Genomic DNA, 144,179 nt, shown 5'->3' on the forward strand with positions numbered 1-144,179 from the left:
CTTTTACGCCTTTCGCTTTCGGCATTACTAGATCTGTGATACAAAATATAACATGAGCGAATGATGCAATGGGCTAAGTTGCATAACGGAATGAATGCCGAGTATATAGTTAACTGTAAACATTCTTTCCAACATCAGTAACCATACTGGCTCATAACATATTTTGTTAGTAACACACGCTGTATCAAAGGTTCTTTCCCTTTTTATTAAAAAATACCATGCTGTATTTTTAAATATCTATTTTTTTGACGAAGCCTATAATGCCACTTTATTGCAACAGTTGGTAGCAGCAGTCTTCCTTCGCCCACGTTTTCTTGGGGCAATTCCAAGTGAATAGCTAATGTTTGAATTTCAAATTAAATCCGTTTGATATATAAACGGAAAGGCTGCTACGCTTCTCCTGTTGACTCACGTTGTCTTGCAGTGCCCCAATTCAGCATTTCATTAGCAATTTCGTAACATAAATTGTTATGTAAGTCTGTAATTAGTAAAAAAATTCTTGTGAAATGCAGTCATAATCATTTACTTTCTAAATCTTTATTTTTATTTTCTTACAACATGCAATTGAAATTACAGCCACGGTATGAAGTCTGAGGTATGAACGTGATGTTGAACACCAATCCACCAACAGTGTAGAATTTTTGCAAATTCTGATGGGAAACCTTCTTCTGCTATTCCTCTTTTCGATCAGCCAGTAGCACATTGCACAATAACCTAGAGAAATTGTGAAATAAATAAATAATCTGCATCGTTTGTCCACCTACATAAACAAGACTTGAGTTACTCTATTACTATAAACTCAACATATATTTAGAAAATGATTCAAATAGAAGAAACTACTCTCCTTGTATCACTGTTATTCATTGTTCTCATTAAGATCAAGATGTCTATACAAAATTTAGATATTAGACATTGTGGAAAGTATTGCATCAACAGTAGTTTGATTACCTTTTACATTGTTTTAATGTTCCAAAAGGTCTTTCAGAAATTCTTCTACACCTGAGCTGTCAAGTACCAGGTTCTCGTAAGTTATCTGAAAAAAATTTATAAAAATAGCTTTCAACAACGAAACACCAAAACCTATATTAAACGTTCGGGAAATAATGAAAATGGGAATATTTCGGTACTTATTTGTCTTCTAACAGACTTATTAACATACATACCAAGCAGATAAAAAATGATAATTTCTTAAAATAGTTCGTGCATTAGTAATCCCTTCCAGTTACCTGTGGCTAGTAACGTTTCCCAACAGATACGGAAATGCAGATAATATAAGTCAATCCATTTAAGGCTATAGGAAAATTCTCAGCCTCATATTAATAGCAAACATTTCTCAAAAGGAGGACACATGGCTAACGAACTTCCACAGAGTTCGATCAAAGGTGATTTTTTTATTTTTGGTGTGTGTGTGTGTGGGGGGGGGGGGGGGGGGGGGTGCTGGGCGGTTCACAGTCTTCTGGCTGGTTTGATGTGGACCGCCACGAATTCCTCTCCTGCGTCAATCTTCTCACCTCAGAGTAGCACTTGCGACCTACGTTCTCAATTATTGGCTGGATGTATTCCAATCTCTGTCTTCGTCTACAATTTTTGCCCTCTACAGCTCCCTCTAGTACCATGGAATTCGCTCCCTGATGTCTTAACAGATGTATTATCCTCCTGTTCCTTCACCCGTTCAGAGTTTTTCACATATTCCGTTCCTCTACGATTCTACGCAGAACCTCCTCATTGTTTACCTTACCAGTCCATCTAATTTTCGACATTCGCCTGTAGCACCACATCTCAAATGCCTCTATTCTCTTTTTTTCGGTTTCCCCAGAGTCCATGTTTCACTACCATACAATGCTGTGCTCCAAACGAATATTCTCAGAAATTTATTACCCAAATTGAGGCCTATGTTTGATACTAGTAGACTTCTCTTGGCCAGAAATGTCATTTTTGCCAGTTATAGCTTGCTTTTGATGTGACGATTGCTCCGTCCGTCATTAGTTACTTTGCTGCCTAGGTAGCAGAAGTCCTTAACTTCATCTACTTCGTGACCACCTATCCTAAGTTTTCCGCTATTCTAACTTGTGCTACTTCTCATTACTTTCATCTTTTTTCGATTTACTCTCAATCCAAAATTTGGTACTCACTATATCGTCATTCCATTCGGCATATCATGTAATTATTCTTCACTTTCAATCAGGATAGCAATATCATCAGTGAAACGTATCATTGACATCCCTTCACCTTGAATTTTATTCCCACTCCTAATCCTTTCTTTCATTTACATCATTGCTTCTTCGTTGTACAGGTTGAACTATAGAGGGTAAAACTACGTACCTGTCTTACACCTTTTTTAGTCAGAACACTTCGTTATTGGTTGTCCACTCTTAACATTCCCTCTTGGCTATTTACATATTGTATATTACCCGTCGCTCTCAGAATGTCGAACACTTTGAACCACTTTACACTGTCTAATACTTTTTCCAGGTTGACAAATCCTCTGAACGTGTCTTGATTTTTCTTTAGTCTTGCTTCCATTATCAACCGTAACGTCAGAATTGCCTCTCTAGTTCCTTTATCTTTTCTAATGCCAAATTGGTCGTAATCTAGTACATTCAAATTTTTTTTCCATTTTTCTGTATATTATTTTTTCAGCAACTTCATGCGCTGTATGCACGAGCTGTTAAGCTGATAATTCTAGCACATGTCAGCTCTTGCAGTCTTCAGAATTGTGTGGATGATATTTTTCCGAAACTCAGATGGTATGTCGCCAGACTCATACATTCTACACACCGACGTGAATAGCTACATAATAACACAGGAGTACAGACAATTAAGGATAGAATGAGACAGACGACTCACCTTTTCTACGAAAAGTCACAGTAGTCCGAAAATAGGCTTGTCTCGAATCTCGGGAACAAACCACACAGAAGGGGCGAAAAACTGCCACACCGATGTATATTAGCCACCATAAGATACTCAACACACAATAGGACCAACACAAACAATAGGACCACCTAAAATACACATTAGGAAGCTCAGGAATAGTGCCAAGCACTTAACTTGCATAACCTAGATATAGTCAGGCACTATCCAATTACGTAAAGAGCGAGAACGTTACAATACAGTACCGGATTTCAGAATCTCTGTCTGACCATGATGTACTCTAACTGAAATCTTTCCGAATCATCCGGTCTTTCCCAATTGTACTTCCTCCTCTTGTCATTTCTTAATAGAGTATTCGCTGCAGGTTGTTGTTGTGTTGTGGTCTTCAGTCCTGAGACTGGTTTGATGCAGCTCTCCATGCTACTCTATCCTGTGCACGCTTCTTCATCTCCCAGTACCTACTGCAACCTACATCCTTCTGAATCTGCTTAGTGTATTCACCTCTTGGCCCCCCTCTACGATTTTTACCCTCTACACTGCCCTCCAATACTAAATTGGTGATCCCTTGATGCCTCAGAACATGTCCTACCAACCGGTCCCTTCTTCTTGTCAAGTTGTGCCACAAACTCCTCTTCTCCCCAATTCTATTCAATACCTCCTCATTAGTTATGTGATCTACCCATCTAATCTTCAGCATTCTTCTGTAGCACCACATTTCGAAAGCTTCTATTCTCTAATTGTCTAATTGTCTAAACTATTTATCGTCCGTGTTTCACTTCCATACATGGCTACACTCCATACAAATACTTTCAGAAACGACTTCCTGACATTTAAATCTATACTCGATGTTAACAAATTTCTCTTCTTCAGAAACACTTTCCTTGCCATTGCCAGTCTACATTTTATATCCTCTCTACTTCGACCATCATCAGTTATTTTGCTCCCCAAATAGCAAAACTCTTAACTACTTTAAGTGTCTCATTTCCTAATCTAATTCCCTCAGCATCACCCGACTTAATTCGACTACATTCCGTTATCCTGTTTTGCTTTTGTTGATGTTCATCTTATATCCTCCTTTCAAGACACTGTCCATTCCGTTCAACTGCTCTTCCAAGTCCTTTGCTGTCACTGACAGAATTACAATGTCATCGGCGAACCTCAAAGTTTTTATTTCTTCTCCATGGATTTTAACACCTACTCCGAACTTTTCTTTTGTTTCCTTTATTGCTTGCTCAATATACAGATTGAATAACATCGCGTATAGGCCACAACCCTGTCTCACTCCCTTCCCAACCACTGCTTCCCTTTCATACCCCTAGACTCTTACAACTGCCATCTGCTTTATGTACAAATTGTAAATGGCTTTTTGCTCCCTGTATTTTACCCCTGCCACCTTCAGAATTTGAATTAGAGTATTCCACTCAACATTGTCAAAAGCTTTCTCTAAGTCTACAAATGCTAGAAACGTAGGTTTGCCTTTCCTTAATCTTTCTTTCTTCTAAGATAAGTCGTAGGGTCAGTATTGCCTCACGAGTTCCAACATTTCTACGGAATCCAAACTGATCTTCCCCGAGGTCGGCTTCTATCAGTTTTTCCATTCGTCTGTAAAGAATTCGCGTTAGTATTTTGCAGCTGTGACTTATTAAACTTATAGTTAGGTAATTTTCACATCTGTCAACACCTGCTTTCTTTGGGATTGGAACTATTATATTCTTCTTGAAGTCTGAGGGTATTTCGCCTGTATCATACATCTTGCTCATCAGATGGTAGAGTTTTGTCAAGACTGGCTCTCCCAAGGCTGTCAGTAGTTCTAATGGAATGTTGTCTACTCCCGGGGCCTTGTTTCGACTCAGGTCTTTCAGTGCTCTGTCAAACTCTTCACGTAGTATCATATCGCCCATTTCATCTTTATCTACATGCTCTTCCATTTCCATAATATTGTCCTCATGTAAATCGCCCTTGTATAGACCCTCTATATACTCCTTCAACCTTTCTGCTTTCCCTTCTTGGCTTAGAACTGGGTTTCCATCTGAGCTCTTGATATTCATACAAGTGGTTCTCTTTTCTCCAAAGGTCTCTTTAATTTTCCTGTAGGCAGTATCTATTTTACCCCTAGTGAGATAAGCCTCTACATCCTTACATTTGTCCTCTAGCCATCCCTGCTTAGCCATTTTGCACTTCCTGTCGATCTCATTTTTGAGACGTTTGTATTCCTTTTTGCCTGCTTCATTTACTGCATTTTTATATTTTCTCCTTTCATCAATTAAATTCAATATTTCTCCTGTTACCCAAGGGTTTCTACAAGCCCTCGTCTTTTTACCTATTTGATCCTCTGCTGCCTGCAGCATTTCATCCCTCAAAGATACCCATTCTTCTTCTACTGTATTTCTTTCCCCCATTCCTGTCAATTGTTCCCTTATGCTCTCCCTGAAACTCTGTACAACCTCTGGTCCTTTCAGTTTATCCAGGTCCCATCTCCTTAAACACCCACCTGTTTGCAGTTCCTTCAATTTTAATCTACACTTCATAACCAATAGATTGTGGTCAGAGTCCACATCTGCCCCTGGAAATGTCTTACAATTTAAAACCTGGTTCCTAAATCTCTGTCTTACCATTATATAATCTATCTGATAACTTTTAGTATCTCCAGGTTTCTTCCATGTATACAACCCTCTTTCGCTGCAGGTAATTGATATTTATTACAGAACTCAATTAGTCTTTCTCCTCTCTCATTCCTTGTCTTAAGCCCACCTTTCTCCTGTAATTTTTTCTTCTTCACCTTGCCCTACAACTGCATTCCAGTCCCCCATGATTATTACATTTTCATATCTCTCTGTTTACTTCATTACCGTTTCAGTATCCTCACACTTGCTTTTTCTTCGTCTTCAGCGTGTGACGTCGGCGTGCATACTTGAAGTATCGTTGTCGGTGTTTGTTTGCTGTAGATTCTGAGAAGAACAACCCTCTCACTGAACTGTTCGCTGTAACACACTCTTTGCCTTGACTTTGTATTTGTAACGAATCCTATTCCCGTTATACCATTTTCTGCTGCTATTGACATGACCCTATACTCATCAAACCATAAATCCCTGTCTTCTTTCCATTTCACTTCACTGGCCCCTACTATACCTAGATTGAGCCTTTGCATTTCCCTTTACAGATTTTGTAGCTTCCCAACCACGCCCCGACTCGTAGAACGTTATCCTTTCGTTGATTATTCAATCATTTCTCATGGTCACCTCCCCCTCGGCAGTCCCCTCTCGGAGATCTGAATGGGGGACTATTCCGGTATCTTTTGCGAATGTAGAGATCATCACGACACTTTTTTCAATTCGAGGCCACATTTTCTGTGGATACACGTTATGTGTCTTTAATACAGTGGTTTCTATTGCCTTCTTCAATCCTCATGCCGTTGATCTTTGCTGATTCTTCCGGCTTTAGGGGCAGTTTCCCACACCTAGGACAAGAGAATGCCCCAAACCTCCGTCTACTCCCCCGGCTCTTTGACAAGGCCGGGAGTCTTCGGCCACCGCTGCTGATTATTAATCAAAATTTAATCAGTGCCGGATTTCGAACCCGGGACCGAGGACGTTTTGACTACAAATCAAAGACGCTAGCCCTAGGCAAATACATCATCCCTAGTTTTCAACAGAGCAGAAAGAATAATGTGCCATCAATTCAGGAAGGTAATTCCTTAATATGGAAACAGTAAATGTAAGATAAGCTTAGGGAAAACTTCATAAAATCCAATGATTTTCACAAGGCAGAAGTTACTTTTCAAACTGACTGTTTTAGTGTCTTAACGCCCGACAGCATACTTCAGCAGTCATGTTGACAATTGTAAACGTTAGCAGAAAGAATGTGAATTACAATACTTTACATACCTAAATAATTTAAAGGAAAGGAATTACATAAAATAATATTTTGTATTGTCTTGGCGAAAATTTATGAAGCGAACCAGATATGCTAAACAAGTGTAGTAATGCGTGTTTTCTTTTAACCACAAAAAATGAAAGATCATACCGGCTGGATACCTGGAAACAAGTCACCAGAGATTTGAGACAAAAATCTTGATGAAGGTGTTATGGAGGTTGGACTGCACGAATGGCAAGACGAGATGGTGTAAGAACTGTTATTCATTGAAATATAAGTGATTATGAAAGGAAGGGCATGTATGTCGTAACAGGCGCAATAATGGTCGAATGCTATTGGGGGAAATGACAGATTTCCGTTTCTATAATTTCGTGGCTACAGAAATTTGGATGTCCAGAAATTTGAGGAGGAGAGTAAACATAAATAAGTGGTGGGACGTGATACAGGAATGCAAGCAGAGAGGTGTTAGACATGATGTACAATGATCTGTAGTGGGCGACAGAAATTAGCGGAAGCTGGCATACATTATGATGTATAAATGGCTGTACTTTGATTGTTCACCATCTTCAAAGTATTACTCTATTGTGATATTTCTGCCAGACGAATTTGACCGTTACTGTGACTAGTGCCCGAAGTTTGGAGGTGTTCGTCTCTGGGATAGCATGATGAGGCATCGAATGCCAAGTCACATATTATTTTGTTAAGCGTATGTAGAGGCAGATGTACATTCGGATCACAATTTGGCTCGAGGTTAAGAGAGAACAGTCACAAATAATCAGGGTATAATGTTGTCGGATACTGAATAATTAGGATGTTTACTTCAAGTTCTCTTATACTACGGATACTGCGATAATAATTACTAAATTCAGCAGTACAGTTGAAAAGGAATGGACATCACTTAAAGTGGGAATCATACACAAGTTCAAGGATGGTAACAGCAAAGAAACCTTGTGTAAAACAAAACCAGTTGATCCACTTATGTGACTTCCAATAGGGCATAATCGTTGACTTTTGGGACAATGGTGGAAGCGTTATCAAGCGGAAGTCTGTAAAATGTTCGCGTGCACCGTAGTTTAAGTATACATACATGGGAAAAGGGAAAATAGCGGTATCCAAGACTGGTGCCGAGGCAACTACGGTGTACAAGGGCGTTAGTTGACAGGGCTGAACGACGGCTGCGGAGATGCGTGCGGGCGAATAGATGTGCAACTGTTGAGGGACTGACCACCACGATGAACCAAGGGGCTACTGTGTCCCCTCAAAGACTGTTCAGCGAACTTTGCTGCATATGAGCCTGCGCAACAGCAGCTTCGTACATGCACCCACGCTGACTTCTGTTCATCATCGACAAAGGCTGGAATTTGCAGCCAGTACAGAAACTGGATGTACACTGAGTGGTGACAGGTGGCCCTCTATGGGGGACAAGAACTGTGTGCTGTCGTGACAAAAGAAGAAATAGAAGTCGATTTCAGTGACATAGGCATCATACACTATTGGCCATTAAAATTGCTACACCACGAAGATGACGTGCTACAGACGCGAAATTTAACCGACAGGAAGAAGATGCTGTGATATGCAAATGATTAGCAAATGATGCCCAGGCGTATCAAGGCCGTTACTATGGCCAGAGGTGGTTGTTCTGGGTACTGATTTCTCAGGATCTATGCACCCAAACTGTGTGAAAATGTAACCACATGTCAGTTCTAGTACAATACATTTGTCCAATGAATACCCGTTTATCATCTTTATTTCTTCTTGGTGTAGCAATTTTAATGGCCAGTAGTGTATTATCAGAGTTTGACAGAGCTTTCAGAGACTGGCGAAGAAACAAGGCATAATTGAAGGCACAAAGGAGACAGCTGTGATTGATAATGGAGGCAAGACTTTAGAAAAGACACCTTCATTGGATTTGCCATTTTAAAAGCGGTCTGAAACTTAAAATGATGCTAGTCGTTCGAAGTTCTTGGAAAAGTAGGAATAAGTTACATGGGTAGAGGGTAATATGAAATGTGTATAAGAACCAAAAGGGAATAGTGAGAACGGAAGACCAAGAGAGAAGGTGTTGGTTAAAAAAGGGTGTAAGGCCAGGAATTACTCTTTCTTCTCTGTTGTCCAAACAGCACGTAGAAGAAGCAAAGACGAAACTAAAAAACATGAGATTAACATTTAAGATGAAAGTGCATCAAGCAAAGACGAAACTAAAAGACATGAGATTAACATTTAAGATGAAAGTGCATCAGTGGTAACTGTAGTTGTTTTAGTTATCCTCAGTGAGATTGAGAAGGATTTACAGGACGTTTTAAATGAGATGAACAGTCTAATAAGTAGTGACTGTGAACTGAGGGTAAATCAAAGAAAGACGAAATAAAATGGAATGACAGGTAAGAGATTAGGAATAAACTTAACATCACAGCTGAAGACTAAGAAGTAGACGAAGGACTTCTGCTACCATCGAAGTAAAATAACACATTACACAAGAAGTAGGGCGGGTGCAAGCAGTAGACCAGCACAAGTAAATATGACATTAGTCGCTAAAACAATCCTTCTAGTGTTAAACATAGTTCTTAATTTGAGCAACGAATCTAAGAGAATGTACGTTTGGAGCACAGCATTGTAATGAAGTGAACTATGGACTCTGAGAACACCTGGAAAGAAAAGGAGGTGTTAAAAACGTTGTGTTGCTGAAAGATGCCGAAAATTTAGTGACCTGATAAGATAATAAATGACACAGCAATGGCAAGGACGGGAGTGTGTGGCAGACGCTGACTGTGGCAGACGCTGACTATAAGAAGTGACAGGACGATATGAGAAGTGTTGAGACCTCCAGCAGGTAAACACTGTAGTGGAAGACAAAGATTGGAATATAGACAACAAATAACCAAGGATATTTTTGTCTAAGTGCTACTCTGAGATTAAGTGGTTGGCACAAAAGAGAAAATCGCGGCTGGTCACATCAGCAGCAGAGGATACAACCGGAGAGGGAGTTAAGACAGATCTGGAGTTGTCGCTCGAATATCTGTATCCTGGAGCGAAGGGACAAAGTCAGTATTCTCAATATACTGAAATACATGAACACATTAGGTGATATGGATTTACGGAAAGCGAAAAAAGACATGTGAAGTGTTTTGCAGATATATCCTCTGGTCTCCTGTACTACTCGGATACTCAAGTGATAAGATATTTTATAATAAATCATGAAGTGATGCGAATTCCATCATTCAACAGTTTTCAGTCGTAATGATAAAGCTAGCATAAAGATACGTATTTGATCGAAGGATTACTATCTGTTATTGTTCAAAATGATAGTTCCATCCATAAGTAAAATAGACGTCCGTTTTTCTCAGTGCAATGAACTGAGAAACGCTTATTTATAACTAATACTAACCGTAACAGATGGTGCAGACACTGATAACTGCACAGAGTTGACGTTAGCTGTGGTGTCGTCAATCGGTGTGGTATCTGCAGTAGCTGAGGCTTGAAAACCAGGCGCATTTATGCTGAAACAGTAACACCACAAGATTGAATCTATGCCGATAAAACGCAAACCTTGTCATGTAGAGTCCAAAGCAGAGAGACGATTTTTTTAACTTAAAAGAGTCTATAGATTTTCAGGAAATAACCGATAACAACAAACAACTGACTGAGAAACCTATTTTTATGTCTTTTCGAAGTTCATACGTCTACAGTTTTCGATATCACAGACCTTCGTTGACACAGAAGGCGTGAGACGGCTCGCTTTATTAAAATGCATTCGTATGTTTCGTGAAACATTCGTTTCTACATTTCAGTGGACACGGTTCATCAAATCGGCTTACTTACACAGACAAGCTTATACGTTCTTGTGTAAAACTTCTGGTATAGGGTGTGACATAAAATACATGAAAATTATGCAGCAAATTTGCATTCTTATCAAATGTGTTCTCTTAATATTGGCCTCTTTCAAAGTAGCATGATCTGAGTGCACTCAAGTATGCATTTGCTATGACCACTGGTCAAAACATTTATGCATGTTTTTTTTTAAATCTGGCTACGGTGAAACTCCGTAGGCTTTGCCTCTTGGTAAAGTTCAAGGAAATGAACTTGATAACATGCTCGTCCACTGCATGCGTAAACGTATTTCGAACACAAACTTAGTGAGTTTTCGTATGACATAATTAAGTACTAAGTCAGTTTGTTTTCTCTGCGTTTCTAACTATGTGAGGGGATTAACTGTGATGGCTCCTGTGCAGTGAAGTACCATTTCTGTGATGCTGTACTAGTTATGTATTAGAGTGTAGAGGATGTCAAGGGAAACGAAGAGATTACCGTCTAAGTTTTAATGACAAGTCAGACTCAACTGTATTACATTTTTTTATTCCGTTATGCACAGGAGAAAGATATAAAATTTAACTCGAAAAATTGTCACACAGTCTGATGGATGTCATAACATATCTAGTGTTCTCACTGGCAAAATACTAATGTAAGTATCTTCCACAACTACGAATCGATCTGGATGATGAGGTGCGCGCCATTGCCTCACCAGCCTCGTCTGCTTGTTACATTCTTAGATTTACTCGGCAAGTAGACTATGGGCCAGAGAAGAAGTGATAATTGACTCACCTGATTGCTCCTGCCCCGTCCAGACGGCCCTCTCTCACAGTGCCGGCCAGCTCGTAGTTTCCTTCCATAGTGATGTCTCCGCTAACTTCGATGGTTCTACCAGTTCTCTTCACTTTAAGCGATGAGATTCCAGAGATGGTAAGGTCACTCAGGACTCCTTCCACACTAAAACACGGCGTAGGGGTATCATAAGTAAAATACTCGTCACTGGAAAAAGAATATCTCTACAGTGAAAGCCTACATTTGATGAGACAGTCACTGTGAAGTCAGCCTGCCAAATGTACATATCTTTCATTTAGATCAAATCCAAGAGACTGGTGCTAACGGTTTATTTCCACCTAGCGGACTGACAAACTATAACTGTTCATGTTCGGTGAAGACTTGATAAAAGCCTGCTCATGGGGGATGATATAGTGGGGTGGCATACCTACCTGTATGCAGTGTGGTACTAGGAAACCTTGAAAGTAGTTGTGGCAGCCCTGATGAGTTGGTAGAAAGATGGAAGCGGCGTCTCTATGCGGCAAAGTACTTGCCGTTTAATAGTCGTGAACCAGTATCACAACGTGCATTGGCGTGAAAGCATTTCACAAGAATGGCGACAGGCTGACTGCTGCTCTTGGGCAATTCCGACTTCGTTACAATTCAGGAGGGCATGGGCGCGTTCCATCTCGCCACGTCATCAATAAATGGATTGATAATTCCGAGAAGATACGTACAGCTACAAAAAGAACTTCACCAAGAGGTCAAAGTATGGTACGAAACCCAGGAAAAGTTAAAAACATTTCGGGCGTCAATCAGAGAGAGCCCTCGGCAATGTACAAGGAAGAAGGTGGCTATGTTAAATCTAAGCCGAACAATGGCCTATGGTACTCTGCATTGATCCGTAGGTTAACCCCAATAAAATTCAAGTTGTACAGGAACTGAAACCATCTGAATACAACACTTCAGTGAAAAATTATGGTAATGATTAATGACTGCCCCCATTTTGTCGACAATCTTTTCGTGGATGAGACTCCTTTTTGTATAACTAGACACGTAAAGAAACCGATTTTTCGGTATTGGGAACATGAAAATTCTCGTCAGTTACATGAACGACGAATGCACTGGATAAAGGTTGGTGTGATTACTTCTTTGCGGGTGACAGAGGGAATACAACGAAGTAACGTCTAAAGGAAAAATACATATGATAGAGACTTTTGCAGCTGAGCATATTCAAAAGCAAAGGGAAAGTTATACCACTAGCCCAACGATAATCGCTGAGGTGAGAACTAAGACTGGAGAAGCACCAATGGAAGTGATTCGAATTGTCTTTAAAAATTTCAGAATTTCATCCCAAGAGGGCAAAAGTTTGAACAGATATCTTGTAGGACTTTGCAAAGCCTTTTTTTAGCAGCACTTAATAGCCTGTATTTCACAGGTTATTTTCAATGATAAAACTTTTAAATTAATGTTCTTTACCTTTGTGTTTATTACTTCAGAATTTACCGCTTCCTTGTATCACCATGTACGGGTATACTACTCAGAAGACATTAGGATAAATTGTGATGATAAAAGTAGTTGATGGATGTTTTGTAGTGTCATCCGTGAGAGGTAACATGATTTCTCCGAAATAAACGAAAGACGTCATTGGCTTAACTTAAAATTTAATGTAGAAGCTGCTAGACTTATGTCATCCAGATGGCTTTTGTTACCGTCCATCGCTGCTACAGTGAACGGATCACTACAGCGTCATCTTCGCAATGTTTCACTTTCATTGGGTTATGAAAGTACCATGCACGTTGGGCAAATGAGCTACGGTGCGGTTTGCACGAACTGAGATGTCCAACGCTGGGCATGGGAACATAGATTTGAGAAAGGTGATGGAGTCGTTAAGGCCCTAGAGTGGTTTACGTAACAAGTGAGATTAAAATTCCTGTCAGGCAATCCAAATATCCGTAATTGCCTTAAATCGTTTCATGCAAATTGCAGGATGATTGCACTAAAAAATAGTTGCACTGAAAAGACGCGAAGAATTTCCTTCACACCTTCGACGAATCTCAGCCTGAGTCCGTAGCTAACGGACCCGTTATCGATGCGACAAGATGAGTATCTTCCTTCCGTCCTTGGTTCCTGATTCAGATAGGGACAATGCCTCACCTGGGATTATGAAAACCGGCATTAAACCATTTAATACTGGTAGCTCTTTTAAGACAATGAACTGTAATGCGACGCCCACTGACGTGCATATTTCAATATAATAGTTTGGCCAAAGTACAGGAACACTTAAGCAGACTGATGATTATAATGGTGATGATCTGATCTGCCAATACGGAGGGGTCCATCACTGCAAGTTCAGCATTCTCTAGCCCTCTCAGTTTTCCGCCATCATTTTCGAAACTGTGTATCATTCACTTAATTTGATGTCGTTTATTATCTAGTATTTTCTTCCATATCTGATTGTCTTCCCAGTCACCATATTATGGATATTAGGACTGCTGGATAGGGATTTAAGCCTATTTCATCCTGTAAGCCACGCAGTGCCTCTCGTCCATGCAAATGTACCCAATGTATCATTTACTAAGCAGCCTCTTATCATCCAGTCAGCTAGCCAGTTTCTTTTCCTCCTGTTAGTTGTTTCCAACATTTGTCTATTCGTATTCATTGTGTGTAACACAACTTCATTATTTATCTTATCTGTCCATTTCACTCCTTCCTTTCTCCTCCAAATCCATATCTCTGAAGTCTCTAGGCATTTCCTCTCTCTCCACCGCAATGTCCATTTTTCTACACCATACAAGGCCACACCTCATACAAGACACTTTACTAATCTTTTCTTAAATGATTGTTATTTCTCAATTATGTATCATACTACAAGTCATTTTGCATGCTTGGTACCTGAAGCTATCAACTTGTTCCACTAACTCATCACAAATTTTCATTTCTGTCGTCCTTAGTTGCCTTGCATAAACCCTTGCCTTAGTCTTTTGCACATTTATCGTTATCCCACATTCCACGCTTTCAGTTCCTTTCACAAATTATTGTTAACTGACTTTTTCATTTCCACTTTGTAACACGATATCATAAGAAATCTTATGCATTCGAATATCCTTCCTCCCATTATCACACCACTCTGTTGTTGAAAGTGATTTTTAGCTGAATATTTAAACAGACATTAAACTGAGTAGGTGAAAGACAACAGCCTTGTGTAACTCTTCCCCCACATCCTTTTCTTCTATCATCGAGTCTTCTATCCTTAATTTTACCTGTTGTGTGATGAACAGATTCTTTATCACTCCATATTCTTTTCAGTAAACTAATTTGCTTCAGAACACCTAAAAGCTTAACCCACTGTACTCTATCAAAAATTTATACAAAGTCAATAAAAAGTGGACAATCATGCCTATATTTTCCTGGGCATCAGAAGACCTATCAGTTATTCCTTTGAGTCGAACAGCATCTCCAGTTCCTTTACCCGTCCTTAAGCCGAACAGCTCTTAAATCTTTCAGTTGTAGATTAGAATCGTCTGTTCACTATTGTTTGCACACAAGGATACTCAGCAGAGGTTTTGTGAGTTTTCTGAAGCAGCCAAGATATATACTGTTTGCAAAGAGTAAATCACCGGCCTGCAGCCAGCAGCAGCTCTGAAAATATTACCGCCAGCAGGCTAGGTAAGACACCATAATGTCCCACTGTCACATTTTCTCTCTCTCTCTCTCTCTCTCTCTCTCTCTCTCTCTCTCTCTCCTGATTCATTTCATTCGCATGTTTATTTCTAAACTTCTAAAGACGAGATTGTGTTCATCTTAGAACATTTTAAATTGATATTTTAGTAATAATTTATACGAGATAACCAATATCAGTGCAACATTGCTCCCCAATTTCAGTGCAAAATATTTGTTTTCCAAGTAGGTATAGACCTTTGATTTAAATATATTTTGAAATATATTCGCTGACTGCGAATTCCTGGCATAGGCTGTATTAGATATAGATCTACTTTCCAATACTGACGTATGAAAATTTGTGGCAGACCCGGAATCTAAACAGGCTTTTCTACTTACTGTTAGCGGACCGACACAGATCTACATCCTTCATACTGTCAACATACTTCTATAGTAGCCCACCAAATACATCACCTAATTCTTGTAAAATTACTTTGATTACGTTATAAGGATGTAGAGAGTGCGGCGTATGGAGCTCTCTGGGTCTGTCTAGGGAACGTGCGTAGACAGCCGAACTGGTTTAGGATACCACTGGTGTTTAATGGGACATCCAATTTCGAGACCCGGACTGGCACAGATTTCCGTATGCCAATATTATGTAATAGGTCTGTACCTAATACGACTGATATTAGGGATTCAAAGTCAGCGAATAAATTTCGAAGTATTTCGTACAGCTGTGAATCGTCACAGTGTCTGTTCTACCGGACATGCATGTCATTATACACACAGAAAAACCGACGCACCACGAAGGAGTTGTACGGACTGGTTGAAAATCGATATTTGTACAGGTATCGACGAAAAATGGAACACTGTAAACTATGGTGGCCGATGGATGATTGTGTGACGCTGCAGCACAATTTCACTGTGCAGCTGGCAAGAATAGTTAACACAGGATAGTAAACAGAGAATAGTAAACAGAGAATATCTTCAACATTTCGCGGCCATGTTAGCAACTGTATAAATTTTAATTTTAATAATCAACAGCCTCAGTTGCACCGTTTACCTAGGTCTCAGTCGGGATAACCAAACCTTCTTCAGAATAACAGTAACTACCGTTTGACCATAGTGGACATCGACAAGCTGAAACTACAAATCCACAAATTATTGTCAGACTGTGAAAACTTATTTGAAACTGCCTCGGCCCCACTTCGCGACCGCGATGCGGCAGCCACGAGTGCTGTACCATCGCAGAAGATCTTCTGTGACGTTTGGAAAGTAGGGGACGAGGTACTAGCGGAAGTAAAGCTATGAGTGCGGGGCGTGAGTCGTGCTTGGGTAGCTCAGATGGTGGAGCACGTGCCCGCGAAAGGCCAGGGTCCAGAGTTCGAGTCTCGGTTCGGCACACAGTTTTAATCTGCCAGGAAATTTCATATGACCGCACACTCCGCTGCAGCGTGAAAATCTCATTCCAGGGAATTATGTGTTCGTAAAAATCCTCATATTTCCTAAATGGCTCAAAATATCGAACCGATTTTTTCTGCAAATGATAGCATGCAAACAGACAAATATGTAGTGTGATATATACGCGATATTTTTTTATTCACTGGGATATGGAAGAAATTCGTCTGCAGCAGTTAGTGTCTCTGAGGAAATGGACGCATAAACACGTCAGTAGCGCTTAAGGAAAATGAAAGGGTCGCATTTAAACACTTCCTTAGCACCTGGGCACTGGTGGAGGATGGCTAGTTAACACGTCAACAGCAGAAAGATTACATGACAACATTAGCAGTTTATCGAACGCCAAGTAATGTCTAGTGAAATTTTAGGACCCTTTAGGCAAACGCTAAGTTGTACTCACTCTTGGGTTGTAGAATCCAGTGAGAAGGAGAGTTGGCTGACTACCAGGTCGTCACCGGAAATGGGTCTAACAGCACCGACGTGAGTGAGTTTAAGGCCTGGTATCAGCTTTGCAGCAAGTTGTCCAGAGCCGAGGCGCAGCAGCTTTTCGACTAGGTGACTGCGGTCATGCTCGTCGGACGTCGTCACACTGCCCAACAGCAGCGCCAGCACAGCAACGTAAACAGATGTCCTCATTCTCGTGAAGGTTGTAAACTGCAAACATAGCAACTTTCATTACTAACTGATATAATGTAAAATCCGTTTTCGGTCGTAGCTTCTAGTTTCTATCTAGTTCACCTAACCTCTTTGCTCCGAACATCACTGTTCACAGCTTTTCAGCCATCAAAACGTTCAGTTGAAAAGTTGAGTGTTGCTGTTGAATGAAACCGATAAAGAACGTCTCAGAGTGGGAATGTATCTGAGTGGAGCATAAGGTAACTCTCTGATTGTTCACGAGGTCGTTTTTTTTCTTATTTTATTTATTTACACGTCAAGTTCCGTACGATCAAATGGACGAGCAAATTTCCAAGGTCGTGGAGCTTGTTAGTACATGAAATTTCAACATAAGAGTAATAATAGATAAAAATAATATGTTAATGAACCCAGAAGTCAAGCCATAAGCTTACGTAAACGCAATCAACAATACAACGTAAGAATCAGCTTATTTTTCAAGGAACTCCTCAACAGAATAGGAGTGAACGAGGGAACCCAGTTTCGATATGCTAACAATTTTTTTAATTCTTGTGACAGCTTATTGAAAATGGATGTAGCAGTTTACTGCATCCCTTTCTGCACAAGAGTTAAGAAAGTCCGACCCAAATTCAGGTTGGGTTTCTTCTGCGTATTAACTGAGTGAAATCTGCTTACTCTTGGGAATAAGCTGATATTGTTAACAAGAAACGACGGTAAAGAATAGACATATTGAGAGCCCATTTTCAAAATACCCAAACTAGTGAACAGGGGTCGACATGAGGTTCGCCAACTTACACCACGTCCGTTTCTGAGGCAACAGTATCCTTTTAGAATGGCAAAATTTACCCAAAATATAATACCATACGACATAAGTTAATCAAAATAAGCAAATTAGACTAATTTCCGTAACGAACAATCACTTACTTCAGATAACGTTCGAATCGTAAAAATTATGCCTTTTTTATACTTGAAGAAAGAGACAGCATTGGTCGTATATTTTTACTATTGCAAAATCGATTTTCTGTCACTGAGTGACCATCTTCAGTGCTATATTGTATAACTTAAATTGGGATGCACTGTTGTCACTAAGCTTACGGCGAGTCTACGTGATCGCCGTAAGCATAGTGACTACAGTGCATCCCAATTTACGTTATACAATATGGCACTGAAGATGGTCACTCAGTGACAGAAAATCGATTTTGCAATAGTAAAAAATATATATGACCAATGCTGTCTCTTTTTTCAAGTATACCTGTTATCTGGTCGTAGTGCACAAGACAACATGGAGTCGCCAATCAATTATGTCTTTGTACAAGATCCTGAACGTGGGCTTTTGACGACAGTTCACTATCTATCTGAACACGCAGAAATTTGAACTGTTCAGTTTCACTAATCATATGCCCATTCTGTAAAATCAAAACGTCGGGTTTTGTTGAATTGTGTGTTAGAAACTGTAAAGAAATGAATCTCACTGAACTTTAGTGTTAGTTTATTTTCTACAAGCCATGATCTTATGTCATGAACTGCGCTATTTGAAACGGAGCCAATGTTGTAAACAACATCTTTTACTACCAAACTAATGTCATCAGCAAACAGAAATATTTTAGAGCTACCAGTAATACTAGCATATCATTTACATAAATAAGGAACAGGAGTGGCCCCAACACTGACCCCTGGGGCACCCCCATTTGACTGTACCCGACTCAGACCCCACATCACAGCCATTCTCAGCACTGAGAATAATGATCTTTTAATAATGACCTTTTGCTGTCTTTTGTTAAAGTAAGAGGTGAACCAATTCCAACTTCTGGAGCAATATTTGTGACCAACACAATCAAACGGCTTAGTTAAATCGAAAAATATGCCTAGCGTTCGAAATCTTTTGTTTAACGCATCCAGTACCTCACAGAGAAAAGAGGATACAGCATTTCCAGTTGTTAAATGACTTCCAAAGCCGAACTATACGTTTGATATCAAATTACGTGGTATAAAATGATCAGTTATCCTTGCATCCTTTTCAATAACTTTAGCCACACATTTCCATTATTGCCGAACTCGCCGATATGGTGTATGTTATATCTACAATTCTCCTCCTGCTGTCATTTCTGTTCGACGTGCTGCGTTCTGTATCGTCAACCATTTACCAAAGTTTTTCCCACATTCGATGAGTGCGTTTCTTGGCCCAGAATTGTTGTTATATCCGATCAGAGAGCAGCAACATGGTTGTTAACATCATTCAGTGAACGCAGAGTGGACAGACCTCATGGGAAGGCAAAAGAGTCGAGGCGGTCTCGACTGCTCAAAAACTAAGCGGTTCATTTGGCACCATAAAGTCGCAATGGGAATGGTTTCCTGACACCCAACGTTCAGTTCTGCAGCGATCTTATTCACAGCAGTCAGTCGAACGCTCAAATGGCTACGCGACACCCTTTAGTCAAACGCTTATGTTCTTATTTACTGTCTGCTGGAACGTGCCTGTGCAGCCATCTCAATACTGCAGTCTGTTTTGACAATTCAGAGTATACATATACATAGTGTGAATAGCTGTTCAAAAGAGAAACGCTCAAAAATTTTATCCTAGAACGGAAACTTGATAGCAGGAAACAACATTAACATCTATCAGCTTTCAACTTCACTGGTGTGCAAACTTAAGGAAGAAAGTAACCTTCACATGATGTGTCACTAGCAAGTAACATAGCTCGATGAAATTTGATCCATTCATGGTAAGAAATGCTATAATATAGTACAGTACAGTACAGAAAGTTAAATGAAAGAAATGCACAATGAGGCAACAGAAATGAAAGCTCCATTAAAAAAAAAAAAAAAAAAACGCTCTGTAGTCACCGCGATTCAAGATGGTTCCCTGAACATTACAAAAGGCGGGACATGGTTCTTAATAGGTGTGCGATCACCATGGACGGCCATGCGGGCTTGCAACGTGTTTCCATCCCGTCCACAATGTTGGTAAGGAGTTCTTGTGGGAGGCGTTCCATTCCTCCACCAGTGCCATTGACAACTGCTGGATGGTCGCTGGTGCACACCTCCCCTACGCATCCCACACGTACTCAATGGGAGGCCAATCCATTATGCTCAACAATGTACTTGGCTGCATTAGCTGTTCCCACTTGTCACCATATGAGGGTTATGCCCAGCATTGTCGAACTTGCAAGTTTTGGTTAACCAGGTGCTATGGTATGGGGAGCGATGATGTTCATGGGTGTAGGGACCTCCAAATTTTTGAACACGATACACTCACCTATCAACGTTACTGTGACACTGAACACTTTCCCCAAGTGGGCCTTTCCGGAGTGCATTCAGCCCTGAGTAACTCTCATGGATGACAACGAGATACCGCATCGAACAGCGCAGTTGGATGACCTCTTGGAACGAGAGGATATTCTAACGAATGGACTGGCCTGCTCGTACCCCCCCCTCCCTCCCCCCCCCCCCTCACGACTACAATCCCATCGAGCACGTGTGGATAGGGTTGGAGAGACGTGTAGCAGCACGTCCGAATGCACTAACGACCATCCAATCACGCTGGTGGAAAAATGGAACATCCTACGACAAGAACTCCTTTCTAGTCTTGTGGTCAGTGTGGTAACATGATGCAGGCCATGCACTGCCGTCCGTGACGATCACTCGCTCGGTAGAGAACCAAGTCCTGCCTTCTGTAATGTCCTAAGGAGCATCATGAATCGTGGTGTAGTTATTGTGTTTGTACAAATGAGTCATTTATACACGTCTCATTGCTCATTTCTTTCAGTTACCTTTTGTACTATAATGTAGTAGTTCTTACTACGGATGGTCCAAGTTTCATAGATCTATGTTACTTGATACACCGTACGACAGCTACTTTCGTTGTTAGGTTCTGCACTCCAGTGTATATGCGGCATTAGCAGTGAATTAAAGTGAATACAGTACAAGTGCTGCAGCGATGTCAACCTTACCTTTTTCTCAGTCAACTGAAGGATATAGTTTGGACAACAGTGCCGGAGGAATATATATACATCCTTTTGTGCGATAAGTATCAAGTGTTTTCGACCACCGTCTTATCTTGTGTACTTGATGGCTGTCTGAAATCCACTCAGAAGGCAAATAAAAAAAAGCAGATTAATGTTGAGCACCTGTTTAAAAAACGGTGTGACAGTTATGACGTTGCATATATTTCTTGCCCAGAGAGCGTACGCAGCGGTTTGGGATGATCTCTCGTCTTCCATGCAGCGAGTCATCTTCCCACGCCACCTAGAGTAATAAATGATACACAAGGAAGGCAGAGTAAGATACAAAACGAAGAAATTCCCTCAGGTCTAACAAAGCAATCAGTGACACAGAACTTAGCTAACGTGTCAGGAACAGCTTAATGTTAAGCTTGGTGCCTGTTTCTATCTTCGACTGGTCACACATTCTTTCCTATTGTAATAAGTGAAGAAATACTTCGGAGCCAAGATCGCATTTAAATCAGTCTATTCGAAATAAATATTTAAATTCGATCTTGACTCTGATGTATTTTTTTTTTAAATTACAATCTGCAGATCGCCCCCAGATCGGAACGTAATACACAATCTTCGCATTTGCCTTCTGTGAATTTTATCATTAATAAAACTTTTGCGTGCCAAAAACATCCAAATTTGCCACATCATTCCAATTCCACGTCAAACGACGCGACTTGTGTAGTTGGTACTGTGAACTGGCTGTCAAGCCGGACGAAGGTTTCGGAATACGACCTCTAACCGGGACAAGCCAAACTCTATGATGTTCCTACCACCTCCACGTCGACGATTATTTGCCTTTTGCTGTTACACAAACGATCGAACTCTCAGACCAAAAGAATTTCTTCCTGAATCTGATTTTCGTATATTCATGATTTGACGATGCAAGGGACATGTTATCTGTTTCTGTCTATGATTATTGCTGTCACACGGATTGACTGTCTACTGCAAGACTTTTTAATCATTTAAAACGTTCCGTGACCAGGCACAGAAACAAAATTCCTAATCCTTCATGATACTGTATGGGCGTTAAGATACATTAAAAATATCTTTATGAATACGCACTTGCAAGTGGCATTAGGCATCACAGGTAATGGACCAGTCTTACCGACCAGTGCTGTGTAATCCATAATCTTACAAAAATGTACTTATTTATGTACATTCCACACCTTCCTAAACCTCTACACCGATTTCAATCAAACGTGGTACACGTTTGTGGGGGTGAAGAAGAAGTGTAGCCAACGACACGTGAATACCCAGACTTTATTCATCCAGCATTAGAGAATGAAAGCACTTATTGACTTCAAGCTTTACATATACTTCGAAACATTTACAAAAGTTTTTCTCACTGACAGCGCCCACAAAATGATGAAAAGAATGTTGCTGCACTTTTGCTGTTCATGCATTAAAACTGCTGCATCCAGCATGACGTTTCTATTTAATACTTCTTTACTACAAGATGTATTCGCGACTCATTTTGTACGTGCTATTCACATACAGCAGTGAATGTACGAGCAAAATTGTATTAAGTAATTCAGGAGAGACGATGTTATAAACATTGAGCTGCTCAAAAACGAAACTGCAGGGCGAAATTCGCTAGAGAAGAACAACCGACCTAAGTGTACAAACAAGTGGGAAATACGTTAGATATGTGTGAAATATAGCTGACATGTGTAAAACGGGCAACTGCCTGCAAAATCCCAGGATTTCAGCCAAACTTTGTACACATACGTTTACCAGGGTTAGAGATAGAGCAGGGGCAATGGACGGAATGGACGAGGACGAAATGGAAGAGAGAGGTGAGACGAGGAGATGAATGTAGAGGCGGTGAGGAGGAGATAGAAAGGAAGAGGATATTGGCATGACATACCGGGAGGGGGAGAGGGAGCATAGAGGGGAAGGAGCAGATGGACAGAAGGGGGTAACCAGACAGAAAGAGAGAGGGAGTAGGAGTAGATGGATAGAGAGGTGGAGGAGTAAATGCATAGAGACAGAGGGGGAAGAAGGAGGGGAACTAATAGAAGACTGTAATAAATACATACCCAGACAACGCCAAGTACTCCATTAGTTAACTATAAAAGTGAATACCATAAACAATTTTAAGGCCACTGGTTTAAGTTACATAACCCGAGTGTTTGTAAATTGAGTAAAGTAGACATGAAATAATGTTCTGGTTAACCGAGTTCTCGATGTCGCAAAAATGTCAGCAGTTAATTCTCCTTCACACACTATGAAAGAAACTGCAAGATTAAAAAAAAAAACACGCACCACGAAGGACTTATCTGAATGGGACGAAAGTCAAAAGATGTGACATACCTCTACATATGAACAAGTTATTACTGTTTGAAAAATTGGATGATTTATTCAAGAGAAAAGGCTTCACAAAGTGAGCAAGTCAATAACGAGTTGGTCCACCTCTGGCCCCTACACAATCAATTCGGCTTGGCACTGAATGACAGAGTTGTTGGATGTTCGACCGAGGGATATCGTACCAAATTCTGTCCAACTGGCGCATTACGTTTGCAGGGCCCTGCCAACAGTGTTCCAAACGTTCTCAACTGGGGAGAGAAACGACGACCTTTCTGCCAAGGTAGGGTCTGGCAAGCTCGAAGACAAGCAGTATAAACTCTCGCCGTGTGCGGGCGGACGTTTATCTTGCTGAAACGTAAGCCCAGGATGGACTACCATGTACGGAAACATAACGTTGGTACCCCACCCCTGTCCAGTGAGTCTCCCGAAACGTCTTCAGCCTGGAATCTCATTGGCTGGAGTAGAATTGTCTTCAGTGATGATTCCCGCTTCGAACTGAGCCCCAGTGGCCAGAGAAGACGAGTCTGGAGACACCCCAGGCAGCTGTGGGATACGAGCTTGACTGTCGCCTGCCACACAGCCCAACAATCAGGAAGAGTCTCTACTGTCGAAACGCGCCGATCTTCGATGGATCTTCTCTGTCTCTTCCAATGGTCCCATCTGGCAAGGATCCCAAATTGAAGAACAATACTGAAGAATCAGTCGCGCAAGTGCCTTGTAGGCCAACCATAAGTCACTGGTGTAAGACCACCCGTGGTCTAAGGATAGCGTCTTTGATTAGTAATCAAAACCTCATCAGCCCTGGGTTCGAACCCCACACAGCTTAAGTTTTGATTAATAATCAGCAATGCTGGCCGAAAACTTCCAGCATAAGTAATAACCTTCATTCAGCTAACGGCCTTGTCAAAGATGACAGAGGAATGGACAAAGGTTCAAGGCACTCTCTTTTCCTTGGTGTGGGAAACTGCCAATAAAGGCGGAAGAATAAGCAATGATCGACGACACGAGATTGCAGAAGGCAATGGAAACCACAGCATTACAGACACGTAATGTGTATCCACAGCACATATACCCTTTAATTGAAAAAATGTCATGATTTATTGGCAAAAGATTACGGAATAGTCCACTATTCGGATCTCCGGGAGGGGACTGCCAAGGCTGAGGTGACCACGAGCAAAAGATTGGATAACCAACGAAAAGATAACTTTCTATGAGTCGTGGAATGTCAGAAGCTTGTATATTGTGTAAGTAGGCTGTTTACGATTTCTTATTGGCAACGTTACGTAGCGCACTGTATGAAAACCACTGGCTGTGCTGTTTGCAGTCTGTGGGTAGTTTGCATTGTTGTCTGCCATTGTAGTGTTGGGCAGCTGGATGTTAACAGTGCGTAGCGTTGCGCAGTTGGAGGTGAGCCGCCAGCAGTGGTGGATGTGGGGAGAGAAATGGCGGAGTTTTGAAATTTATAAGACTGGATGTCATGAACTGCTATATATATTATACTATTAAGGTATATACATTGTTTGTTCTCTATTAAAATCTTTCATTTGCTAACTATGCCTATCAGTAGTTAGTGCCTTCAGTAGTTTGAATCTTTTATTTAGCTGGCAGTAGTGCCACTCGCTGTATTGCAGTAGCTTGAGTAACGAAGATTTTTGTGAGGTAATTGATTTGTGAAAGGTATAGGTTAATGTTAGTCAGGGCCATTTTTTTGTAGGAATTTTTGAAAGTCAGATTGCGTTGCGCTAAAAATACTGTGTGTCAGTTTAAGCTCAGTCATGTACAATTTTTCTAAGGGGACGTTTCATATGTCGACCCTTAGCCGAGGATACCTCACTGGAATCTTCTGATTTTTTCTTGTAGTTTGTGTAATTAGTGTAGCTTTTGTTTATTGCTAGCGCATAATTATAGAGAGAATTTCCTTTGTAGTTGTAGTTTTTCATTGTTGTACAGTAAAACAGTTGTGGCATGCATGTAGATTTGCAGCAAGTATTTCGCAGCTGCACTTGCAATTAACGAGATATTATTTTCAGTGCTACGTTAATGTGTTTTCTTATTTTGCTCTTCAAATTGTGCTTTTCTGTGTTGTCGTGTGAAATATTGTGACAATAATGGCGTGTGAAAAACGTAATACTAGGCTCCAAAGTAAACTGAGAAATGACAATGAAGACGAAAGCAGAGTGTTAGCGCCACCGAGTAATGAATTAACTAATGTTCAAAGTAGTAATTTGGTAATTGTGCATAGGGAAATGGAGTGTGCTGCAAACAATGGTGTAGACAGTGAAACAATTAGTGAACAGGGAAGCATTATCGATCGATCGGTCGGCAACAGCTTGCCTCAGGAATCCGAAATGACGGGACACAGTCTTGCAAATACTGTAGATTCAGGTTTTGCGACCTCACCGTTTTTTCAAATAAGTCAAGACACATTTTCTGCTTCTCAAACTGCGAATATTGCCGGTTCAAATTCATTGCCGGATAGCACTGAGGAACATGTTTCAGACACCAGTGCATTGTTATTACAATTAATGCAACAAATGGGACAAAAGCTTCAAAAGTTAGACATAATGGAACAAAATCTTCAAAAGTTAGACACAATGGAACAAAATCAGAGACAAACACAGCAAAAGCTTCAAAAGTTAGACACCACACTTGAACAAACACGTGAAGATTTAACTACTGAGTTACATAACATTGAATCGAAATGTCAAAAAGTCTGTAATGACGTAAAAACACAAATATGTGAGCATTTTCAACCTATTTTTTCGCGGCATCAAAATGCATTACAGAATCACGAAGCAGCCATAAAAGAACTGCAAACCATTGTTCATGAAAATCACGACACCTTGCAAGCTAAAATTGACTCAGTTGCATCTACCGATTCGGTTACGCAACTTGCAAAAACTCAGGAAAACTTAAAGGACACAGTAGATACTCTGAAACTTGGTTCAGAAAAACACACTGAGGAAATAAGTATACTACCGGAGAAAGTAGCCGAACTTTCGGATCAGTTCACTAACTTATCTACAAAGGTAGATAATGATCTGAATGACACAAGACCTGTAGCCATCACTGACACAGTAGTGTATGAACAAATTAAGAAATTCAAACAAAATCAGAATCAAATTAATCCGCAACACAAAAGAGAAATCCGGGAAGTACAAAATCAGTTGGCACAAGTAATAAAAAAATTTCATATTTCAGAGGACATTCGCGCTCCAACACGGGAAGAGGGACCTAGAAATACGGAACAACCACAATATAATAACACAAGACACTTCGGAAATTATGAAAGAAATTGGCAAGGTACACCGAATTTTGAGATGGAACCGCCGAAACGACGTAACAATGACCGACATGCGACTCGCCGACATGATGATTTTGATTATAAGCTGTTCATTACTACACGTAAATTCAAAACATTTAAGAATTCTGGCAACGACATTCATCCACAAGCATGGCTCCATCAATTCTCTCATTGTTTTCCTCCCAACTGGTCGTTAGAACACAGATTAGAATTTATGCCGGCCATCCTGATTTAGGTTTTCCGTGGTTTCCCTAAATCGCTCCAGGCAAATTCCGGGATGGTTCCTCTGAAAGGGCACGGCCGACTTCCTTCCCTAATCCGATGAGACCGATGACCTCGCTGTTTGGTCTCTTCCCCCAAAAACCAACCAACCAACCAACCAGAATTTATGTGTGGCTACTTAGAGAATGAACCAGCTGTAACAATGTGATCGGTCATTCACGATTGTCACAGTGAAGGAGAATTTTACCATGCCTTCCTCTCAGCATATTGGTCTCAAGCCACGCACTACCGAGTAAAACATGGCATCATATTGATGAAACATTTCGAACAATCTGAATTTTCCAGTCTTGTGAAATATTTTGAAGACATGTTGCACAAGAATCGGTACCTGTCAAACCCATACAGGCCCTCAGAACTCATCCGCATTTGCTTAATCTAATTACCTGAACATTTACGACATATTATTTTGGCAGGACGTTGCAAAGACGAAATTGAAGCTTTTCAGGGACTCTTACAAGAATTAGAAATTGACACTGACAATCGCGGAACGCGGAAACAGGAACACAACAATTACAGGTCACATCCGTCGCAATTCCACGATGAAAGAAATAATAACTGGACACGTCGAGGCTATTCTCACAACGCAAATCGTGGCCAAAACAGACACCACCCATATGACAACCACTGGCAGAGTAATAATAGTTACAGAGAAAGATCACATTTCCGTAGTTATGAATATGACAGAGATAACCATAGAAACAGACAATATGGGAACCAAAATAATTATTATCAAGGGAGACAGAATAACTTCAGACGCAACGGTCCACCACGCAGTTACGATTTCGGGAGAAATTCTCCACCACATGACCGACAAACAAGAAACTATGTAAACTACCGACAAAACGACAGACCTGAATTCCATCAGAACTGGCGAGCTTCAAACAGGGCAGGGCCTTCTCGTCAAGGTGAATTTGTAGAAGCTAGGTCTCCTAAGCCCAATAACGACGCACGCCAACAAAGAGACAGACAATGATTCGCACCGCAGGTAGCCGCGTGCGCCGGCTGGCTCAGGGAAAAAGTACATAGACGCTAACCTTGAGAAAAATTCCAGTATTCTTTACCGACGTATACCGCATGACAATTGCATTCAAGTTCAAACTCTGAGTACTATGAAGAGTAAAGGTTTACACCACATTTCACATGTAAAACCGTTTATTGAAAGATAATCTGCTTTTTAACTTTGTCTTTGCCATATAACTTTTCACTTTACATTGGTAGTATGCTTTGTCAGACTTAAAATCTGTTAACATGCAACAATGTTTGAAGTTAAATATCCAGTCAAGAACCAAGAGAACTTATTTAAACAGAAATTACGAATGCATTGTTATTGTGAACAGATGACACAGTGTTATTGTGTGTGTACATTCTTGCTTGTTAGTTGCACGATTACGTAACGACTATAAAGCTCACATACTTAGAACATTTACCAGTACTGCTAATGAGATTTTAATGCAACATTTTGGTTTACTTGAAAGTACATTCTGGATTAAAAGTACAGGGTGATTCAAAAAGAATATCACAACTTTAGGAATTTAAAACTCTGCAACGACAAAAGGCAGAGCTAAGCACTATCTGTCGGCGAATTAAGGGAGCTATAAAGTTTCATTTAGTTGTACATTTGTTCGCTTGAGGCGCTGTTGACTAGGCGTCAGCGTCAGTTGATGCTAAGATGGCGACCGCGCAACAGAAAGCTTTTTGTGTTATTGAGTACGGCAGACGTGAATCGACGACAGTTGTTCAGCGTGCATTTCGAACGAAGTATGGTGTTAAACCTCCTGATAGATGATGTATTAAACGTTGGTATAAACAGTTTACAGAGAATGGGTGTTTGTCCAAAGGGAAAAGTTCTGGACGGCCGAGAACGAGTGATGAAAATGTAGCACGCATCCAGCAAGCATTTGTTCGCAGCCCAGGAAAATCGACTCGCAGAGCTAGCAGAGAGCTGCAAATTCCACAATCAGCTGTATGGAGAGTCCTACGAGAAAGGTTAGTTATGAAACCTTATCGTCTGAAATTGGTTCAAGCACTGTCTGCAGCTGATAAGATTAAAAGAATCGATTTCTGTGATTTTATCCTTGCTCAAATGGAAACAGATGAATCTTTCGTTTCAAAGATTGTGTTTAGTGATGAAGCAACTTTCCACACTAACGGTAAAGTCAACCGTCACAATGTCTGTATATGGGGCACTGAGAATCCGCGGGAAACAACTCAGTATGAACGTGACTCGCCTAAGGTGAACGTTTTCTGTGCCATTTCAGCCAATAAAGTTTTTGGTCCCTTTTTCTTCGAAGGTGCTACTGTAACTGGACTACAGTATCTGGAGATGTTAGAGAATTGGCTGTTCCCTCAGCTCGAACAAGAAGCACAACAATTCATATTTCAGCAGGATGGAGCGCCACCACATTGGCACTTATCTGTCCGTGACTACCTGAACGTCAACTACCCGAGGCGATGGATCAGCCGCCAGGCAGCCCGTGACAGAGCACTTCATCACTGGCCTCCAAGAAGCCCTGATCTTACCCCCTGCGATTTTTTCTTATGGGGGTATGTTAAGGATATGGTGTTTCGGCCACCTCTCCCAGCCACTATTGATGATTTGAAACGAGAAATAACAGCAGCTATCCAAACTGTTACGCCTGATATGCTACAGAGAGTGTGGAATGAGTTGGAGTATCGGGTTGATATTGCTCGTGTGTCTGGAGGGGGCCATATTGAACATCTCTGAACTTGTTTTTGAGTGAAAAAATACTTTTTAAATACTCTTTGTAATGATGTATAACAGAAGGTTATATTATGTTTCTTTCATTAAATACACATTTTTAAAGTTGTGGTATTCTTTTTGAATCACCCTGTACTTTCTGTGAGATACCAGATGACACAGTGGTTAGTTTATGTGACAGATACACGATTTTAGCACGACGGTACTAATGAGTGACAATTTAAAATGTTGATTTTGCGCTGTATCTGTTTTATATCTGCACAGTTTTTCTGTATTATTCTGGTAAGTAAAACATGTTTGAGTAGTAACTTTTGTGGTATAGCTACAATGAGACAGCCTTTTTCGTGGCACAACAATACGTTACATTATAGTACTTTCTTGATCACGGTAAGGTACGTTATAACTACAGTATCTATAAGTAAAGCATTTCACTTTTGTTTATCATGAGGTAAGTACATTGACTTCAGCAGAACGTTGCTTACGGAGGACGATAACTACGACAGTTCCACAGAATTATCTTACAGCAAGACGCACATTTAGCGTTACAGGACATGCATTTGAGTGATTAATTTTGTACTTAAGCCATTTATTTTTCAAGATTTTTGAATTAGAAAGAAAGTTTTCCGTGATACATTTCATTCCATTGCTGTAATCTGTAACACCTGAGGGTATAATTACATTAATCCTCAGGGGGGTACACGCTTACTTTGTGTACCATGTGTTTGGCAAGCACAAGGAGCCCTAGCTAATATGGTATTTGCTTATACAACTTTACACATCGGTACCATATTTCTCTAACACACAAATTACACAGCTATCTGATCATTTAACTGAGAGATAAACATTTTTTTTTTACTACATCAGTGACACATGTTTACGCAATTACACAGTTGGGTAACTTCACACTTATGAAATTGTATTTTGTCTGTACGCTGTGAACTGTTCATACTTTTTCGGAACCATTGTGATACTATGAGAGCTTTGAATGATGTATTTGGTAAGGGAGCATGATTGTAAAGTACGTTTGAGGTAAATGACACTATTGAAATGAGCAGAGAATTTTTTTAGGTTTTGACATTATTGCAGAAAGCTACGACGTCTTTGAGATTTGACTGAGCTGTTATGATGTTATTATTACGATGACTATGTGTATTATGCTGTTGAAGTATGTTTATGATCAATAAGCTAATGCTATATGAGGAATTTGATTATGCTATGTAATTATTATGATGAAATATTGAAGTGTCGTCGCAAGATTGACGTGTCGACGAATATATATATATGTGTAATAAGGTAAGGAGTAATGAATAGTGGTTAGGGACTCTGACTTGTGAAAAAGGATGTTGGAAACCAAGAATGGTACTTTAAGAGTTATGAAATGTGTGTAAATGCGTGAATGTATCACAAAGCCGGCGAAAAATTTTTGGACACTGTTATATTCATAAGATTTTGTTTCTACACATTTGCAACGCAAATTCTCGACCTGTGAAATTTTGTATATGAGACTGCCACTGTAGTGCAAACTGGTGTTGTAAATATTTCTGTAAGAAAGTTAAGTGACCTTCATGTAATGCGTCATGGGTACGACGCATTATGTGGGCAGCTGCGCGACAGTCGCCTGGAAAAAAGCCATTAGTGTGTGCCTTTCAGAGGCACAGGTGGAGAAAAAAGGAGGCCATTATCCTCGCTATTGACATTTCTTTGTAGAAAGCATCGCAAATACAACACGCTCAAACTTGAAAACATATGATTACACTGTGGAGCTCGTAATTTATGATGTTTACTAAAATGCCTAATGAAACGATGAGAAACATTTCACATCTATTGCCTTGCTAGTTGAAAGATTGTTTACTGCATTATGAAATGCCATATGGCTAGTGAATGACGTTTCACGCCTTGCTTTGCCTATTTTGCTTAATATCTAGTTTCTAGCTGCACTGCAGCATTGGTTAAAATAAAATTTAATAGATGTACTAATATAGATATTTTATGCCTACAGATCCAGTAAATAACCATTTTATAATCTACTTCAAGAAATACGAGGGAGCACAATAAGACATTTTCCTTCACAGGAATTGCATACATAATTTTTGTCAATGACTGGGTAACTTATTTAGTAGTGTAAGTTAAGGTGATGCATCACCCTAGTGTTAAGATGTGACATAGGTATTAAACATGGCCATTTTTACTGTAATATTTTTTCTGCTTGAGCTTTGTCATGTTTAGATATAAGTTATTGCATTTGCTGCTGCTGTTTGCCAGGCATAGTGCTACTAAATTTCACTTTGTATTTCTCTGTTAAGCTAGTTTTACTACTGATTTATTTTTCTTGTTGCTGCACATTGCCTCATATTAGTGATAATGTTGCATTTGCTCTTCAAATTTAGATTTACTGCTGCTAGCTTTGCCAATTTGTATTTTTTTTGTCATTTCTGTTTGTGTTAATTGTTTTGTGCTGCTGCATTGCCTCATTCCTTAGTTTAGCATCTGAGCTCAGTAGATTTAAATTAGCTTAAGATGGGGTAGGCTATATGAGAGAACGAGTTGTGATGAATTGGAAGAAATGCATTGAGAAACTATAAGAAAATGGTTTGGCAAAAAAAGTATTTTGAAAGAGGATATGAGCAAAAAAGTAGGGTTTAGGGACAACAGGTTTAGGTAGGATTTTCTTGGAAATAAATGATGAGGTAAGATAATGGAAAATAAATAATGAGGTAAGAAATACGTGAACATATAAATACAGAAAGCATGCTTGGATAGGATGTTTTTGGTGGAAACAAATATTGAAATAAGAAGAAAGATATATGGAATAAAGTTTTAGGTTGGACTGCAGTACCAAATGTTACACTGAAAACAAACCCTGCCCTTTCCTCTTGTGTTATTCTGCTATGTGTTTGTGTACTCTTGTATATTTGTGTTTTTCCTGTCTTTATGTGTTTAGCTGATATGAGTTATGTTGTGGAATTTTCCTAATAATATGTTATTTTCTTTGTAAAGATGTTTAGACATTATTTATTCTGTTTTGTTTTAATGCTCATGTGTGAAGTTGATGTTTCAAAAGTTATTCTGATCTTTTATGTATGAACTTATGTCATAATTCCTGTAACACTGATGTGTATGTTATTTCGATTCTTTTGTAAAGCCTGTACTACAAATGTTATCTGTATTGTTATGTTCTTTAATGCAAATTAAGTAACTTGTAAGTTCCATTTCACTGCACACGTTTCTGTTGGTCATAGTATATGGACAATATGTGAGAAGTAGGGATTGTTAGTGTTTGCACGTGTGTTAAAAATTCAGCAAGGGACTGGATAACAGCATTGCTGGTTCTAAGGACAATTCCAAAAACTTTGTGAGTGCACAAGTGATGGTTATGGACTTGCTATATTGTCTGCAAGACTCTTCGACTCTTCGATGGTGATTGTGCACGTGCACAGTCGCAGCAGATGGCTGCTGGCCATCTCTACAAGGACTACAGTGGGTCTACACCTTTGATGATCCATCAATACCGTAATCTCTACAAGGACTACAGTGGGTCTGCTCTGTGATGACCTACCTATCAATATTCTTCAAAACGTCGAATGGCTCTGCTGTGGGTTCCTCTGTTGTGGCCCATTACCTGTCTGCATGTCGAGAGTCAGCACTGTCTTTCCGTTGGAAGGACAACACTACTTCTTCAAGACAGCATGGAAATCCTCTACTTCCGTGTGCATTTTCTTTTACTGCTCAGACTTTGAGAAAAACAGTGCAATTTTACTGTGATGAATGATCAGGACTGTCTTTATGGACTGTAAGAAAATTTTAGCTTTTGACCAACATTGTATCAATAAGTGTGTGCATTTGATTTCTTTGTTATTGTAATTATGAAAAATTTTATCAAATTATTATTGGCCACTGCCCAAAACAATTTGTAAAATTTTTTGTGGGGAGCATGGGGGCTATGTAAGTAGGACCTTTATGTTTTCTTATTGGCAATGTTACATAGCGCTCTGTATGAAAATTACTGGCTGTGCTGTGTGCAGTCTGTGGCTAGTTTGCATTGTCGTCTGCCATTGTAGTGTTGGACAGCTGGATGTTAACAGCGCGTAGCGTTGCGCAGTTGAAGGTGAGCCGCATGCAGTGGTGAATGTGGGGAGAGAAATGGCGGAGTTTTGAAATTTGTAAGACTGGATGTCATGAACTGCTATATATATTATGCCTATTAAGGTGAATACATTGTTTGTTCTCTATCAAAATCTTTCATTTGCTAACTATGCCTATCAGTGCCTTCAGTAGTTTGAATCTTTTATTTAGCAGGCAGTAGTGGCGCTCGCTGTATTGCAGTAGCTTGAGTAACGAAGATTTTTGTGAGGTAAGTGATTTGTGAAAGGTATAGGTTAATGTTAGTCAGGGCCATTTTTTGTAGGGATTTTTGATAGTCAGATTGCGTTGCGCTAAAAATATTGTGTATCAGTTTAAGCACAGTCATGTATAATTGTTCAATGGGAACGTTTCAATTGTAGGGAAGCTAGAAAATCTCAAAAACGAAATGCAAAGGCTCAAGCTAGATATTGTAGGGGTCAGTGAAGTGAAATGGAAAGAAGACAAGGTTTACTGGTCGGATGATTATAGGGTAATAATGGCAGCAGCAGAAAGTAGTATAAAAGGAGAGGATTGGTAGGGCAGAGAGTGCGTTACAGTGAACAGTGATAGGGTTGTTCTTATTAGAATTGACAGCAAACCAACACTGACAACGGTAGTTCAGGTATATAAGCCGACGTCGCAAGCTGAAGGTGAAGAGATAAAGTATATGAGGATATTGAAAGGGTAGTACAATGCGTAAATGGAGATGAAAATCTAATAGTCATGGTGGACTGGAATGCAGTTGTAAGAGAAGTGGTAGAAGAAAAGGTTACAAGAGAATATGGGCTTAGGACAGGCAATGAGAGAGGGGAAGAACTAATTGAGTTCTGTAACAAATTTGAGCTCAAAAATAAACATGAACAGTCACAACAGTAGTAATTTTTTTATGAGGTTACCAGTTTCGGTCTGTTTTACACAATCTCCAGACCTTACACCATGCTGGTAGACCATGACAGTGAACGGAGCAGGCACTGCAACTCCACGAACGCTAACTGCAGTTGCTGTTGTGAGTGTTTATGTTCACTAATAAGTAACAAAGAAACCGATGTTCTCCAAGAAAAATGATCGTAAAAATTATTAATTTCAGCTCGTAACAGTGAATACTCTGCTCAAGAATCACAAGAGGCGGATGCATACTCGGAAAAGCCGTGAGATGCGGGAACATTTCAGTTAGATACATCATAGACAGAGCTTCTAAATCAGATTCTGCATTATAAGGCGTACCCACTGGTAAATGCAGAGGAGAGAGCAGATAGGTGGAATGACTACATTGAAGGCCTCTATGAGGGGGAAGATTTGTCTGATTGTGATAGAAGAATAAACAGGAGACGATTTAGAAGAGGTAGGGGATCCAGTATTAGAATCAGAATTTAAAGGAGCTTTTATAAGATTTAAGATCAAATAAGGGAGAAAGGGTAGGTAACATTCCATCAGAATTTCTAAAAGCATTGGGGGAAGTGGCAAAAAAAAAAGACTATTCACGTCGGTGTGTAGAATGGCGTCATACCTGAAATCTGGTTTCGCAGGACAGAGCAGATCAGGTTGTGGAAAGGGGCCAAGGTCTATTACCGTTAGTTATACAAGAACACACACAACTTTATACCTCAAACCAATGCACAGTTTTCTCTTTAAAACAACAAAGATCAGTTCACGGCTGAGGGCCCAAGTAACTTCTCGATAATAAGTTTAAATGATTGCTTTTAAAATACCAGGATTTAGAGTACGGCTGAAGGCCTTACTTAAGTAAAATTATAATATCTTCTCGGCTAAAGGCCGAAATAATATTTCAGATCAGCTAAGGAAATTCTTTAAAAGCCAAGTATTTACAAATTCCGGCTAAAGGCCATATTAAGGAAAATTTAAGTTAATTCTTCGACTGAAACCCAATAAAGAACATTTTCTTTACATAATAAAAGAAAGGCTTTGAAGATAAGCTTTTACACAGCACAACAGAAAAACATCTTAAGAAAACTTGAAGTATCTTGTCGGCTGAAGGCCCAAACAATTACTCAAGAATAATTGAAAACAACCTTACGATAAACACTTACAGAACACGGCTGAAGGTCGTTTCAAGAATTCAAGATAATTAAAGAGAAACCTTACAGACAATGATTTACGTATTAAACCCACAGATTCTGAAACAAATTCGGCTGAAGACCTAAATACAGAGCAAAAAGAATTTTAAATAAAAACACGGCTGAAGGCCTAATCTTAAAATAGTTGTCATGAAGTTCGGATGAAGGCCACATACAAAACATAAAACAGACAATATTAACACACGGCTGAAGGCCTGGCACAGTACCTGTGACCAAATAAAATGACAATCACAAACAACAAACAGTGATGCTCGGAAGTGTTCCAAGGGTTGGCCTGGGGAGGAAACTCTAACCACAGTTTAGGTGACACAGGCAGCCAAGCGTAACACTAAAAAAACGGGACGGCTGAAGAAGCAACCAACAACCTAATCAATTCCCTCTGTCGCAACCGACCAACTGCCTATACCAGTACGCAGACAGCATTCATCTGCTCAGTGGAAATCACAGAATCCACACACAATTCGACGTAAACACACTTGGACAAGAACTCGAACAATCGTAAAAGCAATCACTGTGGAACAACAAGGACGAATCAGTTCGACACATAGAGAGCTTCCACGTACAAGTACACGTCGTCCGATGGGACGACAGACCAAACGACCAACCCAGGTCGTTCCCACTCAGGTTACTTGTGTTGGCGACGGTCGGGCGAATCTTGGCTGTCGGAAGCTGACTGCAGCTCCAACCTGACTTTACTCCATGTCCGTTCGGAACTGGAGACACTGCGACCCGGGCACCCTGGCTCAGACCTATCCACGCAGAGGTAACCCTTGCCCATTGCCCGCGATATCTCTGCCCAAGGAAGGAACCGACCCACGTCCGGCAAGATGACCAAGTGACAGGTCCCAGAAACGGTAAAAAGACCAAATACACTTCGCCCGACGAGACGATCAACCAAACGACCGATCAACGGCCGTCCCGCACCAATCTCCTTCCGTCGGACCGTTCATGTGTGTCGCCAGTGGTCGGCGAGCTCTGGCTGTCCGCACCTTATTGGCGCTCCGTCCCCGACTTCACTGCTGGTGCGTCCGGACTGAACTCTTGACAGACGACGACCCGGAAATACTAGCGGTCGCTCCAGAGGTGGTACGACAGTGCACTTATAGGTAAGTGCTGCTGCTGCCACTCACGGGCAAGCAAACCAGCAACCTAGTGACGCCAGTAAATCGAATTAAAAAGAAAAAAAACGAGGAAACAGAACCACAAAAACAAAATGACGAGGAATAAACGGCATGACCGCGAACCACTCAAGGCTCAGTACCATCTGACTTTCGGAAAAATATCATCCACACAATTGCGAAGACTGGAAGAGCTGACAAGTGCGAGAATAATCACACAATCAGCTTAACAGCTCATGCATCCCAGTTGCTAATAAGAATAATAAACAGAAGAATGGAAAAGAAAATTGAGGTTGTGTCAGATGTCTGGCTTTAAGAAAAGTAAAGGCACCAGATAAGCAATTCTGACGTTGCGGTTGATAATAGAAGCAACAGTAAAAAAAAATCAAGACACATTCATAGGATTTGTCAACCGGAAAAGTCGTTCGACAGTGTCAAATGGTACAAGACGACGAAATTCTGAGAAAAATAGAGGTAAGCTATAGGGAGAGACGGGTAATATACATTATGTACAAGAGCCTATAGGGGAAAGTAAGAGTGGACGACCAAGAACAAAGTACTCAGATTAAAAAGGGTTTAAGACAGGAATGTAGTGTTTCGCCCCTATTGTTCCATCTCTACATCGAAGAAGACATGATCGAAATGAAAGAAAGAACACGTTGGAGTGATGATAGCATTAGTCATGAAGCACGTACGATCCTGAATATGACAGGCAAATGCCAATACCAAAAAGTTCAATATAAGCTCATTTCAGAAAATCTCAGCCACCCTTTAGAATAATACGCCAGCCACTTTGGAACGCTGTAGACAGTGTACAACTGATATCAGCCAGTCAAGTGACCCTCCACTGAGGACGGTGAAATGGTGTGCATGTGCCTACCGGTTGTATAGAATCATTGTAATCAGCACAGTAGATCACACACAGAGTAGTGTGACCGATAGATGCGTAATTGGCAGGGAAAGCGTGGTGAGAGCAGTAGTAGTGGGGGTTGTGGGCAGGTGGTGAGTGCAGTGTAGGGGGAAATGTTGAGAGTGGGTAGGGAAGTGTTGAACCAAACTCATGCCTACGTTTATATTTTGCAAATCTTACTTGGGGCTCCTCTGCTCCCTTACTTGTGTTGTGACCATCCAAAAAAATATACAGTCACCATGCTTTGCTTAGATTTCTTTTTGGAGAGTCCCAGACATATTTCACTGTAGTTTCAGCATCATCAGTAGGTCTTTATTATCTTTCTATAAAACAGGAAAAAAGCTCTTTACTACCTGTACACAATAAATTTTAGTTTTTAAGACAGTATTTACAAATTTGAAAAACAAAGTTTTGTATACATATCTTGTAACCACATGGCTTTTCTGTATTTTTATGTTTCTTTTGCAGTTGTTTTCTTTCACAGTTGTTACCTGTGGTACATAGCAGCTATTTCCTTAGAAATTTTACGACTGGGAATGTTATGGTGGTGCCTAACATTAACTAATTCGTTGTGGAAGATTGTCTGGTACTTCTTTGAAGGCAGAGCACAAAGTTCCTGTGCAGAAAAATGTGTGTTCATTTACTGACATACTGACTGTTGGCTTCTGTCTCGGATTCTTTGGCCGATGTTTGTTTGATGGGTTTTCTTATGTTTCGTCAGCACGAGTAGCTGGCATCGTCAAAGCTTCACCCTCCACTGCTGGTGCTGGACTGGAGATGAGCTCGCGGCCGTAAATTATATGTACCTGGCGCGCCAATTTACGAGGGCTTTTCGTTGGCTATTTCCAGTCCTGTGATGCTTTGACAATGGCAGCCACTCGTGATGGCGATTCACCAGAAAAATCATCAAACGAATGTCGGCCGTAGAACCCGGGATAGAAGCCAACAGGCAGTTTCTCAACAAGTGGTCACTAAAGCCTTAACAATTTTGTATTCATTTATCATTAATTTCCTTCAACTATGATTTTCTGTATTTATCGTTTTCTTCAATTATTAGTTTTTTGGGGGGACTGTTACTGCATTTGACAATTTTGAAGGCAGTTTTCGTGTCTGTTGGACTGTGTTTCAGGTCCATACGGTGTCCAGTAATTATCGAATGACGGTTGTTACTTTTTAATGCTCTCCTGTGTTCCGTTCATCCGTTGTTAAGGTTTCTGCTTGTCTGTCCTACATAAATTGATTTGCAGTCCTGGCAAGTCATTTGGTAAATACTAGATGTATTTTTAGTATGTTGCCTGTTCCATGGGCTGCACTGTTGTTGTAAGTGAGGGTGTACCATTTGCTTGATATTACGGGTGTTTCATGTTCATGCGTTCTTGTGTGTCTGCTCTGTGTGTTTGTGGTCTGCGTATTCTGTGTGTTTATATTCTGTGTGTCTGTGTGATGGGTTGTTTGTTTTTGTATATTAAATGCCCCGTTTATTTCTGTTTTAATTGTGTGATTCAGTTCGAAGACTTGTCAGGTCAAGTCTTCGAAGTAAACCCATTAAAGACGAATTCACGGAATCCAGATGTTGACGGCTCCAGTTGTGCAAGCATCGACAGATCTGACTGTCTATACATGGAGTGCATATGGTCCTGAATACGGCATTAACGAGATGCCGACATTGGTTGTCTAAATAAAATTACTTCGCAGAACATATGGCTATATGGTGATCGTCTTTGGTAAATATTTGACCAGCCACTCTCCTGTATTCACGATGTATCACCAGATACTAAATCTTTTTCTCTCTCATGTTTACTATTCTTTTAACAACACTAAAGGAAACCTTACGAAAATTCTGCACTGTATTATAAGAAATGAAATAAAACTAACCATTATAACCTTACGACGAAAGTGTTTTAATAAAACCGAGTATCTGTACACAAGCGTGCCTCTATCGACACGAATTAGTAAAATACTACTCACTTAGATTTTGATTGAGTCTGTGTTTAATTGGTATGCTGTGTCATACTCAAGGGGTATGCAAATGTGGCATTTCATAAATATAGTTACGTATTCCTAGAAACCCAAAATTCGCTTGTCAGCATCGGAAGGAGGCGTTACCTGTTGTGCAGCATTGTAAGATATTCACCATTGCACTATGAGCCGAAAGTATTTTCTTGCGATTTGCTTATTGATGTTTGATCCGACTGCTTGCAGCTCTTTCACAGAAGGGATAAAAACGTTACAGTCAGAGAGACTGGAACTGCGAACCATAACAGGTCAGCACGTTACCACAGAGCTGGCGAAGAGGTATGTGTCTGAGCTTCCTCTTACGAGGCCAATGGTGCCTAGAACTCGTAAACCGCTATTTAAAGGTCGAGATTAGTTGCGATTTCCACCTGCAACGCCTTTCCTGGGCTGAAAACCGTAAATTTACAATCTTTTGTTACACCTTGTAACGGAACATATTAAAGGCTTTACTTTCCCGAAGTATGCGATACCCTCCAAATTCAACCAGTTTAATGAGTATTTATAATTATAGAAAAGTTATTGTGTATGTTAACAATGATTGCACAACATGTCTCCATAAACAATCAACCCATTAAATTATACTGAATAACTGACCCACACAAAAGTTTATATCACTTGATCACTGATACAGCAAATGTCATCATGAAAAACACTAAGTTTATCTTAAATAATTAATATGAAGTACGAAAAATAGTGGCCAACTTAGGTATTTTGGATCTCCTTAAATAAAAATCACCCAGTGAAGCCTATTTGTTCACTAGGAGCGTTTTCACTCAGTATTCACGTAATCAATCCTATTTTAGACGAAAACCAATGTAATTCTTAATAATTCATGTTACTTACTTATTTATGCAAATTAGAGAAGTCAATTGACAAACTTCTAAAAAACGGCCTTTTTGTAACAAAGAATTATTCTGTCAAGTCAACAAATCTGTCTGTCATTTTAATAGCATGTTAAATTATGTCACTCGATGCAAATTAATAACTTTTCTGCACAAATTATGATAACAGATGTACATGTGACTTATAAACTATATCTCTTTTTAGTAGTTCTTTGACAATGTTATAAATACAAGCAGCGAGAAGGGTCGAGAGACAGTCGGAGGCAGTGGGGCAGTCGGAATGTCACTTTGGTGAAGTGTGTTTCTGTGTTATTGTTTGGGATGGAAAAACAATACAAAGAACATGTAAAGGAAGTACTACTTTGTGTTGTGTTATGGTCTTTGGTGGACAGTGGAATTAAGATGGCCACCAAAGTAATAAATATTTGATGTTTACATATGTGTTGGCTTCGTTTGTTCTTTATCATCAAAAGCACATGAAAAACACGGGACCTCATGTTTTTAACCCTAGACAACCAGATTTAGAGCCAGCATCAGCATCGAGACACAGCAGCGATCCAGCAAGCAGCAGCGATTACTACAATGCATTGTAATGGCGCCAACCTAACATCAAGTGCTAACAAGCTCCGTAAATTGGAGTGAAATAGTGCGATTACAGCAATTAGCAGATATCAACGAAATAGGCGGACCATTTACAAAAGTGGGGGCTCGTCCGGGATCTTTAAGTGCATCGATGATAATAGTGCAGCGATAAATTTCGTAAGTGCTTAGCACTCCAAAAAAAAAAAAATTATTTGTGCATTGTGGCAACAGTGAAAATATGTCAAAAATAAATAAATAAAGTGTGTTTGTGCGACTACGAAAAACTATCATCACACCGCTCGGAAGATTAACGTCTGGATTATGTCAATGGAATTCATCAATCAAGACTTCAGCTTCAATAAAACCGAATATAAGTGAAGAAAGCCAACAAGAACACCGACCACGACATCATAGCATAGCCATAAAGCAAGGTATTTTGTTGTTGTTGTCATTTAAAATAATTAATTGTTAACATGTCTCTACCTGAGAGGGATGAGATCGTAGGAAATGTAAAAATTGAACCAGGGGATGGTAAACAACTAAACTTAACAGAGTGGCTAGCAGGGTTTGCAACTCAAATAAGCTCGCAACTTAAACAATCAAGTGAGCAAGTAAGTTTGGATTTTAAACAATTAAGTGAACAAGTAAGTTTGAAACTTAAAGAAAACACAGATAGACTGGATAAGTTAAGTTTGGATTCTAAACAATCAAGTGAACAAGTACGTTTGGAACTTAAAGAAAACACAGATAGACTGGATAAGTTAAGCTTGGATTTTGATGTCTTAAGTACTCATCTCAATGAGAAGTGTGAGGAAATTAAAACTACCCTCAGCAAGGACACTAGGGAGCAGCTGATATACTTCAGAAAAGAATTTCAAGATAAAGTTGAAAGCTTAAATGAAAACAAACAAGCTAACACAGACAGCATTGCTGTCATCTACAACAGAGTAGATACTGAAGCTAAAAGATTATATCAGAGAATAGACAAAACATCAGAAAACCTTAAACAAGAATACAACCTGTATACCACTAATGTAGATACAAAAGTAGAAAATATACACACTAAATATACACAATTGGAAGATGCATTGATGTCAAAACAAATGTTTTACAATCAAAATACAATGTATGGGCACATCCAAGTGAAATGCTTTCCTGGTGAAAACTGCACCCTATTTTTATTCACCAATGTAAGGATATGTTTGTTGTAAGAATGTCAGATAACATAAAAATTAAGTTAGTAAAACGGTTTCTAGAAGGGGAGGCCCTATCCTGGGCAAATGAGAATAATGATTCTTGGAATATGTTTGAAGAGTTTGAAGCTAAATTTATTTGTAAATTTTGGTCACAGTCCATACAAGCCAGATTAAAGTCAGAATTTCTAAATGGACCAGTGTATAGAGGGAAAGTAGGGGGAATGCAAAAATTTTGCATAGACCAATTGAAAAAACTTGCTCACTTGAATAACTCTTTTGATATTATGACACAAATTGATGTTTTAAAAAGAAGATTACCAGAGAGACTGCAGTGGGAATTGGTCCATGGACCAGACGATTCAATGGAAGAGTTCCTGAAATTTGTAGATAGATTAGATAGGGCCTTGGAAAGAGAAAGTAACCAAAGTTTTGGCTCTGGCAACAACCAGTATGGGGGGTGGAACAGGAATGTAAATAGAGATTATTATGGGAGGAGAGACTTTGAAAATTCTGGAAATAATGCTCCAAATAGGGGAGATAGGAGATATGAAAATGATTTCAGAAACAATACACAGGAGGGAGGATGGAGGAGAGATAACAGGAATGATAGAAATAGGTATTGGGGAAGAGAACAAGATAGAAGGGGGTTTGTTGAAACTAGTGAACAAAACGACAACTACAAACGGACAGACCGAGGAAACCAGCCGGGAAACGGTGGACAGTCCCACTAGATGTCCGTAGTTTTGGGGCTAGACAATATTATGACAGGACAACACATAACCGAAACTGGAAAAGGAGAGGATACAATGTAAAGAGTAAATACCATGAAAATACTGATGTAGTTAGAATGAATAAATTAGAATTTAATAAAAGGTTTTGGGATACTATGAGTAAAAGTGATACAGTTAATAAAAACTGTGTTCAAGCACAGGTAGTTAGTGAAAGTGCAGAAGTTGAAGGTATTGCAGAGTTCCATAGTTGGGCTGAAAAGGATACTGGTGTGAATAACAAGTCAGACACACCACAAATAGAATCTATTTTGGGGGGTTTATTTGATAAGAAGGGAGATGACGAAGTGTTTAATGGAGCCAAAGACTCAATTGCTGAGATTCAGATACATAGGGGGGAAACTGAAGATGGGGTTGTTGTGGAGAAGTAGGAAGAAGTAATAGAGGGACATTTAAATAATGATCCTAAATCAAGTGATGTTATTGATGAGAGTGTGGAGGAAGAAATAAAAGTATTTGTAGAATTGAAAAGTGATTATGTGGTAAAGGTAATGATGTGACAAACATGGGTAATAATGAGGTTAATTTAAGTGAAATGCAGACTAGGGAATGTGTATCTGAGGACAAGCTATTGCCTATTGGGAACTATGAAATGCTAATCTATGAGAATGGTACTAATAATAATATTAAAGAAAATATTAAGGGATGGAATGTAAATGTGTGTTTTCAAGAAAAAGGGGAAAAGTTTTTAGAAGTTTTGTGGAACAACTATGGAAACTGTATAAAGAAAGATGCCTTTTGGAAAGAATTAGCAAAGGTAAGTGCAACCTTGTATCCTATATGGTGGATAAGAATCCGTAGCGGACTTTATAAAAAATGGGGTGAAAACAATAATTTGTTAAGTGACAACACAGTGTTAGGAGGAACAGATGAAAACAAAGGTTTATGTTTAAATGTCAATGCTTTGCAAACAGAGAGGGATGTGTCTAAGTGTAGGAAAGAGACATTAGACTTAGGGACTAAAGAAACTGAAAATGATCTATTGTTTGAAAATACTGAAATAGACAAAGATGTTGAGCTAAGTTGTCCATATGTTAAAGTAAACATTGACAAGTGGGAAGGAAGAGTGTTAGTAGACACAGGAAGTCCTGTTTCTGCCATCACTTCTAGACTTAGAGATAAGCTCAGAAATTCTCAACATTTTCCCGAGATGCCAGTTGTTGGATTAAAAGTGAAAGGAGCTACAGGCAGAGCCAGCAAGGTAGTTAAGAAACAAGTGTTACTTACTTTTAAAATTGATAACCTAAATTTTGAACATGGATGCTTAGTAGTAGATGACCTGAATGAAAATTTCATTTTAGGTATGGATTGGATATTAAAAGTGAATGCAGAGTTTAATTTTACAGCAAAACAAATGTGTATTATAGAACCTGTTACACAACAAAGCTGTGTAGTGAATTTGTTAATTTTAAACTGTGGTGACAGCTGTAACCACATTCAATCAGTGTATCATGAAAATGAGGATGTTTATTACCTGGATGAGAACTTAGAGGAAGATGCAGAGGGTCAAGAGTTTGAGAAGTTAGTAGAGAAAAAACTGGGGGAAGCTGAAAGCCTAAATATTACACAGAAGGAAAAATTAAAACAGTTATTATGGGACTTCCAAGATGTGTTTGATGATAGACCTGGTAGAGTGAAATATTATCAATGTAAATTATAGTTAAAACCGCATGAGCCTTTCTTTATAAAACCATATGGAATACCATTTGCAAAAAGAGACGCTGTGGAAAAAGAAATACAAAAAATGGAAAATTGGGAAGTTATAGAAAGAAGTTGCAGTGCCTACAACAACCCGTTGGTCATTGTAAAAAAGGGAGACAATAGCGTTAGGATTGTATTAGACTCCAGACATCTGAACAAGTATCTCATCAGAGAGAACGACCACCCAGAAAGTATAGATGAGCTGTTAGGTAAATTTGAGTGTGTCAAACATATGACAAGCCTAGATCTCACCGCTGGTTTTCATCAAGTTGAACTTAGTCCTGATTCGAGAAAATATACAGCCTTTTTATATAATGGTAAATGTTATCAGTATACAGTCGTACCATTTGGTCTCAATGTATCAGTTGCGGAATTCATCAGAGCATTAGATTTTGTACTTGGTCATGAAACTAGTTCAAAAGTAACCATTTATGTAGATGATATTTTAATCACTGGGAAAACTTGGGAAGAACATCTTGAACTATTAAGGGAGGTATTTATGAAACTCAGAAAGGGAGGAATGACATTAAAATTAGAAAAATGTAAATTTGGGCTAGAGGAGTTAAAATTTTTGGGACACATCATTACAGAACAAGGGATTTTGCCAGACAAAGACAAAATAAAAGCCATAGAAAATTTTCCAACACCTAGAAACAAGAAACAACTCAAATCATTTTTCGGCTTCACAGAGTTTTACAGAAAATTCATCAGTAATCAAGCATTAAATGCAGTTTGTTTGTACAACTTACTTAAGAAAAATGTAGTGTGGGATTGGACACCAGAATGTGAAGATGCTTTTAACAAAATCAAATCGCAACTATGTAATAGCCAACTTCTACATAGACCAGACATGTCACGTCCTTTCTGGCTAGCTACTGACAGCAGCGATGCAGGGTTAGGAGTACATTTATTTCAGGAAAAGGAAGTAAATGGAAAAATGGAACACCGAACAATCGCATTTGCCAGCAGAATTCTTCAAAAACATGAAAAACACTACACAGAACAGAAAAGGAATTACTAGCTATACATTGGGGTTTTACAAAATTTAGAAATTACCTCTTGGGACATAAAGTAATAGTACAGACAGACCACAAAGCATTAAGCTATCTCCAAGAGTGCAGGTTATACCATAACAGACTCACCAGATGGGCCACGTTTCTCCAGCAGTTTGATTACGAAGTGAGGTACATTCAGGGAAAACAAAATGTGGTAGCAGACGCTTTATCAAGACTACCTTTGGGAAGTGATTTGGAGGAAAGTAGTGGGGAGGATGAGAGAATTTTCAAAATTATGTATCTAAAGGGCATTAAAGAGGAAAAGGAAATACAAAAAATCTTTAACGACATTAGGAGGTTTCAGAACCACGATGAAAACTGGAAACTAGTCAAAAGTTATATAGGAAAAACTGGGGGAGAAAAGGTAGAAGCATACTATAAAGTACACAAGGGGATACTATTCAGAAGACCTAAACCCGATTTAGACTATTGGAAACTATGTTGGCCTGAGCAACAAATAGATACGCTCATTACTTATGTACATGAAAGCTTTGGCCACTGTGGCACCACTAAGTGTATTCAGAAAATACAGGAGAACATTTATTTTTACAACATTAGCAGAAGAGTAAAGAAAAAGTTATCAACATGTGACAGATGTCAGAGGGTAAAAGTGACTAACCAAACAACCAGGGGAATAATGCAGAACATATTACCCACAAATAAACTCGATCTCGTTGTAACTGACATCTACAGACCGTTACCCAAGACAAGGGGGGGTTACAGTTATATTTATGTCATGGTAGACATCTTCTCCAAATTTATAAAGCTTTATCCCTTAAGGAAAGCTACCAGCAAACAGATAGTTTCAAAAATTACAAGTAATTATTTCAACACTGTGGGAAAACCAAAGGCAATACTTTCAGACAATGGGTCTCAGTTCACCTCTAACTACTGGAAAACTTTTATTGAAGACACGGGAATTAAACACATTTTAATATCTGCTTACCACCCATCAAGCAACCCGGCTGAGAGATACATGAGAGAAATTGGAAGACTGTGCAGAACCTACTGTAGCCAGAACCACACTAATTGGTTAGAGTACATAAATAGTTTTGAAGAAATAATGAACAGCTTACAGCACTCTTCCACTGGATTTTCCCCACACGAAATAATGTACAACCAATACCCCGCTAGTTTCTTCACTGAAAACATAGAGTATCCACCTTGCAAAATTATGTCACCCCAAGAAAGAGAAGACTGTGTACGGGAAACCATGAAAAAACAAGGGGAATTGAGAAAAAGGCGACATGCAGCCAAAGGAAAAGCTACGCAGTTCAAACCAGGGGACCTTGTACTCGTCAAGACACAAGAGAAATCAAAATTATTGTCAGCTGAACTTAAAAAGTTTTTTGCTATTTACATTGGTCCATTTGAAATAAAAGAAAGCCCACATCCTAATGCCTATAGACTTATCTTCCCCAGATCAAGAAGGTTATTTGGATTAAGAAACATCACTGAATTGAAACCATATAAACATGATTAAGCACATTTCCCTGTTTGAATACAGTTACTTACCCATTTTCCATAAAGTGTTTTACCAGCAAAGATTTTTACTGGGTGTGTCAAATAGCAACTACCACTACAGACCCTGGAAAAGTTCCAGATATCTGAGACAATGTTTTTATATTTTTATTGTGACTATTGAATATTAAATATTGTGATATCCGCTTTACTTGCAATGGGCAAGAAGGTGACAAACATTTATTACTTTCTTTTTGTATTGTTGAATATGGGACATACTTGCACCAAATATAAAATACAATGTAAAAATTGTTGTGCAAGACCCATCATTTTGTTACTATTCTTTTCTTAGGCATAAGATTTGTGTACAATTTTCTACATCCAATCAGATGTTTACCAAGTTTGATGTTCGTGTTATGTTGTAACCAAATTAAGTGTGCAATTTTGGTATTAATATGTTCTTGTACTATCTTGACTATGTGTCTCAATGGGAGACAAGTTTTTTTAATATTTTCTTTTTTTAAATGCATATTATATTCATACAAGTGACTTCTCTAGTGTTTGTGTTTATATATATCATGTCCATACTTATAATTATGTTCTTTGTTTTCATTTCCTTTATGTGGCTCAAAACGAGCAGACAGTTGCATTGTATTTCCTATGGACATCTGACCTGTCCATCTATGTAATATATTTATGTTCCTTCTATTATCTTGATTAATCTGTGACTCAATGAGAACTGACTTTGAAATAATTTACATATAGCTTTTATATATCTAAAAATCGCATGTGATATATTTGTGTCTGTTTTTGATCATTTTTCATGTGGCTCACTGGGAGCAAAGATTAACAGTTTTTTTTACTTTCATATATTACTAAATATTTTTATGATGCTGTCATACTGAGAGCCATAACACAAAGTGCATTTGAAACAACACAACTAAAATATTTGCAGGAAAAAGTCATTTTGAAACGGTGTAACGTTCGTTGTATACATACACATTATGCATAGTAATTGACACATTTGTCCTAGTCGGCTAATATCATTAACATTCTGTAAATTATATTACCCGAGGGGGGTATTGTAACGGAACATATTAAAGGCTTTACTTTCCCGAAGTATGTGATACCCTCCAAATTCAACCAGTTTAATGAGTATTTATGATTATAGAAAAGTTATTGTGTATGTTAACAATGATTGCACAACATGTCTCCATAAACAGTCAACCCATTAAATTATACTGAATAACTGACCCACACAAAAGTTTATATCACTTGATCACTGATACAGCAAATGTCATCATGAAAAACACTAAGTTTATCTTAAATAATTAATATGAAGTACGAAAAATAGTGGCCAACTTAGGTATTTTGGATCTCCTTGAATAAAAATCACCCAGTGAAGCCTATTTGTTCACTAGGAGCGTTTTCACTCAGTATTCACGTAATCAATCCTATTTTAGACGAAAACCAATGTAATTCTTAATAATTCATGTTACTTACTTATTTATGCAAATTAGAGAAGTCAATTGACAAACTTCTAAAAAACGGCCTTTTTGTAACAAAGAATTATTCTGTCAAGTCAACAAATCTGTCTGTCATTTTAATAACATGTTAAATTATGTCACTCGATGCAAATTAATAACTTTTCTGCACAAATTATGATAACAGATGTACATGTGACTTATAAACTATATCTCTTTTTAGTAGTTCTTTGACAATGTTATAAATACAAGCAGCGAGAAGGGTCGAGAGACAGTCGGAGGCAGTGGGGCAGTCGGAATGTCACTTTGGTGAAGTGTGTTTCTGTGTTATTGTTTGGGATGGAAAAACAATGCAAAGAACATGTAAAGGAAGTACTACTTTGTGTTGTGTTATGGGCTTTGGTGGACAGTGGAATTAAGATGGCCACCAAAGTAATAAATATTTGATGTTTACATATGTGTTGGCTTCGTTTGTTCTTTATCATCAAAAGCACATGAAAAACACGGGACCTCATGTTTTTAACCCTAGACAACCAGATTTAGAGCCAGCATCAGCATCGAGACACAGCAGCGATCCAGCAAGCAGCAGCGATTACTACAATGCATTGTAATGGCGCCAACCTAACATCAAGTGCTAACAAGCTCCGTAAATTGGAGTGAAATAGTGCGATTACAGCAGTTAGCAGATATCAACGAAATAGGCGGACCATTTACAACCTCAAGCGATAATAACTCAGATTATTCAATGGAAATGACAGGTAAAATCAAGTGAACTTTGAGGCTTAATTCCGTGCACACCAGGAAGTAACTCGTCGATCACAGAGTTGCCAAACATACCCTGACTTGTTGCCAAATCTCAGTTACAGTACCAGCAGGAAGAAGACGAACCGATGTGGTCCTACAGTGGGCTGGGAAGTGACCATAGCTGGTGTCTCCAAGTCGCGGCTGCTACGGCCTGGAATACGTAATGCGTCTGATTCGCATTTCTGTAACTAGGTTTAGGGACAGGAACGTAGTTACTAATAATACTCAGAACTGACTGCAAACTAAGCATCATAAATCAGTAACCCTCATTGTTGTTTTTTTATTTATTTCGTAAGTGTACTCATAACTAAGAAACTCATTCACAGGCGTTTTCGTGCCACGCCTATAGTCGAGCACAACAAACAAATAAAAAAAAAAGAATATGTATGTGTGTGTGTGTTTGAGAGAGAGGGGGGGGGAGGGAGAGAGAGAGAGAGAGAGAGAGAGAGAGAGAGAGAAATAAAAAAGAATGAGAGAGAGTGTAAAAAATTGTTGTAAAGAAATTGAATCATGGTATGTAAAGAAATCTTTCATTAAAATTACACGTTCCACATCATTACAAAATGACGTATTCATGATCTATGGAACAAGAATTAATCTAATGTAATCTAATCACATCATATTGATAACTAGCCATGAAGAGTCATGAATTACCGAAATTTTTGCCAATACCAGTAACCAAATCTAAACTTGAAAATAAAAGACGACAATTTTTGTAATAAACCGTGACTCCTATCAAGACCCTTTCGTCCCTGTTAGCTAACCACGAAAGATGTCTGATATACCTCCATTCTGAAGTAACAAAGTGTGCATGCATTTAAAGATGAAGTGCATGATGTGAAGTTCTGTGTCGGAGATACGAACCCAACACGTAATCGAATTGTTAACTAAGAAAAATCAAATGTTACGTATCGGTTTTTCTTACGAGCCGCTAGGTGTCTGAATCTAAATTAAGGATACAAACTTTTGTGCCTAAGCGACAATCGAACTGCAAACGTACTGTGCATCCACGAATATAGCTTAAGTATCAGCTGCTTACTCACCAACAGTAAGATGTGTGCGTGTTTGATCAGAAATAACGACACCTGTTGCGATTGTTGGCAACACATAAACAGACATTAAAAATGCGCGTTAATTTTCACTAGCAGGTGGGTGTGCACTTGATAGAGCTTGAAATGAAATTATGAATATTTTTGTACTGGATCAGGGTTCAGACCCACATACTTACCTTTGGAGGAGACATAGAGAAGACTGTGGTCTTGGGAAAAGGAACGAAATGATTGAACTATACTGTTCCGAGAGATTCAGATCCTCGAAAGAGGAGATACGTATTCGAATCACAGTCCAGCACCAATTTTTCAACGTCTTTAGTTCAATCAAGTACAAGTAAAATAAGAGCCCTGTCCCTTTAAATGGCTATCGGTTCATCAAATAAAATAAAATTTTCTAATGTAAGTAAGCTTACTGGCGACTGTATTTCTGTTTACCATGAGTTCCGCTTTGCCATTTCCCAACGTAAACCGGCTCTGCCCAGTTGGTAATGAAGTAACGTGATGTTTAATGCGGATTCTGGATTATAACGTCTTTCTCTTGAGGTTACCAGAGGTAAAATTAATCTGTTTGTGCCTCTTAAAAGTAAATGCCTGAACCCACGCATTGCACCTGTGATAGTTCGTTCCACCAGACCATAGTGACCACATTTCCGAGCCCCAGGAGTGTGCTGTAACGGCTGATGTGATTAGCTTACAAAATTAGTCACGGTGGAAAAAATGTGAGTCCATTGAATGGTTAAGTATATGCAAGCTTCTGACGCAGAGATTATGTTATTCTCATGTCAGCAGGATGTAAAGACTCTTCTAGGCATCATAGGCTGGATGTGAAGCCATTTTGATTTTTCACAAATTCAGCAAATTTCTTAGTTCGAGTAAATCCACTGTGAAGTGTGAAGTTGCCGGATAATTCGATTATTACTGTCATTATTACTATCATTTTATTCATACCGCTGCTGGAACACAAGTGCTTGATGATCATTTAATGCCTTTTGGTCACTATAGAAGTAGTTTCCCAAGAACAGGTTCTTTCCCTGTCTACGGAATCCTTTTCATGTTAATATCAACCATAAGCAATTACTCGTAGATTACATTAAAACTAAAGTAATTGACGAAGACGTTACTCGATAACAAAAACGCGCTGCCTTTCTTCATTTACTTGCGCCTAGAAATGGCTATCGAGTACTGACAAACCAAAAAGCAAGACATCTTACTGCCTTCCGATATACGTCGCTGTCAGTTCTTCCACATGATTTGGTCGACATGATCTGTTTCAAGTTGTGTATGACAGACAATGTTTTAGAAAATCTATTGTTTCCCTTTGAAATAATCAGAAAGATTTTCATTCTAAGATATCCAAGTACAAAATTTTCGCAGTATTAGTTTTAATATTCGCTTCTATAATGTAGGAAAGAATTTCACAGTTGCAAAACTCGCATCCGAAACATTGACCTTACACTTAGTCGCTGACCATAAATTCTAGCTCAGAGTGACACCAGTTTAAATAACCTAATGTAGCGAAGACTGTTTGCCAGTGCTCTTTCTCGCCGGAAAATACGCAATTCACTCATTTGGCTCCATAAGTACACTGTAACAGTAATTTCTGTGTGAAATTTGTCAGGAAGTTTTTGCCTTTCAAGCGGCGAAATATGGCAGGGTACGGCCGTACGGCCGCTAAACAATTCACAAACCACGATTTAGTGCCGATAAGACGATTTCTTTAAACATTGTCGAAGCTGAGGGAATTTAGTTTCTTCTTAAATCGTCTTAAGCAGCAACGTTCACAGACATCTCAAATAGGAAAAAGCTCGTTATACGGGTACGAAGGTTGTAAAACAAACTTCCCTGACTTGTGTCAGGTTGATCTTTCCGTCTGATAACACTGCTTAAGTATTTTGTCTAAGAGGTATCACAAGTAGTGTTCCTGTAGCTGTGGTAATCATTGGTTGAAAACGAGTTTAAGACCAATGGGTACAGTACTGCTAAATATTCAAAATTATTATCAACCTAAGTCTGAGTTCATCCACAAACTGTGGCGTATTTATAATATTGAAGCTAGACTGTGTATCCTTGTCTTCCTTTGGTGGTCATTGGAAGGCGTTTACACACACGTATACAGTACTATGAATACTTCGAACGCTATGGTTAACGTTGCTCTCATAAACAACTTTTTTTTTAATTCTTCTGGGACTTCAGCGTGCAATATGTGTTGTAGATAGACCAAAAAATTGGCCGCCGAGTCATTCACGTAAGGTGGACAATACAGTCGTGCTCCTCTCAGAATTCTATGTCTGGCAGTATGCTCGATCTGGCAAAATGTAGACTGCGGCACTTCCCAGAGAAAGTCTTGACTGCAGTCTTAGCACATTACTCTTGACTACGACCGTACTACGGTACGGAGTCAAATGAGTGAATTGCGTATTTTCCGGTGAGAAAGAGCACTGGCAAACAGTCTTCGCTACATTAGGTTATTTAAACTGGTGTCACTCTGAGCTAGAATTTATGGTCAGCGACTAAGTGTAAGGTCAATGTTTCGGATGCGAGTTTTGCAACTGTGAAATTCTTTCCTACATTATAGAAGCGAATATTAAAACTAATACTGCGAAAATTTTGTACTTGGATAGCTTAGAATGAAAATCTTTCTGTTTATTTCAAAGGGAAACACTAGATTTTCTAAAACATTGTCTGTCATACACAACTTCAAACAGATCATGTCGACCAAATCATGTGGAAGAACCGACAGCGACGTATATCGGAAGGCAGTAAGATCTCTTGCCTTTTGGTCTCTCAGTACTCGATAGCCATTTCTAGGTGCAAATAAATGAAGAAATGCAACGCGTTTTTGTTATCAAGTAACGTCTTCGTCAATTAGTTTAGTTTTAATGTAATCTACGAGTAATTGCTTATGGTTGATATTAACATGAAAAGGATTCCGTACACAGGGAAAGAACTTGTTCTTGGGAAACTACTTCTATAGTGACCAAAAGGCATTAAATGATCTTCAAGCACTTGTGTTCCAGCAGCGGTATGAATAAAATGATAGTAATAATGACAGTAATAATCGAATTATCCGGCAACTTCACACTTCACAGTGGATTTTCTCGAAGTTCAAGATGTTATTTCGAGCAGATGGTGGAGAAAAATTCGGTAGCTGACGTCTCTTTGTGTGTAGTCAACAACGATATGTGTGGGGCTCTATTCCCAGTGAGCGCTGAACTCTTCGTCTTATTATTTCCAAACATGCTCAAATGTCGCTACTGGTGCAACAAACCCATATTTAACGTCCGTTTTCTCTGGAATATAACAGCGATAGGTGACATTTTTAATGTCATTTTGTGTTAAATAATAAGTGCGGTATGTTACTTTAAAGAGGAAATCATGAATACGACGAACTTACTACGTGCATTACCTATCTGACGTAATAATGAGAGTGGTAACATTTCAGGTACGTCATTTATTGTAATAAATGTGAGCTTACAAGCCTTAAGGACAGTCTTATCTGTGATAAGGGGTTCCCTGATATTTGTAGTATCGTGGTATTACTTTACATCCTGAGTTATTGCGATACAGAGCAGTGTTTTCTAGTGGTGACTTCTTGTAACCATTTTCAATAGTCAAACGACGGTACCAAGGAGCAATTAGAGGACCTGCTAGACAGCTGCGTTATGCCGGTTGCATGCGAATCAGGAGAAATGCAATTCAGGTCGTTCGGATACTTTTCAGCATGACTGTACATCTAGCTCATATATCCTGGCATTAATTGTACCTTGCACTGACTCACTATTATCCTTTCCTAAGATGCTTACATCTTCCCGACACAGTTCTTCTTTCATATCCATCTCTTCGTCATATCTGAGAAAGTAATTTGGAATAAATTTCATGCCACCACCCCTTTTATTTGTCTTCGAATAGACGCTTATCACGAGCTGTTCGAGCTTACCTGATTGGTCGGGGGGGGGGGGGGGGGGGGGTTAGCCACTTCATTGTAACTACAACTATCTGCACGTTATGGGTTTGACCTCGCCAGTTCGTGTTCTGTATTGCACTGGAATTAAATCCTCCTTGATCCCACTGGATACACAATTATTACTCCGTTGATTCTAATTGCTGGGTGGAAGGCTGCCTGATGATCTTTTGCCATCTGTCATCTGCTGGGGGGGGGGAGTGCGTCATGAACTTGTTGGCCATAGCCACTCTGTTCGGTATGAGCCGGTCTATTGTAATTCTGTTTGTGATTTCCTTTGGAACCTCGTTTTTACTTTTGTTTTCCCCGATAACAATAATTACTTCTTGTATTATTGTTGTTGGAAGGGCCATAAGAGTGCCAACCGTGTCGGTTATTGCCACCGTAGCCATTCTGGTGTTGACTGTTTTGGGGAGGCGCACACTACATACTAACGTTCTGTGGTTGCTAAGGCCCTTCTTCATGTATTAGATCAATCTAGTCGAGTATGGAGAAGTAATACTCTACATCATTTTCTGGTGTGGTATTCAGCTTTTCCCTAATATGGGTAGGCAGACAACTTTTCAATATTTTCAATACGTCCAGGTGGGAAACTGGGTTTGTCCAATACCTGGCTTTGTTTAAGTATTTTTCGGAATACTTCCTCAGTTCCCCATGGTGAAGGATTGAAAACCTCTCGACATGACCGCTCGTGGACTGCTGTTGACCAGTATTTGTCCAGGAAAGCCCATTCGAATTTCCGCCGTATCTGTTGCCGACAATAAAATATCACCCTGTATGTACTCCCCCAACGAACCGAATCTTCTGTGCTTCTGTCCAGTTGCGGGATAACATGTTGCGAAATGCTCTGATAAACACAACAGCGTTCGTTCTCTTACACTCTGTTGAAAAATTCGAAAATTACCTCTGACGGAGCAAACCCTCTTTGGCTAAGAAAGTAGACAAACATGCAGTATTGTCTGCTGCCGCCGTCGCATTGTTCTGATGCACATGATTGTACTCTGGATATGTATGCTCAATTGGTATTGACATTGGCAGTGCCTGTTGCATTTTGTAAATCCTTTCTTCTCCGTCTGGAGGGCTGGTAGCAATTAGTTGATAAGTATGACCGCCGCCCATGCTGTCCGTCCTTTTGGCGTCTCTCTTCTGACATTCGCAACATTAGTTAGACTGTTCTGCAGCTTCTCTTCCCCAGCTTGTAAGCTATCTCAAGTCTAGCAATCGATTCGTTTCTCCTTTCCTTTACTACTCTTCAATTTCTTCGACATAGGTCTTATGCAGTTGTACGACCTTCGGTGCGAGGATCGTATCTTTATCTAATATTCCCGTGTCGGCTCTGTCCTTTAAATTCTATACCTCCTTTTCGATTTTTTCGTGCGCTTTCTTTATGAACTTAGTACCTAAACCTAAATTACTCAATTTTACCGCCTGCTCCAGTACTTCTTCCGGCAAATCTTTACTTGAATATTGCAACTCATTAACAGTACCTGGCATAATTTCTAAATTTTTGCAACATTCCAACTGAACCTCTTGCATCTGAGTCTGCAAGTCAGTCACGGTCTATAGCTTACCTGCTAATTCCCTTTGTGCCTCATCTATAGATGACACTTTTTTATCTAGGTTATCTCCTGAGACAAATCAATGAATAATTCCACTTTTAATTTCTTCCCCATATCTGCAAGTTTGAAAGTTAAATCATTAGAAAGGTCAGTGAGTATATTGTATTTTAACTTAAATTATCGAACCTCTGTGATATGTCATTCTCAAAACTATCAAATGACTGCTTTTTTTATTTAAAAAACACTAAATTTTTCATCAAGTTTTTCAGTGTGTTGTGTAGAAAAATTGTTTAATAAATTCTTCATTCGGTCAGTGAGGACTTTATACATGTCCTGCATTGAACGCACCGATAACGCGTTAGCGTCTTGTGTACTTGCCGTGTCTTGTTCCGTCACGTTTGAAGCAAGATCTCGTGACATGCAGAATTCGAAATTTATTGCTTCCTCACTAGCGAGTCTCCCACTGGCTTCGTGCGAGAAAATGCTTCTCGGTGAGATTTGGAAATTAGTGTCGGCTACCGTGAGCATGGTGACGTCATGGGACAGGATGTTATTGCCATCAGCATAAATGGAATTGTATAATATTGCAGGCTGTCGTCGATATGATCGACATTGTCGGTGCCACTGTCATTTGTTGTCGCATCCATTGCGGTGATAATTTGTACCTCTACACTACTTTCATTAATAAAATGAATTTTAATCCTGAAAATGACTGCGAGAATTATTCGCATCAGTACATGATGTATTTTACGCTATTGTTACAGCTATTGTTGCCGTTTACGGTTTCGTATCCACATTCCAAAAAATCAAAATAATGTTAACCCAAAACTCTATTAATTTTTTAAAAAATGTTTCAAATTTATGACTAGGTAAGGTAATGTACTGATACTTCTTTTGGTCAGAGTATTACCAAGTGTAGTCACGCGAGCTGTAAGTTGAACATCTATTCTATCTCACAGACTATCTTCTTAAATGTTGTTGGTACAATTTCTCCGATTAACTGTTTGTAATTTATGCATACCATATGGTGTTTTTCCTTCGTTTTCTCTCGACAATATCATTCTAGTCTTGACACAAAGTAAATAAAAAACAATTAACGCAAAGAATGTTACACAACATGTTTTACATCATCGGTTCTAGTCGCTTCAGTGCGGCACCGTGCGACTGCTATGGTCGCAGGTTCGAATCCTGCCTCCGGCATGGATGTGTGTGATGTCCTTAGGTTAGTTAGGTTTAAGTATTTCTAAGTTCTAGGGACTGATGACCTCAGATGTTAAGTCCCGTAGTGCTCAGACCCATCTGAGCCAACTGTCTAATCTATTTGGCACCGCTCAGAAAACGGTTGCCAGTTTTACTGCTTAGTTAATAATTTTAAAAATAATAATTAAGACGGAAATTTGTTTGCACAAGAAGAGCAACAATTGTGATCTCGCTGTGGGAACTTGTGTCTCAGCTAATTTAAACACAGTGACGCACACTTCAGATAGATTGGCTTATGATTTTTTGTATACACGAAAAACCGTAACATAGATTATTAGATGATTATTTATCTCCTCTTCTCCGTTACGACGTTCAGCTTTCTCTGCTTAAATTTGTTGCTTCTCCGAAGTATTACAGATACTGGTAAAACGAATAGATAGGTCAGGTGAAACAAGGAACTAGAAAATGAAATTGACTTTGAACTTAAGAGCTAATGTATCTCACATTTTAGCGAAGTAGCTATTAATTCACGTCCATTCTCCATCATGAACAGGAGAAGACAGACAGTACAAGATCGATGAAACATCCGATAGGAGTTTTTAGAAACATAAGAAAATTAAAGTTCTTCATCTTTTCTAGCTAGCTCCACAGGCTTGATTACTGTGCGCATACCGCGTTTTAATCTTTGCCTCAAAGTACTTAGACGAATGAATGGATGAAAATAGACTGAAAAAATAAAACATATACCCGTGTTGGTAACCCAGCCTAACTTTCAATACAGCCAATTCCATGTGTCTCTCCCTGTACAAGTGATAAAACGGAAATCATATCAGTCAGAGAAAGCCTGAAACTATCATTAACAGAACTGCGGCACTTTGACATAGAAGTGAGAGTTTTAAATATTCAGCGTAGTTCCTGGCATTTAACTACAAATATTGTTTATAATCAAGTTCCGAGTTCAATAAACATTAAAGAGAATTTCTATTTTGTACACTGTGTTCCTTTTAATTTGAGTACTCTACTTACATATTCCTTCGTTATGTACATTTCTGTGTATTATTATTTCGTAATTTCAACTTGTTTTTACGAATACATGGAAATTAAATATTTTAGATATTACGTTATAAACACAGATTACTTTTTGTTTTTGTTGTGTCGATTCCCTAAGGTCTCGACACAATGAGTGGCTAGGTGCACGCGAAACTAACGCAGACGGGCGTAAATTCTGAAACAGGAGACTGGATGAAAACTATAAAGAAAAGAAGAGAGATTTTAATATACTTAACTTTAATGTAGTCTTGTTCTTGTTGAAATACATCTCTTGCATAGTAGTAAGCAATTAGCAATGATACACATGGCGCCTTGCTAGGTAGTAGCGATGGACTAGCTGAAGGCTATTTAATCTGTCTCTCGGCAAATGAGAGGAATACTTGATACGTCTTGTCGCAAGCTATGTCGTCCGTACAACTGGGGCGAGGTCATGTCCGTGTCTTGTGACCTGCCATGTGGTGGCGCTAGGATTGCGAGTACACAGTGGCGACACGCGGGTCCGACATGTACTACAGGACCGCGGCCGATTTAAGTTACCACCTAGCAAGTGTGGTGTCTAGCGGTGACACCACAGTTTTCGTCTCTAATAGAAAATTGGCAAAATGAAAGCCCGGATATTGCTGGCTAGTAGGCTATAAAACAAGATCTACTCTGATTTGTTCCTTAAATATCACTGACACGCTAATAACACATCATGAGGTATAAGATATGACATCAGTGGTGGCCCCATCAAATGCTTCAGCTACATCTGACCAGACGAACAGACCTCTGTCTCAAGTGGCCACGGTACCGATAAGTGAGAAGAACTGTTACTCATGCACCAGATGCTACTTCAACGAATTATCTCAAGATCAAAATTACTTCTGGGAAATCGATTTTCTGAGCGTCAAAGATAGGCGCCTACGAACAAGCGCTGTTTCTATCCAACGCGTGCAGATAGTTCCGTTTCAAAAGACACAAATCAGGCCAATACCGGGTAAAGAAGTGCCACGTGGGCACTGTTATCTGTCGGTATGAGCACTTTATTTCCAGTCGGCTCTTATCGCGAAGGAGATTTCTGCCTCGGTAACAGTACTCATCGAGTATGGCACTGCACTGGTCCACACTCTTCCTTTATTTAAACTATTATATGACTATACTTCTCAAAAAAAGCTAATAACTTTAGTTTACACTGCATACTGGCGTAATTATCTGCATACTGGCATTATTGGATACTGGCGTAATTATCTGCGTTGCATACCAAGTATATGTTGCACAGCTGCTCCACTTCATTGCAACACTATTGTTATACCAAACAGAGACATCATTACATTCATTTTAAACACTTCGTGAAGATCGAAATAATTTTTGTCTGAACTGGTGCCATCACGTTTTTATTATTATTCTGAAATGTCCGCACATCGCCTTCCTTATAATTAACTTGAACGACACACACAAGTATTTTCATAACGTTTTGCACGAATATCCATTGTCCAAATATCGTCGGCTTTTGTAGCGAAAGATTTGGGTGGGACTGGGTTCGGGCTAGGGTTTATACAGGTATGGGCTTACTCTGTCCTTCCACCAGCTACTCACTACTGGCAACGCTACTGCCAACCATCTAGAATACTACCTACACAAAATAAGCAATTATAATAATGATGATTTGTAGCCTTTGCCTCAGTATTCAGCGGGACTCAGCAGCTGTTTTCTCCTGAAGATGGCGGACAGATGGATCGCCGAAACATTAAATCGTGTTGACTTCAGGATCTGCAGCAAACCCGACGATATTTTCAAGAATATCTCCTCCGTTTTTTGCAGATCCTAAAGTTAACATAATTCAATTTTTCGACGATCCATCTGTCCGCCATCTTCAGGAGAAAACTGCTGCTGAGTCCCGCTGAAAACTGAGGCAAAAGCTGCTAATCATCATTATTATAATTGCTTATTTTGTGTAGGTAGTATTCTAGATGGTTGGAAGAGGGATTTTTAGAGCATTTTTTCTGAAGCACAAAGCGCAAAAAGCGCATTCCTGTCTAAGAGAAGTCTACTAGTATCAAATGTAGACCTTACTTTGCGGCATAATTTTTTTGAGAATGTACGTTTGGAGCACAGCATTGTATGTTAGTGAAACATAAGAGCATCGAAGCATTTGTCATCTGGTGCTACAGAAGAATTTGGAAAATTAGGTCGAGTGATAAGGTAGGGAATGAGGAGGTTATTCACAGAATGGCAAGGAAAGGAACATATGGAAAACACTGACAATAAGAAGGGACAGACGAAAGGGCATCTGTTAAGAAAATGGCTCTGAGCACTATGGAACTTAACATCTATGGTCATCAGTCCCCTAGACCTTAGAACTACTTAAACCTAACTAACCTAAGGACATCACACACATCCATGCCGGAGGCAGGATTCGAACCTGCGACCGTAGCGGTCACGCGGTTCCAGACTGAAGCGCCTAGAAGCGCACGGCCACACCGGCCGGCTATCACAGATTACAGCAAACACAATGAACCACAACACCGACCACTGTGCACACCGTCTTTCCGTGTGGAGTATGACGGGCAGAATCGTTACTCTCAGTGAACACTGATTGTACCCTTCATTGTACAGCCAACACACTTAATCAAATCAACAGACCGAACTCTACAACCAGTCTCAAAGCACACTCTTAGTATTCCTCTTGTAATACTGAAGACCGTGTCTGCGTATGTTACGGAATGGGGAATGTCCGTCCCCTTGTCCAGGATAGATATCAACCACCATCGTGGCCTAATGTGTCCACATTCTGTGGCCACTCCCCAAGTCGAAAGTTAATAGGTTCAAAGCTACGGCTCCTAGGTTCACTATCTCTGGAACAAACACTGTAGTCATTGGCTCTCCACCAACTGAAAGCCCGTCCCGTCCCACAGATCCCTTTGCGGCCACTGTGACGCCTTCGCCATTCTGCACCGCTTCAGACGAGTCGATCAACGTCCCAGTTCAGGCCCGGCACCACCCCTCAATTCGTCCGCCACTCGCACCACGGCTACTGGAGCAGTCTTTCCTTGACGTCCTCGCATCTCCCGCTTTGATATTCTCAATTCCACCCAGAGCCCGCTACCATGAACCTTGACCACCGCCACTGCAGCGCAGCTGTGTTGACTGTTGGTGAAGCGGCGCAGGCTTCCCGACCACTCTAGCGATGATGGCGCTGACTTCCGAGATACGTTTCCACGTAGCTTGCGAAACACGTGATGGCATTCTAGGTTTCGTGCAGTGATAGCCCACCTTGGCACGGCGCTAGTGGTGGCACAAACTGCGTCACACCTGCTATCCCAGCCAAAGACACGCACCACACCAGCGCCACTGCGGCGCGCTGGACGGGCAGTAAGTACGACGTGCCGTCAGTTTAAAATTCACAGAACAGACGCAACGCAATTGCTCTCAGCAACTATTACTCAACAATTAAAGGAGAAATAAATGTTAAGAATTACTGTCAAAAACAGGAACGTCAGTTTAAAATTCACAGAACAGACGCAACGCAATTGCTCTCAGCAACTATTACTCAACAATTAAAGGAGAAATAAATGTTAAGAATTACTGTCAAAGACAGGAAAACAAATAAAAGGTTTAAGGAATAAACTGGAGTATAAGAAGATGAAAGGGAGGTCGGAAGAACATGTAAGCGGACAAATGGTTGATAAGTGGGCCAATGAAGTTCTTCGTTGAACACCAAGAAATAAGAAAGGACTGGCGTTCTGACATAATAAAACCAACATTTATGTGCATTGCTGTACGTCGTAATGAATGGTGGTGATTATCATAGCTCAATGGTTCGTCAGTGTACAGGGTGAAAAGTATTTAAACCGACAAACTCTGGGAGGTTGTAGGTGACATTAAAACAAATATTTTTCCCTAATTTCATTTTCTCCTACGAGGATTATTTAAACCGTTGGAGGCCGCATTACGCTCTTCAGTTGACAGAGGCCGTATTACGATCTTCAGTAGTTAGAGGGCGTATTACGCTCTTCAGTTGTAGGCAACTGCTGTCCACCAGTGTACTAGCGCATTGTATCTGTTTACTAATAGAGCGATACACCTGGAGTGAGTACACGCTGCAATATGAGGAAGCTGTCTTGCAGCATGTGGAGCAGGATCCTTCAATCAGCACTCGTGCAATTACACGTCATATGGGGACGAATCAGACGAACGTAAGAACAGTCCTTCGAGAGCAGTTGTTACGTCCATTTCACTTACAGCGTGCCCACAACCTGGAACCGGTTGATTATCCACCCAGAGCACAGTTTTCGCAGTGGTACCTGGAACAGTGTGAAATGCATCCTACATTTCCATCCTCTGTGTTGTTTACCGATGAAGCAACGTTCGGGCGTGATGGAGTCTTCAAAAATGGTTCAAATGGCTCTGAGCACTATGGGACTCAACATCTTAGGTCATCAGTCCCCTAGACTTATAACTAGTTAAACCTAAGGACATCACACACATCCATGCCCGAGGCAGGATTCGAACCTGCGACCGTAGCAGCAGCGCGGTTCCGGACTGGAGCGTCTAGAACCGCTCGGCCACCACGGCCGGCGATGGAGTCCTCAACATGCGCAGTTCGCATGTTTGGAGTGAGGATAATCCTTATGCCACAGTTACTAGCGCTCATCAAGTGCGGTTCTTCGTTAATGTGTGCGTCGGTGTTGCTGGAGACTGGTTAATTGGGCCGTATCTGCTACCTAGTTGTTGTCTCTTGGTCATAAAAAAATTGAAAAGTGTTTGTTGGTTTAATTTATTTGCCGCCGGGTGAAGTACTCCTCATAGGAAAAAATGACATTAGGGAAAAATATTTGTTTTGATGTCCCCTACAACCTCCCAGAGTTTGTCGGTTTAAATACTTTTCACTCTGTATAGTCTCATACATCGCTCACTGTTGGCTTTTAATTACTTCGTTAAGGGCACCACACCCGGCCTATCTAACCCATGTTAATTTAGGCAAGTATTTGAACCATTTCTGAGAAAACTATTTGATGCAGGACCTTAATATTTTTACTGTAGTTACATGACGCTAATAGAGTCAACTGTCCTAAAATCTACATTATCCATTTTATAGTTTTTAAGAAATACTTTTTTATATTTATTAACAAAAAAATATTAAGTTTTTTCTCCACAAAATACTTTTTTGTGAACTTCCTAATGGGGGAATATTAATGAATGTATTACCAGAAATGGATTTTTATGTTATGCAGAGTCTGAAAATTTCATTCATTTATCTATGATAGTTTCTCATATAATGGGGCATATGTACTGAAAAATTTTAGTTTGTGGGAAATTGACTTAAAAAAAACACTTTTGAAATTTGTTACTTACAGTTAATTAAAACTATCCTGCTGCATATGATGACCCTTCTTTGGCCTCTAGCCGGTCTTCCCGCTTTTTTTTCACCTTCCTGGATGTTTGCCTCGCTTTCTTGGCCATATTAGATGCAGATCTATCTGCATCGGCTATCCTCATTTTATCGCAATGTTGCAGTTCAGTGATCATATTTTCACCAGGATTAATTCCCAGCTTTCTCAGTACCCAACACTTTCCAATATTGCCGCAATTGAATGTAATAACAGCATCATGAACTCCTAGCTTCATTTTCTGCATATCTACAAATACAGTTTTAGGATGGCGGTTCCAAATTATGCTGTTGAAACATTCATTTTGGTTCTGTGTCTACCCATGCAGACATTTCCTTAGAAGGTCAGTATGAACCAAGTCTCTGAAAATAGGTTTAATTGCTGTAATAACAGCAGCAGGAAGAGAATGCTGGTGAGCATAAGATTCTACAGTTGCCTGAGCCCTATTGTATTTGCACCACGAATTTTTTCCTGATGGACAAAATCCATGACATGGCTTATCATCAGTAGACGACTTATGGAAGAATATGGCCCAAACATCCCTCTTCATTGCCTCCAGATTTTCTTTATTTCTCCTAATTGCCTGCTTATAGTATACCTGCAAGTTTTCTATTTCAGTTTTAGTTAACCGATCTCGTCCGATCAACAGTTTTCCATTTTCTAATTTTTTTCCTTTCATATCAACAGTTATTTTTTTTCTGCCTTGTTCCCAAACGTTTTTGAACATGGCCTACACATTCTATTTCTCTAATAATGGCATTTCCATTGTGGCTTAGAGTTGACAGTGGGTGACAGAAAAGTGGGCGTGGCACATAAACACACGTGGTAGGAAAATGCTCTTTAAATGCTCGAAAAAAATTTTTTTCAGCAACATACTTTTCAGGGTACTTAAATAAAACCTTACTCTATCGGAATATGATGAAAACCGAAAATCGATTTTTTTCGAACTGAACCACGGTGTGGTCCCCTTAAGGGTATACGGAATGAGTTTTTCGATGAAAAAATCGATTTTTGAGTAAATGCATTTTCGATAAATTTAGACTCTCCCGTTTAATACCATGTATAAAATATTTGGATGACGTGAATAGAACTATTTTAAATAATTTTTTAAAATAATTTCGACACACGATGTTCCGCACCTTGTATATGAGACGCGAAATATACCTGATATAGACAGCCTTGCCAGAGATATAATTGACTACAAGAGAGTTAGCTTTTCTGTTGGCTACACTGCTAGACAGTTGACAATAGATTCTAAACCATTTGTATTGTTTCCTTTGTGAATACATCCATGTCATTGTTCAGAAAGTCGTATGTGGAGAAGTCATTGAGTTTTCTTTCCTTCAACATGCCAAGACCTAGTCTGAAGGTATTTAGAAAGCGTGTACATTGGCGCAAGAAAGTAAAGTGTACTAAAAATTCGTCTGATTCATCTTCATCAGTATCTGATGTCCCAGTAGCGACTAACCTCAACACTGGTAGTGATACATTGAGTGATGCTGCTGCCACTACACCGGAAAGTGCTTCCAGAAGAAAACTAGCTGGAATTGAAGAAGAATACAAGAAACTAAATGCTGGGACTACAAAATATGAGATAATTAACGTCTCTTTATTATCAGACGTTTTGGAGAACAATGTGTGCTGCAAACAATGTGGAAAATGTGGTGTTTCATTGAAAACAAACTTACATGTAGGACTTGCTTGTGAATTAGAGTTGATGTGCTGTTATTGTAAACACAGTGTTACTTTCTTCAATTCCTCACATGTTACTGCAGATACAGGTAAACTATACGATATAAACATTAGACTGGTTTATGGATTACGGTGTATAGGAAAGGGCAGGGCTGCAGGTGCCATGTTGTGTGGTGTGATGAACCTCCCTCCTCCACCTTCAAAATTTAACAAACACATAATTGCGGTAGGTTCTGCTGTAGAAGATGTGGCACAGGAAAATATGAAACATGCTGTTGAGGAAGCAGTTGTTGAAAATAATAATAGCAGAGACTTGTCCATAGCTTTTGATTGAAGCTGACAGAAGAGAGGCCACACATCTCTGAATTGTGTAGTAACAGCTACAAGTGTGGACACTGGTAAGGTAGCTGATGTGGCAATACTTTCCAAGCATTGCAGATGCAAGGAGAAAATGAAAAATTAACATGAAGAGGAGTGCATGGCAAATTACTATGGGTCAAGTGGTGGTATGGAAGTTGCTGGTGTAAGAAGTATTTATCAACGGTCAGTAAAATGGTACAACGTTAGATACATAAATTATCTTGGAGATGGTGACTCGCAGGCTTTCAAAGAAATTGAGGAACTGAGACCCTATGGTAACGATGTGAAAATTTCCAAACTGGAGTGTGTTGGCCATGTTCAGAAAAGGATGGGATAAAGACTTCGACGGCTCAAGGCTAGTAAGAAAGGCAAGAAATTGAGCGATGGAAAAACTTTAGATGGGAAAAATAGACTGACAGATGCTACAACAGATCATATTCAGAAGTGCCATGGTCTAGCAATAAGACAGAATACAGCAGATGCAGAATTAATGAGAAGAGCAGTCTGGGCTCTGTTTTTTCATACGGCTTCAAACAATGAGAATCCCCAACATGGGCTATGTCCAAAAGGAGTGGGTGCAAGTACAACAGAGGGAAGGTAACTAAGAAACAATACAATCACCCTCATCACCTGCCACCTGCCATAATGGATGAAATAAAACCAATATTCCGAGACCTCGCAGATATTAGTCTACTAAAGAAATGTCTTCATGGGCGGACTCAAAATCCAAATGAGTGTGTGAACCATGTGATATGGAATAGACTACCTAAAACTGTGTTTGTGGGTACAAACACACTTCACTTTGGCGTTTATGATGCTGTTTCATCATTCAATCAGGGCAATATAACAAAGTGCAAAGTTCTGCAGAAGTTGGGGCTCTGTGTAGGACTACGAACTGCCACGGCTATGATTTGTTTCGACAAGGAACGGCTCAGGTCTTCAGATAATGCCATAAAAGTATATTCAAAGATGGCTAGACAGCATAGCAGAGCCATCAAGAGGAAGCTGTTGGACGATTCTGATGATACAAGCTATGGAGCAGGCTTGTACTGAAGTAAAAACTTTGAAGCTAATTTCCCGTAACTTTAGTTTTTTTGTGTATAAGCTACATTTCCTCAGTGCCCATTTATAGTAGAAAGATGAAATTTTCTGTAGTTGTTCCTTAAGACCTTTTAATATATCTGAATTAAAAGATATGTGGAATTATTTTGTATTAATGGATGTAAATTTTTAAATACTTGTTAAAATGTATAACTTTTTTAACATTTACAAAAAATGAAATATCTGAAAAACTATACATTATTTTTTCAAAATTAATAATTCAGCATAAAAGCAGAACATATCTCTGCGTTCTGTGAAGAAATCGAGAGTATCGTCCAAATAACAAATGAGAAAATGTTCCTAACTTTTAGCTCAATTTAACATTGTAAGCATAGGGCGTTCCGTATACCCTTAAGCATTTTTCCACACAAGGTGAGGCATCTTAAATAGGAAACCCCAAATATATCCTAAATGAACCAATATATAGAGGTACGGTTTTCAAAAAATTATAGTCGACACTATGGCAAATTTCCTGACGTGCGCAAGTAATTTTTATCGTTAACAGTCTTCGAGTTACGACATAAACTTCCTTTTCTTCTAATGGAATTACATACATGTGTTCTTCTGTGGCCTTAGCGAGGCATGTCATCGACAGTTCCTGTCTCTCTGTATCTCCTCCGTGTCAGAACAAAATCGCTTTGGTTCACTCCGAGACGCCTGGACCCTTCCCTTGTCGAGATCTCTTCCTGGCACGAAGTAACAATGCGGACGCGATCGAACCGCGGTATTGACCGTCTAGGCAGGGTTGAACTACAGACAACTTGAGCCATTTCCTTCCTGGTGAAATGACGGGAAGTACGCATTAGGAGTGATTTAAAATGGAATGATCATATAAAGTTGATCGTCGGTAGAGCAGATGCCAGACTGAGATTCATTGGAAGAATCCTAAGGAAATGCAATCCGAAAACAAAGGAAGTAGGTTACAGTACACTTGTTCGCCCACTGCTTGAATACTGCTCAACAGTTTGGGACCCGTACCAGATAGGGTTGATAGAAGAGATAGAGAAGATCCAATGGAGAGCAGCGCGCTTCGTTACAGGATCATTTAGTAATCGCGAAAGCGTTACGGAGATGATAGATAAACTCCAGTGGAAGACTCTGCTCGGTACGGGCTTTTGTTAAAGTTTCGAGAACATACCTTCACCGAAGAGTCAAGCAGTATATTGCTCCCTCCTACGTATATCTCCTGAAGAGACCATGAGGATAAAATCAGAAAGATAAGAGCCCACACAGAAGCATACCGACAATCCTTCTTTCCACGAAAATTACGAGACTGGAACAGAAGGGAGAACCGATAGAGGTACTCAGTATACCCTCCGCCACACACCGTCAGATGGCTTGCGGAGTATGGATGTAGATGTAGAACTGATCGGCTGTCGGACCCCCTCGTCTAATAGGAACTGCTCAAGAATGGTTGTTTACATCTTTCGGCGAATTTGCTGACATCTCTGAACAGTCAAAGGGACTATGTCTGTGATACAGTATCCACAGTCAACGTCTACTTAAGGATTTCTGGGAACGGGGGTGAGGCAAAACTTTTTTTGATGTGTGTAATTCACCTTTACTGTATTGGGACAGAGATGAATGAGCACACTGTAGGAGTAGTGAATAACATCCTTGACTGTGTGTTTCGTTTAATCCGTGGCTGACTTGGTAGTCTGGCAGTTCTGCAGCGCGGAGACATTCTTATTTGAGGCATAGTAGCATGCAATTGAGCTTTTGAGAGAAACAGATTTGTTACTTGCGAATCTGTGAATAATTATCTGGAATACTTTATTATCCAAATGTTCTTTTTGTTCTTTACATTTTGGAGGAATTTTAAAAGTATCTTTGTAATATTTGTAATGAGAGAATATTTTAATCGTTAGTCTTCTTAGGTTGTGCTGTCTTTTCCTCAATAATCCGAGTTTGATTTCTCAAAAGCGATTTTCTTTAACGTTAAACCCGTTTCTACAATTCATAGTAAATTTTGAGTTGTTCTCGTGTGTACTTCGCACCTTACACCATACTAAGCAACAGAAAAATTATTTATCTTTAGCTGCAGTCTCTAATGATTTGTTTTTGCTTTCGACAATCTCAGTACTCCAGACACGAAAACAGCAAGCTGAGTACAAGATAAGTAACTTTTATTTCAGGGCAGGTCTCACCTTGCTCTCTTGAGCAATCAGTGCGTAGTCGGGACTGTCAGTCTCGTACTAGCACGTTCATTAATTTTGAGTGAACAGTGTTGGTAATTTCAAACAGTTATTTTCTTCCGAGTAGAGCAGTAATTTATTTTTGTGGATATTCTTAGTCTACCATTGCGTTTCATTCACACATTGTTAGCAATGCTCTTTGGTACTGAGTTTTACTTATATAGTTTTCATTGAACACACAATTAGTTTCACTTGGTATTTAATTAGATTCATTTTTTTTTTATTTCAAATTTTGCATCTCGTGAAGTTTGAAGTTTTATCTCGCGTTATTGTTCACATGTACTACACAGAGCCAACCGACGGTCAGTTTTCCTCAGTAACTGAGTATGTTAGCTAAAGTACATGTTACATGAGGAGAAAGTTTTCAAAATCAGTATGTTCAGTTTTTTTCTTAGACGGACAATATTTTATAGAAAGCTTATACACGGCGACCCTGCCAGGGTAGTTCTCTAGTTTTTCTGTGAATACTTAGTTGGACTGCAACACAGGTTCTCGACAGTAGTTCAGAGCTATGCTTATGTGTGCTAACATTCGTATTTTCTCTGGTAGCTATTGTACTTTCATTATCATTATTAAGTGTGATTTTGTGTGAAATTTTTTCTTTTTCCTTTTGCAAAAAATATAAATAAATGAATAAATGAATGGAACGCCTGTGTTGTAAAGGCAGGCAATATTACAAACAGTGTGTGAATTGTTGCAGCATGGCCTAGATTTTTCGTTGATACTTCTGTTGCGTAAAAACATTTATTACTTTCGGTTATTTAACTACAAATAGAAATTTTGTTTGGTAATTCAGTATTAACACTTCAGTATTATGACCAGAAACACAGTATTTCATAGTGCTAGTAGATCGAAAATCACGTCACAAAGGTATGACACAAATATTAATAGAACAAAAGGAGCATAACAGTAGTTACACATAAGCAATTTGAGATTTCAGAAAATGCAAATAACTCTCCAACCCATATGAGTTCTATATTAGGAAATGTAACACAACAGATATCCAACAGAGACCAAGAAATTTCAGTAGATGACTCGGTAGGCGAAGAGTCGCCTCAGCTATGCGAAATTTCGCAACAACCACTCACTGAGACAAGTGATTCAGTGTCTTTTAATCAAACAGTACATGAGCCAAAATCAGTTACTGGCAATATGCACTCAGTCATTGCAAATCTAGTAAACATGCATGCAGAAAGTAATAATCTAGCTTTGTAAGATCTGCTACTGAAGGTAGACAGAACTTAGAACAAAACTCAAAATCACAAGAAAAAATGAGTAAAGATCTCGAAAAGCACGAATAATGATCTCACATCTTTCGGAAACTTGAGAAAAAACAGCAAACTTTTATATAGAAATCCGACGAGAGGCTAGAGATGGCTTACAGCCTATTATTACGACGATAGAGTCAAGGTCATGCAACCTTGAAACTGAACAGAATAATTTAAAAACTCTACAACTGGACGATAAAAAAGAGATTTTCAAAAAATTAAGTACCACTGTATCGAACACAGTAGTCTGGCAACTCACAGGAAGTCATGACCACTTTAATAGCACTGTTGAAACCATTAGTGAACACGTAGACGCATTAACACTGCACTGGACTCTGACGAACATAAAGAACAGTTTTGTACATTAACAAAGAATGTCGAAGATTTGACAACAAATATGGCAAATTTGTCTACAAACAGAATATCAGGCAGTTAAGATATTTGAAGGCAGTCAGATAAAGTCAGTCAACAACAGAAAAAGGGCATAAACAACATACGACAACAGTTAAAACGTATCGAAGGCAAACTATATAGAAATGACGTCACTATTGACTTCGCGCGTTCATACTCGTCCGCTCAATACGAAACTTGTGATGAAACTAACAATTTGCGCCATCTTCGTGACTTTCCCAGGGAACAATACTTAATGACAAGACAAGATAGTGAGCTGCCCGTCAGGTGCAATAGAGAACATTCTGATTCTCACCGAGGACACGTTTTAGATTACAAACACTGTCCGTTTATTTAAAACCTTTGTCAATGACATTCACCTCCAAGCCTGGTTAGATCAATTTTTGTTTTGACTACCACCAAATTGACATTTGCGCCATAAACTGGAATTCATGCGAGGGTATCTCGCAAGCAAACCAGCCGAGAGCATTCGGCCAGTAATCAGAGACTGTCATAGTGAAGCTGATTTTTATCGCGCTTTCTTGTCTGCGAATTGGCGCAGATTACTGAGGATCAAGTAAAGTACAGCATAATAATGTTGAAAACTTTTGATGAATCGAGTTTTCAAGCCCAGTCAAATACTTTGAAGAGGCATTACATAGGAATCAACACCTCACGAATCCGTATAGTGTATCTGAGTTGATATGTATTTGCTTAACAAAGTTGTCTTCACATTTGCGTCACGTAATATTGGCAAGAAGATGTAAGAACGACGTTGATACTTTCCAAAGTTTGTTACAATACTATAACTAAACTCCAACGACCGTATAACTCGAAAATAAAACAAAGATCATGATTCATCACATTCATTTCCACGCCACAGCCATAGAAACTACGAACACCCTTGCAAAACTCGTTATTACAGAAACAGCTACAGACGACAAAACGGGCATCATCCTTATGATTCATACTGTGAAAACCAAAACAACTATCGTGACAGAAGCCGTTTTCGTAGTGACGATAATGACCACGGTAATCGGCAGAACAGACGCTATGAAACGAGCACACACACTATCAAAGTAATCATAACAACAACAGGTGTAACTCGTATTCTAATGGATGCAATCCTGATAGGTGAAGCCCACAGAACCCATGACAAAACAGAAATTACAGATACAGTTATCAAAATGGGGAACATTACCAAAAAATAACAGACAACAACATAATCAACACTGGCAAAAGGCAAGTAGATCAAACCAGCCGCGACACATAGAGATAGCTGAAGTGAGACCTCCTAACACGGCCAACAATCAACGGCTTGGAAATAACACTCAGCAATGACTCGCAGCTCTGCCAGTGGACGATATTATAGAAAGGACTGAAAACACACTGATTAAGCAGTAAATATTCTACAGGAAACAAATAATATACACCGTGCTATCGCACATCCAGCGACACATGTTTCTTTAGGTAACGTCGATTTGTCTGCTGTTCTTGTCTCAGGTGGCCCTGTATCTGTGATTAGTGAAATTGCTTTCACCAGATGTACAAAGACTACAGACTGTCCTAGATTACCTTTACGCAAAATCAAAGGTCAATATGATATTTCAGGCAAAAGTATTGATGTATAGCATCAAACTTGTTTGGATTTCACATATCACGGCCATAAATTTCTAATGAGTTTCTTAATTGTACCGCTTCTGTCAACATAAATGATGCTGGAAGTAGACTTTTTATATGAACACAAAGCAATTTTAAATTTTAATAATGATGAGATAATTTTAGAAGCTGAAGGTAAATTTATTACTCCAAAACTCGAAGACTGGATCTCAAGACAAAATTAGGAAGTGAATCACAAACTCTTTTTGTTCATACTATCCAAGACATTTGCCACCTAAATTCTTTTACGTTGAAAGACGTTGTTTGCATACTTATTGTGACGACATTGAACAGAAAACAGATATATACAGTCTAATCCAAGAGAAAATAGACAAAGCAGGCATATACTGACACAGATAGGAGGAATCTTCTTGATAGTTTGCATTCATACACAATTGTTTTTACTCACTGTGCAGAAACTATAAGAGATTCCCAGTAGAGATTTCAAGTCAAAAATCAGAGTAAATTTTTCGTTACGCCATATATTACTCCTGTTTACTACAGACAGCAAGTGAAAGCTGAAATTCAGTCAAGGCTACAGCAAGGTGACATAGAACCAGCAGTTAGTTTGTACTATATCCCACTTCACATGGTGGGGAAAAAGGGTGGATCGATCGGACTTGTACTAAATTCAAGACAAATTACAACCATTACCTTACCTGAAAAAATAGACCCCAAACCTTAGATGAATTACTTCAGAATTTTTATGGTATACAAGGTTTGTCTTCAGTGGACTTGAAATAGAGTTTCTGGCAAATAATGTCGAAAATGTATTGCAATTCTCTGTTTTGGAGTATGCTATTAATTTCGTAAACTACCATTTGGTCTTAACATTCACATTCCACCTGCCACCTTCATTCGCAGTTCGAACTCCATATTACCAGAGTACTTGAAGCAATACATAATCTCATATGTTGATGACATCCTTATAGCTGAAAAATCTTGGTCACAACATAACTGTATCCTTAATAGTTTGTTACAGATTGTTAAGAATCATAAATTACTGTCAGGCTGGACAAATCAGAAATTGACAAGACCAGAGTAAAGTATCTAGCACACATCATCTCTTCTGGAGACATAGAGCCTGATCCCGAAAAACTTGAGACATTCAGAGCCATTCCTGTTCCTATCGCCAAATACAATTTTGTAGCTTTCTTGATTTGATAAATTTTTATTGATGATTCTTCAGTGTAAAAACTCTTGCTGCCCCAAAACTTCGTTCTCTTACTAGTAAAACACAATATGGCATTGGGATGAACAGGTACTATTAGAGTTTCTAAGTCTAAAGGATGCCCTTCTGAATGCTCCATCTCTCAGTTCCCCAGATCTTTCACGTGATCTTTGTAACAGATCGTGAGAACAGATTCATCAAAATTTGAGTTAGGTGCTCACTATTGCAGGAATTTGAGGAAAATGGTACCATTGTGCAAACAAGTACATCTTTTCCCAGAGGTGTCTAACAAAATCAGAAAGAAATTATTCAGTAACTGAACTTGAAGCTCTAGCAGTAAATTTTTCAAATTTGGTTTTTTCTTGTCTGTCAAACACAATAAAGTCTACACAGATCATCGTCCATTAAGATTTTTTATGTCTACAAATTGAATCATGATAGATTAAAACATTGGGCATTGAATCTTCAAACATTCCGTTTCACTGTAATTCATATTCCTGGTGCACAAAATGTTGTTGCTGATACTTTATCCTGTGCTCCCATTGGCTTAGAAAAAAGTAATAAACATACGAATCTTGAGGAAAACTTCATAATACTGTATGTTTAGACGGTTACCTTTGAGAACTTCATAGTTCTTCCTTAAAAGGTATCACAGGAACAGAATAAGGATCCCATCTGGAAGTACCTGAAAAACAAGTGGCGTGACAAAACAAACACAGAGATAAGACAGTATTACCTTTTATGCCAGAACATTCTCTTCGAGCTCTCTACATTCAACGACTCACTTCAGCTGTTATGTATTCCTGATGATTTCTTATGCCAAATCATTTGTTACCCACATCTCAGTTACGCTCATTTTGGACCACATAAGTGTTTCAACAAACTCCACAAAACTTGTTATTTCAGTTACATGGAAAAAGAGAATCATAAAAGTTTTTTCTTTGTGCAAATTGTGTCAAGAGTCAAAGCCATCCATTGTTTCACACTGTTTTCCACTATTTCCCATCATTCCTATAAAGTTAAAAGAATTAGCAGCTGTAGATCTCCTAGGCCTGCTTGTAAGAACTCAGAATGATTTTTGTATGTTTTTGTTGCTGTAGATCTAACTTCTAAATTTGTCTCACTCAGCCCATGACAGAGAGCCACTGCCAGTACTGTTTCTCGTGCATTTCTAAAATATTTCCTGAGTGAAGTAGGACATGTTGACATGGAAATCTTGGACAATAGCCCAATAGCCCCCATTTTCGGTCAAGAATTTGGTCTAGAACTTCAAGAAATCCTAAAATTAAACTGAGGCTGTCTTGAAAGCTACCTTTAGTTGTTACTGGTATGGTATACATATCTGACATATTTCTGTTTTGTATTTTGTGATCATTTTTCTTTTGCCTTTGGTGATAAGAATGTGAGAGCATTATCCAACTGAAGTATTTACCTTTTTTTCTTTTGCAACTAATTACACACCTTCTTGTCTTCTGGTCAGGCTATGACAGACATGATAATATAATTGTATATTAAAACGAATTTGGCTACTATGCATTTATTCCAGATTTATGAGACATAGTTGCACATATGGTGCACCATTGAAAAAAAAGTTTTTATGATGACACTAGGTAGATATGGAAAACACGTGATGTATTTCTTGGTAAAATTTATATTTTTATTAACAATTTGCTAGTAATCCATAGTTTTTTCCTTTTGCATTTTAGCATTATTACTTAATTTTCTTGTCATGGCTTAGATTAGTACTGTGAAATGTTTATAATACAGTTGTATCATATGACAATGACTTTTGCCCCTTGTTAAATGATCCATTCCATAATGACTGGTGAACGAATATACATTTTGACACTGACATCATATTGTAATTTTGTGATGACACTGGTATCTTGCACTTTTGTTATAACGTATTTGGCTTTATTGCATTGTATAATGAAACTTTTGTGTATTATTTGTCTTAGCTTAAGAATCTGTATTTCATTTTGTTTACTGTTTTATCACAACTTTTTTTTTTACTGCATATGGATAGGATAAGATACTTTCCTGTACTGCCTTTTAATGAAAAATTTGTCATGTTTATATGTGTATGATAATGAATTTGGTTGCATTTCTTTTCTGATGAAATATTTTTGTGATTGTATGTATTGTGCAGCAGTTTCAGTTTTATCAAAGCTCATGTAGGATAAGCATTTAGTGTTAGAGATTATAAATCAGGATGTAACAGACACACCTACAAATAAGAAATTAGTGAGTACAGGGCAATCGATGTAGTAAGCTGTGTGAGTAGGCATGTCAAATAAAGTTGCATAATGTGGAAATATAAATGCACATGGCAGATTGAATAACAATTACAGTAGGTGGCTATGACGTGATAATGAACTGCCAGCGAATTGACATGATGGTTTGGCAGGTAAACTGATGCAAAAGATATTACTATGTGAATATGATGTTTTTTGCAAGTAAATTGAGATACAAGATATTATGAGAAAGGTACACAGTTTCAGTGAAAATATAATATGCATACAGTAAAGAAATTAGAAAACTGATCAGTACACTAGATCCGTACATGAAACTAGGATAAAATATCCCATAGCCTGACTGAGACTTTGACTTTAAAGTGCACTTAATTCACTTTCTTTTTCCTTTACATGTACCATGATACATTTGTTTGTTTGTCCTTTAGTTCTGGTCTATATACCATCTTGTGTTTTACACATTACTTGTTAGTTTTGACTAACTAAATATTTTCTGTAACATAAGATTTATCATAGTATGTTACTTGCTCGTCTTATTAACTTTACTTTGTATCTGCCACAAAATACTGTATGATTCTTTCTGTATGAAGATGTGTTCTAAACACACTAATAATTTTAATCTACAAATATTCATGTTTAGTACATAAGCTATATCTTACATTTTCATGCAAAGCTCTTGTATACTGTTTCAAATATTTGCCAGGGGTAAGGTCACTTCTAGAAAGACAGTACTGCATAAACAGTTCACGTATTTGTAATGTACACTCAACAAATTCAATGAAGTTCCCAGGGATTTAAGTAAGTTTTGCACACACATAAAGGAAATAGTAGTACTGCATTTATCTACAAGACTTCAGCTCGACATATTAGTTGTAAGTGGAAAATTACTTCCTTGAGTCTGCTCATATTTGATTCTACATTTAGTGTCAATCTTTTAAAGTGTAGTCAGTGATGGACATTCAACTGCCTTACTGGCTGCTCCTAAGCCTGAAACACTCTTCATATTCGTCAGAGCTGCTCACCTGTGGGTTGAATACTACAGGGTCAGCGACCTCATCGGTGGCTGTGCTTCAAGAAATGTATCAATATTGATCTAACTGCATTCCTTTTCTTAGCCACAAGATTAATGACAAGAGACATTAACAGCATCTTCGTTGGGGCTAATCGATGCAACATTTTACCTTCAGTTGTATTCACATAGTAGCCTCAACATGAATTATATGAGACAATGAAGCAAATCTTCGATGGTTTTGAACGATGCAACATTTACATACAATCTACAGAAGGCAGCAAACAGTGTGTGTGCTTCCTCCCTGTTCAGTGCAAAAACAATCTTCTATGTAAAACACCAACCATAACATTCTTTTGTACATTTATAACCTGAATCGTAACATTTTTATTTATAATGGTAACTTATTTTACTCACTTCTTTGTAATATCTTTGAAAAAACTTCATTGTTCCTGCCTGAGACAATCCATATGAAACGTTTTCAGGGGGGGCGGGGGGAATAAGATCCTTGACTCTATGTTTAGTTTTATCTGTGACTGATCTGCTAGTCAGTCAGTTGTGGAGCGCTGAGTAATTCTTATTTGAGGCACAGTAGCATGCAGTTGAATTTTTCAGAGAAATAGATCTGTTATTAGTGAATCTGGGAGAAAATATCTGTAACGCTTTATTATCAAGACGTAAACACATTAATAGTAATTTCTTGCTCTTTATAGTGATGGAGATCATTTTGGAGAAATTTTAATGGTATGTTTATAATTTTTGTAATGAGCTAATACTGTTTTGTTAATGTCTTCTTACGTCATCCTCACTTTTTCTCGATAATCAGAATTTGATTCTCAAAAATGGTTTCCTTGTGTAAAGTAAAACCCACATCCATGAATCATAGTACAGTTTTGAATTTTTATCGTGTGTGCGTTGTATCTTAAGCCACATGAAGCAACAGAATGTTCCTGACAAAAAAAATTAGAGTACTTTATTTATCTTTAGCTGCTGCATCTAGTTTTGCATTTGATTTCGAGAACATCATTACTCCAGACACAAAAACAACATGATGATCAAGAAGTAAGTTACTTTTATTTCAGGGCAGATCTCACCTTACATTCTTGAGCAAACAGTGTGTAGTCAGGATTGTCAGTGTCGCGCTAGCAAGTTCATTAATTTTCAGTGAACAGTGTTGGTAATTTCAAACAGTTACTTTCTTCCGAGTAAGGCAGAATGGAAAAACTGGTAGAAGTCGACCTCTTGGAAGATCAGTTTGGATTCCGTAGAAATATTTGAACACGTGAGGCAATACTGACCTTACGACTTATCTTAGAAAATAGATTAAGGAAAGGCTAACCTACGTTTCTAGCATTTGTAGACTTAAGGAAAGCTTTTGACAATGTTGACTGGAATACTCCCCTTCAAATTCTAAAGGTGGCAGGGGTACAATACAGGGTGTGAAAGGCTATTTACAATTTGTACAGAAACCAGATGGCAGTTATAAGAGTTGAGGGACATGAAAGGGAAACAGTGGTTGGGAAGGGAGTGAGACAGGGTTGAAGCCTATCTCCAATGTTATTCAATCTGTATACTGAACAAGCAGTAAATGAAACAAAAGAAAAATTCGGAGTAGGTATTAAAATGCATGGAAAAGTAATAAAAAAAATTGAGGTTTGCCGATGACATTGTAATTCTGTCAGAGACAGCAAAGGACTTGGAAGAGCAGTTGAACGGAATAGACAGTGTCTTGAAAGAAGATACAAGATGAACGTCAACAAAAGCAAAACGAGGATCATGGAATGTAGTCGAATTAAGTCAGGTGATTAGGAAATGAGACACTTAAAGTAGTAAAGGAGTTATGCTATTTGAGGAGCAAAATAACTGATGATGGTCGAAATAGAGAGGATATAAAATGTAGACTGCAATGGCAAGGAAAGCGTTTCTGAAGAAGAGAAATTTGTTAACATCGAGTACAGATTTAAGTGTCAGGAAGTCGTTTCTGAAAGTAATTGTATGGAGTATAGCCATGTATGGAAGTGAAACATGGACGATAAATAGTTTGGACAAGAAGAGAATAGAAGCTTTCGAAATGTGGTGCTACAGAAGAATGCTGAAGATTAGATGGGTAGATCACATAACTAATGAGGAGGTATTGAATAGAATTGGGGAGAAGAGGAGTTTGTGGCACAACTTGACAAGAAGAAGGGACCTGTTTCAGGACATGTTCTGAGGCATCAAGGGATCACCAAGACCACCACCACAACAACAACAACAAGGCACTAATTTATTTTTGTGGATATTCTTAGGCTAGCATTGTACTTTATATCAAGCATCGTTCATAATGTACATCGGTACTAAGTTTTAGTTATATGGTTATCATTGAGCACACAATTAGTTTCTTCTGACATTTAATTGGATTCATTTTCTTTATTTAAAATTTTGCACTTCATGAAGTTTTAGGTTTTATCCCAAGACACTGTCCACATGTGCAACACAGGGCCAACGTTTTGAATATTTTATCTAAAGTACATGTTACACGAGGAGAAAGTTTTCAAAATCATTGTATTTAGTTTTGTCTTAGGCAGACAATATTTAATAGATAACTTACAAAGGAAACGAGGACGAATGAAGTGGGTCTTCAAAAACATTGTTTTCATCCACATCTTTGAGTCAACGTGGATTTTCAAATGACGATTAGTGCATATTTCAAAGCTTGACTTACCCATGGTCTGTAAACAATATTTCTTCCGTAAACAAAATTTTGCACAGATATGCCACATCACTTTACACTTTTCGTAGATAATACTCAAAGAACTGCAACCACTTTTGGAATCATTGCCAACACGCTACAGAAGGAGCGAACGTGTAGAGGATAAAATGCTTTTGAAATGTAGTGTTTGCAGAACATTCGTTTGGTTGATCCCTCTAGTATTTTCGACATGCTTCTTAGTAACATTTGTATTGCGCGTTACTGTTGCTAAAATATTGGTTTCATTTCTTTCTTCAGTTGCTCATCTTTTTCCTTTGCGTATTTTATTTTCCACACCTTCAGGTCCAATTATGTTCTTTACAATCTTTGCAAAGACAAATTTTGACTGCTTGGCACGATCTAGGCACTCTTCAGTGTACAATCGCACAGCCACTCTTATAATTTGGTGACATTCGTCATAAACAATAGCCATTTTTTCAATTGGCATACACATTGTTAATTCCTCAATAGCTCTACGAGCTTGTTACCTCGTTGTTACAATAGCAAACACAGACTGATGGGCTTCAAGCGCACATGTAAACACAAGAACCATACCTGAGTTACATGTTTGCTCACATTTGCTGTAATAGGCCAAACGTTTATGGAACGTCTTATGATGGAGGGACAGTGATTTTACGGCAGCATTATCTTGATATTATTTGAAGTTCCATACATGTTATCTCACTGAAGTTATCTCAGAAGCTTCTTTCAAATAGTACAAAAAGTATATGATCTATTGAAAAAATGTAATTCGGAGACTATGAACGATAAAAATTATATTTGAACGCCAGGATATTCGCCATTGTTATCACTATAACTTGGTGAAAATTGCACCTGAATATATTTATTCATTCTGGATACATCTGGGATGGCCTGACTAAGCTACCTCACCCTGTGAAATATATCCGTTGCATTACAGAAGAAGCCGTCTGTTTGTTACCTAAAATATGCAGACAGAAATATAGACTGTTACACCATGAAGTATCAGTCCGATTCTTTTAAAACTTAATGGTATATTGATCATACAATTATACGATTAAACTTTCATGCCATCAACAACATCAATATAAGGTTTGAGCCCAGGACCACGAGTACATTCCTGTACTGGTCGTGGCGTTGATGCAGACTGCCACCGAATGTCACCTTGAAGAATTCTTTGTCATCTCTAAAGCAAATGCTGTCTCATTTCATCAAGATTGCTGACTGGACGCTAACGTTTTATCACTCTGTGCCAGTCATGCTGAATATGTGGGAGATAAGGGAACCAGTTAGGCCAGTCGATGATACGTGCAGTGCACAAGACGTTTGTGACGTTGTAGCGTATCAGTAGGTATTTTTCGGATTCGCTACGCGCCAGAGGTGGCGAATTTCTCAAAGGGTTCTGAAGAGCGCATTGTGCTCAGGGTTATACGTGATGCGTGTCTAAGCTCTGTTCAATGACTGTCGCGAAAAAGGATAAGGTTCTAGCGACATCAGACGTATATTAAAAACTCTCTTGCTAGATTCGATTGAAAATAGTTGCATATGATTGAATTACAAGCATATTGTGGAACAGTATTTCTTTAATCGCCACTGAAGCATACAACGATAGAGAATTCACTGTTGCATTTGTTCGACAGTAAAACCAAGGTGAGAGGTTACTGAAAATGAAACTATCCCAAATTGTTTCATTCTTTCTGATAGTAAACTTACTGTTAGCTCACGATTAGGGATATCATTTGGCTAATTGGAGGCAACACATAACTTGCACTTTAGAGCCCTGCTTGGAGTAAATTCCATTGACTTAAAAATACCGTACAGCCCTTGCTAATCATTAGCCATCAAATTAATCGTGCATTGCACTATGCTCGATATTCTTCCCGGCGGCAGTGACATAAACTCTGTGCATTAAGTTTGTAAGATTTATCAGACATTGGCAATATCGTTCTTGCAATTTGTATTTGGGATCAGCCCAAATAAATTATGTTCATTGTGTCTTTCATGTGACACCCAGTTTCAAAGGAAAACGTCCTTTTGTTTTCTTCACAAACAAAATTATTTTTAAATCGGAATTTTATTTGCCCATCCGACAGAGCGGTCCCAAATCAGTCTAGTGTGATATTTGTTTTATCGATATGTATTAACAGGGACAGGAAAACATCGATATCAACCTAGTATTCTAGCAAAGACTGAGTAGCATTGCTGCATAGCGCTGGCAGTCAGTGCGGTCCATGACTTTAATGTCACTGGTGGAGTACGAGCACGTGAAATTCCGATTTAAAAATCATTTTGTTTGTAACTGGAAACAAACTGACGCTTTTGGTCGATGCTGGGCGTCGCATGAAAGACGGACAAGCATAATTTGTTAGAGCTGACGCCAGCTACACTTTTCAAAGGGCAGTAGGATTCGTTATGAATATGGAGTTAGGCCAGAGAGTAAGTTATTGTGAACATGTCTGCGATATTGTTGTTCTCATCAGAATCGACAGCAAACCAATATCGACAATAATACTTCAGATATACGTGCCGATGTCACAAGCCGAAGCTGAAGTGCCAGAGAAAGTAATGCGGTTATTGAACTGCTAACTCAGTACTTAAAGGGAGATGAATACCTAATAATCATGGGGGATTGGAATGCGGTTGTAGGGAAGGAGCAGTTGCTGGGTGCGTGGCTGGTTTACCTCCGCTGCCTGGAATCAGTAGTAAACTGCTTTTGCAGAGTAACGACCTCATCCCGCGAATACGGTGTTTTCCGTCAGCCTTGGTGGCGATGTGACTCTGGAAATATGCCTGTGCCGAGTGTGTGGAGATTCTGAGCGCCACTTGTAACCTCCCCCTCACTTATCGACCTTAATGACAGTGAAAAATTAAACCGCGTGCACCTAATTGAAATTTGGGAAAAGGAATCGTCACTGAAGTTAATTTGTCGGTAACGAGGGAGGAAAGGGTTACATCTAAATGAAAGGAAAAATGCAAATGAAATTGGTGGAAATTAATTTTGAAAAGGGGTAAAGTTAATAAAGAAAGTAAATGTGCGGTCGTTACATTGACAATTAACTGGCGTTAATTAGATATTTGAGATTTGGGGAAAATTACGGTCGCCAGTCCTATGGACAACTATAATAACTGGAAAAGAAAATTTATTGCGTATACAATTAGCACTGAAAGCGTGGCAACTGAAGGTTGACACGTGTTGTGTGAAAACTGAATGTTTGCCAGAAGTAATAAATTTCGCTACACTCATACTTAATTTAGCGAAAGAATTAATAAAATCGGAAAACTGAAAGTCAATTAACAATAGTAAATTTTAGTACGTACCAAGCTGGGCTGCAGTCACAGGTAAGCTAAAATATGGTAACAAAACTCGCACTCTTAATTTGTGCTTGTGTAATCTAAATATGTTATTACTATTCTGTGAAGCCCGTATCACGTTAGTATGATACTGGTTTCCGTCATTCCTGTTATTATTTGCATTGTACCGATTGTTATTACGGTCCGAACCATTATTGTTATTGTTGCCATGGTTGCGGTATGCATTATTCCCATGGTTATTGTTGTTGTAGTCCCCGCTGTTGTTACCACGGCCTCTACGACTGTCGTGATTATTGCGCCGATTGTCCTCGTCCTCAACTATTTCCAGGAAATCATTGATTGTCTTGTAATTGCTTCCTGTGTAGCGTTTTGTATCATCTGGAAGCTTCTTGTAGAGTTCCCAGACTATTTCGGATTCCGTGCGGCGATCACGCAAATATTCCAACTTGCAGATCCAGCCCTCACAAAACTCCTTCATCGACCCACGCAAATTCGCATCGAAAGGCCTCGATACGACAAATTCGCGCCAGACACTTTGCTGTTTTTGCTCTGACCAGTATTCAGCCAGAAACAAATTTTTAAACTCGTCAAAAGTCAGGTTCGTAATGTTGAGGTTTAAGCCCCAACGCTTGGCATCACCAGCCAACACGTCAATAACCGCATTAATTTTTCTCTCATTAGTCCATGATCTGGGTTAAACTCTTTCACAATTTTTAATGGAATCCGTCGCGTGTATACTGCCTTTCTTCAAGGGGTCGAACCGCTCCTCTTTCGTCAACAATTCCGAACTATGTGCACAGATTGGCACATAGCTCTGTTTTTCGTCAAGTTTCTTTTCTAATTCCGAAACTCTCGTAATTACTTGGCAAGTGGTTGTCGCAAGCGTTTCGACTTCCCTCTTTTTCTCTTCGCAGGTATTAGCCTGCTTCCTCACTTTGGTATCTACTTCGGATACTAAAGTCTTTAAAGTTTCCACCTTCTTTTGATCCTCTTTTTTCATTAATTGAATTTGTTCCGTCACCTTATTCTCGATGATCGGAGCAACTGCTTCTCCTACACTTTTCTCGATTCTGCTAATTTCGGAATAAAAACTAGAATTTATGCTCGCAATTTCCGCCTGAACGCCTATCATTTCCTGTTTAAGATTACCGATTTCGGTATTAATCACAACAATATCTTCTTTGATTTTATCAACTTTACTGTTAACAACTCCAACATTGTTGTTAACAACATTAATAGCTTTGTTCTGATTGTCTGGCTTCCGTTCAATTTTTTCAGACTGAGCTTCTTGCTTGGCAGAATGAGCTTTAACTTCTGCCAATTGAGTTTCTATCTTGCTAGACTGAGCCATGATTTCCTTAATCAAAACATTCAATAAATCAGCTAAATTCCCGGAAACCAGCGGTTTTACTTCCTTAGCGGGTGCCTCTTTAATTGTCCCTCCGTATTCGTCGTCAAGGGGTTCAGATTTGACTATCACTTCCGATACCGAAACATTTTCTAAAGTTTGGAATTCCATTTCTGCCCTTCGTAGCGTTTCGACGGTCGCGTCTTTCATGCTAGCCACCTGCCCCTGAACAATGGGTTCCGCGGTACGCGTTTCCCACTGTTCGACCGATTGTTCCGTACCCAAGTGTACCAAATTTTGGTAACTGTTGCCTTCACTCATTTTAATAATTTTCAATATAAATGCCAAATCTCAAATATAATTAGGATTACTCCCACTACTTATTCTCGCTGACGTAACGGCCTGTTCGTAACCAGTACTTTGTTACGAGATTTGCACAATACAAAATTCGTGTCCAGAACAACCTCAAATCTGAAGATTGTCCTGTCACCAGGTCGCCACGTGTAACCTCCCCCTCAGTTATCGACCTTAATGACAGTGAAAAATTAAACCGCGTGCACCTAATGGAAATTTGGGAAAAGCAATCGTCACCGAAGTTAATTTGTCGGTAACGAGGGAGGAAAGGGTTACATCTAAATGAAAGGAAAAATGCAAATGAAATTGGTGGAAATTAATTTTGAAAAGGGGTAAAGTTAATAAAGAAAGTAAATGTGCGGTCGTTACGTTAACAATTAATGGGCGTTAATTAGATATTTGAGATTTGGGAAAAATTACGGTAGCCAGTCCTATGGACAACTACTATAATAACTGGAAAAGAAAAGTTATTGCACATACAATTAGCACTAAAAGCGTGGCAACTGAAGGTTTGAAAACTGTGAAAACTGAATGTTTGCCAGAAGTAATAAATTCGCTACACTCAGACTTACTTTAGCAAAAGAATTAATAAAACCGGAAAACTGAAAGTCAATTTAGTGACTGAAATTAATAGTGATCTTTGTTTCTGAAGCACTACGAAATTCAGTAAAATAAGGTTAGTCTTGGGCTACCTCAACAATCATTTTAAAAGCTACTTGAAGCTACGCAATTTAGAAATAAGAGATATAACTTTGAATTTGAATTAAATGATTCTGAACAATTAAAAATAGTTAAATTTAGTACGTACCAAGCTGGGCTGCAGTCACAGGTAAGCTATAATATGATAAGAAAACTCGCACTCTTAATTTGTGCTTGTGTAATCTATATATTGTAGCCAGCTATGAATACTTTACCTGAACTTTGAAATTAAAGCAGTGAGATGGAATGATATTACTTTAATGCTGACGTATGAATTTCAACGACACTCGGGTTCATTCCAGAAAAGGAAGGGACCCTACTTGGTAATGCAATTGGGGCAATGAGCAACAAAGGTTCATGCTAAGTTGCTGTATTTTTGTGATGCAATAGTTTTAAAAGCTGAGGTCTGCCATACAGTTCTAAAACTTTACGTGCTTCCAGTCTTCCTTGTTGATTGATTGAAGGTTTGAAGCCGTAGATCGAGGAGGTGGCGACAGTCACTCATTGTCGGCCGTCGCTGTTGCAGAAGCTGGATGTTGGCGTGCCTCCTTCTCGACACGGTCATCAGGCGAAACGGGCTCTTGATGTGCGCCAGCTAACGCTTCCCGTCCGCGACACCGTGTCAGAAACTATTATAGCAAGTCGAGCGCAATTACATGCTGCCAAACCCCGAAAGCGCGGCAGCTCGCGGGAGCGTCACACAACACACCTGCTTCAGCGCCCTACTCCCGCCAGACCCCCTCTGCCCGCGCTCCACGCAGCCGAGTTCACACTACCAAAGATCCTAAACACTTTGGTTCTCCACACGACCTATCGATGTATTCGTTCGATAGCATAGTTTTCCCTAGGCAAGACCCAGCGTAAAAATACAAATAATATTTACAAAACAAACAAATTATGCACCGACATAAATGCATAAATATATATGTACAAATAATAAAACAATTACAATATACAAAGACACAGAAACGTCATATCTTCAGGTAACAAAATAAGGAAAAAAATTTATAGTACAATAGATGGAAATAGGAGGATATGCATTTCCGGCGTTACACACTTCGCTACTGGTTCGTCAAATATTTTGGTGAGACTCTTTCTATAGCCTCTACGCCTTGTTTAGTTAAGGTCGTAGTACTGCGACTAGTTGGTCCTTCCCGGAAGGTCTGCTATGTTTGCTGTTTATGGGTGTTCGCTCCGAAAGAACTGAAGTTTATCTTAATGGAAGCAACGCTGTTACATTACAGACTTTTGAGAAATTTTTAGAGGTTGAGTGGTCTGTGTTACAGAGCTAGTGGAGTTACGTTAATCAGAACTGCCTCTTTAAATTGGTCGTATTTCGAGTGGACCTTATTGAGGACAGAACTGTGTGTTATTCTTCCTTTTAAATACAGTGAAGTCTATTTTAATCAGAGTCTTCTCACTGTAAACATTTTAGTTAACCATTTGCAAAATATTTTAGTGGGGTTAGTCTAATCTAATCGGAGTGCTTCTTCATTATAACAATTTCAGTTAAGCATTTGTAAAGCATTTTAGTGGGCGTGTCTAATATAATCAGAGTGCCTTCTCACTGTAATCATTTTACTTAAGTATTTGTAAAATATTTTGTGGGGGGAGGGGGGGGGGCGTTGTTGGTTGACCTGCCCTGAGATTTTCTGTGGTAAATTCTGGTGAAATAAGCGTGCACTTTTCCACTGTAGTTTTTTCAGGCAACCTGCTAAAACATGTTTGACATCTGAGAGACGGTTGTTTAACTATTTGAAATAGTGGAGTTTAAGTTAGTAATAGCTTCTTGATTCCTTACTTTTGGTTTGTGTCTTACTGCAAAACATGTCAGAAGTCGGCGAGATCGAATTTTCTTCCATTCCAAATAGCGTTTAATTACTGTTTCTGCTGCGTAAGAGTTCACGTAATTGTTTGCCAATTAATTTTGGGGTAACACAAGCTTTGTTGGTTTCCTCACTCCTGTCATAAGAGTGCTACCCAGTTGTAAAATGTTTTGTTGCTTATCACCATATTCGCTAATTTGGGAGATATTTGTTTATTTATTTACGTTTGGCTCTTAAGAGGTAATGCAATCAAACATGTGCCACCCTTTGTAAGGCAGTGCACTGTTATTAGGTCAGCACAACCGTGAGTGGCGAGTTCACACCGCCCACCCTGTCCATCGGATTATCCCGCCTCGTGAACGTTTGAAAAGTTGTTTAATGCCTTATTTGTTTTTAAAAGCTATTTCATTGACGTCACAAGGTTGTTAACTTTTATTTAAATAAAAGATTAGGGATAGTACAACTGTGAACGTTGCTTTCTTACCTTCTGGCCCAGAATTATCGCTCAACAGCATATTAAGCTGCTTTAGGGTAACAGCATCCAGTTCACTGATATTTATAAAACACGATCGCATCAGATACGCCTACTAGCAGACCAATGTCCCCTGTTCACCATGGCAGTTCAGCCAAATGGAATGTATCTCTCATTTCAGCATAGACATTCGGCACATTTGGAAGTGGACAAACTGCAGCTGATTGTCTATCAGGTGTTGCCGGGGTCATTGCTGGTGATCTGGTATATATGTTGCCTCTATTACCACACTGTAGCAAAAGAAGTTTATTTTGTAATACGCTGTATGGCGTTAGTCAATTTGGCCACTGATGTTTACAACTGATTACATACTGTGTATCCATTAAGCTCTGAAAATCAGCTCACTGTGTCATGTACAGGTAATGGTTTTCCACCTAATCTTATGTTACAATTTATAGTGCGTCATTCTACAGAAATTTTTTTCCGTCTTTTGTCATATTATATGTGATGCCACAAAACTGAATAAATATTGGCCACCAAGACAAGAGTAATTTATTAACGTTGGAATACAACTTTAGTATGCTTGAAATACTACTGGAGCATGGCTGAATAACGCTCTTCCACTAATACACATATGAAAAAATGCCTGGTTAACTGCAAAACTGTCATTTCGAATAAATTGCACTCAAAGTGCTACATCTTACAGCTACGTTCTTACAGCGTTACTATATATTAAAGTAGCTAGAACTAAATTTCTTGTGTGAACTTAAAAATGTTTGAGCTATTATTAATACACTGAATCTATTGAGTTTGTATACATAATACTGATAATCACACAGAAAGTACAAGGTGACATGTCTTTTGTAAGAACACTTCTCAGCATACTGACTGATGTCAATTTCAGTTTCTCTTAATATTTATTGGGGTGAATGTTACTGTTAAGCTGATATCCAACAAACAAAGTTAACACGCAAATCCTCATAGTTATTTAGATACAATGTTTTAATCCAAAGACATCTGATACTTCATATACAAAACAACTGAATTCCTTTACTTGAGTTAGATGCTACCTCCAAACGTTACACTGTAAGTAAGAGTTGGTGTTTGGATGCAAAACGGAATACCTTTTGATTTATTATTGTTGTTATTCTGAAGTAACTGATTCAGTCTCTGCGTTCTCTTATAGTTACCTATCTCTATATAATGCCTGCTGAATAATATTCAGTTCCGATGTAAACATTGACTGATGTGTTGAAGGTAATGCCTGTAACCAGAAATCTGTCACTGTGATTTACTTCTGCCTCACATGTGGCAGAACGTGTTTGCTAATCTCAGGCACTCCGGGACCAGCAGATACCTTTGAGGCAGCATGAAGGTGCAAAGAAGGCGACTACCAACTTCATAAATGAACAAAGTAATCACAAATAACCGGCCGCGGTGGTCTAGCGGTTCTAGGCGCTCAGTCCGCAACCACGCGACTGCTAAGGTCACAGTTCGAATTCTGCCTCAGGCATGGATGTGTGTGATGTCCTTAGGTTAGTTCGCTTTAAGTAGTTCTAAGTTCTAGGGGACTGATGACCACAGTGCTCAGAGCCATTTTTTGAATCACAAAATGTAAATAAGTACAACTGTTCTTCCTGTCACTGTCCCATCGACAAAACCGCTTAAAATGTTATAGGACGTACCACGAAATGGGATTTACTGGGTTGATTAATAGATTGTCACAGTTTTACGCACAACAATGGATTACCACGTGGCGATAGATTTGAGTGGTATGGTGACACTTTACCAAAATTATCACTTTTGAATAACATGTGCTTTCGTCCTCACAGTAAGTATTTTGACAATAAATAATATGTTCACAGTCCAGCCCCGCAAAATGAAAATCAGCAGACAGTCACTTTCTGCAACAAAGTTCATACCATGTCTGTAGTTAACGGTCCCAGTGTCTTAGACTAAATAACACCGTTATCTGTTTCGCACCGTCTCTGCTGTTACATCAAATATTGACGTTCTTGTGATGAAAACCGCCTGCGACTCTCTTCTGTCTGACCAGGTGTCATGGTGTGGGAAGGCATAAAGTTGAATGGTTGTACTGGCCTCCAGATCTTTTTATATGGTACACCCACTGGTAGACTTTGTTGTGGAACTGTACTTCTTCCCCACGTGACTCTTTTTAGGGGTGCATTCGTCCCTGACTTCATTTTTATTGATGAAAATGTACGACTGCATTAACCAGCGCAGATGAACGAGCTCTTGAACGAGAATATATTTGGCGGATGTATTGGCCTGCATATTTTCCAGACTTGAATCCCATCAGTGAAGTGTGGAATGTGTCGGTAAAACATATTGCAGCACATCGACACGCACCAACAGCAGCTGTCAATTATGCTGGCCACAAGAACTTCTTACTAACTGCGTCACCACCATGGGAGTATGTTCCATAGCACGTATTGCCGTCTCTTTGATCACACACTCTATTAAGAACAATGTCTCGCCTATTCTGTGATGTCCCAAATCCCGGTGTCCAAAGTGTAATTATTGTCTTTGAATGAAAGTGCCATTTCTCTTCGTGTCATTGCATATTTCTTTCAGTGAAATTCTGCACTATACTTTAAACAGTTCTTTCTGCGAGTGGTCAAGTTTTATCGAGCTATGTTACCTGGAAGTGACTAGTGTTGCGAAAGTTACGTTAGAATAATAGACGAAATGAATAAGACCAAAGATTGTGAACAAAAACTGGTGAATTGTTTTAAAATTACTTTCAAATTGGGAGCCAGTTGTATCACAATAATATCTTACTTCGTGTATCACTGATCAACTCACTGTTCTCAATATATTCTATGTAATACTGTAACACGCAACAGTAATTTGCCCTCTCATATCCTCCACAATCATTGGATCCCCCTTGGGAACTGCTTGCTAGCGACGTCAGGTACGTCTGTCGTGCTGGCTACCTCTTAATACGACTGCTTCTCACCGAGCGATTTGGAGATGAACGATTTAATACATCTGTTGTTACTAAAGAATTATGGGCAGGACATCGACATCCATGATGGTAGAGCCACATCACTTGACGAGTTCTAATTGGGGACATTTTCTAATAACAATGGAACCGTCAACGAAATAAGAGCCAATCATGTGCTGTCCGATTATGGTATATCACACATTCCCGTTGGTTGAACACTTGACGAACCCAATAATTGTTTAGTGCTGATCAGTAGCGCACGTTTCTTAAATTTACGTTACCTTGATTTCTGAAAGTGGTCTCATCAGTAATCAATTAATTCCAACAAAAAAATAATATCTTACAGGATAACCAGCAAGCAGTCTTCAAAACGTCGCTGTAAATCACTACCCTGTGGTTCTTGATGCAGACATGCATCGAACATATTTTCTTTTTTCTGTGTATGAAGAATACGCAGACTGCATATTTGGTTAAAAGCAACGTCTCTATTTCTTTGACGAAGCCTATAATGCCACTTTATTGCAACAACCATTACTTCTGCACCTTCGTTGGTAGCAGCAGTCTTCCTTCGCCCACGTTTTCTTGGGGCAATTCCAAGTGAATAGCTAATGTTTGAATTTCAAATTAATTCCGTTTTATACATAAACGGAACGGCTGCTACGGTTCTCCTGTTGACTCACGTTGTCTTGCAGTGCCACAATTCAGCATTTCATTAGCAGTTTCGTAACATAAATTGCTATGTAAGTCTGTAACTAGTAAAAAAATTCTTGTGAAATGCACTCATAATCATTTACTTTCAAAATCTTTATTTTTATTTTCTTACAACGTGCAATTGAAATTACAGCCACGGTATGAAGTCTGAGGTATGAGCATGATGTTGAACACCAATCCATCACCAGTGTAGAATTTTTGCAAATTCCGATGGGAAACCTTCTTCTGCTATTCCTCTTTTTGATCAGCCAGTAGCACGTTGCACAGTAACCTAGAGAAATTGTGAAATAAATAAATAATCTGCATCGTTTGTCCACCTACATAAACAAGACTTGAGTTACTCTATTACTATAAACTCAACATGTATTTAAAAAATTATTCAAATAGAAGAATCTACACTCCTTGTATCACTGTTATTCATTGTTCTCGTTAAGATCAAGGTGTCTATACAATATTTAGATATTAGACTTTGTTGAAAGTATTACATCAATAGCAGTTTGATTACCTTTTACATTGTTTTAATGTTCCAAAAGGTCTTTCAGAAATTCTTCTACACCTGAGCTGTCAAGTACGAGGTTCTCGTAAGTTATCTGAAAAAAAATTGATAAAAATAGCTTTCAACAACGAAACACCAAAACCTATACTAAACGTTCGGGAAATAATGAAAATGGGAACATTTCGGTACGTATTTGTCTTCTAACAGTCTTATTAACGTACATACCAAGTTGATAAAAAAAGATAATTTTTTAAAATAGTTTGTGCATTAGTAATCCCTTCGTAGTTACCTGTGGCTAGTACCGTTTCCCAACAGATACGGAAATACAGATAATATAAGTCAACTCATTTAAGGCTATAGGAAAATTCTCAGCCTCATATTAATAGCAAACATTTCTCAAAAGGAGGTCACATGGCTAAAGAATTTCCACCGAGTTCGATCAAAGGTGAAGTTTTCTTTTTTTTTGGGGGGGGGGGGCGGTACACAGTCTACTGGATGGTTTGATGTGGTCCGCCACGAATTCCTCTCCTGGGCCAATTTTTCACCTCAGAATAGCACTTGCGACCTACGTTCTCAATTATTGGCTGGATGTATTCCAATCTCTGTCTTCGTCTACAATTTTTGTCCTCTACAGCTCCCTCTAGTAGCATGGAAGTCACTCCCTAATGTCTTAACAGATGTATTATCCTCCTGTTCCTTCACCTGTTCAGTGTTTTTCACATATTCCCTTCCTCTACGATTCTACGCAGAACCTCCTCATTGCTTACCTTATCAGTCCATCTAACTTTCGACATTCGCCTGTAGCACCACATCTCAAATTCTTCGATTCTCTTTTTTTCGGTTTCCCCAGAGTCCATGTTTCACTACCATACAATTCTGTGCCCTAAAGAATATTCTCAGAAATTTATTCCCCAAATTGAGGCCTATGTTTGATACTAGTAGACTTCTCTTGGCCAGAAATGTCATTTTTGCCAGTGACGCTTTTGATGTGACGATAGCTCCGTCCGTCATTAGTTATTTTGCTGCCTAGGTAGCAGAAGTCCTTACCTTCATCTACTTCGTGACCACCTATCCTAAGTTTTCCGCTATTCTAACTTGTGCTTCGGATGAATCCAGGTTCTGTTTAGAGCATCATGATGGTCGCATCCGTGTTTGGCGACATCACGGTGAACGCACATTGGAAGCGTGTACTCGTCATCGCCATACTTGCGTATCACCCGGCGTGATGGTATGGGGTGCCATTGGTTACACGTCTCGGTCACCTCTTGTTCGCACTGACGGCACTTTGAACAGTGGACATCAAATTTCAGATGTGTTACGACCCGTGGCTCTACCCTTCATTCGATCCCTGCGAAATCCTACATTTCAGCAGGATAATGCACGACCGCATGTTGCAGGTCCTGTACGGGCCTTTCTGGAAAGAGAAAATGTTAGACTGCTTCCCTGACCAGCACATGCTCCAGATCTCTCACCAATTGAAAACGACTGGTCAATGATGGCCGAGCAACTGGCTCGTCACAATACGCCAGTCACTACTCTTGATGAACTGTCCTATCGTGTTGAAGCTGCATGGGCAGCTGTACCTGTACACGCTATCCAAGCTCTGTTTGACTCAATGCCCAGGCGTATCAAGGCCGTTACTATGGCCAGAGGTGGTTGTTCTGGGTACTGATTTCTCAGGATCTATATACCCAATTTTTTGGAAAATATATTCAAATGACAGTTCTAGTATATTTGCCCAATTAATACACGTTTATCATCTGCATTTCTTCTTAGTGTAGCAATTTTAATGGCCAGTAGTGTATTATCAGAGTTTCACAGAGCTGTCAGAGTCTGGTGAAGAAACAAGGCAGAAGTGAAGGCACAAAAGAGACAGCTGTGATTGATAATGGAGGCAAGACTTTAGAAAAGACACCTTCATTGGATTTGCCATTTTAAAAGCGGTCTGAAACTTTAAATGATGCTAGTTGCTCGAAGTTCTCGGAAAAGTAGGAATAAGTTACATGGGTAGAGGGTAATATGAAATGTGTATAAGAACCAAAAGGGAATAGTGAGAATGGAAGATCAAGGGAGAAGGTTAAAAAAGTGTGTAAAGCAAGGAATTACTCTTTCTTCTCTGTTGTCCAAACAGCACGTAGAAGAAGCAAAGACTAAACTAAAAGACATGAGATTAACATTTAAGATGAATGTGCATCAAGCAAAGACGAAACTAAAAGACATGAGATTAACATTTAAGATGAAAGTGCATCAGTGGTAACAGTAGTTGTTTTAGTTATCCTCAGTGAGATTGAGATGGATTTACAGGACGTTTTAAATGAGATGAACAGTCTAATAAGTAGTGACTGTGGACTGAGGGTAAATCAAAGAAAGACGAAATAAAATGGAATAACAGGTAAGAGATTAGGAATAAACTTAACATCACAGCTGAAGACTAAGAAGTAGACGAAGGACTTCTGCTACCATCGAAATAAAATAACACATTACACAAGAAGTGGGACGGGTGTTAGCAGTAGACCAGCACAAGTAAATATGACATTAGTCGCTATAACAATCCTTCTGGTGTTAAACATATTTCTTAATTTGAGCAACGAATCTAAGAGAATGTACGTTTGGAGCACAGCATTGTAATGAAGTGAACTATAGACTCTGAGAACACCTGGAAAGAAAAGGTGTTAAAAATGTTGTGCTGCTGAAAGATTCCTAAAATTTAGTGACCTGATAAGATAATAAATGACACAGAAATGGCAAGGACGGGAGTGTGTCGCAGACGCTGAATATAAGAAGTGACAGGATGATATGAGAAGTGTTGAGACCTGTCGGTGTAATCTCCAGCAGGTAAACACTGTAGTGAAAGACAAAGATTGGAATATAGACAACAAATAGCCAAGGATATTTTTGTCTAAGTGCTACTCTGAGATTAAGTGGTTGGCACAAAAGAGAAAATCGCGGCTGGCCACATCAGCAGCAGAGGATACAACCGGAGAGGGAGTTAAGACAGATCTGGAGTTGTCGTTCGAATATCTGTATCCTGGAGCGAAGGGACAAAGTCAGTATTCTCAATATACTGAAATACATGAACACATTAGGTGATATGGATGTACGGAAAGCAAAAAAAGACATGTGAAGTGTTTTGCAGATATATCCTCTGGTCCCCTGCACTACTCGGATACTCAGTTGATAAGATATTTTATAATAAATCATGAAGTGATGCGAATTCTATCATTCAACAGTTTTCAGTCGTAATGATAAAGTAGCATAAAGATACGTATTTGATCGAAGGATTACTATCTGTTATTGTTCAAAATGATAGTTCCATCCTTAAGTAAACTAGACGTCCGTTTTTCTCAGTGCAATGAACTGAGAAACACTTATTTACAACTAATACTAACCGTAACAGATGGTGCAGACACTGATAACTGCACAGAGTTGACGTTAGCTGTGGTGTCGTCAATCGGTGTGGTATCTGCAGTAGCTGAGGCTTGAAAACCAGGCGCATTTATGCTGAAACAGTAACACCACAAGATTGAATCTATGCCGATAAAACGCAAATCTTAACTGTCATGTATCATGTAGAGTCCAAAGCAGAGAGAGGATTTTTTTTAATTAAAAGAGTCTACAGATTTTCAGGAAATAACCGATAACAACAAACAACTGACTGAGAAACCTATTTTTATGTCTTTTCGAAGTTCATACGTCTACAGTTTTCGATATCACAGACCTTCGTTGACACAGAAGGCGTGAGACGGGTCGCTGTATTAAAATGCATTTGTATGTTTCGTGAAACATTCGTAATCCATTGGTTTCTACATTTAAGTGGACACGGTACATCAAATCGGCTTACTGACATAGAGAAGCTTATACGTTCTTGTGGAAAACTTCTGGTATAGGGTGTGACATAAAATACATGAAAATGATGCAGCAAATTTGCATTCTTATCAAATGTGTTCTCTTAATATTGGCCTCTTTCAAAGTAGCATGATCTGAGTTCACTCAAGTATGCATTTGCTATGACCACTGGTCAAAACATTTATGCATGGTTTTTTTTTTTTCTGGCTACGGTGGAACTCCGTAGGCTTTGCCTCTTGGTAAAGTTCAAGGAAATGAACTTGATAACATGCTCGTCCACTGCATGCGTAAACGGATTTCGAATACAAACTTAGTGAGTTTTCGAATGACATAATTAAGTACTAAGTCAGTTTGTTTTCTCTGCGTTGATTTGTAAGTTTCTAACTATGTGAGGGGATAAACTGTGATGGCTCCTGTGCAGTACTAGATATGTATTAGAGCGTAGAGGATGTCAAGGGAAACGGAGAGATTATCGTTCAACTTTTAAAGACAAGTCAGACTCAACTGTGTTACATGTTTTTATTCCGTTATGCACAGGAGAAAGATATAAAATTTAACTCGAAAAATTGTCACACAGTCTGATGGATATCATAACATATCTAGTGTTCTCACTGGCAAAATACTAATGTAAGTATCTTCCACAACTACGAATCTATCTGGATGATGAGGTGCGCGCCATTGCCTCGCCAGCCTCGTCTGCTTGTTACATTCTTAGATTTACTCGGCAAGTAGATTATGGGCCAGAGAAGAAGTGATAATTGACTCACCTGATTGCTCCTGCCCCGTCCAGACGGCCCTCTCTCACAGTGCCGGCCAGCTCGTAGTTTCCTTCCATAGTGATGTCTCCGCTAACTTCGATGGTTCTACCAGTTCTCTTCACTTTAAGCGATGAGATTCCAGAGATGGTAAGGTCACTCAGGACTCCGTCCACACTAAAACACGGCGTAGGGGTATCATAAGTAAAATACTCGTCACTGGGAAAAAAATATCTCTACAGTGAAAGCCTACATTTGATGAGACAGTCACTGTGAAGTCAGCCTGCCAAATGTACATATCTTTCATTTAGATAAAATCCAAGAGACTGGTGCTAACGGTTTATTTCAACCTAGCGGACTGACAAACTATAACTGTTCATGTTCGGTGAAGACTTGATAAAAGCCTGCTCATGGGGGATGATATAGTGGGGTGGCATACCTACCTGTATGCAGTGTGGTACTAGGAAACCTTGAAAGTAGTTGTGGCAGCCCTGATGAGTTGGTAGAAAGATGGAAGCGGCATCTCTATGCGGCAAAGTACTTGCCGTTTAATAGTCGTGAACCAGTATCACAACGTGCATTTGCGTGAAAGCATTTCACAAGAATGGCGAAGTCTGACTGCTGCTCTTGGGCAATTCCGACTTTGTTACAATTCAGGAGGGCATGGGCGCGTTCCATCTCGCCACGTCATCAATAAATGGGTTGATAATTCCGAGAAGATACGTACAGCTACAAAAAGGACTTCACCAAGAGATCAAAGTATGGTACGAAACCCAGGAAAAGTTAAAAACATTTCGGGCGTCAATCAGAGAGGGCCCTCGGCAATGTACAAGGAAGAAGGTGGCTATGTTAAATCTAAGCCGAACAATGGCCTATGGTACTCTGCATTGATCCGTAGGTTAACACCCATAAAATTCAAGTTGTACAGGAACTGAAACCATCTAAATACAACACTTCAGTGAAAAATTATGGTAATGATTAATGACTGCCCCAATTTTGTCGACAATCTTTTCGTGGATGAGACTCCTTTTTGTATAACTAGACACGTAAAGAAACCGATTTTTCGGTATTGGGAACATGAAAATTCTCGTCAGTTACATGAACGACGAATGCACTGGATAAAGGTTGGAGACTGGTGCGCGTGACAGAGGGAATACAACGAAGTAACGTCTGAAGGAAAAATAGATATGATAGAGACTTTTGCAGCTGAGCATGTTCAAAAGCAAAGGGAAGGTTATACTACTAGCCCAACGATAATCGCTGAGGTGAGAACTAAGACTGGAGAAGCACCAATGGAAGTGATTCGAATTGTCTTTCGAAATTTCAGAATTTCATCCCAAGAAGGCAAAAGTTTGAACAGATATCTTGTAGGACTTTGCAAAGCCTTTTTTTTAGCAGCACTTAACAGCCTGTATTTCACAGGTTATTTTCAATGATAAAACTTCTAAATTAATGTTCTTTACCTTTGTGTTTATTACTTCAGAATTTACCGATTCCTTGTATCACCATGTACGGGTATACTACTCAGAAGACATTAGGATAAATTGTGATGATAAAAGTAGTTGATAGATGTTTCGCAGTGTTATCCGTGAGAGGTAACATGCTTTCTCCGAAATAAGCGAAAGACATCATTGGCTTAACTTAAAATTTTATGTAGAAGCTGCTAGACTTATGTCATGCATATGGCTTTTGTTACCATCCATCGCTGCTACAATGAACGGATCACTACAGCGTCATCTTCGCAATGTTTCACTTTCATTGGGTTATGAAAGTACCATGCACGTTGGGCAAATGAGCTACGGTGCGGTTTGCACGAACTGAGATGTCCAACGCTGGGCATAGGAACATATATTTGAGAAAGGTGATGGAGTCGTTGAGGCCCTAGAGTGGTTTACGGAACAAGTGAGGTTAAAATTCCTGTCAGGCAATCCAAATATCCGTAATTGTCTTACATCGTTTCATGCAAATTGCAGGATGATTGCACTAAAAAATAGTTGCACTGAAAAGACGCCAAGAATTTCCTTCACACCTTCGACGAATCTCAGCCTGAGTCCGTAGCTAACGGCCCCGTTATCGATGGGACAAGATGAGTATCTTCCTTCCGTCCTTGGTTCCTGATTCAGATAGGGACAATGTCTCACCTGGGATCATGAAAACCGGCATTAAACCATTTAATACTGGTAGCTCTTTTAAGACAATGAACTGTAATGCGACACCCATTGAGGTGCAGATTTCAATATAATTGTTTGGCCAAAGTACAGGAACACTTAAGCAGACTGATGATTATAATGGCGATGATGTGATCTGCCAATACGGTGGGGTCCATCAGTGCAAGTTCAGCATTCTCTAGCCCTCTCATCATATTATGGATATTAGGACTGCTGGATACGGATTTAAGCCTATTTCATCCTGTAAGCCACGCAGTGCCTCTCGTCCATGCAAATGCACCCAATGTATCATTTACTACGCAGCCTCTTATCATCCAGTCAGCTAGCCAGTTTCTTTTCCTTCTGTTAGTTGTTTCCAACATTTGTCTATTCGTATTCATTGTGTGTAACACAACTTCATTATTTATCTTATCTCTCCAATTCACTGCTTCCTTTCTCCCCCAAATTCATATCTCTGAAGTCTCTAGGCATTTCCTCTCTCTCCATCGCAATGTCCATTTTTCGACACCATACAAGGCCACACCTCATACAAGACATTTTACTAATCTTTTCTTAAATGATTGTTATTTCTCAATTATGTATCATACTACAAGTCATTTTGCATCCTTGGTACATGAAGCTATCAACTTGTTCCACTAACTCATCACAAATTTTCATTTCTGTCGTCCTTAGTTGCCTTGCATAAACCCTTGCCTTAGTCTTTTGCACATTTATCGGTATCCCACATTCCACGCTTTCAGTTCCTTTCACAAATCATTGTTAACTGACTTTTTCATTTCCACTTTGCAACACGATATCATAAGAAATCTTATGCATTCGATTATCCTTCCTCCCATTATCACACCACTCTGTTGTTGAAAGTGATTTTTAGCTGAATCATTTAAACAGACATTAAACTGAGTAGGTGAACGACAACAGCCTTGTCTAACTCTTCTCCCAGATCCTTTCCCTCTGTCATCGATTCTTCTATCCTTAGTTTTAGCTGTTGTGTCATGAACAGATTTTTTTTTACTCCATATTATTTTCAGTAAACTAATTTGCTTCAGAACACCTAAAAGCTTAACCCACTGTACTCTATCACAAAATTATGCAAAGTAAACAAAAACTGGACAATAATGCCTATATTTTCCTGGGTATCAGAAGCCCTATCAGTTATTCGTTACAGTCGAATAGCATCTCCTGTTCCTTTAGCCGTCCTTAAGCCGAACAGCTCTTAAATCTAAATATCTCTCAGTTGTAGATTAGAATCGTCTGTTCACTATTGTTTGCACAGAAGGATACTCATCAGAGGTTTTTTGAGTTTTCTGAAGCAGCCAAGATATATACTGTTTGCAAAGAGTAAATCACCGGCCTGCAGTCAGCAGCAGCTCTGAAAATATTACCGCCAGCAGGCTAGGTAAGACACCATAGCCGGCCGGTGTGGCCGAGCGGTTCTAGGCGCTTCAGTCCGGAACCGCGCGACCACTACGGTCGCAGGTTCGAATCCTGCCTCGGGCATGTATGTGTGTGATGTCCTTAGGTTAGTTAGGTTTAAGTAGTTCTAAGTTCTAGGGGACTAATGACCACAGCAGTTGAGTCCCATAGTGCTCAGAGCCATTTGAACCATTTGAACCGGACCGAAACTGGACTTTCTATTTACTGTTAGCGGACCGATACGGATCTACATCCTTCACACTGTCAACATCCTTTTATAGTAGCCCACCAAATTGATCACCTAATGCTCGTAAAATTACTTTGATTACGTTATAAGGATGTAGAGAGTGTAGCGTATGGAGCTCTGGGTCTGTCTAGGGAACGTGCGTAGACAGCCGAACTGGTTTAGGATACCACTCGTGTTTAATGGGACATCCGAGTCCAGGACTGCCACAGATTTTCGTATGCCAATATTATGTAATAGGTCTGTACCTAATACGACTGATATTAGGGATTCAAAGTCAGCGAATAAATTTCGAAGTATTTCGTACAGCTGTGAATCGTCACAGTGTCTGTTCTACCGGACATGCAAGTCATTATACACACAAAAAAAACCGACGCACCACGAAGGAGTTGTACAGACTGGTTGCAAATCAATATTTGTACAGGTATCGACAAAAAATGGAAAACTGTAAACTATGGTGGCCGATGGATGATTGTGTGACGCTGCAGCACAATTTTACTGTGCAGCTAGCAATGATAGTAAACAGAGAACATGTCGATATACAAGGACATTCCGTGTACTAAGTTCGACAATAACCATACTCAAGTAAATATACGAGGATGTCAACATTTGAGAGAGGACGTATACTCGAAGAAGCCGGTTGGAGTAATCGGCGAATCGCTCGAAATTTGAATAGGTGCAGTGCCACTATTAGACAATGTTAGCGAGGACGGGTGAACCAAACCCGAACACTGTGTCAGGAAGGAAGTGATTGGTCTAGAGACACTACAGAACGTGAGACCTGAGCAATCATCATAGGGGCTCTCAGAGCCCAGGAATCACAATTATCATCGATCTGACGTGCAACTGGTGCTTTAGTGACCGCAAGTACCATTAACAGGCGGCTCACGAAACTTTGGCTGAGCTCATGGTGCCATCTGCGTCGACTACCAGTGACTTCTATACACCAACAAGCCCGTTTGTTTGATGCCGGGCACATTCGGCCTGGAATCTCATTGACTGGAGTGTAACTGTCTTCACTGATAAGTCTAGGTGGGAACTGGGCCTCAGTGATCAGAGAAGACGTGTCTGGAGGCACCCTTTACAGCGGTTGGATACCAGCCTGACTGTCGCCCGCGATACGTCCCGACAGCCAAGAGTGATGGTCTGGGATACTATTTATTTCATAGCAGGACTCCGTAGCTCCTCATCTGCAGCACCCTTAGAGCGCAGCAGTACTTCTAAGATATTCTACGCCATGTTTTGTTCCCTTCATGGCAAGCCATCCAGGGCTTACATTTCAGCACGTTAACGACTGCCTGCAGATGGCGAAAGTTTTTACTGCTTGTCTTGGTGCTTTCCCAACCATAGCTTGACCAGCAATGTCGCTGGATCTCTCTTCAGTTGAGAACTTTGGATCATTACACACAGGACCCTCCAATCACCTCAAGATTCTGAAGATCTAACTCGCCGACTGGACAGATACTGACAAGATATCCCTCACGAGGGCATACAACAACTCTGCCAATCAATGCCAAATCGAATAACTGCTTGCATAAGGGCCAATACATTATTTTCTAGCTCAATTTATGAAACCCACTCCCTATGAATATATTATCCAGTTTTCCTAAAATTGTAATTATTTGTTTGTCCATGTATGTAATTCACTTTTTTTTTTCTAGAAGTGTATTTCAACTATCGAGACAAAGTTGCCCTCTTCCAAGTGCTGTGACTGTGATACAGCCTTTTCGTTCACCCATATATCAATGCTTAACCTTGTCGTGTATACATTTTTATAAAGTAAACAGTGATCCACAAGAGGCCGCAACAATACAGGCACGCCACTTGCCAGGTGCCTTCTCGGTTCTGAGTAGCCTCTCCAGATGAAGACTACCTTCTGCTTCCGCCCACGTCCATCGGCGCACCACATTCGTCTGCCGATAGTGTTTCCAGAGAGAATACTGTCAACAGTGGACTACGTTGCTTCCGCCTAGTACTGGCGCAGATGGAGATCCTTCAGCCAACGCACAGAAGAGGATTCTCCGCCAACGCTCCCCCAGTTCTTACAGTTTCAGCAGTTCCCGCAGTTCGCACTAGTTCCATCTCAACTCCGCCACAGTTCCTGCACCTAACACACTCCCGGCAAAACCGTCCAGAGAAGTACAGTTCCGACTTAGGAGTCGCTATTTATGGAGCAATGGGAACAGTTAACTTCGAGTGTCTGCATAATACTTTCATAGTGACAAATTGGTAGGCTGTCAAGAGACAGCAAAGTTATCCAGAATCTCACTGTGACAAGTATAGGACAATAAGTTCCAAGCATTAAACTAATACCAGAGTTAAGTAAATTTGTATATCATCACTATTAATAAATGTTATTAATTATTTCGTATTGCGCTGTCACATTTCTTTTCGAGTGCCGCCCTGTCAAGCAAGTACATATTCGATTTCACCAGCGTGCATATTGTCACTTAACTAAAACTATATTGGAAATACGCTTTCTGCTACTATGGGTGTTTGGGGTGAATTGAGAGCAGCATTCAGTTACAACACCCCAACATCCTAATTAATCAGTTGACTATCTGACTGCTTGGTTCACACAGCCTCCGAGGCTGTTCGAAAAAGAATAGCTCTCTTTGGTTTCTTTGGAACTGCTGGGTGGATTACGCCTACCAAAAGTATATAGCTGCAGATAAATACACTACCTCCTAACGCACTCATTGCCTCTACCTGACAATATGACGAAGTCATGGAAAAATGTTGGTGGCATGTAAGCAACGTTCACTTGATGTGAAGCTAATGTTGGTAGTAGAGAGATCGATTTACAGTCCAACAGTAACCAGTGGAAGTTAAAGACAGCCAGAAATAGCACAGATCGATATTTCTCCAGAGGTCTATCACTCACTTAGGTCTTCAAGTAGCTATGCTTCATAGAGAGCAGTAGTCTTCCCAAATAGTAGACACCTATCCGCTGACTATCGCACTGTCAATCGCGTGTTCCTCTAAATGAAAAAAAAAAAAATGGACTGAATCCTTAATGAAGCCTTCACATCTAATATTACTTAAAACAGCTTCACGTTTTAACCCCAGTACGTAGTTATTATGTGGCAATGGCGTTGAAATTAAGCTGTGTGAATGCCGCAGCTTCACTTTTAACACATCTTGCAACTATTTTCGCCAAAAGTTTGCCTGTAAACATTACTAATCGTAAACATTATTCTTCTTGTCAAGAGCTACAAAATCTCGTTAGAAAATGTACGTCTATCTATAACGGAAGGAAAGCTTTATCTCAGATATAATTTATATATCTTGAAACATTTGTGCAATGTTAGAGGCGTGGACACCATTCGAGGCACACTCTACGGCTGGAAATCGCTTTTAACACTTCGACTGCTATGGACGTGCTCCCTACATTCCGTGCTGACCGCGTCTTTTTTGTCACTGCATTACTTGCCTAATGCTGCTACCTAAGCTGGAAGACGTGCTCAGGCCGCATTTAAATACGTCTCATCCGATTTTAAGAAAACGATTCAATAAACAATTTGATTTTTCCACATCTTACAGTGTGATACCTTCACTCAATATAGGACCGAGTGTTTGTCACTATTCGTTATAGTTACTGTGCTGCATCAAATTAAGTGAATCATTTCACGCTCACATTTCCGTCCTTCCGCATAGGGAATTATGTGTTCGTAACAATTGTCATATTTCCTAAATGGTTCAAGATATCGAAACAATGTTTTTATGAAAATGATAGCATGCAACAGACAAATATGTTGTGTGATAAATACGCGAATGTTATTTATTCACTGAGATATGGAAGAAATTCTTCTGGAGCAGTGAGAGAATCTGAGAAAAGGGACGCGTTAACACGTCAGTAGCGCTTAAGGAAAATCAAAGGGTCGTATTTAAACAATTCCTTATTACATGGGCACTGGTGGAGGATGACTAGTTAACACGTCAACAGCAGACAAAAGGACAGAAAGATTACATGACAACATGAGCAGTTTATCGAACGCCAAGTGATGTCTAGCGAAATTTTAGAACCCTTTAGGCAAACGCTAAGTTGTACTCACTCTTGGGTTGTAGAATCCAGTGAGAAGGAGAGTTTGCTGACTACCAGGTCGTCACCGGAAATGGGTCTAACATCACCGACGTGAGTGAGTTTAAGGCCTGGTATCAGCTTTGCAGCAAGTTGTCCAGAGCCGAGGCGCAGCAGCTTTTCGACTAGGTGACTGCGGTCATGCTCGTCGGACGTCGTCACACTGCCCAACAGCAGCGCCAGCACAGCAACGTAAACAGACGTCCTCATTCTCGTGAAGGTTGTAACCTGCAAACACAGCAACTTTCATTACTAACTGATATAATGTAAAATCCGTAAATCGGTTTTCGGTCGTAGCTTCTAGTTTCTATGTAGTTCACCTAACCCCTTGGCTCCAAACATCATTCTTAAGAGCTTTTCAGCCATCAAATCGTGCAGTTGAATAGTTGAGTGTTGCTGTTGTACCAAACCGAGTACGAACGTCTCAGAGAGGGAATGTATCTGAGTGGAGGATAAGGTAACTCTCTGAATGTTCACGAGCTCGTTTATTTTTTATTTTTTTTATTTACACGTCAAGTTCCGTAGGACCAGCTTGAGGAGCAAATCTACAAGGTCATGGAACGTGTTAGTACATGAAATTTCAACATAAAAGTAATAATAGATAAAAATAAAATGTTAATGAACCCAGAAGTCAAGCCATAAGCTTAAGTAAACGCAATCAACAATACAACATAAGAATCAGCTTATTTTGCAAGGAACTCTTCAACAAAAAAAATGGCTCTGAGCACTATGCGACTTAACTTCTGAGGTCATCAGTCGCCTAGAACTTAGAACTAATTAAACCTAACTAACCTAAGGACATCACACACATCCATGCCCGAGGCAGGATTCGAACCTGCGACCGTAGCGGTCACGCGGTTCCAGACTGAAGCGCCTTTAACCGCACGGCCACACCGGCCGGCAACTCTTCAACAGAATAGGAGTGACCCACGAGGTAACCCAGTTTCGATATGAAAGCGCGTGGATTACTGCTAAGATTTTTGAATTCTTGTGACAGCTTATTGAAAATGGATGTAAAAGTATACTGCATCCCTTTCTGCACAAGAGTTAAGAAAGTCCGACCCAAATTCAGGTTGGGTTTCTTCTGAGTATTAACTGAGTGAAATCTGCTTACTCTTGGGAATAAACTGATATTGTTAACAAGAAACGACAGTAAAGAATAGACATATTGAGAGGCCATCGTCAAAATACCCAAACTAGTGAACAGGGGTCGACATGAGGTTCGCGAACTTACATCATTTATTGCCCGAAACGTCCGTTTCTGAGACAAAAATATCCTTTTAGAATGGCAAAATTTGCCCAAAATATAATACCATACGACATAAGTTAATGAAAATAAGCAAATTAGACTACTTTTCGTAACGAACAATCACTTACTTCAGATACTGTTCGAATCGTAAAAATTAAGTCTTTGTACAAGATCCTGAACGTGGACTTTCGACGACAGTTCACTATCTATCTGAACATGCAGAAATTTCAACTGTTCAGTTTCACTAATCGTATGCCCATTCTGTGAAATTAAAACGTCGGGCTTTGTTGATTGTGTGTTAGAAACTGTAAAAAAATGAATCTTACTGAACTTTAGTGTTAGTTTATTTTCTACAAGCCATGAACTTATGTCATGAACTGCACTATTTGAAACCGAGCCAATGTTGCACACAACATCTTTTACTACCAAACTAATGTCATCAGCAGACAGAAATATTTCAGAGCTACCAGTTACACTAGCATATCATTTATATAAATAAGGAACAGGAGTGGCCCCAACACTGACCCCTGGGGCATCCCCATTTGACGTACCCCACACAGACCCCACATCACAGCCATTCTCAGCACTGACAATATTGACCTTTTAATAATGATCTTTTGCTGTCTGTTGTTACAGTAAGAGGTGAACCATTTTTGAGCTACTCCCCATATCCCATAATGTTCCAACTTCTCTAGCAATATTTGTGATTAACACAATCAAACGCCTCAGTTAAATCGATCAATGTGCCTAGCGTTCGAAACCTTTTATTTAAGGCATCCAGTACCTCACAGAGAAAAGAGAATATATCATTTTCAGTTGTTAAATGACTTCCAAAGCCGAACTGTACATTTGATTTCAAATTACGGTGTATAAAATGATCAATTATCCTTACATACACGGCATTTTCAATGACTTAAGCCACACATTTCCATTATACCCGAACTCGCCAATATGGTGTATGTTATACCTATGATTCTCCTCCTGCTGTCATTTCTTTTCGACGTGCTGCGTTCTGTATCGTCAACCATTTACCAAAGTTTTTCCCACATTCGATGAGTGCGTTTCTTGGCCCAGAATTATTGTTATATCCGATCAGAGAGCAGCAACATGGTTGTTAACATCATCCAGTGAACGTAGAGTGGACAGACCTCATGGGAAGGCAAAAGAGTCGAGGCGGTCTCGACTGCTCAAAAACTAAGCGGTTCATTTGTCACCATAAAGTCCCAATGGGAATGGTTTCCTGACAGCCAACATTCAGTTCTGCAGCGATCTTATTCACAGTAGGCAGTCGAACGCTTAAATGGCTACGTGACACCCGTTAGTCAAACGCTTATGTTTCTCCCGAGTGGCGATTTTTCTTTTTTCTTATTTATTGTCTGCTAGAACGTGCCTGTGCAGCCATCTCATCACTGCAGTCTGTTTTGACAATTCAGAGTATACATATACATAGCTGTTCAAAAGGGAAACGCTCAAAAATGTTATCCTAGAACGGAAACTTGATAGTGGGAAACAACATTAACATCTATCAGTTTTCAACTTCACTGGTGTGCAGTCTTAAGGAAGGAAGTAACCTTCGCATGATGTGTCACTGGCAAGTAACATAGCTCGATGTAACTTGATCCATTCATGGTAAGAAATGCTATAGTATAGTACAGTGCAACACAGTACAGAAAGGTAACTGAAAGAAATGCACAATGAGGCAACAGAAATGATAGCACCATTCAAAAATAACAATTACTCTGTAGTCACCGCGATTCACGATGGTTCCCTGGACATTACAAAAGGCGGGACATTGTTATTAACAGGGGTGCGATCAGCACGGACGGCCAAGTGGGCTTACAACGTGTTCCCACCCCGTCCACAATGTTGGTAAGGAGTTCATGTGGGAGGCGTTCCATTCCTCCACCAGTGTCATTGACAACTGCTGGATGGTCGCTGGTGCACACCTCCCCTACGCATCCCACACGTACTCAATGGGAGGCCAATCCATTATGCTCAACAATGTACTTGGCTGCATTACCTGTTCCCACTTGTCACCATATGAGGGTTATGCTCAGCATTGTCGAACATAAACGTTTTGGTGAACCAGGTGCTATGGTATGGGGAGAGATAATTTTCATGGGTGTAGGGACCTCCAAATTTCTGAACACGATACACTCACCTGTCAGCGTTACTGTGACACTGAACACTTTCCCCAACTGGGCCTTTCAGGAGTGCTTCAGCCCTGAGTAACTCTCATGGATGACAACGAGATACAGCATCGAACAGCGAAGTTGGATGACCTCTTGGAACGAGAGTATATTCAACGAATGGACTGGCCTGCTCGTCCCCCCCTCCCCTCCCCCCGACTAAAATCCCATCGAGCACTTGTGGATAGCGTTGGAGAGACGTGTAGCAGCACGTCCGCATGCACTAACGACCATCCAATCTCGCTGGTGGATAAATGGAACGTCCTACGACAAGAACTCCTTTCTGGTCTTGTGGTCAGCGTGGTAACACGATGTAGGCCATGCACTGCCGTCCGTGGCGATTACTTGCCCGGTAGAGAACCAAGTCCTGCCTTCTGTAATGTCCTACGGAGCATCATAAATCGTGGTGTAATTACTGTGTTTGTATAAATGAGTCATTTATGTTCGTCTCATTGCTCATTTCTTTCAGTTACCTTCTGTACTATAATGTAGCAATACTCTCTACTGACGGTCCAAGTTTCATCGATCTACGTTACTTGATACACCATACGACAGCTACTTTCGTTGTTAGGTTCTGCACTCCAGTGTACATGCGGCGATAGCAGTGAATTAAAGTGAATACGGTACAAGGGCAGCAGCGATGTCATCCTTACCTTTTTCTCAGTCAACTGACGGATATAGTTTGGACAGCAGTGCCGGAGGAATATATATACATCCTTTTGTGCGATAAGTATCGTTTTTCGACCACCGTCTTATCTTGTGCACTTGATGGCTGTCTGAAATCCACTCAGAAGGCAAATAAAAAAAAGCAGAATAATGTAGAGCACCTGTTTAAAAAACGCTGTGACAGTTATGACGTTGCATATATTTCTTGCCCAGAGAGCGTACGCAGCGGTTTGGGATGATCACTCGTCTTCCATGCAGCGAGTCATCTTCCCACGCCACCTAGAGTAATAAGTGATACAGAAGGAAGGCAGAGTAAGATACAAGTTAATTCTTCGGCTGTAAGTGCAATAAAAAACGTTTTCTTTACATAATAAAAGTGAGGCTTTAAAGATAAGCTGTTACACAGTACAACAGAAAAACATCTTAAGAAAACTTGAAGTATCTTGTCGGCTGAAGGCCGAAACAATTACTCAAGAATAATTAAAGGCAAACTTCAGATAAACACTCACAGAACACGGCTGAAGCCCGTTTCAAGAATTCAAGATAATTAAAGAGAAACCTTACACACCATGATTTACATATTAAAGTCACAGATTCTGAAACAAACGCGGATGAAAGCCTAAATACAGAGCAACAAGAATTTTAAATAAAAACACGGCTGAAGGCCTAATCTTAAAATAGTTGTCATGAAGTTCTGCTGAAGGCCATACACTAAACATAAAACAGACAATATTAATACACGGCTGAAGGCTTGGCACAGTACCTGTGAGCAAATAAAATGACAATCACAAACAACAAACAGTGACGTTCAGAGACGCTCAGAAGAGTTCCAAGGGTCGGCCTGGGGAGGAAACTCTAACCACAGTTCAGGTGAGACAGGCAGCCAAGCGAAACACTAAACAATCGGGACGGTTGAAGAAGCAACCAACAACCTAATCAATTCCCTCTGTCGCAACCGACCAACTGCCTATTCCAGTACGCAGATAGCATTCATCTGCTCAGTGGAAATCACATAATCTACACACAATTCGACATAAACACACTTGCACAAGCACTAGAATAATCGTAAAAGCAATCACTGTGGAACAACAAGAACGAATCAATTTGACACACAGAGAGTTTCCACAAGTGGTCGGCGACCAAATACACGTCGTCCGATGAGACGATAGACCGAACGACAAACCGAGGTCGTTCCCACTCAAGTTACGTGTGTCGGCGACGATCGGGCGCATCTTGGCTGTCCGAAGCTGACTGCAGCTCCAACCTGACTTTACTCCATGTCCGTTCGGAACTCGGAGACACTGCGACCCGGGAACCTTCGCTCGGACCCATCCATGCAGAGGTAACCCTTGCCCATTGGCCGCGATGTCTCTGCCCAAGGAAGGAACCGACCCACGTCCGGCAAGATGACCAAGTGACAAGGCCCAGAAACGGTAAAAAGACCAAATACACGTCGCCCGACGAGACGACCAACCTAACGACCGACCAACGGCCGTCCCGCTCCAATCTCCTTCCGTCGGACAGTTCTGTCGCCAGTGGTCGGCGAGCACTTGCTGTCCATACCTCATTGGCGCTTCGTCCCCGACTTCACTGAAGGTGCGTCCGGACTGAACTCTCGACAGACGACGACCTGGAAATACTAGCGGTCGCTGCAGAGATGGTACGACAGTGCACTTATCAATAAGTGCTGCTGCTGCCACCCATGGGCAAGCAAACCAGCAACATAGTGACGCCAGTAAATCGAATTAAAAGAAAAAAAAACGAGGCGACCGAGCTACAAAAACAAGATGACGAGCAATAAACGCTATGACCTCAAGCCGCGCATGGCTCAATACCATCTGACTTTCGGAAAAATATCATCCACACAATTACGAAGACTGGAAGAGCTGACAAGTGTAACAATCATCGCACAATCAGCTTAATAGCTCATGCATCCAAGTTGTCAATAAGAATGTTTGGCTTCAGGAAAGGCAAAGGCGCCAGAGAAGCAATTCTGACGTTGCGGTTGGTAATGGAAGCAAGAGTAAAGAAAAATCAAGACACATTCATACGATTTGTCAACCGGAAAAGTCGTTCGACAGTGTCAAATGGAACAAGACGACGAAATTCTGAGAAAAATAGAGGTAAGCTATAGGGAGAGACGGGTAATATACAATATCTACAAGAGCCTAGAGGAAAAAGTAAGAGTGGACGACAGTGAATATGACAGGCAAATGCCAATACCAAAACGTCCAATGCAAGCTCATTTCGGAAAATCTCAGCCACCCTTTAAAATAATACGCCAGCCACATTGGAACGCTGTAGACAGTGTATGAGTGGTACCAGCCAGTCATGCCATCCTCCACTGAGGACGGTGAAATGGTTTACATGTGCCTACCGCTTGTATAGAATCATTGGAATCAGCACAGTAGAGGGCACACAGTGTGGCCGATAGATGCGTAATTGGCAGGGAAAGCGTGGTGAGAGCAGTAGTAGTGGGGGTTGTGGGCAGCTGGTGAGTCCATCTGAGCGCTGGAGGGGAAGTGCTGAACCAAACTGATGTCTACGATTATGTTTTGTAAATCTTAAGTGGAGCTCTTCTACTCCCTTACCTGTGTTCTGAGCATCCAAAAAAAAAAAAAAATATAGTCACCCTGCATTGGTTGGATTTCTTTTTTGGAGGGGTCCACCTTGAGTAAAACATCACATTTATTTTTTTTAATCTCCCAAATATGTTTCACTGTAGTTTCATCATTATCAGTAGGTCTTTATTATCTTTCTATAAAACAGGAAAAAAGCTCTTTAATGTCTGTGCACAATAAATTTTAGTTTTTAAGACAATATTTACAAATTTGAAAAACAGACGAAGTTTTGTATACATACCCTGTAACCAACATGGTTTTTCTGGATTTTTATGTTTCTTTTTCAGCTGTTTTCCTTCACAGTTGTTAGCTGTGGTCCTACAGAACTTAATACGTAACAGTTATTTTCTTCTAAATTTTACGACTTGGAATGCTATGGTGGTGCCTAACATTAACTAATTCGTCTTGGAAGATTGTTTGTGTGTGTGTGTGTGTGGGTGTGAGTGAGTGTGCGTGTGCGTGTGCGTGCGTGCGTGCGTGTACGTGCGTGGAAAGAGGATGTTCGGAGTTTTTATCGCTTTGTGTTGTCTGATAGTTCTTTGAGGGAAGAGCACAAAGTTCCTGTGCAGAAAAATGTGTGTTCATTTACTGACATACTGCCTGTTGGTTTCTGTCTCGGATTCTTTGGCCGATGTTTGTTTGATGGTTTTTCTTATGTTTCGCCTGCGCGAGTGGCTGGCATTATCAAAGCTTCACTCTCCACTGCTAGTGATGGACTGGAGATGAGCTCCGGCCTTAAATTATATGTACCTGGCGCGCTAACGTACAAGTGCTTTTCGGTGGTTATTTCCGGTGCTGTGATGCTTTGACAATGCCAGCCACTTGTGATGGCGAATCATCAGAAAAATCATCAAACAAACGTCGGCCGTAGAACCCGAGACAGAAACCAACAGTCAGTTTGTCAACAAGTGGCCACTAAAGCCTTAACAATTTTGTATTCATTTATTATTTAATTTCCTTCAGCAATGATTTTTTTAATTTATAGTTTTCTTCAATTATTAGTTTTTGTGGGAGACTGTTTTGCTGCATTTGACAATTTCCATGGCAGTTTTGATGTCTTTTCGAGACTGTTTCATGTCCATAAGGTGTTCATCAGTTGTCGAATTACTCTTTAAAAACGAATTCACGGAATCCAGATGTTGATGGCTCCAGTGTTATGCAAGTATCGACAGATCTGACTGTCTATACATGGAGTGCATAGGGGCCTGAATATGGCATTAACGAGATGCCGACATCTGTTGTCTAAATAAAATTTACTTCTCAAAACATATATGGTGATCTTCTTTGGTAAATATTTGCCCAGCCACTCTCCTGTATTCACGACCTGTATCCCCAGGTACTAAATCCTTTTCCAAAATTTCAAACCGTTTATGAGATATGAGGAAAGTTATGGATATTTCATTCTAGCTGTATTGCTGGCGTGTGTAAACGTAAATGGATGCACTGCGTGTGATCATTTTTCTCCAGATTGGTGATGGGTAGAGACCTCCATCAAAGTCTAAAGAAAAGTTCAATATGGTAGCTAAGTTTCATACACAGCAACATATTGTGCAATATACACCAAACACATAATCACAGAAACCCCTATTTTTCAATTCCACACTTTTTCGAATTTCATGCAGTCTTACTTAAATGCAAATATCACAATTACTGTAAAATTAATGAAATGATGGGCATGTCATCGTGAAACTGACACGTAAAGCTATAATCACTGCATAAATGAAATTTGTTGCTGAATAGTTTGTGTAAATCATTTGTGAAAGATTGCATGGCGTGCGCCTCTATTCTGTTGTTGCAGCACGTCGCCAATAGGCCGAAAGCGGGCAAGCAACGTTGGACTCGCCCGCGTTTCAAACGAAGGTTGGTCACTGTGCATTGGCCACCGTACCCTGCCCGAACTCTACGATTGGTTAATATAGAACGGCGTCCTTTACACCGTGAATGAGGTTGTATGATTTCTTGGTGTACCAAAGCGGACTGCCGAAAGTGTGTATAAGAAATGGTGTACTGCTCGCAGCCTTGTACCACGGCATAAGAAAAGTGACTACAAAAAGATCCCAAGCGCCAGGGACTGGAGACAGATGTCACGCCTTGCAAATGTCATTCGGTTACAAACCCATCAGGAACTGATGTTAGCAATGAACTCCGAGACATTAAATCGGGTACCTCGTAGTACGTCATGGCTCAAAATGGTACATGAATTTTCATATCTTCAGTGGGCCGGATAACAAAGAAACTACACAGAAGCTGACTGGCGGTGGTAATGCGGAGTGACGAGTCGTGGTTTTATCACTTTTCGACTGATACAAAACGTCGACTGCACCGAAGTCCCAGCGCAGAATTTAACCCGCAATTTGTGGAGAATGTGGCTGAGGCCGGAGGAAGTTCTGTGTTGTTTCGGGGTGTTTTTCATACCATGAGGTGAGCTCACTTAATTTACCGAACCAGATGGTTGCTTCAACATCATTGGTTACTAAATGTTACAATTCCTTTTGAATCTTCTTCTTCAATAGCTCCATACTCTTACTCATCAATCAGACACAACAGCTCATTCGACAACCGACTCGAAAGTTTCACTTGTTACACCAACAGTCAAGAACGGAAATAGCAGTAATGCACTGAACTACAGAGCCAAGTCACTGACGTCCATTTGCAGCAAGATTTCTAAGTATATACTGTGTTCGAACATTATGAATTACCTCGAACAATACGACATATAACCAAATTGTCAGAACTGATTCAGAAATTGTCGTTCTTGTGAAACACCCCTAGATCTAAGTAATGAGTGCTATCAAAAGTGTATCTCAAACTGATACTATATTTATAGATTACCGGAAGGCTTTTGACACCGTTCTTCACAACAGACTTCTATAAAAATTGCATACCTGTAGAGTATATCATCTCAGTTGTGCTACTGAATTCGCCACTGTTCGTAGTAATTGACGGAGAGTCATCGAGTGTCGCAAAAGTGACATCTCACGCTCCCCGAGGAAGTGTTATAGACCCTTTGCTGTTCCTAATCAACATAAATCGTTTAGGCGACAATCTCAGCAGCCCGTTCGCAAGGTTTTTGGATGATTCTGTCATTTACCGCCTGCAACACTGGACGTCAATAATGAAAATTATGAGGTCATCCACAACAGTACTAAAAGAAATCTGCTATATTTCTATTGCATGATAATTCACACAAATCTAAAGTCTTTCAATTCACCTCCATTCTCAGTGATTACAACTGTCATCAGTGTAAACTGGAATGGTTACACAGATAATGTTGCGTGAAAAGCGAACCAAAGACAGCGTTTAATAACGAGTCAGGTGGCGCAGTGGTTAGCACACTGGACTCACATTCGGTAGGAAGACGGTTCAAACTCGCGTCCGCCCATCCTGATTTGGGGTTTCCGTGATTTCCCTAAATCCCTTCAGGCAAATGGTGGGATGGTTCCTTTGACAGGGTACGGCCGACTTCCTTCCCATTCCCTCCCTAATCCGATGGGATGGATGACCTCGCTGTTTGGTACCTTTCCCAAAATCACCCAGTCAAATAACAGTGTTTCTCTCATGGAAGTAAAACAAGGTGATTTTTCATGACATCACGAAGTTGAAGTCGACTTCCGCCACTTTAGCTTCTGGTGAAAATGTTTTACTCAAAAATGTCAGCTTGCATTATTTGGAGGAGTACTAGTCGTTTTGATAATAGTCTAACATGTAAAGAAATCACATTTTATTCGTAAGTGGATTCATTCAATCGACACTTTCTTTTATGATGGCTCTTTCGAAAGTAAGTTCTGATAGGTCGTGAAATGGAGACGACAGTGAAAATCGGATGAAGCTTTGCACTGATGTGTTGACAGTGACCCCAGTGTGCCTGTCGGTCGTGTCACGTCAATCTTTTCAGTTTTGAGCACGTAGTGAGCATGTAAAGATACTTATAACAGTTGTGTCTGGCAGAAGATATGGGTGCCCGCCGAGAGGTTTCGTCTGATTTCGTGCAACACTGCATAACGTAACTGTCATGTATTTCCTTCTCAGCCACACATGGCATGGGCAATGACGACACCCCTGCTGCACATGCGAAGGGAAATGTTTTACCACCCTGGATTTGGCTCCCTCTAATGTACATCTCTACACATAAGATCCGCTGCATGTGAAGACAACATTTCGGTACAGACAAGGAACTGCATACGAGCGTAGAGAAGTGGTGGCAAGCACTAGCGGCTGCCTTCTATAACGAGGGTATTGGAAATTTGGTACAACAGTACGTCAAATATCAAAGTCAAAGTGGTGACTATGCAGAGAAGCAACTGGAAGGTGTAGCTCTACCACTGGTTATTTTCCTCCCTAGGTAGCAGAATTCCTTAACTTCATGTACTTCATGACGTTCAATATGGATGTTAAATTTCTCTCTCTTCTCATTTCTCCTACTTCGCATTACTTTCGCCTTTCTTCGACATATTCTCAGTCCATATTCTGTACTCATTAGACTGTTCATTCCATTCAGCAGATCATATAATTCTCCTTCACCTTCACTCAGGATAGCAATGCTATCAGCGAATCGTATCATTGATATCTTTTGACCTGGCATTTTAATTCCACTCCTGAACCTTCCTTTTATTTTCATCATTGCTTTTTCGATGTACAGGTTGAACAGTAGAGGAGAAAGACTACATCTCTGTCTTAATCAGAACACTTTGTTCTTGGTCGTCTGCTCTTATTATTCCCTCTTGGCTCTTTACATATTGTATATTACCCATCTTTCCCTATAGTTTACCTCTGTTTTTCTCAAAATGAACACCTTGAACCATTTTACTTTGTCGAAGCCTTTTTCCAGGTTGATAAATCCTATGAAGGTGTCTTGAAATTTCTTTAGTGTTGCTTCTATTATCAACCACAACGTCAGACTTGCCTCTCTGGTTCCTTTACCTTTTCTAATGCCAAAGTAATTGTCACCTAGCACATCCTCAATTTTCTTTTTCTTCTTCAGCAACTTGGATGCAGGAGCTGTTAAGCTGATTGTGCCATAACTTTCACACTTATCAGTTTCTTTATTCTTCCGAACTGTGTGGATGATATTTTTTCGAAAGTCTGATAGTATGTCGCTAGACTCTTACATTCTACACTCCAACTTGAATAGTCGGTGTCTTGCCACTTTCCCCAATAATGTTAGACATTCTGATGGAATCTCGTCTATCCCTTCTGCCTTGTTTGAGCTTAAGTCTTCCTAAGCTCTCTTAAATTCTGATTCTAATATTGGATTCCCCATCTCTTCGACTCCTGTTTCTTCTTCTATCACCTCAGACAAATCTTACCCCTATCCGCTTCCTCCTCTGCATTTAATAGCGGAATTTCCGTTGCGCTCTTAATGTTTACATTCTTGCTTTTAATGTCACTGAAGGTTGTTTTGACTTTCCCGTATGCTGAGTCCATCCTTCCGACAGTCATTTCTTTCTCGATTTCTTCACATTTTCATGCAGCCATTTCGTTTTAGCTTCCCTGCACTTCCTATTTATTTCATTCTGTAACGTTCCCTGGCAACACTCACACTATTAATAAACTAAAATTTAACTGTACTATATACGCCGCTATGAAGCAATTTGTATATACTGTAATTATTTAACAAAAAATATTATTTAATTTTGTGTAAAGGACATTCGTTATTATTGTAATATTTTCTGTAGTAATATTCTCAATGTATTTATGATTGTAATATTTCTATACTCATAATGTAATTACGAAATATGTCAATATCTGCGATAAGAAACATGTAAAATACAGCCACAGAGGCGAGTAATGTTGTAAGATTGCAAAGAGACTTTAACGGTCGGCAGTGGTATAAATAGGAATATATAATGTGCATTCTTTGTCGTCTTCCTCGAGAGCTGAGAGTGAGAGGAAGCTGTGACGTAGCATTTTATGAATGGGTATACTTCTTTTGTCTGTATCTAGATTTAGCCGCCATTAGAGGAGAAATTACAAACTAATGTAAGTTGAATTATTGTTGTGGTCTAAATACATTATAATTTAACAAAAGTGTGTATTACTAATGTAAATTAGCTTGCCCATGTCATCTATAATATTTCTTTAAAGAATTTTCAGCATTTTTAGCGGTGTTGCTGGGCTGTGCCGCGACCGACCGATTTGCAGCGGCGGCACATTAAAAAAATTGTTCCGCTAAGAAAAATTAACCAAACCCGTAAATCGGGAGCAGATAAAAATTAGCAGTGAATTAAGAAAATGTTTTTCTTTTACAGCGATCTGAGACTGACGGAATTTATTACTAGTTTCACATTTGTGCATTCATAGGCGGATAGTTAACGTTGAAATTTAACAATTTTGGTTCTTTCAAATAACTTAAATATATAGTGAAGTGTGTTTTATCAATGATAATTAAACGTCGGCTTGGCAATATTTAACCATTTTCTGCTAATAGAGACAGTCTTGTGTTCCATAGCTAACGCCGGGAAAGAATTCAGTAAATATTTAAAAAAAACACTGCATTTAGAAAATGTGTGCCAAGGCTTAATTATGTAAAGGATTTAATTCTCAACTAAATATTCTTAATCAGTTACTATGAATTCACGTAATTTTAAATGTACTTAATTCTGTGTAAATGAATTTTTATTACCACACGTAAATAAGAGGTTCTACAACAAAGTTCGTACGTACAGAAGGAAAGAAAGGCAAATTAACTAAAAACAAATTTAAAAAAGGTAACTGATTATTTTTTTAATGTAATTTCATTAAAATTCCTCAGCGACTTGTATTTCTGTATTCCTGAGTTTCCATGAACATTTTTGTACTTCCTTCGTACGTGCATCAACTGAAGTATTTCTTCTGTTTCCTACGGTTTTTTCGCCGTTACCGCCTTTGTACCCACAGTTTTTTCTTCCAACTTCTGTACTGCCCTTTTTAGACATGTCCATTCCTCTTCAACTGTACTACCTACTGAGTTATTCCTTATTGCTGTATCTACAGCCTAAGAGAAGTTATAGCGTAACTCGTCATTACTTAGTACTTCCGTACCCCACTTTCTTTCTAACTAATCCCGTAAACTTCACCCTACCTTTCTTCACTACTGCATTGTGATCTGAGTGTATATCTGCTCGTAAATAAGTCTTACAATCCAGTTACTTAACTCTTTCGAACTGTCAGCAGTCCCTTCTCGTAAACTTAAGATAAAGGTTGATATTCAAGTTCTCTTAAAGATAAATCACGACGTGACTATAATGTGTAGTGGTACGCGCCTACAAAGTAGCCATCTGGGCCAAAATATAGTTAGGGGTACAATAATTCGTGGCGCAGCTAAAGGACAAAGTGTTTTGAGTCCATGAATCTTAGTTATACTGACGAATAGCCATTCCAATCTAAAAGATTGGAATTCCCACTAAGAATTAGTTTTGGAATGATCATAAAATGTCCCAAGGGCACACACTCAAAGTCGCCAGTATGGTTTTAGAAAAAAAAAATCTGCTTATCTCATGGAAAACTTTGTGAACCGTGCTTGCGTGTATCTGACTCACAAAATCTCTACATCCTCGCAAAAGAAGGCAAGACCAAGAACATAGTTTATACAAATGTGTTAAGATCTTGCAATGAATAACTGAGAGGAAATGGAAAAAACTTTAGTTTCTGATATTTTTAAATAAAACTCGACATACCACGCAAAAAAATAAAAACAGTTTCATTATGTACCTATATGTGTTGTGGCCTTCAGTCCAAAGACTCGTTTGATGCACCTCTCCATGCCATTCCGTCCTGTGCAAGCCTCTTCATCTCTGAGTGACTACTGCAACCTGCTTCCTTCTGAATTTTCCGAGTATATTCAACTCTTGGTCTCCCTCCACAATTTGTACCCCCACACTTTTCCTTCCGGTAGTAAATTCGTGATCCCTTGATGTCTCAGAACGTATCCTGCCAACCAAACCCTTCTTCTAATCAAGTTGGGCCACAAATTTCTCTTCTCCCCAATACTAATCAGTACCTCTTCATTACTTACATGACATACCCATCTATCTTGAGCATTCTTCTGTACCACCATATTTCAAAAGCTTCTATTCTCTTCTCGTATAAACTGTTAAATCGTCAATGTCACACTTCCACGCATGCCTACACTCCAGAAAAAATACTTTCAGAAAAACCCTCCTAACAAATCTACACTGAAGAGCCAAAGAAACTGGTACACCTGCCTAAAATCGTGTAGAGCCCCGGCGAGCAAGCAGAAGTGCCGCAACACGACGTGGCATGGACTCGACTAATCCCTGAAGTAGTGCTGAAGGGAATTAACACCATGAATCCTCGAGGGCTGTCTATAAATCTGTAAGAGTACGGGGGGGAGATGATCTCATCTCAACAGCACGTTGCAAGCTCCATAATGTTCATGTTTGCTCAGTGCTCCATAATGTTCATGTCTGAGGAGTTTGGTGACCAGCGGAAGTGTTTAAACTCAGAAGAGTGTCCTGTAGCAATGTCCTGCTGGGATTGCCCAAGTCCATCTGAATGCACAGTGGACTTGAATGGATGCAGGTGATCAGACAGGATGATAACTTACTTGTCACTTGTCAGAGTCGTTTCTCGACGCATCAGGGTCCCATATCACTCCAACTGCACACGCCCCACACATTTACAGAGCCTCCACCAGCTTCAACAGTCCCTACTTACATGTAGAGTTCGTGGATTCATGAGGTTGTCTCCATACCCGTAGACGTCCATCCACTCGATACAATTTGAAACGAGACTAGTCCGACCAGGTAACATGTTTCCAGTCATCAACAGCCAATTACGGTGGTGACGGGACGTGGCAAGGCGTAAAGCTTTGTGTCGTGCAGTCATCAAGGGTACACGAGTGGGCCTTCGGCTCCGAAAGCCCATACCGATGATGTTTCATTGAATGGTTCGCACGCTGACATTTGTTGATGGCCCAGCATTGAAATCTACATAATTTTGTGGAAGGGTTGCACTTCTGTCACGTTGAATGATTCTCTTCAGTCGTTAGTCCCGTCCTTCAAGGATCTTCTTCCGGCCGCAACGATGTCGGAGATTTGATGTCTTACCGGATTCCTCATATTCACGGTACACTCTTGAGATGGTCGTACGGGAAAGTCCCCACTTCATCGCTATCTCGGTGTCCCATCGCTCGTGGACCGACTACAACACCACGTTCAGACTCACTTAAATCTTTATAACCTCCCATTGTAGCAGCAGTAACCGATCTAATAACTGCACCAGACACTTGTCTTATATAGGCGTTTCTGATCGCAGCGCCGTATGCGGCCTGTTTGCAACTCTGTATTTGAAAAAGCATGCCTATACCAGTTTCTTTGGCACTTCAGTGTATATTCGCTTCTATAGAAATCCTTTTCTTGCCATAGCCAGTCCACATTTTATATCCTCTCTTCCTCGGCCATCATCAGTTATTTTGTTGAGCAAACAGCAAAAATCACCTATTACTTTGTCTCGTTTACTAATCTGATTCCCTTAGCATCACCAGGTTTAATTCGACAACATTACATTATCCTTGCCTGCCGCTGTGACCGAGCGGTTCTAGGCGCTTCACTCCCGAACCGCGCTGCTGCTACGGTCGCAGGTTCAAATCCTGCCTCGGGCATGGATGTGTGTGATGTCCTTAGGTTGGTTATGTTTAATTAGTTCTAAGTCTAGGGACTGATGACATCAGATGTTAAGTCCCATAGTGCTTAGAGCCATTTGAACCATTTTGAACATTATTCTTGTTTTGCTTTGGTTAATTTTCATTTTACATCCTCCTTTCAAGACACTGTCCATTGCGTTCAACAGGTCTTCCAAGTCCTTTGCTGTTTCTAACAGAATTACACTGTCATCGGCAAACCTGAAAGTTTTTATTTCTTTTCTCTGAACTTGTAATTCCTACACCAAATTTTTCTTTGGGTTCCTTTACTGCTTGTTCGTTGTACAGATTAAATAACATCATGGATAGGCTACAACCCTGTCTCACTTCCTTCTCAACCACTGCTTCCCTTTCATGTCCCTCGACTCTTATAACTGCCATCTGGTTTCTGTACAAATTATAAATAGCATTTCGCTCCTTGTATTTTATTCCTGCCGCCTTTAGAATTTGAAAGAGAGTATTCCAATCAACACTGTAAAAAACATTCTCTTAATCTGCAAATGCTGTAAACGTAGGTTTTTCTTTCCGTAACCTATCTTCTACGAAAATTAGCAGGGTCAGTTTCGCCTCGCGTGTTCCTACATATCTCCTTAATCTGAACTGATATTCTCAAAGATCGGCTTCTACCAGTCTTTCCCTTCTTCTGTAAAGGATTCGAGTTAGTATTTTGCAGCCGTAACTTATTAAACTGATAGTTCGGTAAATTTCACACGTGTCAGAACCTACATTATTCGGAATTGGAATCATATTCTTCTTTATGTATTTCGCCTATCTCACACAGCTTTCTCACCAGATAGAAACTTTTGTCATGGCTGTCTCTCACAAGCCTGTCAGTAGCCTTAATGGAATGTGGTGTACCGCCGGAGCCTTGTTTCGACTTAAGTCTTTCAGTACTTTGTCAAATTCTTCACGCAGTATCATAACTCCCTTCTCATCTTCATCTACGACCTCCTCCACTTCGCCGGCCGGAGTGGCCGAGCGGTGGCAGTCGGCTCTCAGCCGTGGCAGCGTGCGGACGGCCCCGCGCGCCGGCCAGTGCTCCGCTGCAGGCGTTGTTTACTTCCGCGTCGTAGCTTTAAGGCTTGCGTCCGTCCACCGTGAACAACATGTCGAGCGCTTACCACCGTGCGACCCTTAAAGTTTCCTTCCCAGCTGAACAAGCGCGACCTCGTGCACATGAAGTTGAAACGTTCATACGTGAAGAAGTTCGTTTAGATCCTAACCACGTTATCGGAATCCATTTTTCGATCACGAGTAGTATCGTTCATATTAAAATGACAAACACCGAGGTGTGTGAAGATGTTATTCGCCGCCATGCCAATGGACTTAAGTTCAAATACTCTGATGGTCACGTCGGAGCTGTAACACTTGAACTCGCAGAGTACGGTCAACGCACGATTAGAGTGTTTGAACTACCTTTTGAAGTGCCGAAGGACGAAGTTGTCTCTGCGTTACAACCATACGGTAACGTCATCGGTTACGTAGAGGAAAAATGGCAAACCTTCATGACCTACCATGTCCTGAATGGTGTGCGTCAGGTCAAAATTGAACTGAAAAAACATATTCCATCATACCTGACCATTGGCGGGGTGCGAGCCATTGTCATGTACGACGGCCAACCCCGAACATGTGCGGGTTGTGGACAAGAAGGCCACGTCAGATCCGCCTGCATGCGACGCCGCCTGATCCAGACGCCGGTCGGCGAGGAAGCGTCCCCAGCGGTGATGACTCAGATCCATGTCACATACGCCAAGATTGCCCAGGAAGGTAGCACGTCTACACAGAGTCTTCCTGCTTCGTTGACGTCGTCTGATCAGGTAGATGCAACCGCTCCTGAGATTCCTTCTGCGGTGCCCCAGACGCCAGATCCTAACCTGCCGAATCATCGCAGCACTGTGACTGAAAATGCTACTGAGATGGACGTTGATCCGGGAGTGGTACCTACTTCTGCTTTCCTTCAGACTGGTCTGGAGTCAGACGAAAACCACCCGCAATCGGACTCTGAACGACCTGTTCGAAAACAAGGGTCGACACGAAAGAGAAAGAAACGTAGCCGTACACCCCCTGATGAATCCATTCTACGGATGGATACCAGGGATGCAGACCCGAAGATGGACGACAAACCGCTCTTTGATGACCAAAAGTCTGATGCGAAAGACCCGCCACAGGCGACAACTGGCAACGAACACCCCTCCTTACTGACGCCGTCGCCCCCACAGGTCGACGTTGAAGAGAGCCTATCCGATGAGACGAAAACTACGTCTCCTCTCCACGTGGATGACGTGCACAGCCGATGCCCTACCGCAGTATCGTCTCCTGGGCAGACGACGTGGAGATCGAAGGGACTGGGGTGGACGCTGCTGATGATGGGGCACCCCCATCGGTTGCGCCCGCGACCGCAAACTCTCCACAATAGCAGCCTCTTCAGCGGACCGGCAAGATCGACGACCTCTCGCTCCTGAAGAAGAAGCCCCACCTGTGCCTGTGGGACTCCAACACCAGCATTATCGTGTCGCAACGATTAACCTCGCGACCATTCGTGCGCCCCACAAACTAGCGCTGCTCCGCGATATGATTTATGATGCGAACATAGATATTGCGCTTTTTCGGGAAGTGCATGTCGCCGAGTTTTCACCACCACATGGCTTCACGGTGCATCTTTCTCCCGCTTCGGACACCGGTAGTGGTGTTGCCATCATCTTACGCGAAGGTCTTCCTGCCGAAGATGTCCTATACATCCCCAGCGGCAGAGGTATGGCCCTTACTCTCTTTGATGTACGCATTATCAACATTTATGCGCCGTCGGGCTTCAGCTACCGTCGTGAACGCAATGCCTTCTTCGCGAATGAAGTCACACCCCTTTTTATGCGACCACACGATGACTGGGTCATGGGTGGCGACTTCAACTGCACCCAGCGACCTCAGGATCAATTGCCGCGTCACTCACCATGCGCAGCTCTGGAAACAGTCGTCACGCGGCTACAATTTGTCGACACGTGGAGACATGTTCACGGTGATCTTTTGGGCTTCACGTACTACACTGCGCACTCCTCTAGCCGACTGGATCGCATCTACATCTCGCGATCCCTAATTCAACACACTCGACAGGCTGAAATCTGGCCTGTTGCTTTCTCAGACCATGAGGCTTACTTCTGTGATGTTGTTCTCACAAGACAGGCAGTATGGCACGGACGTGGTTTATGGAAACTGAACACGGCACTTCTTAATTCACCTGACTGTCGACTTCTAATAGAAGACACTTGGATCACATGTAATAGACGCCGACCCACGTATCCGTCTACCATATCCTGGTGGATCCAGTGTGCAAAACCTGCTCTTCGAAAAACTTTAATCCGGTATGGCAAAGATGTTGTCGTCTGGAGGAAGAGCCTTATGGACTTTTACTACAGGATCCTACGAGAATGCTCCACGATGCCAGCCTTCCCTCAGCGCCATACAAGGATGAACCAAGCTAAGGCCCAAATCTCCAATCTCATGCGACGACATTAGGAAGGAGCGATAGTACGATCTCGTACTGCTGATCGCATGCCTCATGAACATCCGTCGATGTACCATATCATCCAAGAACGACAAAATCGACGCCGAAAATTGATTCACGTCCTAACAGATCAAGAAGGGCGGCGCTACGTAACCCAATCTGCAATAGGGAATGTGCTTCACGCCCACTACCGGCAGCTCTACGCCGTAATTCCACATTCCCCAGAGTTGATCGGGGAAGTCTCACAGCTCAACTTCGGTGGTATCCCAGGAGATGCGGCGATTGACTTGATGTCGGAGGTGACTGATGAGGAAGTCCGCGATGCGATCCGGGCAGGAACCATCAATCGCTCCCCGGGACCCGATGGTCTTCCCCTCGAATTTTATCGCACCTTCCGTGATTTTTTGGAGTCCACCTTCACCTCCATCTGCGGGAACTGATGTCTCCGGAAGTACCTGTGCCGGACGCTTTCATGGAAGGAATTATTATTCCTCTACATAAACCGCACGGTGATTATCGGCCCCTCACCCTCCTTAACAGTGATATGAAAATCTTCACTGCCTTTTGGCAGCACGACTTAAAAACGTTGCCCGATATGTTGTGTCGCCAGACCAAGCATCTTTGGGAGGAGATAATAATATTCGCACGGCTTTATGCCGCTACAGGGATATGATCGCCGTTACCCAGGCACAACGCCTCTCTGGGGCACTTGCGTCTTTGGACTCTAGTCAAGCTTTTGATAGGGTTGACCATTCGTTCCTTACGGCCGTTCTCCACCATATGGGTTTCCCGATCGCCGTTATCACGGTAGTGATGCGCCTTCTGCGGGGTGCCTCATCCAGGATTATGTACAATGGCAGACTCACTCCACCGATAATAATAGGTCGATCCGTACGTCAAGGTTACCCTCTATCAGCAATTTTGTACGCCTCTTCCTTGGAATCCTTGCTATGTGGACTAAGACAACGTTTGGTAGGGTTGTCCATAGATCGCTACCGATTCTGTTGCACGGCCTATGCTGACGATGTAGTCATCTGTTTACGTAATGCCGACGAGGTTCGAGCTGTTTTGACGTGGGTAGCGACTTATGGTGAGGCGTCGGGTAGCTCTTTAAACGTACGTAAGTCACAAGTTATGTTCATTGGCACGGGACTTCCCGTGGAGTGCGTTACACCTCTCACCACCGTTGATACCATTCGTTGTTTGGGAATAGATTTTTCATCTGATCTCCGGCGTTCAGCCACCATCAACTGCCGACGCCTCCTTTTAATGATTAGAGCAGGTCTTATGGACCATCGCCTTCGATCCCTAGATATTCTCCAACGAGCTCGATATGTCAATACATAAATCGCATCCCGAGTTCCCCATGTAGCGCAAGTTCTACATTTCCCGCTTACTGTGGCACGTCGCATGTTGGCAGCGATGGCATCTTTCGTCAGCTCTGGGATGTTGTTCAAAGTTAACTATGCAACCCTTACTCTTCCCCGTGAACGAGGTGGGATAGGTCTGTTTCACGTGCCGGATAGAGCTCGCGCCCTATTTATCAGCTCCCAGATGACGGTATGGACACGTTGCCCAACGAGCCCCACTGGTCTCCTCCTGTCGGCATACTCGCCGGTCTCACTGTTAGCCCCAGTGATGATCTCGGATGTTCCGGCCCAGTTCCATTATATACGGTACTTCTTTCTGGAACTCAGTTATCTACACCTCACCTTACCAAGACAGCTTTTACTCACGACAAAGGCAGTATACAATGTCCCCCAATTACGTCGTCCACCTAACCCGATTGAACAAAAGTTCCCCCAGGTTGACTGCCGTCATGTATGGCGCGCGGTGTTTGCCTGTTACCTTGACACAAATGTTCAATCTGTCTGATACCTAACTGTCAATGGTAAGCAAATCAACCAATTTCGCCTTCATCGTATCCACCTCGCCCAATCACCTCTATGCTCCACGTGTGGAGTGCCAGACAATGATGAACATCGGTTTCTTTGCGGACCGGCGGCGGAGGTTTGGCAGTTGGTTCGACGTATTGTGGCTTTTCTAACGCGGGACATTCCGGATCGGATTACTCCCCTTTCATTATTATTTCCGGAACGTGACTATTTTCCTCGGACAAAGACCAATGCTGTGAATTGGATTCGCGGACATGCCATTCACTGCTTATTGGGACAAACTGTAGACTCTGTACTCGATTTTTGGACATACCTCAATGACCGTCATTATGTCGTTGTCCGTCACCCAAAATACAGACAATTTTTCTCGAACTTCCTTGGGAGTGCTTTCCAGGAGCCGCCTCGCAGCTGGAATGTGTTAAGCCAAGAGAGAAGAAGGTTTCCTGTTTGAACCAATGAACATTTCTGAACAATTGAACGGAACACATCAATTTCGAGAAGACGAGACTCAACATATTACCAGCGGGGCGCAGAAGGCCTATGATGAATTACCAAAAAAAAAAATAAATAAATAAATAAATAAATAAATATAAAAACAAAAAAAATTAAAATAAAATTCAGAAAAAGGAAGATTTTGTTTTGTTTGTAAGGATAGCCCTAACCTTGATTTCCCATATTTCCCCTGGTATATGGGCAGCTCTCTGGGGTAGGTTTAGTCAGGAGCCAACGCCTGAAGTGGTCCAGATTTTTTTGTTATAAGATGAAAAGTGGCGGTGGCACATGTTTTGTTTTAGTTCCATTTTATTAAAGGATTTTCAAAAGAAAAGAAAATGTAAGAAAAAATAAGTAAAAAATAAATAAAAAAGAAAGTGGTTAGGGCAAAAAAATTAAAAAAAATTTTAAAAATAGAAAAATAAAAAAAGCTGTTCTAGGCGCTACAGTGTGGAACTGCGCGACCACTACGGTCGCAGGTTAGAATCCTGCCACGGGCATGGATGTGTGTGATGTCCTTAGGTTAGTTAGGTTTAAGTAGTTCTAAATTCTAGAGGACTGATGACGTCAGCAGTTAAGTCCCGTAGTGCTCAGAGCCAATCGAGCTTCCTCCACTTCCATAATATTGCCCTGAAGTACATCGCCCAATTCAATAACAGGAAAAGAAGGAGACGGAAAAGCGGTAAGTGAATATGGACTAGGGAAAAGAATGAAAGTGGAAGAGGCCTGGTAGAATTTTGCACAGAGCATAATTTAACCTTAGCTAACATTTGGTTTAAGAATCATGAAAGAAGGCTGTATACGTGGAAGAGACCTGGAGACAACGGAAGGATTCAAATTGATTTTATAATGGCAAGACAGAGATTTCGGAACCAGGTTTTAAATTTCAAGACATTTTCAGGGTCAGATGTGGACTCTGACCACAATTTATTGGTTATGAACTGCAACTGAAAAAAACTTTTAAAAGGCAGGATTTTAAGGAGATAGGACCTGGATAGACTGAAAGAACCAAAGGTTGCAGAGAGTTTCAGAGGGAGAATTAGGAAACTAGTGACAAGAACAGGGGAAAGGAATACACCAGAAGAAAAATGAGTAGCTTTGAGAGATGAAATAGTGAAGGCAGCAGGGAATCATGCACGTAAAAAGACGAGGAGTAGTACAAATCTTTGGGTAACACAAGAAATATTGAATTTAATCGATAAAAGAGAAAATTTAAAAATGCAAGAAATGAAGCAGGCGAAAGGGAATACAAACGTCTAAAGAACAAGATCATCAGGTAGTGCAAAATGGTTAGGCACGAATGGCTAGACGACAAATGTAAGGATGTAGAAGCATATATCACTAGGGGTAGGATAGTTGCTGCCTACAGGAAAGTTAAACAGACCTTTTAAGAAACTAGAACAATCTATATGAGTATCAAGAGCTCAAATGGAAAGCAGAAAGGTGGAAGGAGTATATGGAGGGCCTATACAAAGGCAATGCACCTATATACCAAAATTACAATCATTTATTCATACCACTATGTACCCAGATATTTATTAATTACTAGCATGTTCCCTCACCATCACTCATCATACCAGAACTACTGATGTCCGAGCGTATCCGCCTCCAACAGCTAGTGTAGTTATAAAGTGCTATTTGTTTGTGAATAAAAGGACACGAGCAAGCTGAAATAGCGACCAACGAGGCGGTGGCAGTGTTGAAAAATACTATTCGCAAAAAGAGATTTTAAAGATTTCCACCTCAGCTGTTGTTAGCAAGTATTCACTTTATCCAAGCTCACACAATTGGCCAATTTCTGCCTTGCAGGCCATATTCATGTTTATTGTTAACTAAACATGGCGTGTCCTTAGTACTAGGTAACTCATGCTTTGCGTTCCAAAGACTGATAACTCGACGATGTTACCGTTCCTAGAATCGAAGAAACTTTGACAAACGTAAGCGTAGTACCGCAGACTCTGCAACAACGGAAATCGCAGCTCCCTAGAACGTAAGAGGTGGAGCTTCTCGTTATGACTGCACCTGAAAATTAGCTGTAAGGCCGAAACTGACCGAAAGTGAGAGCTTTAATAAAGTTAACACTTGGTAACTACAGCCGATGTGGAAACCTTTAAATAACAAATACACGGTTGTGGTATCACATACGAAAATTTGTATACTAAGTGTTAATTCTCCTACAAGCTCTAAACTCACTGCCCTGTAAGAATTTCATGAATCAGTGGGAGGAAAGAAGCTACAGATGATGGATATCATGCTACAGACAGCGAAAACCCATTGCAACCGCAGTGCTTCTCCTTCCGATCACATAGGCATCATGAAGTCTTACTCACCCGATTTCTTACGCAAGGAAACTCCTCTTTCTGTATACGAAAGTACCATCAAATGTGGATCTAACCAACAGAGTCCTCCAATATTCATTAAAAAATGGTTCAAATGGCTCTGAGCACTATGGGACTCAACATCTTAGGTCATAAGTCCCCCAGAACTTAGAACTACTTAAACCTAACTAACCTAAGGACATCACACACACCCATGCCCGAGGCAGGATTCGAACCTGCGACCATAGCAGTCCCGCGGTTCCGGACTGCAGCGCCAGAACCGCACGGCCACCGCGGCCGGCTAATATTCATTAGATATAAGTTCACCATCCCCAGAAAGGACTTTAGTTCTTTTTTGTTTTGTCGATATGGCCACGTCTCTATCGTTTATAACTTACGAGGTTCAGTTTTAACCCTGTTTCCAGACTTAACATGGCCTCAAAACTTGATTTCTTTGCGACGATACTCGCACTTACTTAAAATAACTGTCGCCCCCTTTTTTTGGAAACTGCTTAACACTAGTTGCAAAATTTGAAAACGACCCTCCCATGTTTTGGAGGCAATGGGTATATAATCCACATATAAGATTAACTGTTGTCCCAAATCTTGGTCCAGTGTTCTCATAAAAACAATGTCCGAAAAATCCCCCCCCCCCCACGCCTACCTCCCTACCCCGCCACCTCCAAATCATCTTAAAGTGATACGATCATCTTTCAGACAAAGCCTCGATATAGGGTCTCGCATCTGGGTGTAATGCGAACTGAAAATATCACACTGTCAAGGCAATACTGCTTACACACTTCACATCTTGCAACCAGACAAGTAACTCTTCCATTGGTAACGGTCTATCTTTCTCCACCTCAGTTATTTGATTGACGGCTTACACGTGTAAAACCAGAAATGCAACTCCTCCTTATTTCTTTACTGCTACTAACTGGCTTGTGTAGTTACTATTTGACCTTTCTATTACACTTTGCTGTAATCTCTATTGGATTTCCCTATCTACAGCGTCTCTAAGGGCGAAAGGGACCTTGAAAAGTTTCTTATAGCAGGCTTATATCCTTAACTTTAACGTACATCCATAGCTCTTTTATGCCAGTTTTTCGGAAAATACTGATCTGTACTTCATTAAAATGTGGCCTAATTCCCTCCTCTGCCTTCGAGATAATTACTGATTAATCTTTAACTTCTCATCTACAACATCCTCACCTTCTTTAGGCTCCTCGCATGCCTCCAGTTGTTTTTCCCGAACGTCGGCACACGGCTCGAAATTGTCATTGTAGACGTCTCCCATCACTCCCAGTAGTAGTAGTACTAGCTTTATTCATCTGTAGATCTCTTTTTACAAGGAATAGGACATGTCAAAGTATTTACAAATATAGATCAATTTAAGATAAGCTAATTCGTATACACATATATTTACAGACTTCTAGTTAGAGACAATCATTAGATTTACTCCTGGTATACAATACTTTTTTTACAAATAACTTATTAAATAATGTAATGCCACATTGTTCACTCATATCTCACTATCAGTCACTGCACACACTGTAGACACATTCTTTCATAACACTTCACTCACTACACACACACACACACACACATTGGTGATCCCTGGGCCATTTTCTGTACCGCAACTTCCCATTTGCTATCCTAAAAAACTGGGTCAGTATCCCTCCATAATGAGTGAGTTGTTGAGCTCAGAAAGAGGAAGAGGTGTTAGTATTGTGCTATGCATAGCCTGGGGGTAAGTGTTTCTAGAAAGGAAAGAAAAGAAGGAAAAAACATAAAGTGAAGGTGTTATGTGGAATGTTGGATATTTTGTAATCATTATTATTACTATTTATGTGTATAACATTTTTTTATCAAACCCCTACTCTGTTTTAGCTAAGTAATCCTTCAATGTATAAAATGTATTGCATAACAGGTACTTTGTAGCTTCCTTTTTAAATGTGTTTATTTTGGCAATTTCTTTAATCTCTTTTGGTAATTTATTGTACAGTTTTATTTCTTGGTAGAAAATGCTGTTTTGAGTTTTATGTTTATTTTGTAAATGTAAATTGGGTATATCTCTTGTTGCATGGTCATGAACAGAGCTGTTTGTGTAGTACTTACCTATGTTATTTTTGATGTGTACAACTGACAGGTAAATGTATTCACATGGATCAGCTAAAATCCACAGTGTTCTGAACAGATCTTTACAACGAGCTCGACTAGTATTTTTGGTTGTTATTCTTATGGCTCTTTTCTGGAATTTGAAAATTGTGTTCATATTTTGTGCATTTATTCCCCAAAAAAGAATTTCATAGCTAAGAATTGAGTGTACATATGAATAATATGTAACTAAAAGACATTGCATGTTATACACTGATATAGGATTCTAAGGGCATAACATGCTGATGGCATTCTGTTTGCAAGTACCTTTGTGTGTTCACACCAGTTCAATGGGGGATGAGTATACATTCCTAGAAATTTTGCATTTGTTATACAGTCTATAGAGGTGCCATCTACATTTAATTTAACATGGTCATCTATCCTCTTCAAACTGAAATTCATGGCATTAGTTTTCTTTATGCTCAATGTCACTTTATTACTTATTGACCAATCATAAACTTCCTTGAGAGTTTCATTTGCTTTCTCAGCAAGGAGTTCTGTTGTTTTCTCAGTGACTGTAATATTGCTGTCATCAGCAAAGAGGATTTTTTCACCATTAGTAACACATTAGTCATTGATGTACATCAGGAACAGTATTGGTCCTAATATGCTACCTTGTGGAACCCCAGTATTAATGTATTTTGGTTCTGGTAAGTGTTTTACCAAATGTTTAGATCTATTTGAAGTATGTGTTATCTCTACTCTTTGTACCCTATCTGTTAGGTATGATCAAAACCAGTCATTAGCTGCCCCTCTTATTCGTAATGCTTCTAATTTATTTAATAGAATCTTGTGGTCAGCTGTATCAAACGCCTTAGAAAGATCGAAAATTATGCCTGTGACACACTCATCTTTATCAACAGCATCAAGTACAACTTTTGTGAATTCTACTATGGCTGACTCCATATTTTTGCCACTTCGGGAACCAAACTGTGATTCGCTTAAATGATTCTATTTATACAGGTAATTCATTAATCTGTCTTTCATAGTTGCTTCTATTATTTTTGAGAACACTGACAGCAGGGAAATGAGCTCGTAGCTTTCTATGTCTTCTGCAACACCTTTCTTAAGCAGGGGTACAACTCTTGCCTGTTTTAATTGCTCTGTAAATATCCCTTATGTGAATTATTCATTTATTATATTTATTAAGGATCCTTCTATAATCCCTATACATTGTTTCAGTACAAACATTGGTGCTTCATCTAAGCCTACTGACTTTGTATTTTTTAGTTTTTGAATTGTTTTACTGGCTTCATTCTCTATGGTTGGAAGTAACATTATTGTATTTAGTGCAACATTATTTACAGGTGTTATATTTGTTTCGGAGAATTTTTGCTGTAACTTTGTAAGTAGGCTGTTTATGTTTTCTTATTGGCAACGTTACGTAGCGCTCTGTATGAAAATCACTGGCTGTGCTGTGTGCAGTCTGTGGCTAGTTTGCATTGTTGTGTGCCATTGTAGCTGGATGTGAACAGCGTGAAGCGTTGCGCAGTTGGAGGTGAGCCGCCAGCAGTGGGGGGATGTGGGGAGAGAAATGGCGGAGTTTTGAAATTTGTAAGACTGGATGTCATGAACTGCTATGTATACTATGATTTTTCAACACTATTAAGGTAAATACATTGTTTGTTCTCTATTAAAATCTTTCATTTGCTAACTATGCCTATCAGTAGTTAGTGCCTTCCGTAGTTTGAATCTTTTATTTAGCTGGCAGTAGTGGCGCTCTCTGTATTGCAGTAGTTCGAGTAACGAAGATTTTTGTGAGGTAAGTGATTTGTGAAACGTATAGGTTAATGTTAGTCAGGGCCATTCTTTTGTAGGGATTACTGAATGTCAGATTGCGTTGCGCCAAAAATATTGTGTGTCAGATTAAGGACAGTCATGTATAATTGTTCTAAGGGGAAGTTTCATAACTTCTCTGCAATACTTGAAAAATACTCGTTTACATAGTTTGCTATGTGCTATGGATCATTTATTACTTTATCCCCCTCCCTTAGCAGTATGGTATTCTGTGTCTGTTTGCCTCTCCCCATTTCCTTTTTTTATAACATCCCAGACTGCTTTCCTTTTATTCTCTGCATTATATGTTTTTCTGTCATTAAATGACTTTTTTGCAGCAATCAGCACTTTCCCATAGATCTTTTTGTATCTATGATAGAAATTTAAGAATTCTGGATCATTGCGAATGTTTTTCATGGAACTGAGGTGTTTAAGTGTTTCGGAGGACTTCTTAACACCTGCCGTCATCTATCTGTTTTTGTGAGATGTTGATACAGACATGCGTACTTTTGGAAACGCCTTTTCAAAGTTCAATTTAAACAATGTGAAGAATTTAGAGAATTTCGTATTCACAATGGTATCCTTGTACGCTTCATCCCAGTTTTGTTTTTCTAGTTCTTTTGAAAAATCTTTTATTTTGATTTCTGATAAATATCGTTTGTAGGCTTGTAGTTTAGGGAATTATTCGATGCCTGAATTTACTGTTGTTATTTGACAGAGATGGTCTGATAGTCTGAGATCTTTTACAGCTACATCACATTTTTCCCTGTCCATATTTGTGGCCACATGGTCAATTACTGATGAAGTCGTTGTGGTAACCCTTGTTGCACTATTGACCAATAGGGACATGCCAAAACTTTGAAGGATGTTTATGAAGGTGCTGCTGGATTCATTTATGATGTTCGTGTTGATGTTAATGTCCCCACACAGAACTGTGTTGACCTTTGTACCTGAGACTTTATCTAAACCTTATGTTAACTTATTGAAAAAAGTGTCCATACTACCACTGGGATATCTATACACACACAAAATGATTAATATCTGGTGATATGAAGTCCTGTTAATTCAATATCTGATATTTCAAAGTGTTTCTCTTCACTTACAGTACTGAGGTCATGTCTTGATTTTTTTAATATAAATGCATGATCCTCCACCCCTTGAAGTAGTTCTGCAGTAAGAGTTTGCCTTTTCTTACAATGATAATACTACACGTTGGATTTCTGTGTCTCTACACTAGTGCTCAGTAATACAAACTACTGTGCTGTTCAAAGATTGGAGATAAACTTCTAATAGTTGTATTTTATTTTTTATTGATTGCATGTTTTGATGGAGGATTGTTAAGTCTGTGAAATGCCCCATGTTACTCTTTCTAATGGTTTGTTTTTCTTTGTGACTTTTGGGATATGTGATGTTTGAGGTGTTAAAATCTGTCTTGTGAGTGATTGTTTCAGTATTTTTTAAGGTGCGGGAGATACTCTTTAGGCAAGGGAACCTGTTGTCTGGATTTATCCTAAAAAAGACCTACTTTTCCTACCTATGACAACAGGTATTTGACCATGAGTGGCCCAAGATCCACCCCCTATCCTTTCATGAATCAGCTGTAACAATCTTCCCTTCCCAGTCCTGTTTAGGTGTAGGCCATGCCTAGTGAAACCCCATCTGTTGATAGTCCCGACAGGCACCAGAGAAACATGAGCAAAGTTGGTGTCCTCAGATCCATCCCTAACACCACATTGATCACCTCACATCTCCATCAAGGTGTGGTCGATCATGACACCGGAACAGCTCAACAAAGTGTACATTGCTGCCATGAGTCAGGGAAGCTATCTTGTCCAGGTCACCACCTATGTCATATGCTCCATCCCTGTCCAAACTGTTTCCCGCCCCAACCACTATCACTACATGGTTCTCTTTTGTAAAGTCCTTACATAAAGGCCCTAGGTCCTCTATCACATGACTTAGCCCTGCATTTGGCTTGAAGATGCTGGTGGCCTGGTACGCTGCCCCTAAACTTTCCTGTAACTGAGGGCCTACATCTCTCCCACGGCTACTACCTAGCAGCAGCACTTTCTTCTTCCTAACACTTTGTACATTCCTAGGCTTCTTGGCCTCAGTTGAAGTGTGTTGCACATTTCCTGCACCTCGTTCTTCCTGACACAACAAAAGGCACAGCAGAGATAGTTATGATGCCCATTACCCAAACTTTCTTGTGTTCAATATCCAGTACTGTTTGATGCTCTCCCATCCAATCTAACCCTAGTAATACAGACAGATTTAATTTTTCCATCAGCAAAAAGCACTAGGAGAAGGTATTATTACCTAAAGAAAACTATGTTCCATTAATATCAATAATATTCACCCTAGATTGCGGCAGTGTGGGGTAGCTTTGATTTCCTTAAACAATGACCGATTTATCAAGCTCGCTCACTACCTGTATCTGAAGTAAAATTCACAATCTTCTGTCAGTTTGTCAACTAATAACAGTCTTGGCAGGACCGGTCTAATACCATCTGGTTCTACGAGTAATTGCTCTCTGAGCATCCTTTCTTCATACAGGTGAACTTTTCTTATATATTTTTATCCTCCATTACTACTATCCCTAGCCCCGTGTTTTATCACTCGATATTACCCCCATAGTTCATTGCCACGTTTTTGTTAGCTTCCTCGCAGTTGTTGGTTATCATTTTAGGATTACTGTCCCTTCTTTCATTATATTATGGTACTGCGTTCCCTCCTGGGCCTCAGTATACTGGTGGGGACCCACTAGGCTCCCTGTGGCAATTTCGGCTATAATTCCCATTATCCTGTGCACCATTTTGCGTTCTTTCATCTTCGCGACACGATTAATTACATGTAGCTGCCTGAGGTGGTTCAGCAGGGCCTTCACTGACTTTCAGGCCTTACTTACCAACCACCCCCTAACTTTGAGAGGCATGCGACTTTATAAAACCTTAATCAAGTGTCGTCCACGACACGTTGATTTAGAAATTTGGTTTTGTTCAAATACCACTCGAAATACTTTCGATAATTTCTCCACTTCTTGTTATACGGTTTTGGGCCTGTCAGATCTAATACTAAGTTTTGGTGCTCCCCTTCCGAGAAAACTCGCTCCTTAAATGCACTACGGTATTCTCTCGAAGTCTCAAAATCATTTATGTTCAGTACCATTCATTCAGAGGCTTCCACTTTTAAATACCCGACAAGAAAGAGAATTCTTCGTTTATCACCAAACAAAGTAGCCAAAGAGCCTTCAAACACTTTCAAAAAAGTTATCGAGTATATGTCCCAGTCCGTTATAAACTTCTGAACCGATCAGATGTATCTACATTATTCTGAAATCTTAATTCCTAACACCACTCATGATATGGGCAGGCAGAGGATTCTTCACTACTGATATTTCTATTTCTTTCCCTAACCGGTTTGTGCACCCAAGTGGATTGTTGTCAGGAGATCAGTGGCTACCTTCCAACACTCCAACCAAGCGGGCATCGGCCATCATCATCATTATCACATTCCCCTCATTATCTGCGCATTTCCCTTCTCATCCTAGCACACTGGACTCGCATTCGGGAGAGCGAGGGTTCAAACGAGCGTCCCGCCATCCTGATTTAGGTTTTCTATGATTTCCCTAAATCGCTTCAGGCAAATGCCGGGATGGTTCCTATGAAAGGTCATGGCAGACTTCCTTCCCCATCCTCCCCTAATCCAATGGGACCAGTGACCTCGCTGTTTAGTTCCCTCCCCCTAAATCAACCTTTCTCATTGAGAGCAAGCATGCTCGCAAACTCCCTCCCAAAAGACATCCGCTTCAGACTGAGACAACCGTTCCCAAGCTTATTTGTTCCCAGTCTACTCGTTCTATCACTCGACCTTCTCCCTCAAGTTTCCGCTTCTTACCAGGGTATGGATTATTCACATGGCGTTTGACCCCACTATAAAGTACTGATCCAGCTAACCCAGGTCCATTCCCACTGAGACTGTAGCTCAAGTGGCCCTTCCACGTTTCCACTACATAAATCAGAGCTTTAACTCTTGATTCTCTCTTTTGCAGATCTACACTCCTCGATGTGAGATACCAGCCTAGTCCATATTACGAAGGGCGTTCCATAATAATGCATCTCATTTTTTTCTCAGTTAGTTTAGATCGGAAAAATGCGGAATTTGTTGTGGGGTACCATGAAACATTCCGACTTCTGCCCCTATAGTTTATGAAATTACTGTCATCCCAATGATCGACGGATCAAAATCAAACACCTCGCTACACAACTGGACATCTCTGTTGGTAGTGCTGGTACACTCGACCACCAGATGGGGTACTCAAAGGTTTGTGCCCAGTGAGTTCCTAGCCGAATATCAGAAGATCACAAAGAGAGAAGAAGCACCATCTGTGAGTAATTCCTTGCCCCTTTTGAAGCTGATCGTGACTTTTTTTTATAAAACCTCGTCCAGGAAATTAAATTTGGTTTCATCACTTTGAACCGGAAAGAAAACGGCAATCCATGGAGTAGTGCCACACCACCTCTCCTCTGAAGAAAAAGTTAGTAGCTGCACCATCAGTGGTTAAGTCATGGTGAGTGCCTTCTGGGACTCTGAACGGGTTATTCTGCTTTATATTCTCCCTAATATTCTCATCTCTAAAGTGTATTGTGGTACTCTTAGAAAACTGAAGAAACGACTTCAGCATGTTCATCGCCACAAAAATGCAAACGAACTTCTCCTTCTCCTTCAGAATGCAAGGCCTCACACACCAAGAGGAGTTCACAAAACTTCAATGGGTACCTCTTCCTCATCCATCCAACAGCCCACATCTCGCACCTTTCTTCCATCAATTTGGCCTAATGAAGGATGCGCTCAGTGGGATGCTGTAAATAGATGATGGGGAAATTATTGTTGGAGCAAGGCATCGGCTCTGACGTCGACCAGTAAAGTGGTACCACGTGGGCATACAGGCCCCCCCGGTAAGGTGGCCTAAGGTCATCATATTAAACGAAGATTGTGCTGAAAAATAGGGTTTCGTAGCCAAAAGAGTAGAAAATAATATGGTGTCCAGAAATCCTGAATAAAATCAACCGGCTTTTAGAATTACTTATTGAACACTGTTCACATCCTTTTTATCCAATACTAAACTCACATTTCCCAAAACCTCATTTCACAGTTCACCTTGTACAGAAGTCATTTTCTCATATAGAGTGCTGATTAAACTGCTGATTAGTTCCTAATCGACCACACAGCTCTCAACTATGTGTACAGTACCCTCAGATGATTACTTGGTGCAACTTCATCACCACTTCTCTACATTGTGACAGCAAAATATTAAGTCACTACACTAATTCAAAGATTGAGAGTTCATGCTCTCCCATTCATCACTGATGTACACTGCACAGCAACAACTCTGTTAAGTTACTGTTATGTTGTCCACCTATTTTCAGTACAACTAACTAGTCCATTTGGGTTGCCTCACACTGCTCCTGCATGCTGCAATTGAGGCTGCAAGACAGCAGTAGTAGCAGCTACAGCAGTGGTGGCAATAGCAGCAGGAGCAGTCACATTGAACACAGCCAGGGGTGACAGCAGCTGCAGAAGTAACCACTTCAGTGCTACAAGGTGGCAGCATAAGGAACTGCAGCAGCAGTGATGATCAGGGCCAGCAGCAGCAGTTGCAGTGGTGGCAGGAGGTGGAAAGAAAAGGAACTGCAGGAGCTGGCAACAGGCGCCAGCAACAGAAACCACAGCAGGGGCAGTAGCCAGGTACAGCAGCAGCACCGGCGGCTGCTGCTAAGGTTGGTGTCAGCAGCAGAAACCGCAGTGGTGACAACAACCGGAAGCACCGGCAGCTGCTGCTAAGATTGGTGTCAGCAGCAGAAACCGCAGTGGTGACAACAGCCGGAAGCGGCAGCTGTAGCAGCAACCGCTGTTGTTGCAGCTGTGGGCAGCAGCAGCAACCAAGGCAGTACCCGCGGCTAGGGGGCGGCAGCAGCAGGAGAAGCAACAACATTTGTGGCAGCTGCAGGGGGCAGGAGCAGCAGCAACCAAAATGGTGGCGGCAGCCAGGAGGTAGCAGCAGTAGCAGCAACAACGGCTGTAGCAGCCAGGGTGGCAGCAGCAAAACTATCATGGCAGTGGCAACAACTACTCATTGGCCGTGGCCTACAACCATCATTACAGCAACAAAAGCAGCAGCCATAGAAACAGCATATACTGCACGAATGTAGTCAGCCATGGCAAGAGCAACTACCTCAGCATTAGTTGACTCCTATCGAGCTCTGGGCCACTATCTCGACCTGTCCCTCCTCTTCTTTAATTTCTTTCCATGGGCACAATGCTTCTTTTCCTGTGGTCACATCGCAGACGCCAAATATGTGATGCCTTCAATTTCAATGTACAGCTAAGGTATCATTAAACCTCGGTGCAGGTGTTTTATCGGTGCATGAAAGATAAAAAGTTACAGCTATAATGCAAGGGAGGGCGGTGACACAGGAAAAACTCTTCGTTATCATGCCCTCCATCAAGTCCCTCTCTATACCAAATCAATCTTGTTTCATAAGTCTACATAGTTTCATAGTTTATGCCACTTAAAAAATCTCATGCATAAATATCGCTAACATCGAAATAGTTATTTGCTTCGTAACTTCTATCGTATCAGTTCCCTTCTGCATTTCCATCGAATAATTCAGTATTCAACTGTTCAATAAGGAAAGGAAATCTGTAGTAATATCTCACCTCCCTTCGAAGCTCAGAAAAAGATGAACAGTTTACTGTATGTCATTCTACATTTGCGCGGCATATCAATTGGAAAGAAGCCGCTTTAACTTGAATAATTCTTTATTACACGGAAGTATCCACACAGAATAACTTCCGAACATTCCATTCCTGAAAGTAGTGCTACATTCCTTTCCGTTTTAACATCTAAGTTAATAATTTAACAATTAATAACGATAAAGTAGGGTCCTAAAATCGTTTTTGTTTTAAAACAAGACATACCATCCACGTGACAGGCTGAATTATTCTAGTCACGAATTGTAGAAGCATTCTCTTTCCAGCAGCTATCCGTAATTCATTTGCTCATTAGTGTTGCACTGTAAGCAATCGGACTGTAGGATGATAGTGTTAACTGAATAGATCTTTACGCAAAAACATTTCTCGTGCTGTATAATGTAACGAAATACTTTCGGGTTTCTTGTCACGTCAGTCCGCTGTGAATCCGCAACGTTTTGGAAGGCGTGTTATCTACTTCCATCTTCTGGCGAATGTGGGATCCGCACATTTCGACAGAACATGGAAGCAGAGAAGATGCCTTCCGAAACGCTGTTGACGTACTGCGGATTGACGTGGCAAAAAACCCAATAAGATTTACTAAATAGATCCTTTCGCTTTTCGATATCAATAACAACAGGCTCTAAATCCACGAATTGCCTAACGCTATTTGCTAATTGTATTAAGTGGTTTGGTTAGTTGCCAATTAAAGACAATTTCTGTAGATGACTTATTTATATAAAAAAGCACTCCGTCTTCAGGCCACGAGTGGCCTACCGGGACCATCCGACCGCCGTGTCTTCCTCAGTGGATGATGCGGATAGAAGGGGCGTGGGGTCAGCACAGCACTCTTCCGGTCGTTATGATGGTATTCTTGACCGAAGCCGCTCCTATTCGGTCGAGTAGCCCCTCAATTGAAATCACGAGGCTGAGTGCACCCCGAAAAATGGTAACAGCGCATGACGGCGTAGATGGTCACCCATCCAAGTGCCGACCATGCCCGACAGCGCTAAACTTCGGTGATCTTACGGGAACCGGTGTATCCACTGTGGCAAGACCGTTGCCGATTAATTTTTATAGTAGCCTAAATTATCCGCTGATAATTGTTACTGATCACATATTGTTCATTTTATTGGTGTTTTATGAGCTTAACTTTCCTTAATTTTAAATATTTCATACGTGACAAAACCCTTCCATCTGATGTATAACATGGATGAGACAGGCGAAATATCCTCAGACTTCAAGAAGAATGTAATAATTGCAATTCCAAAGAAAGCAGTTGCTGGCAGATTTGTTAATTACCGAACTATCAGTTTAATAAGTCATAGTTGCAAAATACTAACACGAATTCTTTACAGAAGAACAGTTGGAACACCCGAGGCAATACTGACCTCATGACGTATCTTATAATGCTGGTTAAGAAAAGGCAAACCTACGTTTAAGCATTTGTACCCTTAGAGCAAGCTTTAACAATGTTGGCTGCGATGCTGCCTTCGAAATTCGGAAGGTAGCAGGAGTGAAATACAGGGAGCAAAAGGCTTTTTTCAACTTGCACAGAAATCAGACGGCAGTAATAAGAATCGAGGAAATGAAAGTTAAGCAGTGGTTGAGAAGGGAGTAGCCTATCCCCGATGTTATTCTATCTGTGCATTGAACCAAAGAAGAATTTTTAGTAGGATTTGCAAGTTGAGGGGAAAAAAATAAAATCTTCAAGTTCTGCCGATGATAGTGTCATTCTGTCAGAGACAGCAAAGGGCTTGACAGACCAGTTGACCGGAATGAACAGTGTCTTGAAAGGAGGATATAAGATGAACATCTGCAAAAGCAAAACGAGGATAATGGAATGTAGTCGAATCAAATCAGGTGATGCTAAGGGAATTAGATTAGGAAACCAGACACTTAATGTAGTAGAATAGTTTTGCTATTGGGACAGCAAAATAACTGATGACGGCGGAACGAGAGAAGATATAAAATCTACACTGGCAATGCCAAGAAAAACATTTCTAAAGAAGAGAAATTTGTTAACATCGAATACAGATTTAAGTGCAAGAAAGTCTCTTCTGAAAGCATTTGCCCGGAGTGTAGCCGTGTATGGAGGTGTAACATGGACGGTTGGTTGGATGGTTGGTTGATTTGCGGGAGGGGACCAACCAGCGCGGTCGTCGATCTCATCGGATTAGGGAGGATGGGGAAGGAAGTCTGTAGTGGCCTTTCAAAGGAACCATCCCGGCAATTGCCTGAATCGATTTAGAGAAATCACGGAAAACCTAAACCAGGATGGCCGGACGCATGTTTGATCAGTCGTCCTCCCCATTGCGAGTCCAGTGTGCTAAAAAATGCGCACACTCGCTCTGTCATGGACGATAAACAGTTCAGACAAAAAGAAAATAGTACTATCGAAATGTGTTGATACTGAAGAATGTTGAAAATTTGATGGGTAGATTACGTAACTAATGAGGAAATACTGAATAGAAATGCGGAGACAAAAAATTTGTGGCACAACTTGACCAAAGGGGATCAGTTGGTAGGACACGTTATAGACATCAAGGGATCACCAGTTTAGCACTTGAGGGAAGTGTGTGTCGGGGGGGGGGGGGGGGGCAAATTGTAGAAGAAGACAAAGAGATGAATACAGTAAGCAGATTTATAAGGATACAGGTTGCAATAGTTATTCGGAGACGAAAAGGCTCGCACAGGATGGAGTAGCAAGGAGAGCTGCATCAAACCTGTCTTCGAACTGAAGACCACAGCAACAACAACTCTTGACTTATCGTATGTTACTGAAGGTTATATTACATTATTAATCCACGGAGAAATCTTTTTGCCGAACCGGTCACGTTGCGTAGTGAGTAAATGAGCGTTAACGGTGGAGCTGTAGGTGTTGATGATGTATGTTCTAACAGGATTTTACTGGAATGTTTGTATACCGACTGCGGGAATAGGAATATACAGGGAGTTTCAGGAGAAATATCAAATCTTTCAGGAAGTAGTAGTATGGACTAATTCGAATAAAACATTCGATATATCATGTGTCCAGTTTTTATTGTTTACGTAAGTGCAGCTGGATACAGAGATAAGTTTCGTGTGCTCTCAGTCCAGTTGGTATGGGTTTATTTATCATTTATCATTCGTAAAGCTGAAGTTGTGGTTGGATGTACATATTTGAATTCTTCATCTGTGATTGTGATTTCTTAGACATTTCTACTGTATTGTGTAAATACTCTACGCGTATTTACTAACCGCAAAGTTCCGAATTCTACAGTGTATATCCTTGTTTTCACTAAATTGCGTGATATTTGTGCAGTGCCCAACAGTTATATGTCATCCGAACGCGCAAATGAACAGAGTGTGGGTAATGGTTCAGAAGGTTCAAATGGCTCTGAGCACTATGGCACTCAACTGCTAAGGTAATTAGTCCCCTAGAACTTAGAACTAGTTAAACCTAACTAACCTAAGGACATCACAAACATCCATGCCCGAGGCAGGATTCGAACCTGCGACCGTAGCGGTCTTGCGGTTCCAGACTGCAGCGCCTTTAACCGCACGTGCGGGTAATGTGTTCCATGTATAAGAATATAGCGGAAGTTATGTATGTACGGCCTCTAACCTTTCCTTTACAGCGCATTCAACACCCTCGAGAAGTAGATGAGGCTGATGAGTGTAGCAGATTAAAATTTTTTCGTTGGCTGCTTTCAAATGGCCGAGTAATCGATAAATGCTGTTTACTGATTAGGCCACTTCACTCATGATGGATTCAATAACACTCGTGACTCACATCGGCGGTGCGATGAAAACTCACATGTTTTTGTAGAGACACATTTTCAAGAGCCCTTGACTGTAAATACGTGATCCGGTATGATAAAGAGTGAGCTGACTGGGCCTGTTACGATATCGTCTCACAAGGCCCGTTATCTAGAGTTGCCTGAAAACAAGTTGCCTGAAAACATCCCCCTTGTGTCCCGGTATCTAATTGTAACTGTCAAACCGTACATTCGAGGGTTGTGGTTGTATACATGCTAACCAGTCACACATCACAAAATTTCACCAAAGGACTCCTGCCTGATATCTTCTAAGGATGTCCTTTTTGCCGCAGATGACAGCATCAGGCTGTGGCCTCGCTGAGATATTGTAACCCTGTTAGGTTGATATTGTACGAGAGTGAGGAGCTGATCTGCCCTAAAGAGCACATCATGTATTTTAAGGGATGTCATGTTCTTTTACGGTCTGTAAGTCTTGCCACAGTAGGGTGTTCAAAAATATTTATATCTGCTCTCCTTGCTTACAGTGACACGTGTCACTTGCTGGTTCAAAAATGGTTCAAATGGCTCTGAGCACTATGCGCCTCAACTGCTGAGGTCACCAGTCGCTTAGAACTTCGAAC

General features: G+C 40.2%; 1 protein-coding gene across 1 annotated transcript; it reads right to left on the bottom strand.

Annotated features, from left to right (window-relative positions):
- Positions 1-521: 521 nt before the first annotated feature.
- On the bottom strand, positions 522-108,657 carry LOC126237109 (uncharacterized). The gene is made up of 6 exons (XM_049946922.1): positions 108,638-108,657; positions 16,841-17,094; positions 11,344-11,508; positions 10,130-10,241; positions 949-1,033; positions 522-714 (listed from the first exon to the last, which is right to left on the bottom strand). The coding sequence occupies exons 2-5, from the start codon at positions 17,074-17,076 to the stop codon at positions 962-964; spliced, it is 585 nt and encodes a 194-aa protein (XP_049802879.1). The 5' UTR covers positions 17,077-17,094; positions 108,638-108,657; the 3' UTR covers positions 522-714; positions 949-961.
- Positions 108,658-144,179: the final 35,522 nt, after the last annotated feature.

Source organism: Schistocerca nitens, chromosome 2 (assembly GCF_023898315.1).
Source record: "Schistocerca nitens isolate TAMUIC-IGC-003100 chromosome 2, iqSchNite1.1, whole genome shotgun sequence".
NCBI lineage: Eukaryota > Metazoa > Arthropoda > Insecta > Orthoptera > Acrididae > Schistocerca > Schistocerca nitens.

Coding starts and splice junctions, on each gene's coding strand:
- LOC126237109 (XM_049946922.1), bottom strand. CDS start 17,076: ATGAGGACATCTGTTTACGTTGCTGTGCTGGCGCTGCTGTTGGGCAGT. Junction 11,509..16,840: donor CTGGATTCTACAACCCAAGA/GTGAGTACAACT, acceptor GCCGTGTTTTAG/TGTGGAAGGAGTCCTGAGTG. Junction 1,034..10,129: donor TGTCTGCACCATCTGTTACG/GTTAGTATTAGT, acceptor AATTTTTTTCAG/ATAACTTACGAGAACCTGGT.